Genomic DNA, 144179 nt, shown 5'->3' on the forward strand with positions numbered 1-144179 from the left:
AACTATAAGTGCGTATATCCATACTTTTTTGACTCTGGTGTAAAGCTGTTTCATTTGCAATCATACCACATCTCTTTATTTGTATTAGTAAGTATACGTCTCGAAATCTGTTACACAAGTAACTTAAAGGTATGTTTACAGGTAGACAATACTCTCCAAGGCCAAGGTTTGACAATTAAATTGGTAGACAAATATTTTTTTTCGGTCAAATATAGCTTTTATCAGCTTAAAAAAATACAAAAATGCATAAATTTGTATATATTCAAGGCGACACACGCTGTCACTGTTGACAGTTGGAGTGCTAACTTTAGTTTATTTACGTACAGGTCACTGAACGTTTTAATGTAGACCACTTCCCTTGAATTTAATTCAAGTTAATTAAGGTTAAGAATTCGTCAATCTAATTGTGTTGGGAAAAAAATATACGTTAAGACTTTTTTTTTGATTTTACAAGGATTAAAATGAAATGAAAAAAAAGACAGAGAACGAGGGAATGCAAAAACCCATTCATATTCACATAGAACAAGAAGAGGTTTAAAAGTGCTTCTTTCTTCACAATATTCTTGTAATAGTCAGGTGTACCCTTAACAAAGCCATCAATACTCCAAGGGTCCAGATGGGGGGGGGGATGGTGGTTCCTTCGTTGCTTTATTCTTTAATTTTCGTTTTTCGCTATTCTTTATTTTTTGTTGTTGCACCCCATTGTTCTCTATTCTTTTTTTATCCTTTTTTTTTCTCTATACTGTAAACCCCACCCAGACCCTCATACTACAAGACAATTTCTACAAGGTGCTGCCTAATATTTTTTTTTTTTAACGTAACAAATTTTGTATTGCATATATGCTCTAAAAATTTACCTAATTTACAGCTTTTAACTTAATAGGGGCCTCGGTGGCCAAGTGGTCTAAGTAGTTCTACTACTGTAATCACTAGCCAGTCAACACTGAGGTTGTGAGTTCGAACCCCGCTCGTTTGGGTGCACTCGATTCCAATCTTAATTGACTAGGATTGTCAGCTTTCCTATCGAAGGTCGGTGGTTTTCTCCGGGCACTCCGGCTTCCTCCACCCATAAAAACTTACCGCCACGAAATATCCCTTGGATAAATTTACCAAAAAGTTAATGGTATAACTATATAGTATTATGTAACCTTATTCATCAGTAGGTTAGTGAATAAAATATTAGTTTAAAACTTTTATGATTTAATAAACACAATAGACCACTTTCGAGTTCATCCGTCACCGGCAAAAACTCGTCAATTATGCACGCCTTTATGACGTCATTTACCAGATAGAGGGGATCGCCTGTATCCCTGCACTATTTACGTTCATCAAGCGTCTTAGTGATCGTCTTTGTGCAGGATAAACTAGAAATAATGGTTGCTCTGTAGGTACTTACTGACAATTCCCTAATGACAGCAGTGTTGATTGTCAATTTTGAGAATTCAATTTGCCGAATAATTCGTATAATATAGAATTATAGTTTTCCAACCACTCGCTCAACATTGGAAGGGAAGTGACGACGCCCCAAAACGCACAAATGACGGTGATAAAAGCGCGTATAATTGACGAGTTTTTTCCGGTGACGGATGAACTCGAAAGTAGTCTATTGTAAACATGAAAATGAATACACATGCAAATCGTTTTAAATTAATTTTATTCCGGAATCAACTCCTTATTTTCCACTCATTAAATTCCATTGTACTATTATCATTTCAAAAGATCTTCATTAATGATAATAATTCCAAAGGAGTAGGCACGGTAAGGACCGGTTTTGGCCTCAATTTTCAAGTTCATCTAACGAAAGATTTTGGACACTTTTTAAACACTTAAGTGTCTATTTCAATTGATTTGATTGGTTTTCTACGGAAGCCGATAAGGGCCATTCAAAAAAAAAATATTATGTCGTAATTACGACATAGCATGTCGTAATTTCGACATAACATGTCGTTATTACGACATCGATATGTCGTTATTACGACATCGATATGTCGTAATTTCGACATAACATGTCGTTATTACGACATCGCTATGTCGTAATTTCGACATAACATGTCGTTATTACGACATCGCTATGTCGTAATTTCGACATAACATGTCGTTATAACGACATCGCTATGTCGTAATTTTGACATATCATGTCGTAATAACGGCATCACTATGTCGTAATAACGACATCGCTTTATATATACCAACTCTCATGTGCCTAGGAAATTACATTATTAAAGGTTTAGAAATAAGATCTAGATGTAAACAAAATATATGAAATAATATAATATCTTATTGTTATAAGACCTAATATAATAGTTATATAAAACACATGTTGTGTTAGGCTCTGATCCTGTCCATAATGTTATAGTATGGTATAGTTTTCTGTTTTGCCTTTTCCAATCATATTGTGTTGTAAAATGATGCCCTTTATGGGTTCTTGATTAGATTAATAAAATTCTTATCTTATCTTATCTTATCTTATATAAAAGAATATGTATTATGATTGCCAATAGACTAAATGACACAGAAATTAACAACTAGAGGTCATCATAATGCCCCCAATAGTTAGAAAAACCCCACATAGTCAGCTATAAAAGAGGGAGGAAAGATACCAGAGGGAGAGCCCCCGAAATGCTGTGTGGCAGACAGTGTTATTAATTAATTATTAGCTCCCTTGGTAAAACTCCAAATTTCATATTTAATGTATTTCATTGTTAAATAATTTGCATGAAGCTTAATAAGTACATATTTGTTAATTGCATAGACTTTGCTATTTGAATTCATTGGTTAAAGATATTTATTTATATTGTAAAGTTTAATATTTGTATCGTCGCAAAATCTTTGGTTACCTTCTTTGAATAGATTCAGTGAGAAATTTATATATTTTATAGATCCCATGTAATTACACCGACCTTGTATGATAAGTCTAACATTCATTCCTAGCAAGGCAAGCTATCCATCTCCCTACAAATAAATGCAAACTTCAATATGGAACGCCACGACTGCCTTATGTTAATAATCAGCATTATACGCAGTGTTCACAGCTTTATATGAAGTGCTCACAACATTATATGATGTGATCACAGCATTATATGCAGTGCTCACAGCATTATATTAAGTGCTCACAGCATTATATTAAGTGCTCACAACATTATATTAAGTGCTCACAGCATTATATTAAGTGCTCACAACATTATATTAAGTGCTCACAGCATTATATGCAGTGCTCACAACATTATATTAAGTGCTCACAACATTATATTAAGTGCTCACAGCATTATATTAAGTGCTCACAACATTATATTAAGTGCTCACAGCATTATATGCAGTGCTCACAACATTATATTAAGTGCTCACAACATTATATTAAGTGCTCACAGCATTATATTAAGTGCTCACAACATAATATTAAGTGCTCACAGCATTATATGCAGTGCTCACAACATTATATTAAGTGCTCACAACATTATATTAAGTGTTCACAACATTATACGTTTTTTGTTGTATGATGAGATTGATGTATGATGAGATTTATGAATGATGAGATCATTCGGTAAACTTCGTTTTTAGCGGAAATTACCGAATCCATAATTGGTAAATTACGGTAAATCAATGCCCAGCAAACAAATTTAAACAGTTATTATTATATATGTGATCATTTAAGGCAGTATCCAATATTTAAAACGGATTGAAATAAGTAAATTAAGAAGTATGATCAATTTAACCCAAGTTTATTCCACACCAGGGCATTTTAAACTTATTTTGAGGATTAGTTTCACCATATTCACAAATTAATATGTATATATATTTACTAGAACACATCCGTGATATCGCGGGTCTGTGACTGAATTAAAGAATATAACTATGCGTAAGCCTTATTTGAGTATTGGTATTGTCATCTGATAAAGTCATGCCGATTGTAAGATGAAGTTTTTTCTGCTTTTAACATCTTTCTGTTTGAATCCGTCGACCTGGAACTTGTCAATTTAATATTGGTATTATTGATTTTGTTTGGAAAACAAAAGTCTCTGGAAAGGAGTATTTTTTAATCAACAGTTTTGTCCTTTATGAGTTATGAATAAAATTGAATCTTTGATTCGCTGTTTTACGTCTAACAAATTGAAAACTGTACATGTTGTACCTATACGCATTATTGTAAGTCCAGATTTTTATTATTCGTATTGTCATCTTAGAAAGTCATACTGATTTTAAAAGTACTACAATCGGGAACAATGTGACAATGATTGAATTAAGTAGTTTCAACCCTGTGATTACGACCCGTGTATATAGCAAAATCTTAAATACAGCGTTGCGTGGTACTCCTGTCAGATGCGGAACGTACAGATAATGTAATAGTTAACAGGTGAATATATTATTGGTATCTATTCGACCCCGAACTTCTTAATTATTGGCAATATTAATTATGTGGAAAACAAAAGGGTCTGGAGTGATGTTATTTTTAATCAACAGCATGGTACTATATTAGTTATATATACTCTCAGATCAGTCTTTTTATTGGAATATACAAGTACCCGCCCACATGCACGTTCACTCTATTTTCTTGTTAGATCATATGTATTTATATTTGTACCAATCTAATGAGTTAATATAAAAAAAAAGATGTGGTATGATTGCCAATGAGACAACTATCCACAAAATACCAAAATGACACAAACATTAACAACTATAGGTCACCGTACGGCCTTCAACAATGAGCAAAGCCCATACCGCATAGTCAGCTATAAAAGGCCCCGATACGACCATGTAAAACAATTCAAACGAGAAAACTAACAAGCCTTTTACAACTGATTTTCATAGTTCGTTCTTATGTTGTTCTGTTACGCCACTGTCCCAGGTTAGAGGGAGGATACCAACATCCCGCTAACATGTTAAAACCCGCCACATTTTGCATATATGTGGCCGTCCCAAGTCAGGAGGAGCCTTTATTTCAGTGGTTGTCGTTTGTTAATTAATGTGTTATATATATATGTTAATTTTTCAATCGTTTGTTTGTACATAAATTAGGAATATTTTTCGTTTATCATTTCGGGGCCTTCTATAGCTGACTATCCGGTATGGGCTTTCCTCATTGTTGAAGGTCGTACTGTGGCCGTTTAGCTGTTTAAAATTTCTGTGATGTCATTTTGTCTCTTGTGGAAAGTTGTTTCATTGGCAAGCATACCACTTTTATATATATATGTACCGTGCAAACTGACGAACAAACGTAGTAAACGTTTTATTCATCCCCACAAACTCAATTTTCATAAGAGATGATAACTTTAAATGAATATGTTAAACAGGGTCTTGAAAGGGTAATTTTTTCTATGAAAGTTTAAATTTCTATATAAGACTGCTGATCATATTTAGAAGACAATCTTAGTACTTGCCGTGCTAAAAAGCTTGTAAAAAAATGGAATAATTGATGTAAAGTTATGTTTAACACCTACAGTGAAATGCTTTAAACTGCATTTTCCATATCTGTTAGATACTTATACATGTAAAAATGCAAAATTCTGAAAATCGATGCCAAAAATGACTCTATCATGACATATATAAGCTAGCGTAATATGGCACCTATGTGTTATAGAAAGCTGACTGTTTTATTTAAAAGGTAATTAAGCTTTTTAAAACTGAGTACGGACTATAAAGTGGCACCTTGCTAAATTTCTTCAGTAGGAAATGAACTCGAGAATATATCATACAAATTTTCCTTCGATATTTCATTAAATAAACTTTTTATTATTTAACTTAAATTTTGCCATTCGTATTTCTTACGACGAACAGAACTACTTCAATCATTCACCTCTCAGTTTCATCTTTTCCTTACTTATTTCAATCAGTTTTAAATATTGTATGCTACCTTATGATAACATGATTTTAATAACTTTTTAAATTTGTTTGCTGGGCATTACCGTTATTTACCAACTATGGATTCGGTAATCTCCGCTAAAAAACGAAGTTTACCGAATGATCTCATCATTCATAAATCTCATCATACATCAATCTCATCATACAACAACAAACGTATAATGTTGTGAACACTTAATATAATGTTGTGAGCACTTAATATAATGTTGTGAGCACTTAATATAATGTTGTGAGCACTTAATATAATGTTGTGAGCACTTCATATAATGTTGTGAACACTGCATATAATGCTGTGAGCACTGCATATAATGCTGTGATCACTTCATATAATGTTGTGAGCACTACATATAATGCTGTGATCACTTCATATAATGCTGGGAACACTGCGTATAATGCTGATTATTAACATAAGGCAGTAGTGGCGTTCCATACTTCAAGGCTTTTTGCAATAATATTGTATTGAAGTATTGATTGCTCTTTTTCTACTTTCAAACGTTGGGCACGATGTTCCTACAACGCCTAGGATTTAAAACAGAATCTTCGAAATTTCATCCGCAAAACAAAATAAAAATAAAAATGTTAGAAAACACGAAAAAATATTGTAACAAATTCAGTATATGTTTTAAATTATGTTTTTACAGCTCTTGATCATATACTAAATAATATCTAGTTTATTTGAGGATTAAAATAAGAAAGCTTTGTGAAAAAAACGGATGTCCAACGTTACATTTATGAAAAACTGTTTTAACCCTTATGTATAGTGATCCTATTTCTTATTCTCTGATCTTCTTGATTCTTGACAGGAACAACGACATGTGTTGGTTCTCTGTGCCGTTAAAGCCGTTATTTTGCCAAATTTCATTTGACTCGGTGACTGCATATTAAGCTGGAATAAGAAAAATGTCCAACGACGTTTTTCATTAACTCAACGACTGAAAGTGAATGTTATAAGTAGATACAGCAGAAAATGAATAAAAAGAGTAAGACAATAATAATATCTAACAAAAGTACAAATATTTGCCTCATGTGAGTTCAAATATTGCTGATTCAATAAAAATCTTCTCTACACAGTCGTTTTTCAAACGGTAGCCATTTTGTCCAAGTTGATATTTCATTTTTCAAAGCAGTTAACGCGTATTTTTTATAATTAATAAAAACAAAAGTTAGATACACGAAGAGTAAAAAATGCCAATATTCTTTTCTTATTACCTACATATTTGGGTCTTAAAGGAATAAAATGCTTCCACACATTACAAAACGGTAGCCAATTTGTCCAAACGTCTGAAAACGTCTAAAATCCTAAAGACGCTAATTTCCGACGTTACATGTGGTAAAGTTTCAATTAAATGTTCATGATAATTAAAACAAATCGTGTTATAAAATTTGGAAAAAGAGGTTGATGATTGCTGCCGAAAAAAAAAAGAATAGTGCATGTTGCTATAGACTCCGCCCGAGGACATAGGTTCGACACAGGTTAAATTTTGCAATTTTTATTAATCGTTTATAGCTTTTAACGATTTATTTAAAAGAATTGGGAAATGGGGAAAACATCTCATTACATGAACTTCGTCCAACTTTTGCAAAGACACCAAGACAGTCCTCTAAATGTAAAATGCGAATTGAAAGTTATGTTACGGAAGTACTCCGAAATAGATAATTTAAAGTCGTCACTTCAGTAAGGTGCAATCACCAATATTTAAAGACTTAATACCAGTTTACGGAATGTTTTACTTCGCGATTTGTCCTGCTATTCATGTTAACTTATAACGGTCGTGATGAAAATAATTCCTGTACTAGCGAAGCCGGAACTTTTCGTCAATATAAACTTGTGCATGAAATGGAGGTAATTGAAAGACGAATCTCAAACAGCAACGAAAACCGTTTCATCGAATTAATAAAAACCCTGGATTATATTTGCCGTTTTCGCGGACGATCCAGGAGTAGATTACTATACTTTAGAATATATATCAGAAGTTAAACGCTATAGATGACTTGGGAAATAATTTTCAAGCCAAGGTTCAAGTAATTGAAGGGGTGTATTTCGACAACTTATGTGCCAGGGAAAATACAATTCTATTCAAATTTTACCAAGGGTAAAAATGTTCGATTTACTTGCAGAGTGTCAGATATATTTGTATTGGTTGAATTAAGATATAGAAATTTTACAATGACAGATGATATGCACCTTGAAAGTTAAACATCCTATGATAAAACAAAAATATGGAAAACCGTATGCATGTACTTCCGTCCCATCTTTCCTTCCTACATTACTTGCGACAGTACTGCATTTTTAGTTGAAATAACTTAAAGAGTAAACATTATTAAATCGATTTCCACAACTCGAGGTTATTTTTAACATCACAAAACGAACAGAACCAGAATCAACCAACAATATGAAAAACCGAATAAAACTTGCAAAAATTAAACGAAGTCAAAAACCCTCTTCGACGCCGCATGTTAAAGTGAAACGTCGTGTTGTAGGAATGTCGTGCCCAACGTTTGAAAGTAGAAATAGAGCTATCAATACTTCAATTCGCCCTTATTACAAGAAGCCATGTAGTTTGCGCTTATATAAAGGGAGATGGAATGCTTGCCATGCAATGTCAGTCCTCATATATTTCCACGTCTTATTTGTTTATTTCAAACTTGTCTGGCTGTACAGCCCTTCCATGGCAGGTAACTTTTAAAACTTCGACGGGATTTAAAAAATATATAAGTTTCTCACTGAAGGTATCCAAAGAAGGTAACCAAAGATTTTGCAACGATGCAAATATTAAACTTTACAATGTAAATAAAAAATCTTCAACCAATGAATTCAAATAGCAAAACCTATGCAATTAACAAATATATACTTATTAAGCTTCATGTAAATTATTTAACAATGAAATACATTAAATATGAAATTTGGATTTTTACCAAGGGAGCTAATAATTAATTAATAACACTGTCTGCCAAACAGCATTTCGGGGACTCTCCCTTTTGGTATCTTTCCTCCCTCTTTTATAGCTGACTAATCGGGGGCTTTTCTCATTATTGGGGGCATGATGATGACCCATAGTTGTTAATTTCTTTGTCATTTAGTCTCTTGGCAATCATAATACATATTCTTTTATATATAGCGATGTCGTTATTACGACATAGCTATGTCGTTTTAACGACATAGTGATGTCGTTATTACGACATGATATGTCGAAATTACGACATAGCGATGTCGTTATAACGACATGTTATGTCAAAATTACGACATAGCGATGTCGTTATAACGACATGTTATGTCGAAATTACGACATAGCGATGTCGTAATAACGACATGTTATGTCGAAATTACGACATGCTATGTCGTAATTACGACATAAAATTTTTTTTTTGAATGGCCCTTATCGGCTTCCGTAGTTTTCAGATGATTTTTGTCAAAAATGTAAGTGGCAGCATCCGTGTTCATCCTCAATCTTTATTATGTTATGTATCATCATCAAATACAACTTGCATTTCAATATCATGAATGAACACGAATGCGGCCACTTTCATTTAAGACGGAATCCGTCTAAAATTTAACTAAAATGCTAAAATTGTGAAGATTTCAGTGATTTAGCATGACTTAATGATGCTAGTACCTGATATATGTACATTGTATTGTCGAAAACAGCCTATATTTATGTAGCAGAAGCATTCTACTTTCAAATAAATAGCTAAAATATTACAATTTCACAATTTTGTAAAACTGCTATATTTTGGGGCCAAAAAGGGGTCTTACTGAACCTACTCCTTTGACACACATATTTTTATGAAAAAAATAAGCGCATTGTTTGTCCTGGATTCCAGTCATATATTTTGCTAGGAAATAAGAATGTATAACACACAAGACAATTGAACGAAAGAAATACCTTGTAGATATACTAGCTTACCTATAGTAAAAGAGAAAAGTAAAGGAGACATTATAACTATTTATAATTATACCAACTATAGTCGGTACATTTGTCAACTTACTAAGTAGTATAGTCTTTTTAGTTAAAATTACTGGTCTTTCTAATTAATTTACTTGTCCTTCTGGTTAGTTTAATTTCTACTTTATAAGTTTTACTAGAACCACTAGTAATCCCATGGACAGTTAGTTTACTTTCTACTTTATAAGTTTTACTAGAACCACTAGTAATCCCATGGACAGTTTGTTTACTTTCTACTTTATAAGTTTTACTAGAACCGCTAGTAATCCCGTGGACAGTTAGTTTACTTTCTACTTTATAAGTTTTACTAGAACCACTAGTAATCCCGTGGACCGTTAGTTTACTTTCTACTTTATAAGTTTTACTAGAACCACTAGTAATCCCATGGACAGTTAGTTTACTTTCTACTTTATAAGTTTTACTAGAACCGCTAGTAATCCCATGGACAGTTAGTTTACTTTCTACTTTATAAGTTTTACTAGAACCACTAGTAATCCCATGGACAGTTATTTTACTTTCTACTTTATAAGTTTTACTAGAACCGCTAGTAATCCCATGGACAGTTAGTTTACTTTCTACTTTATAAGTTTTACTAGAACCACTAGTAATCCCGTGGACCGTTAGTTTACTTTCTGCTTTATAAGTTTTACTAGAACCACTAGTAATCCCATGAACAGTTAGTATACTTATTTGACTAGTAAATTCTACTAGGTATTTCTTTGAATGAAACGAATTCTGCATCAAACCAGCTTATCCAAATTTAAGATGTTTTTTTTAATAACTTATATCTTTTTGTCGTCGAATTACGTTGCTCTGTACCTAAAACCCACAATTTTTTAATTTGGTTTCTGAGACACTATATAGAATAAATTGTTATATACATGTACTAGTAACGGGTGTTATTGTATTTGTACCGTAAGGTGTGGCGCTATACGGAACTCGTCCCCCTTTTTTATACTTATCTAGAAAAAACTGCAATTAGATCTCCAAAAGGTATATCCGATTCCCTTATTTCAATTGCACATTCCATGTTTTGCTTTCGTTGTCTACACTATCATTTAGAGATTTTAGTCTATGTGTTTCTAATATTTATAAAAAATTCCGAAGTTTACCGAATCTGAACCACCACCATCACAAACATCAATCATCATCATCACCATCACTGATCATCACCTTCATCAACAAAAAACGTATAATGTTGTGATCACTGCATATAATGTTGTGAGCACTGCATATAATGTTGGGACCACTGCATATAATGTCCCGACAACTGCATATAATATTGGGACCACTGCGTATAATGTTGTGAGCACTGCATATAATGTTGTGAGCACTGCATGTATTGTTGTGACCACTGCATATAATGGTGTGACCACTGCATATAATGCTGATCATCAACATAAGGCAGTCATGGCGTTCCATACAATAAGTCGTTAAGACAGTCATGGCGTTCCAGACAATAAGTCGGAAGAGCATTCGTTAATGAACAAAATAAGCTAAAAATATTGATAGGTTATTGAGCTCCTTTTCGAGATATTTATTTCTTTTTTAAATGGCGGGGAAAGGCTGACTCGGACTTTTGCCTTATATTTGCATTGGTATTATTTTGGTCTCAAATCGAGAGAAAGAAATCTAGAATCATCTAACACAAATTCCTAAACCTGACCTACGTACATCCTTAAGAGTTTGCATTAAAATAGGAATGGGAAAGATAGTACTGTATTTGAACTGCATTTGCGACCTTCAAATCACAAATTGTTAGTAGCAGCTATTTCGTAAAAGTTCTGTTATTCCTTAATATTTAATTATCGATTTAAAGTTTTTCGAGGGGCCTCGGTGGTCGAGTGGTCTAAGTAGTCGAACTAATATATCACTAGCCTGTCAACACTGAGGTTTCGTGTTCGAATCCCGCATGGGGCAGGTGCATTCGACTTCAATCTTAATTGACTGATTGTTGGTTTTCCTACCGACGGTCGGTGGTTCTCTCCGGGCATTGTGCCTTCCTTAACCAGTTAAAACTGACCACCACGAAATAGCACAATAGTGTTGAAAGTGACATTAAGGTGTTACTTAACACTACAGGGAGATAACTCTGTAAAATCAGCTAAACGCTTTAATAACACTGTATTTTCAAGGAAATATTAAGCTTCTCAATGATCAAAATAAATGGTTGTCAAACTGCTATCTATCCAACCATTTTTTTTCCAAGAAAGTGATTGGTTCAAGTTTTCTGAAATTTTCAGCGGACCATCAGACTTTAATGTGTGTAGGCATCGCACTTTAGCGTATACCATCGCACTTTATCGTGACCATCGTACTTTAGCGCATCAAAGGGTCAAAGTAAATATTTTGTCAAAATTTTATGAAAATTAAACGACCCAAACAATTTTAGTCAAGGTGTTGGGTACCACCTTAAACACCAATCAATCAGGCAATCAATTAAATTTTTCGGATACTGGTAAAAGTAGATTTGGGTATCAAACTTAATGGTTAACATATAACCTTTTCCACTAACATGTCATTGACTCGTTTAATACAATTAGTATAAATTATATAAGTATAACAAAGTGTTATCCATATTATATGATAAATAACCATCGCTCCTAATAAACATATCACTTAATGGGTATAGGGATTGATTGATAACAGGACTGTCAGCAAATATGAAAGATGGAAGGACCGCCTCAATGCCCCATCCACGAATGTGTTATTTCTGTTGTTATATAGCCTTTAAATGAAATAAACAATTTATAATCAACAATTTTAACATGTATAATGGCGAGAACATCTACACAAATAATTTAAAACCAGGCATTGTTTAATTGGCTGTCAGCTTGGGTTTGGTCATTGTATGGATATTTTCTCATGAAAACTACAGAGTATACATTTTGTTCATTTCCTTACTTTTAACTGGTCACTGAACTCTCAGGCTGTTAAAACTCGTAAAACGGCGATTGACATTGTCCATAAACTTAAGGTGTTTGTGACTTAAAAAGACTTATTAGGGTTCATCCTCCGATATATGTAAAACAAGATTTGTTCACTCATATGTACGATAATAATTGGTGTTTGATATGTAAAAACATACTTTCAAAGGAAAGGGGAGGAATGAAAAATTGTAAAACTTCGTGAAAACTCATTAGCAACATTTATTAACATTGTGCAAAAGTCTAGGGTCACAGTTTTGATGAAAAATGCAATGTCAGATAAAATAATAAAAATAATAACCTTTAAAAATATGTAATAGGTCGGTTATATGTATACTGGAAATATGTCATAAGACTTGACCAGAACGGAAGAAAAAAAAATAATTGCAAGTATATTTATAGATGTTTATACATGTAGTAAACTAGAGTGAAAAATAGTGCTTCTGCAATCCCTCGACACGTTAAAAACATGAATATAGAAATAGGAAGATTTGGTATGATTTCCAATGAGACAACTCTCCATCAAAGACCAAAATGACACAGAAGTTAACAACTATGGGGCACTGTACGCTCTTCATCAAAGAGCAAAACCCGTACTGCAAAGTAAGCTATAAAAGCCCCGAAATGACAAATATAAAACAATTCAAACGAGGAAAACTAACGGCCTAATTTATGTACATAACAAGAAACAACGAACAAATATGATAAACAGCACAAAACGCTGAATTACATTTAATAGATTAAATAACACATAGCTGAGAGGGTGATAGAGCAGATTGGTACCCCTCGAAAAAGCATTGTCAACCTTGGCTTCGCCGCGGTTGACAATGTTTTCTCGGGGTACCAATCTGCTCTATCACCCTCTCAGCTATGTGTTATTTATATAATGTCAGATAAGAATTTTTTTTCCCCCAGTACAACAGAAGACTAACGACTTGATTTAATTTAAGCTTGTAGCCTCAAACAACAAACTACAGCCAGAGACGACAACTATACTTCAGGCAGTAACAAAAAAACTTTGTCAGTACAGGTATTGTCTGATAAATTTCCTTCATCATCCTTCATAACGTTCATCACTGAAATCTCATTCGTCTCAACTCGGAGAGTAGCGGATTCTACCGAGGATTGCCGAATGACTGAAATCTATGAGAAAAGACCTAACTTAAAGTACTAGAGGCAATGAAGCATCAAAACACCTAATCTTTGCGAATGAAAATCAAAAAGAAAAAAAATAAAAAAAAATAGGCAATTATGTCAATTGACGGAAAACAAGCAATAATCTCCATTTTAAATAAAATAACTCAGAATGTTTTTGTGTGCTAAACGTCCAGTGGCAAATATTTCATCCAAATTCAGAACGATAGACGTATAATAGATGTGAAGTAAACGTCAATGACGCATCAAACCAACAACAATTATAACCAAAGACATCTATAGTGCAAAAAACAATCTTTAACAATTATATAGTTTGGTGTTTTACAACATGTGCTCCTTTGAAGGAGGGATTTTCTGGAACATTACATAATATGGCAAGCTCTATATTGTCCAGAGTCTACATGTATAAAAATTGTGAAGAATTTGAACATCTGACATCATCTTCCAATATCCAAAGTAACGAAATTATTTATAGGACGTCGACATTTTGATATTCTTTTTTTGGTAAGTATCTCATTGGTTTTTTCCTGTATCTCCTTTTTGAAGAATTTAATGTTGATTTTTGAAATTTTTGGGCTGTAAAATTGTTGATCAGAGAACATCTGTATGATGGGAGCGCTTCATGCTAAAAATATGCACATGATAAATGCTTTTACAGCCTAATAATTGCGAAAAAGAAACATAAAGTTTTTATAATGTCATTTTATCCTAGATCTATAAAATTACAGGTAAAATAAAGTTTTTATTTGGTTTCTTTATGCATCGCTGTAATGGGGCACATGCAAATGCTATATCAACTCCGCGGATTTTTATGCATCGACCATTCATCTTTTCATGAAGAATGATTTTTTCAAAGAGAAGGTAAAAATTAATCGTTTTCATTGAAAAATAAAGAAAAGAATAATTCTTAATAATTGAGTTTCAGAAATGAATATTATTCCTGCATGTTAGTGAAAATAAGTCTGTTTTCAAGAAATAAAGTCGAAACAGTTTAAAGAAAAGTCCATAAAATGTTTGATCGATCTTTTAACTGGTTGATGAAATCGAACTGTTCTGAGGGGAAGAAAACCGATGCAGTTTCACAAGTCATGTAAAAAATGTTTGCATCCAACTATTCGTTGTAGTTAGAAATATGCTGAAAGGGAGATAATCCACATGAATTTAGAGGGATGGTGATGACGTGTTCAATTTAGCCAGTTGATTTGCATTGCGGATGCGGATCTCTTTGATTTCTCCCAAGAAGATAAAGAAATCTAGAATTTTGCTACTCTTTGTATTTTATTACATGTGCATAAAAGTCCCTCGTTTAGATAAACGTGACCTCTTGTCTGTTTGTTTTATTATCTTTTATGGAAATCAATTCAAGAATTATAAGAACAGTCGGGCTTTTTTCCTTTCACTCGGAATAAAATAATTCATGAAGACAAAAACCTCTTCAAACTTCATATTTCAATGTGAACTGAAAGAATTAAAAAAAACCAAGAAGTTGTATCTGTGTAAATTGTTTATTGGTATTTACAGATTATATAAATAAATTATTATAATTAAATAAATATGTAACAATATTTACAATATATTATAGTATATACAATATTAATATTATAATGCAATACAGTTTTTACAATTGCTCACAACTTGCACCAAATAGTCTCAATCTGTACATACATCGCGTCAGTAGCGCCCTTTTCGGGTTAAGAGTTTTACCAAAGGCTCTGTAGTGTATGTAACACAAGATGAGTCTGTTTGCAATAGGCTCTGGTAATTAAACTCTTTGTTTGATTTGTGCATCCCTGTTAAAGCCGCAACGATTGAAATAAATATTTCACCGTCTGTACAGTTGGCTGTTGCGTGAGCACAGTCTTGCAAGATTACTTCCGGACGTCTAACAGCAGACGAAATTTTCACTGGAACATTTTGTACATTCCATAACCAGCAAATGCACCAAGTATCGTCCCAATGATGATTATCAATGAAAATATGAATCCGTTGAATACTGTAAGTTCTTTGTATTGCCTGGTAACCGTTGGCAATGGTAAAGTCTGAAATTAAAATAAAATTCATTTTAAAGATATTTAGTCATACGTTAAGAGTAAGGTGTTCAAGGGCAACTAATTATGCTAAAGAAAAATGAATAATTGTTCTTAAAATTCACAGTTTTACCTGTATATAAGGTTTTTTAAACTTGAGCACCACACCACACTGTAAATATCTGTAAATATTTTAAAACCATATATCCCCAAGTGGGAGTGCTCCGATATATAACGGAGGAATCTACCTGAACAGAACAGAACAAAACAACAAATCAAACTGAAGAAAAAAATCAGGATAGTATCGAAATGCACTACATTCAGATTTTCGTTGTACAAGCCTAACAAATACAGGGCTGCATTACAGTGCAGATACCAGTCCACGAACAAAGTTTTTCTTTTTATATTTCTGTATTTTCCCTCTTCCAATTTTGGTATAAATAGTGAAAATACAAGATGGTCGCATAATTGTGGACAATTGCGGGTAACATTTATAAAACAAAAGTAATGGTATAGACAGAGCGATCGAATTCAAACTGATATTGTTACGCACTCTCAGAAATGTGAAACAGTTGATATATTTTTTCAATTTATTATCCTGAGTTTTAAAGATAGGGACAGTATTTAAAAAAAACAAAAAACGCTCTCTATGTTTATTGCAAATTTAACTATGATAGCATTTACATAAACGATTAGGTGTAAATCCTAAAGAAATAGAGTATATTTAATGGATTCCATCTAAATATAAAATCAACTTACAGTTCCTTGGTAAACTGGTTTATTGGTGAAATATCTGAAATCGACGACTGGTAAATTTACTTTGCTTCGCTCAAAACTTGGTACAACGAAAGGAACACCATCGTCCCCAACTGTTCCTTGGTTCACTGATAGATTGATGCGTGTGTCTGTTTTCTTTATATGTTTTGACGTAGTTTGCGCTGTGGTGGCTATCAAGTCGGGTACAGCGACAGGGTAAGACTTCATCAATCTCGGTTCTGGTAGAATAGCCAATGGGTTTGACACAATATTCATTTTACCAATTTTCTGACCAACTGTTGTCTGGTATTTGGCAGATGAGGTTATGTTTGAGTGATACATCCTTGTAACTGTGACTAAAATGGGAAAATATATAAGAATAAGAAAATATAATGATTGCCGCATGGGGCGATTCTCCCGTTTAAAATTTCAAAAGGCATAAAAGTTAACAATAATAGAACATTTTGGGATAATTTAAATTGCAATTTATTTCTAATATTCATGTTTAAATTTTCTCAAATATACATGATTTCGACTGAGAAATATTTGGTGCTGTAATAATTTATTAAAAAAGGGAGTATTTTCATAAATCATGCATGCCGATCAGGCTCAATAAATAATGCTTTAATATGCACATGGATAATATGTACGTGTAATACAGGTAATATCTTTAAATAAGTTTACCAGTTTAAAAAAAAAAAGGAAATTAAATTTCAATCATTGATTTAATGAAATTCGTTTAAATCTGGAAAGGGATTTTTTAATAGACTGAATATAGATACATATTATCATCAAATAAATATCTTTACTAAAGTGATAGCTTCTTTCAAATATGTAAAAAAAAAAAATTATTCATTTTGACGTCCATCTAGTAAATATTTACTTTTTTTACATATAGATTTATCATTTATATTGTTGTATAATAAAATTGACAAAATACTCTTTTTTTATTTTTAAAATCGTTCTTACCTTCAGGACAATGCAGGAGGTATAATTAAATAAATAAATATTTATTATATTAATCTTGAACTGCCTTGGTTTCTTGTTATAAATATTGTTGGAATGTTAAGACTAAAACTGGTATGATACTTTTACAGACATTCTGGAAACATTTATATTAAACGAATTTGTTTTCTTTGTACATAGAGCACTTCTTGAGGATTACAATTAGCAGTACTTCATGAGTAATTAAAAAAACTATACTTAATGAGTAATTACAAAGTATACTTTCGGAGTAATCAATAAGTTATAATCCGCTCAGTCTGTAGTTACTGAATTGATTTTTAATTAGCTTTCGCATACATAAAAAATCATTGATGATGTTTGCATAGCAGGTTTTTGTTGATGATTTTTTATGGATTGGATTGTATGTATAAGGATTTTATATAGTCTCCCATAACTCTTTTTACAGTGCCTCGTGTTTTGTATAAATTATTTAATATATGTTTAAATTTGATAAAATTCCGTCAGTATGGTATAAAGGGATTATCATACCTATCCAAAAATCTTCTACATGTACATCGGTTCCCAGGCCGGGATCCTTTGTCTTATCGGGGAAGAACTTTGGCACCTTGTGCCTATAAATTATATTGTAGTATTTTAAACAATAGATTGGTAAATTGGTTAGATCATAGAGATATTTTACTTGATGAACAAAATGGGTTTCGTAAAAGTAGAAGTACTATTGGTCATTTCAGCACAATTACGTCAATTATTGAGACAAGGAAATGTAAAATAGTGTCAACTTTTACTGTCTTTGTAGATTTTAAGAAAGCTTATGCTACAGTGAACAGGAGTTTATTATTTTTTGGAATTAGTTCAAAATTATCACAACGATTTACTCTCAGGTTGAATGTGCAATCAAATTGAATGGAAACTTAAATGAGTGGTTCAGTGTTAACTCAGGCTTAAAACAAGGGTAAGTTTTATCACCTATATTGTTCAACATTTGTATGGGGAATTTCATAAAAGGTATCAAAAGCCCTCTCCCTTTTTCCAAAGTCCGATATTTGTTTCCTTTCTGTTTTTAATTATTTTTTGTGTTCCATAACCCTTTTTACAGTGCCTCATGTTTTGCATAAATTATTTAATATAATAATGTTTTAAATTTGGTAAAATTCCGTCTTATATTAACATGCCAATGGTAGGATATGCATCTTGTATAAATGACTAAGACCGACTAAGGCTAATTTGAGAGGTGGTCGGAGGGGTTCTGATCCCGAAATCCCGAGATGCAGAATTAAAAGAAATTCGATCATATCCCGAAATCCTGAAATCGAAAAATATATTCCCGAATCCCGTAAGGATCAATCCCAAAATCCCGAGCTTAAAAACACAATTATTCTTCTCCTTTGATACAATGCAGCTTTTGGTAAAAGTCAAATTAAATTAAAATTCTGCACCGCTTCAAACATGAAATAAATGTAACTGCTTATATAAAGACCATTATTAGTCTTATAAAATATGCTTCTATGGCACTCTATCAGTGCTTTTTCTTTTTAGAGCTGTATTAACATGCCAATGGTAGGATATGCATCTTGTATAAATGACTAAGACCGACTAAGGCTAATTTGAGAGGTGGTCGGAGGGGTTCTGATCCCGAAATCCTGAAATCGAAAAATATATTCCCGAATCTCGCAAGGATCAATCCCAAAATCTTGAGCTTAAAAATAGAGTGAAAAATAAAAAGGCAGGACAGAGATAACAGCTAAAAAAAATGCAGGACAAAATTTTTCATCCTTGATTGATACGTTGTTCTGTGCAGCATTTTTTGTGATTCTTTATATCCTTATGTGTAGTATATGATAAATATTCAGAATTATATTGCATCCGGTCATCATCTCTTATGGTCCCGCAACCTGCCGATACTAATGGTTCTGCATTGAACTATCTCATACTTTTGTATAAACTTGTGCTTATGTTTTTGTGCTAAATCCGTTGGAAGTGTATTACCGAGTTGATATTTAAGTTATGGAAAATAACCCGGTATCATTGTTTCTAAATTAAATTGTTTTCTGAAATAGGTCTTGAAAAATTATCAGACAGAAGGAAGAAGCATAAACTTACTATATTTTATAAAATAAAAAATGGATTTTCTCCAAGTTATATGATAGATTTATTAGAACTTTGTTTTCTCACACCGAATGATTACAATCTTAGGAGAGACTCTCAGAACTATACCATCCCAAGGTGCAGAACAGTTTCATATTATAGAAGTTTCATGCCATCTGTTGTTAAACTCTGGAATGAATTAGATACTAATGCTAAAAATGCTTTGTCGATTAACCAGTTCAAATATGAACTTGATAAAATATATAAACCAGAGATTCCTCCTAAATATTTTTGTTCAGGTATAAGAAAATTTAATATTATTCATTGTCAATTACGAAACGATGCAAGTAATTTAAATTCTCACTTGTTTCATGATTTTTTGACAGAATAACCTTTCTGTCCTAAATGTTTATGTAAATGTGAAGACAATCAAAATTATTTTTTTGATTGTTCATCATAAACTCTTAACAGGATCACACTCCTTAATAAACTGTCTGTTTATGGAGTTGATATTGATTTAAAGTTGATACTATTTGGTGATCAATCTATGAGTTTTGAAGACAATGTGCAGATAGGTACATTTAAGGCTGTTCATGAATATATAAAAAATTCAGAGAGATTTGTATAATGAAATGTATTTTATAGTCCAAAACCAAATTAACTTTTACTTTGTATGTCTGTATTTTATATTATATTTAAGCTCCTAGACCCGAACCAGCTGAAAAATAATTAAAACTGAAACAAAAGTTAATAATGAAATGACAGTGCATTGAAATTAATATTATTAAGCTAAAAAGCTAATAAATGCACCTTTATTTCTATATCATTCATATATTCAATGTGTATAGCTTTAATTTCTTAAACTATTTTTTTTCTCTCTCTCTCTTCTTATTATTAACATTCTAAATTCTTTTTATATTATTATAATTCTTTAATGTATCAATATGGTTACTACTCGCTGTCGTTTTTCTTCAGGTGCAACAATTTAGTAAAAATAAGTACATGATATCAAACATGTTGTTTTAAAAATGAGTTATTAAATTTATTATTTTAAATAGCTGACTGGGGACCATTTAATTTAATGTGAGACCTCTAAATCAATGCTGGAGCTTATCACATAGAATATTAAAACTTTTTTCATAATTTATTTTTTTCTTATTTTTGTGAGTTTTGAAGCATTTTAAGAATAGTCATACTGTTGATCTGAGTTAACTATTTGAAACATCATTCCAGTCAGGTAAGAGATATTTTTGAAAAAATAATTCTGTTTTGTCATTATGTTTGTGTATGTGTTTCTTTGTTTGTATTTAATATATTGTACCTTGTTTTGTGGAGAGGGCTTACATAGGCTATGCCTATTGCCAAATCCAATTCAATTTTATTTGAATAAAATATTGTTTAAACTATAATTGTTTCTTGAAATTAGGTTTTGACCTAGTTTTCAGTAACTTCGAATTTTCTATAATGGGTTCTTTCAAATCAACTGGTTTGAAATTCTTTTTAGTGCATATTTTCAATTGATGTCCTTGTTCTGTTACAAGGGTTAGTTATGATAAGAGAAGAATTGAGTTCTTATACAACCATGTTTCGGGGCCTGTTATAGCTGATTGTGCGGTATGGGCTTTGCTCATTGTTGAAGGCCGTACAGTTTCTGTCTGCCATAGCTGTTTAGTGCTAATTACTTCTTCAGGTCGATAGGTGCAGTTCTTCCTTTTGAATTGCATAAATGTGTCTCAGTATATCTGTGACAATAATTAGGTCACCATACTGTCATGGTCATTTTTTTCAAGTTATTCTTGGAATTCCTTAGGGCGACATAACACAGTAGTTGTCTGTATCTTTGTTTCATGATAGGTAGTTATTTCATTGAAAATCATACATACTTTTTTGTATACAAATAAGAAGGTGTGGTATGAGTACCAAATAGACAAATCTCACAATGTATAAAAAGTTAACAATTATAGGTCTCAAAGCCTTAAACACAGAGCCTTGACTCACATCAAACAGCAAACTATAAAGGGTCTCTATATATCTACAGATATAGGAAGATGTGGTATGAGTGCCAATGATACAAGTCTCCATCCAAGTTACAATTTAGAAAAGTAAACCATTATAGGTCAAGTTACGACCTTCAATATTGAGCTTAGGCTCACACCGAACAGCAAGCTATAAAGGGGCCCAAAAATATGTTTACATATGTTATGGAAAACACGATTTTATACATGTGTGTCACAATTAGGATACATCATTAGCTAAGCGGGTTTTTCAACAAAATGTTTTATTCAACAAATGTTATCATATAAACATAATAAATAAATATGATGGTTTTCAAATTGACCAACCACATGTGTTTTGTAAACATGTTGATCGTTCTACATTTATCTGTCTCTCTTGTTTTTACTTTCTACACCAGCTCATATACCATAGACAACATATATACTCATCCCAATCTCTCTCTTTCTCTTTCTCTCTCTAATATATAGTTGTACAACCTTCTGAGCACACATATACACACAAGTTGCGATATCAGGCGCGGATCCAGAGGGGGGGGGGGGGTCCGGGGGTTGGAACCCCCCTTTTTTTTGGACGATCAATGCATTTGAATGGGGAAATGTAATTGGACCCCCCCCCTTTTGTCCTGGGTTAGGAACCCCCCTTTTTAAAATGGCTGGATCCGCCCCTGGGTATCCACATGCAATAACATGTATCTTTAAGACACATCATGAACTTACACAACAAAAGATCTTTGAAATCAAAAGAAAATCGTGATCATATTACATACAATGTGTGTACAAATGGTATGAAAAAGATACAGCATGGTCATGATATCATAAGGTCGGACGGGATATACACTACTTTTTTACAGTTTTAATTTAACAACACAAACTAATTTATCTTTCATCTGATTGCTCATCGCCGTATGGTGTTGATAACCAATCTTTGATTGTCAAACTTTAAAAATGAGAATTCAGAGAAAAACGGATATATGGAAATAAGAGGTGCCGGAAGGGTTAAATACATATTACTTGGTTAATGCATAGACTTTTAACAAGTCCCACTTTTGAAGTTGCCATTTTGCTCCCTTAACTATTTCAAAATCCATGATCAACATCCATAAATAGTTTAGATTCAGTGTCATTGCACAAACAACCTCAATAATGAACCCTATATCAACCTGGGTTCCTGTAATGTATATACTGCAGTAGCTGTTAGCTATCTTGTGAGTGTCCGCAGATAGCTATGTTACTTTGGTATTCTACGATGAAAGTATTTTACGTTGTACATCAAGATTTTGTATCCATTCCTTTTTGTAATTTCAAATTAACATAAAAGTGTGACTTCAACCTTTTATAAGGAATTTTAAGACTAAGACTGTCGATTTGCATACGAAACATAATTAGAACATACAAAAGTTGTACACAAAGACAGTTTACACTTGAAAATAAAGCAGTTTATAAAAATGGGTAAAAAATGCATTTGTATCAAAAAATATATCCGCAAAAGGCACTTTTATAGTTTTTGAACAACCTTGGTTTTTGCATAGTTTTGTTAAACATATAGAAGCACCAACTCTGTTAGCAATGTTCCACTGTTCATTAACTTCTATAGTCTTTCATGGCAGCAGTTAAAATGCAACCAATCGCTACAAGGCCTCCATTTTAAAATGGTTGTCTCTTAGAACATTCCCTTGTATACACCGTATCCTATTGTTCCGCCAAGGGCCATAAACAGCACTATTATTGATGCAAATAGTATTCCCAGTAATATTTTTCTGTGTTTGTGCTTTTTCAGGTCATTTCGAAAAGGTATTGTCTGAAAAAGAAAAATAGAAACAATATAACTAGTGCACAATCTAGAGAGAAATTACCCGGATACGTACAATGTAAATTCAGACAGCGCTTATAGCCTATCTCACGCAATAAAATCTATATTTTCGATGAATACCATATTAAGATTACAGTATCTGTGATTACTAAAGACATTTTGCAGTTTAAATTTGTGATTTTTAAATAAAATATTGAATTGTATTTTGCTAAAAATATAATTGGAGTTATCTACCATTGTTCATGATTGTATATTTAGTGCATTGTAGTTGAACATGTTGAACATATCTATATAATGATGGTAAAATATCTAAAGAAATAAATTTGAACTCAATTTACCATCATTATACATATTCGTATAACATCATAGATCATGCATTTCTTATTTAATTTTGAATAAAAAATGTTTACTTGTAAAGACTGGTACCTCAAATCGTAACTTATACATCAAAGAATAACTTATCATCTATAAAATGCATGACAATGACTGGATAGGATATTCATAATTATCATATACTTAGACTAAATAACATATGATTTTTACTGTATGATAATAGCATTAAATTAACGTAAATTCCATATTTTTTCGAAATGGTGCTTTAATAGCGGGCTGATATGAAAATTTTATCACATGCTTCGATTGTTATCACATGCCTTTCCGTAATGTTATCTATCGCCTGGCATTCCGGTGATACTCGGCAAATTCCGGAAAATACACCTCAATGCTACGTTTTCTATGAAAATTATTACAAAGTAGTGTACAAAACAAATATTTGGATACTGGAAAGTATATTGTGTAAAAAAATAAAACAAAAAACAAAAAAAACAACAAAACTAACAAACAAATTATTAAATAAATAGATATAGGAAGATGTGGTGTGAGTGCCAACGAGACAACTCTCCATCCAAATAACAATTTATAAAAGTAAACCATTATAGGTCAATGTACGGCCTTCAACACGGAGCCTTGGCTCAAACCGAACAAAAAGCTATAAAGGGCCCCAAAATTACTAGTGTAAAACCGTTCAAATGCATTTTTAAAAGTTTCAAACATAATTAAGAAAGTTACTTTCAAAAAGTCAGTGACTTTTCTCAACAAGTGTTCATTATGTATATTTTTGTCGATTCGTCCATATAAAAATATATGTTTCTTCTATGTTGAGGCATATGATAGAAAGATTTCATATCAAATGTACGATATTTGGGGTCCGACGTCCGTGAACTTTTCACTCTTTGAGCTTCTTTGAACTCGGTCAATATCAGCCCTCGAGCCATGCGGCTCTTGGGCTGATATTGAACCTAGGGCTGATAATACATGCGATATGAAAAATGCCATGTAATAATCTGATATTATCATTTGACTGCACTTTTTGTTTGAACTATCAAAGGTTTTGACCAACCTTAGAAGATATAGATATCAAGTCAGTAACACAGGGTTCAAAGTATGCAACCTTTACACCCCATCCCAACCCCAAACGGCAATGGTAAAATAGTTACTCATTGTAAAGGTGTGTGATTCTTTACTCTTTTTGATTGGAAATTGTCCTTGAATCATTCTTTGACGTTACTCTATTTTTTAACTACAAAGGGGCTTTTTATCTTCCTATTTCCTTCAATAAACATTACAACTAATTATATTTTTAGATAAAGGAAGAAACAAAGAATCATTGTAAAGTTATCACGCAAAACCCCAATTATAATAATTTCCGATATATAAATGTATCTATATATGGCTAAAACGGATATAAGTAATCACTTAACATCAACGTATTAATTACTACAATTAATATACATGTACATGTATATTACGTTCTTTTTAACGTATTTTCCGTGATTTGAATGATTTTTAATTGTATGTAGGTTTTTTTTCTTATTAAGAACATTTCCCAGAAAATGTTACAATCCAAAAGTTTTAAATATGAATGTATGTATATGTATGTATCGGTAGATTCCCATGAACATGATTTATGCATAGAAGAATGTAATGTTTTACAAATCGGCGATCAGGTTAACCACTTTTATTTTCCAAAAAAAATTCTGATTATAAAGATATAGAGGTTAATGTATGGTGAAGGTTACAACTATTGCGACCGTAGTGGAAATTTTCTTCAATATCAATATACATGTATTTCTATTCTCACTAATCAAATTACAAAGGTGAAGAGATATAAGATAAGATTAGAAGTATATGTTATATACTCGTGATATTTAATACAAAACTTAGATCTGAGTCTACCATGGAACATATGGATCGCCTAATTTCAACTGTTTATTAAGCAGCATTCGTGAATACTCATTAGTGCCTCTAATGAAAGTTCTTGCCGAACGAAACCCATGAAATCAAGGTGAAAAAATATAAAGAAGATCGATAACATAAAACATTTTGAAAAGTCCAATATTGAAAACCAAAATTATCAAAGTTATCAAGAATAATGAGATTGCTATCCTGGTCTTTGTTCAAGTTTTTTTTTCTTCTGTTGAGTAGTTTTGGTAGAAGTGTAACAATTGCGTAGTCGATGACAATTTATGTATGTTGTATCCCTACTGTGTCGAATATGCTATGAAGACAAAACAAAAGGGAATCCAGTAATTTTTGACAGTTGATGTCTGTGCAACAGATTTACCAGAAATATCTAAAACAGAATGATGAATTGCGTCAAAATGAAATTTTCAATTCAAGGAAACTACAAAGATATATATATTTGAAAAGGCCGTTGTTTCTCTGTCCAGGAATCGGGATAGACACGAATGAAATAGCAACCCCACAAGAAAATATAGCCTGGACAGCACACAGTTTTTAACGACCAACCTTTATTAAAAGGGTTTAATACAATATGTGAACCTCTACAATAGCTGCAGACCCGTAACTCATTGGTCCTTGTGCGGGTATTTTTACACTATTTTGGAATGGTCCGCATATAGTCAAAAGAATAGTATGAGGATCTAAGAGCTACGGTTCCGCAGCTACCTCGACATACATGTTAAGAATTTTGTTTAAGAAACAATCAAAGATCTTCAATCATTTCCGGGATTTTTTTAACAGTTTAATTTAAAATATCACGACTTACTGTTGGTTGGTATACAGGGAGATAGCTCCGATAGTCTATACATTCCTGAGAGGTTTTTTTCTTTGCCATTAACTGACTTTGGATGTCTTCATCCGGCATATAAACAGCTAACATGTCACATTTTGCTTTTTTCTTTTCTTCGTTTTCTTTTTGACTTCCCATTACAATATTTGTGTTGTACATCTTTGGTTTCCTGAAAATAAAGATATTAATGTATTAATTAAAAAATCATTCTGACTTATAACAGACCAGAAATTCAAGGTGTTAGTACTTTTAAAAATTACATTTTCTTTCAATTGTTCCTCAGCTGCGTAATGGACAGTAATAAGATTTGACTTCATTGGACATTTCTTCTAATCTGATGTAAATTATATGAATAATTTATAGTTAACTTTAAAAGTTTAAACGCTGGAAATAAAAGACCTTTATTACTTGTTAAACATCATTTGAGTAGATACATACATTTTCACGTCTTTTGAATTAATGTAATTTATAATGCGAAGTTTCATATAAGTACTATAATGTTATATTTCGTCACAAGTATTTATTTATACAAGTCATAAAAACTTCCCTCAACAGTCATGAGTTTGTACTTGAACTGAAATACATGTATCCGTTGTACTTAAATACATGTATGAGAAACAAAGTCCATTGATCAGTCAACAATAAAAACCTAAACTAAATATAGACTTACGTCTTAAGCTTTTCAAACTTTGTGCGACTTCCCAATCGGGTCATGTTTATTCAGTTAGTAACAAAAATAATAATAATTCACATGTATTTATTGGAATTTTATGTATCGGTTTTGTCTTTGATGTTTTTTTTAATAAAATCACATAATTCAATTATCTAATTGAGTGACAGATTGCCTTTGGTGACACGATTATCTCCGAGCAATTATAACACCTCCTAAAGTCAATTGATCAAAGGTTTGTTGTGATTAATACAATCAGTGTGATCTAAGACATATAAGGTGCAATTTTTTGTCTGTAAAACTACTGAAAGATTTACATGTAAGATTTAAGATTGTATTCAGAAACATTTGAAACAATTCGAAATCTACCAATAATATAGACGGAAACGTTATAAATAAACTCAATACTAATGTCTCGATTTAAACGGTTGTCGAAGATGAAAGTCATTTCTTCTACACCTGTCATATTAACACTGAGATAACTTTAGCACATAATAATTTCTATAGCACATGCATGGGGTTGACTTAAGTTATCCCAGGGCATAACACAAATTGTACTTTCATACATACAAATGTTAGTATTTGTATATGAAACTGTGGTCGTAATATTTAATTGATTGAAAAGTTGTTTAACACTCTATAAAGATAAACATTATCTAGAACAGAGTCATATCATACAATGTCTCTGTTTAGAATTATAAACGAGACACACAGCTTAGATTATTGAAAAATTCCACATATCTATTTATAACTTGAGTAGTCTAGACTATTTTCATACAATACGTTAACAGACATTTATTTACCAGATAGTATACCATTTTAGGATTAAATTTGATATACATTAATATATATTTTATTTGATTTCTAACTAAAAAAAAAAAAGAATTGTGTGTGCTACAAAAAAACGAAAAAACAATCAATAAACTGAAAAAAAAGTTTAAATAATTTTGATTAATTGATTTAATTTATCGATTCATTTTGTAATGAACACCTCCTGTTTTTTTTTTTTTTTTTTTTTTTTAATAAATCAGATCGATAGATTCCTGGCCTATGGGGCGAACGTGTGGGTGCGAATGTAATTAGGTCCCGATACGAGCCATTAGTACCGTATTGTTAGCCTGTTAATCTGTGGGCCATCCCACTGTATACCAACCATCAACTTAAAAAAAAAGGGGGGGGGGGGTACTGGTGTTTTTTTCAGAAGTTTTTTTTCCTCAAAATTCAACACTATAAGGTATGGAGAAAAATCAGATTTTTTTTGTCATCTGGTTGACTACAATATTTGTTATCATCAAGTTCGGGATCGGAATAATGTTTTAGTAAAAAAAACATCACAAACTTGTAGTCAAATGGTCGTTCCCTTATCATTTTTTAATTAATTATATATAATTAATCATTTTGAATTCTTCCAAATAAATGAAAATTATAATAACAACTAAAACATGAAAATTATAATAACTACGAAACAGGAGTACAAAAGGTATCAGAAAAGTATTACCGTTATACAGAAACCAACATGTTTTACTGTCTAGACGTAATGACGGAATGATTAAACAGGAAACTACATGTACATGTATCTAATATATAAACTACCAAAACTCTTTTTCATTTACAAATAAAACCTGCATCAGAATAACAAGTACAAAAAGACATATACCGAAACTTTTTTCGTTTTCCAAATAAAACCTGTGTCACGGAATAACAAGTAAAAAAAGAGGTATCACAGACCAAGTGTTCAAAATATATCTAACCTTGTAATATCTAATATATAACCAGTTTTGAAACTCCAATTTTTGTTTATAAAATGTATAAAGTAAATATTCTATCAAAATGTACAATGATTGTATTTGAGTGGAAACACGAATAATATGGAGGCGTTTATAGCTATAGAACCTTTAGGGGACAATTACTAAGTACTAAACATGCCAAAATTAGTAATAAAACAATTATATATCAGTTACAATATGCCAAACTTATCTACAAATCGTAAATATCAATCATAATTAGTAAATTATCATACCTCAATAGTTTATCTTTATTCCGTGTTAGTTGATAGACAGCATTGCGTGACACTACTACATTGTACTATAATACTTAACCATATTTAAAAAATCTGTGAATTTTCAGATGATTATCATTCATGTATTTTTGTAAATGGTAAATATATTAGTACGAGTGAAATAAATATATATTCCCCATATTATATAATTTTCTTGTTCTTATAATAAAAATGTAGTATGTCCAAGTCTCCGACTTCCCTCGAGCGACTTCCAGGATAACCGAGTGTTCCCTCTCCCTCTCTCTCTCACATAATATAACAAAAAAACATATTAAAAATATATACTCTCTCTCTCTCTCTCTCTCTCTCTCTCTCTCTCTCTCTCTCTCTCTCAAATAATTTGACAAACAAAAACATGTACAGTTTTGTATTATACTCGTATCTTACTCGTATTCACATAAATTTTAACACCATATTCAGTACAATGACAAAAAAATTTGCTCAGAAACCAAGATACACACCTGCCGAAATGTCTTTGTTATCGAGCATACAAACATTAAACTTAGTACAAATCTTTTTTAAACTTTCAGGTTAATTTCGCATTTCAAGATCACAACTTGTCTTTTATGTGAAAAATTAAATGTAGTACATGTACATGTAACTCGAACTTTCAATAATATTTTTCTGATGTTTAAGTCGTATCCCTTTGTCTTGAATGTTTGACAAATTTTCAAGGTATTTCCATTTAAAAACTATTTTTAGTATATATATATATATATGGTTATATAGATCATAATTATAGAACAGTAACTAACTTCATTTTATTTAAACAAAAATGTTATAAAAGGAGATAAATACCTTTTCGTTTTTAGTTTTAATGCTGTTCCACATTTACAAATCCATGTTCTTGTTAAATTTCTTTGTGATCAAATCTCCACGCGTTATCTATTCTATTAATCTGTTTTCTTTGTGTATTTACTAGGTAAACCCTGATGACGTACAAACTAGGATTTTCAGGTTTATTTTTAGCAACAAAACATGGGATTGTCCAATGAAAAGTTATTGTGAATTACGTATTTAACATACCTGTTTATACATCACCCAATCACCACGACAGGAAACTTCCGTAACTTTTTTCTATGGAACTGTTGTGTTCACACGAACAGAGGCGGATTTAGGGGGGGGGGAGGGAGTACCCGGTCCCCCATTTTTAGGAAAAATTAAGTTGACTACGTAGGGAATCACTGAAGCATTACTGTAGCGGGCCCCCTCTTAGGCAGCAGAGGCGGATTTAGAGGGGGCCCAGGGAGGCCGGGCCCCCCCTTTTTGGGAAAAAAATTGGTTGCTTATATAGGGAATCACTGAAGTGTGACTGGAGTGGGCCCCCTCTTAGGTCAGTCAGTGGGCCCCCACTTATGAAAATTTCTGGATCCGCCACTGGGCAGTCAGTGAAAAACAAAAATTTCTGGATCCTCCACTGACGAATAAGGACATTTTAATCCTTTTCTTTGAAATGAATGATGATTCTTAGTAAAACTATATATGGTATGGTCTACTTTTCTTCTTCCAATTCTTTCTTCAATTTAGAGATTTTTAAACTGGGTCTCCTATTTTCACCACTCGATCAGGCTGCAATATAAGGTTAATGATTTTTTTCACGACAGGGTTAGGGCTACTTTTTAAATCAAGTTTTCATATATTCACAGCCTAACAATTTATATCCATACTTAAAACTGGATGATAATGATACATGCGATAGTGGGTGTATATTTAAAGTCCAGTGTCGAATTATGTGAATATTCAAGACGAGAACATGTTAAGTTATAGTTATTGACCAAGCAAGTCGGTATATACGATTTAATCTGCACAGCTCTGGTGACCCTAATAAACCCAAACGACGTAGGAGTTCGGGTTAAAGGGTCATGAATATTTACCGTGTTTAATTTGTACAGTGGTTTTTTATTAGACCTACACGATGCACCAGTTTTAAAAAGCTTTGCTTGTGTGTCAATTTTATTTTGCGGCAAAAAAATCTTAAGTTTGCGCTACAAACCATATTTCATTGGCGCCAAAATGAAACATTTCAATTGCGCCACAAATATAGTTAAATACAGGTAAATAGTATAACAAAATAGTTTTATTCACAAGATACTTTAAATGATAAGTTTAAAACACACCAAATTGTGTTTTAAAATTAGTATTAAAAATCTCCTTTTCCTAAATTATAATAAAACATATTCTTAAAAGACCTAAAAGAAAGCACTATACACTGGAGTACAATCAAAAGTATGTTCTGACACAAGACTTGTAAGCAACGGTTCGCACGTGTGTCTCGTGTTCATTTGATAACCTATATAAGTACAAAAATGTATGTGTGGTCATAATATATATATATATATTTTATTTAGAAAACTACCCCTTTACATCGGGGGCACCAGTCATCAGGGTAGAAGTGATGGTGCGTCTATACTATATTATTTACAATTATATACATTTTAGTTAATGGTTTCATTATAGAATGTCTTTGAAACAATAACATACATGGCACATTAATAAGACAAAAATAGAGATTTCTAAAATACATAATCATAATAAAAAAAAAACAATTTATAGAATGTTAAAATATACATGTAATTAAAACACTCATAGACAAATATGACCATGCAGCATGTATAAAGCATAAAAACTAAGATCAATCAATATATAATAGCACATACGAGTAAGTTAACTCAAAGGTTTATCTAGGTTCAACCATAGTTTGACGTAATCTACATAATTCTAAGAGATACATTCTTCCATAAACATCATAAAATGAACCAATTTCATCGTTAATAGCATAATCAATATCGCCAACTAACAATAATACTTGTGCACGTGGCGACAGTTCCAGAAAACTTACATTTCTATCATCAAAAGAGGCAAATAAGGTGAAAAATTTAGACCTGGTTTGTTCAAGAGATGTACACCCGAGCAGAAAATGTTCTAAATCTTCTGACTCCCCTGAATCACAAATGGGACATCGGTTGTCCTCGGACATATGCATTCTAAAAAGAAACTGCTTTAATGGCAAATAATTTGTTCTTGCGAGCAGTTTAAGACGGGATGAATTAAAATCGCTTATGTCCTCTAAGTATAGCTGGCTACCTGTCTTAATATAGCAGTGCTGATACAAATCAAGGCTACTTTTAGTAGTAACATCAATAATTAAACTTTCCCTACCATATTGACAGTTAAATTTATTAGACCCAATACTTTCCTAGTAGGTGTTCATCTCTTGAACATATTTCCAGACACTTTCGTTTAATTGAACCATTTCACTAAAGACTCGCTTGCACAGTCTATCGTCTGGTAGGTTATTAATCCTTTTAAAGTACGCAACTTTTTGGCGGGTGATAAATGCAGATACGGGTTCCCATCCAAGCTCGAGAAGGAGAGCGGAACGGGGAATATTCATTTTAGTGTTCATAATGATCTTAGCTGCGCGGTATTGCCAACTGTCGATGATCGATATATTTGTAGCTGAAAGTGGCATCCAGACGGCGCATGCATGTGTTAAAGAAGGCCGGAGCACCGAGTTCCAAAGGGCGTCTCCAAATTTAACACGGTTAAAATTTCCTTGCTCACCGAGGACACGTAACAAATAGTTTAGCATATTATCCATCTTATCTTCAAATAGTTATTTACATGAAAATTTGACTTTAGTGATCTATTTATGTAGTAACCGAGGTATTTATATTCGTTCACTTCCTCGATATTTACATCACCAAGAGACCAGACTCGTTCCGGACTTAACCGCTTCCCAACCACTAGAACTTTAGATTTCTTATTATTAAATTTCAAGTTCCATTTAGTTGCGAAATCGTGTGAAATCCGAAGTAACGTCTGTAAGTCTTCTGGCGATTTGGCAACAAGTACAACGTCATCTGCAAATAGGAGACAATTTATAAGTTGTTGCGAAAGATCAAAACCTACACCGCTTTCATTAAGCATATCAACCAAGTCATTCATGAGCACAGAGAATAAAGTGGGTGATAATACACAGCCTTGTTTGACACCATATTCATGTTCAAACCAGGTAGATTCAATGTCACCAAATAGTACCTTATTTTCTACATGACTATAAATATTCTTAACTAGACGCCATACCTTCCCTTGTATCCCACTTTGCCATAATTTAACAAAAAGCCCATCGCGCCATACCCTATCAAACGCCTTTGATAAATCCAAAAAGGCTAAGTAAAGGGGTCTTTTAGAAGAGCGTGACAAAGCACAAATACCTTGTAAAGCAAATATTTGATCTTCAATGCGTCGATCCTTTCGAAAAGCGCCCTGGTTTTCCCCAAGTACTTTGTGTTGTTCGAGGAAGTTCACGATATATATTTCCAAAGTCTTCGAAAAAAGTTTATATACATTTGATGACAAAGTGATACCTCTGTAATTATCTAAGTCGTAAACAAAACCGGATTTATGGAGAGGTTTTATAATCCCCCTCTGCCATTCCACCGGTATCTGTTCGTGATCAGATATGAAGGTAAACAGATCACACAAAGTCTTAACCATCGTATCACCACCATATTTCAAAAACTCGTTCGGAATATCATCGAAGCCGGGTGCTTTTCCTAGTTGAATCCAACGCAATACATCTGAAATAGAGTCACTCGAAAAAGTTACTGAAAGCAAATTTTCGCCACGGCCACGGTTGCTCTCAATTTCAGATAACAGGTTTGTGACATGGTTTTTGAAATCGGGTTTAGTAGTTGTGTCTTTTCCGATTTTGCTAAAATGAGTTTTTAGACACTCACTTATGTCCGCATCGTCCTCGATAAAATCGTCCTTATTGTTGGGATCGATAATTCGACTGGGGTTAACACTTTCTTTCGGACCTCTGAGCAGTTTCCAGAAATTTTTTTATCATAAAAGAATACAGACTTATTTCGTCTTTATAAAAGGAAAGAAGATTGGGGTATTATTTCTGATGAGACAATTATCTACCAAATTTCAAATGAAGATTATGAAAGCAACTATAGGTAACCGTACGATCTTCAAAAATGAGGCCTTGAAAACCCGTACCTATATATATATTAAAAAAAAGAAGATGTGGTATGATTGCCAATGAGACAACTCTCTACAAGAGACCAAATGACACAGAAATTAACAACTATAGGTCACCGTACGGCTTTCAACAATAAGCAATGTCCATACCACATACTAGTCAGCTATGAAGGCCCCGGAATGACAATGTAAAACAATTCAACAGTGGTACGGTGGTAATCTAAAGAAATCTTATTCGAATATTCAAAACTTTTTCCGTTAAATAATAAAATTGAGAAAGGAAATGGGGAATGTGTCAAAGCGACAACAACCCGACCATATAGCAGACAACAGCCGAAGTCCACCAATGGGTCTTAAATGTAGCGAGAATTCCCGCATGTATTTTATGAAGTTACCTGTAAAATGGCGCAAATGCAGTTTTTTTTTTTTTTTTTTTTGACGCAAATTATAGTTAACCTTGTTGCGCAAATGAAAGGTTGGATTTTGTAAATTGTGTGTAAGTTTTTTTTTACATTCATGTCACATTGAAAAGGTATTAGGATTGGGATTGCTGTTTACACTCGAAAAATACTCCAATTGATATATGGACTCTGTCCAAAAAGATTTATTCGTATAGCTGACATAAAGATTGTTCCTACTCATATTTATTGTGGATGATAAAATACTTCTGTAAAAATTAGAGATAAACACTTTCATCGCAGGAAGAAGTTTCCCTAATATCCATTACAGCTAAATTCCGAATGCACGTATAGCAAGACTTTGGTTAGCTTTTTTCTTTGTATATTGTACAATTGTAATTGTAAATGGAATAACTTCAAATTTAGATATAATATATACAGGTTTAACTATGCTTACATATATTGTTTGAAGATGTAAATCTTAATAACAAAACTTGGGTAAACGTTTATACAAATAAAGCAAGAAAGCCAACCAAAGTTTTACTCTACAACCATTAGGAAATTAGCTGTAAGATATTATGTTCCATTGATATGACGTTTAATAAAATTGCCACCCATCGATATCTCATAGGCTGAGATGTTCCATTTATTCATATATTTAACATTCGGAAAAACGGACATTGCTACAGAACTCATTTAAAGGAGTGACCCTGTATAGTAGAGACATTAAATAACTTAAGGGTTCTGCAGACGTCTACATGTGTCTGCAAGCGTGTGCATGCCAGATCAGTCCGATAAAAATCGAACCTAACAGCGCTCCCGTTTTCTGAAAACAGAAATCAGAAAACGGGAGCGCCGAGAGGTTTGATTTTAATGAGACTGATGCCAAATAGTATGGTGATTTCATCAAATATCCAAAAATCGGAGTACATTTCTGCATGGCCACTCGTCTGTCTAAATATCCATTAGTCTGTCTGCGTGTCCATTTACGCACTTTGAAAAATAGTCCTCATATAAGATAACTAAAACTACAAGAGAACAAACAAAATTTTAAACTAAAGAATTTTTATGAAAAGCTGGTAAAAATAAAATATCAGATATAAAAAGGACAATCGAATTAAAATATAGAAATAGATTTCTGATTTCGTTGTACTACATAGTATAACGAAATCAGAGATCTATATTTTAATTAGATTGTTAAAAGGATAACAGCAAACTCACTATTTATAAACATGTAAAACTAAATAATACAGAAGAAAGGGCAGCAGTTCTTTTGCGCCAATTACTGTTTTTCAGGGGTATCATTTGCGCCAAATTTTGTTTTCCAAATGTATCAATTGCGCCAATATTCGAAACTCATTTGCGTCAATTTACATGTACACATTTCTATCATAAATATTAATGATTGATATTTATTCTTATTTTTGGCTTAAAAAGTATCATATGTTCGGAAATATTTCACCATGAAGATGAGCATCTGGAGAGAAATCACTTGAAATGCATTCAGACAGTCAATATACAGAGAGAGAAGAAAACTTATTGCTTTGCTGAATATTTAATACAAGTTATGCCAAAAAGAGAAGTAAATAGAAGCTTTTGCTGATTGTGTTTTAGTCACATATATTTTTGACACAGTGCGTTGTTCCGTATGGGATGAAACTTTATCCACCGCAAGACGTACCAGTCATGGAGCAGAAGCATTCCATAGGAATTATTGTGAACTGTTTTATGCATTTCATCCTTCAGTGTTTTGTCTCTATGGACAATATTTGTGAAGATACAAGCTACTACATACATGAAATTGGGAAGTACCTATGCAGTCAAGAAGTAAGAGAAAGTACGTTTTAGAAAAAGAAACATTTGCAGTGTTAACTGCCTGTTCCAAGTCCCAATAAAGGAGGAGGGAAGTAATTTTTTTCTAATTGGCGCAATCGTACGTTTTATTTTTGGCGCAAATGATACCATGTAATTTTAAAACAGGTGGCGCAAAAGGACGCATTTTTGGCGCAAACGGATCTCTCCCGAAGAAAGAGATTTAACTTGCTTAAAATTTGAGTTTAGAAAACTATTAACAAATTTAGAATAAGTAACCATAATTTATTTGATAGAAAAGGGAAGATATCTTAGAATAACAAGAGACGAAAGATTATGCAATAACTGCAAAAAGATGAAAATGAAAATTAATACTTATATCTTTTTAATATTATGATAGTAGAAGTAATCGGTTTACATTCATATTTTGCTAAATGAGACTTTCGCTATTTTAAGATATTTTCGTTTGACTGATAATTTCCTTTCTCAACACTGTATAGTTACATGATGTTCTAGCGGAATGAAGATAAGCGTATGTTACAACAAACGAAAATGTGTATTTTGTGTCGCAGACTATTCATTTAAATCCTGTCTTATGCAGGTGTTTTTGTCTTCAGGTCCCTGTAAGTCCTCAGGAAGACATGTCATCCTAACAAATAAACAAATATCCTGACCGACCTGTCTTTATGATGCGTGCTTATCGGAGAAGCAGCACATACCCATTGAAAAATCTTTGGTTTGACTAGACCGGGGCTTGAAAACACGTCCTCCTACACTCACGGCGAACACGCGAGCACGAGACCAACGAGGCGGCCACATTCCTCATAGAAAAGAAATTACTCCTGGGTTTTGTTGATAATTAAAAGTTTTGAATATTGTTTAGATATTTAGAATGCTGTCAAAAATAAAGTTGATAATTCCAAGATCAAAGTTGACAATTAAAAAAAGGATGGCCCTAATACGCTTCCATACTTGTACGCTTCCGTTGTGAAATAAACATTAATTGAATTCATCTCTATTAACCAAGTTAAATTGTAATGAAAATTGAACATGTTGAATTCCTATTGTCTCCCCTTGCACAGAAAAATATTGTCTAATGTCAAGAACTCTATTTATATGTCTTTTACAATCCAATTAATATATTTCAATTATAGTAATAAATTAAACTATTCTTCATATTTCTAATTGTACTCAATTAGCTTTAAATTTAAGCTGTAATTATTAACTGTTATATATATATATATATATGGTTAACTGCACATCTTTAACAGTTTATCTGCAATACATGTCATTGTCCCGCTAATGGCTAATGGTCATGCCGAGGCAGAAAGACAGTACTTCAATTTCCTTACATTAGGTTGGCTTTTTGTTTATCAACCCCAGGTAAAGGAAGTCAACTCTGGAGTATCAGAATGAATGTAAGGGTATACACTATGTTTTTATCAGTATATGTAAAACTGCAGTTTATATATTCAAGATATAAATTTTGAAAACACATGAACATATTTTCTTTAGAATTATTCGATAAGGCTTCTAAATTTGATGTAAAATGATTGTGGCCGGAAATACTATAAACAAGCTCCGTTCGAAAATGGTAATACTATACCACTTGACTCCAATAGCCTATTGGGGTGGGGTGGGGGGGGGGGGGGGGGTGGAGATTAACTGTTTTCCGATGATTTTGTCGTGAAGATAACACATAAAATTAGTAAGTTTTCCCCCTAAATTGTACCGATTACAAGCTTGATTTTACTTCTTAAGTTTGCTCCTACTTGACCGAGTACCAAGACATGTCCAATAGAATCACTTTATCTGTCAGCATCTATCCTGAAGGAGAACTATTCTAGAACAGTATGAAGAACTGCAATAATGACACCATTTAGACAGTTCTACTAGAACAGTTCTAATCTAGAACTGATTTGGTCAGTTCAACCTAGTACGGACTTCGACAGGACACTTCAACCTAGAACGGACTTCGACAGTTCTACCTAGAACTGATCCTGACAGTTCTACCCTACAACAGTTTTAGTCAGTTCTATTTAGATTAGAACTGACCAAATATACGACTAGAACAGTTATACGATTAGAACTGATTTGGTCAGTTCTACGTCTAGAATTGATTTAGTCAGTTATATCCATAGAAAACTTTTAAGAACTCTTTGTCTTAAATAAAAAAAAGTCAAAAGAATATAATATATATTAAAAAAACTCTCATCACAGCACTGTTTTAACATTTCTCGTTACGGAAGATGTGGTATGAATGCCAATGAGACAACTCTCCATCCAAGTCACAATTTATATAAGTATCATCTACCTTGCATCTATAACATTATGAACTGGCGCTTATTACAGATATATAATACAAATCAGTAATTTGAAGTATTATAATTTATAATACACAGAACGTCTTAGAATTAAAAAAAATGCTCTAAACCAACATAAGCTAGTATCTTGACCACCTTTCTATATCAATATTGACAGATAAATTACCATTATTTATGATTCCCTGGATTATGTGCAATGGACATTTACTATTATATGGGTCAGTTATTTTTCTTCGACAAAAATTTATTTACTTTTTCGACGCGATCAATTAGATTTTTTTTTCAAATTTTAATACTATAAGATAAAGCAATCATAATATTTCGTTTTGTCATCTGCTTGACTAGAATATTTTTTCTCTTTCATCAGATAAGGGATAAGAATATTTTATTTTAGAAATAAAACATACCCCCAATCCTAACACAATTGACAAAGTTTTGTTATTTTAAGATTATTGCAAGTATCATTTAATAGACACATCTGAGACTGCCGTTCACTTTGGTTAAAAATTGCTGGTCTTTATTTCTGCGCTGCTCATAACAAATTTTCGGTTTTTTTTATGTTGTTCAATATTTATATTTTATTTTTTAAATATCTGTTTATAATCATTATAACTATGCTGTACTTTTACCATCATTTATAAATCCAAAGAGGACAGACGTACTGTTTCTAGTTGTTACTGTGACAAAAGTAACCACGTGTTAAATTCCAATTATTTAGCTTTTAATCATATAAAAAAAAACATCGATCAAAATTGATCAATAATAAATAAGCATCGAGTATATAAGGGGACATCCTTGATGTAAAGTTTGCATACCGTTTAGACTTTATTGGAACGTATGTACATGTTGAATATGGTTTTCAAGACAGAACAGATGTTTGAAATTCTACTTCTATTTTTCTTGACTTCTAAAGCTGGTGGTAAGTTTTAATTATACATTTATTTCTCTTTTCAAAGTTCATATAAATGCCTTGTCACAAATCATTTTAATATAGTGTCATTTCGTATTAAACTTTTTTTAACACTACATGCAACTACAACCAAAAGTATAAAAAAAAAGCCTTAAAAAGGATGAAAGAAATTACAACTTGTGGACACCAAAGAAATAACCGTAAATTAAATGTTATATATATTTTATTTGTCTTTTCTTTGATTTTATGAACATTTATTTTTGTCACTGAAGCCATATCTTTCGTTTTGATATTCTGGGTTTTTGTTGTCCTTAAATTTTAAGTATCTTGATGATTGTTGCTTCAGTTCCCTTCTAAATTCTACTTAGTTCAAAATTGAAGAACATAAGGGGATTAGGTATGATTGTCCCTTATGTGACGCTATCCACCGACAATAAATGGACAAGATCGAAATAACTGCATATCAGAGTACATAGTTACAAATGAAGAAATTTCATATTGTTTAGTACGCCAAAAAAAAAAAAAAAAAAAAACAACCCATAAAATCCTAGATGACAAAATGTTAAATAATTCAAAAGGTAAAACCATCAACCAGAAATGTTCTAAACCATACACAAAACAAAATAAAATGATGACATATATCAACCAACGTCACAAGATTGATTGCAGGCTCCTTGCTTAGGACAAGCATAGGAACACTATGACAGGGTTAAACATGTGTGTGAGTGTTTTCGTAATAGCACAACTGGAAAATGCGTTCCAAATGGTCAGAATCCGTACATTAGTTTTAATCTTAAAACAAAATTGTTTATTTAGAATTGAACTAGATTTCAGTAACGGCGGGTACTCTTTCTAGTACTCTTAGATCGATAGTTTGTGTCTTTTTGTTAATTTCTTTTTGTGCTTCATGTCGATATGATGATGAGTAAAAATCTTTCCAACTGAGTTTTAACGTTTGTTCTACTGTTGTGATATTATTAAATGACATATATTAAGGGAATGTTCTGCGCCGATGAAAACATGTTAAACCCAACCACATTATTATGTTTCTGTCGGAGGTCAGGAACATGTAATGTATTTCAATATTTGTTGTTGATTTTCATTTATTGTATTTGCATAAATTTAGAATTTTCCTAAATTACTGTGACCCCAATTATGTTAAAGTTTACAATATTTTTAGTCCACATTCCCAGAGACATAAAGTATATTCAAGGGAGCAAGGACAAGGTATTAGGCAAAGGAGAGATCAGTTTAAAGTTAAATAAATTATTGACATGTGATTGTACCATTGAAAAAACCTAAATAAAACAAAATATGAATTGAATACTCAAATGATCAGCTAGTCTTATTGCCAACCAATTTAAGTGGATATTAGAAAAAGTAGCACCTAATTTATCGATAGTAAATAGATACCAGATTGAATATGTAGTTGCTGCATTGTTTCTATATCTCTTTATATACATGATACATGATACATTTACTATGTATTTACGATAATTATGATATAATGTATGTTTATATATTGAAGGTGTTCAGATAACTACCAATGTATCAACAACAAAGGTTGATGGTGATGTTTATGCAGGGAATGATGGTGGTGTTTATGCAGGGAATACAGCTGATATCATGGACTACACTATTGACATAAATAGGTATAACATTGACCTTAGTGGAATAACGTCGTTAGTGTTTGAAATAAAGGCATGCGATAATGCACATGTCCTTCTGTCAAGTTCTGGTGTCAGAAACTCATCAGAACCATTGTATGAGATTATAATTGGTTATGATAATATCTTGTCGTTCATTGTCTACCGCACAAACGATTCGTTCCATCCTGAAAGCCGCAAAACTGAAGATTTTTACACCGTGGATATACTGAACTGCAATGTTTATAAACCATTCTGGATTAGTTGGGCGGATGGAGAAATTAAATTAGGAACTGGAGTTGTTGTTGGTGAACACGTTTTGGGAAATTTGACAAATACAGATCATTTTGAAGTGAGAAGTATTGGAGTATTTACAGACTTAGGCAGAATAGGAAATTGGACAATACAACTTGAAGGTAATTTCAAAATTTGTATTCCATTTGCTATGTTTTTATTTTGTCTCAATTCATAAAATGCATATGAGGTTTATAATATATATTTTTCATTGATGAGAAAAAACGTTTGCATCTGTTTTTCTTTTCGATTTAAAGAGGTTCTGTCCAAATTTGATTTTCATGTTTTGTTCTTGTCCGTTTAAAACTACATCAATTTACTTTAAGCATCTTTACATTGTATCTAAATGTTAAGGGTAAACGGCAATGTATTACATTTCCCTTTCCGTCTTTGTGGATTGATCAGTTTTAATATATCATTCCAATAATTTATTTTTCGCATCAAAAATTGAAAACCCGACAGTTGCACATAACATTAAATAATACAAGCTTACAATTTTGATACCTGTATTCTGAATTCAGTGGAGGGGCTATATTCTCACGACCACCAATATGGCATTATGAAAATATACCAAAAAAATGTTTTTGTTAAAAAATACACATAAAATGTTAGATGAACATCTTTTGTTTAATTAAAATAAATAACTGATATTGATTTTTGAAACGTATACCAGTTTTATATATACATACACATTCTCTTTATGTTTTATATTCACAAATTCGTTATATATAAGAATAAGATAACTTACTCATACTCGTAGGGTAAACTTAATGAGATATTTCTAAAATTTATTTTAAATGTTTGCTTTTTCATAACCGATTTCTTTTTCATAACTTCTATTTTCTTTTTTTGAATCATTGTTATCGAACGGTTTTTTTTTTTTGGCATCCAAGGCGGCGAACGGTAATATGAATGTGCTCACCAAAACATACAAGCAAAAAAAAAAATAGCATTTCTGTGCATTGTTTGAAATTTTAATACATATCAATAGACAAGTTGGACGTAGATAATTAGTGCTGTGCTTTATTGTACACTTTTTATTTGCGATAGATTACGCGAGGCGACGAAAATCAATGAAAAGGTAAAGTTTTGCTCGGAGCGTGTTTTATTGTTAGAACTTATTTGTTTTAATTTCAAAGACTTTTTAGGGGACAGAAAATCGTTTTGTGAGGTCTAATTGGATTGATTTTTTGATAGACGGGATATATGAGATTTGTTTGCAGTACATCTGTTTTGTACTAACTTGGGTATGTCAAAAATACAATTGAACATTTTTCGTCGAAATCCTAAAAATAGTCATAACAATTCGAACTATTCAGACTTTGATACTATAACTTTCCTGATAGATTATTCTATGAAACTACAAGTCCATATTCTTACTATAGATATCTATATTTAATATGGCAATGATAGTACCTTGAATATATGTACAAAATACTTTTTTTTGGTTTTTGATACTAATTATAATTCGAGAATCATTCATGAATATCTACATGGGCAAAAGAAAAAAAAATCGTAATAAATGTATTTAAAACGAAATGTGTCTATTCATATTTACTTGCCTAAAATTTCAAAAGATGCAATTCGATAATTTTGTTCAAAGGACATTGAACTTCACAAATAAGGACTCATTCTGTTAAACTAACTCCTGAAACAAAATTGAGACTGTATTTAACACCACTGTAAAGCAATAATTGCATTCAGCCTAGGAGAATTTTTTTATGATAGATAGTGAAATATATGACTTAAAACAATGCTATGCAGGCAGAACTAGCTTTAGATTACCATTATTTGTCAATAATTGCATTAGTATTTCACCTTCCGAATGACAACCTTTTTAAGGCTTACATGTATCTATATTCAAATATATGGTGTTCCAAAGATATTATATAGACATATTTATAGCACATATTAAGAATACAATAATCAGCTTTAAAAAAACAGATGATAAATATAAATTGTCCTGTTATAATGAAGAAAATAATGAGCTTTAATCCTTGGCCCAAACTTTTTGTGAAATAATAATAAAAAAAAAGGGGGGGGATTTTAACCAGCGACATATCTGTTCTTTCGTTCATACTCGTTTGCTTTCTTCCATATATTACTGATATATTCTATATTTCCAAATCAGTTGATTAGATATTCGATATATATTATGGTGACCTGTCATTGTCAATAGGTGATCCAGTTAAATTACGTTCTGCTCGATTGATTTCCGTGAAAAAATGTTGCCCATGTATGAAGAAATTTAATTGAAGGTCTGTGCTTTTATCGCATTATTTTATAAAAATGCTTGAATCTTTTCCTAAGATATTTGGTAGTATCATAAAAAGTTGAGAATCTTTTTTGATTTGTTTCTATCTTAAATTGTTTCTTTCAAATAAAAGTTGCTTCTAAAGATGTCTCATGATTTATATATGTAATTCTGTAAAAAAAAAACTGATTATATCTAAAACTGTTGCGTCGTATCATACGGAGTTATATATAGAGGGTTTATACCTATTTGGTAGATGAATCTAAATTTTGGGAACGGGGGATTGATTTTTATGCCCCACCTACGATCCCTACGATAGTAGAGGTGCATTATGTTTTCTGGTCTATGCGTCCGTCCGTCCGTCCTTCCGTCCTTCCGTCTCTCCGTTCGTTCGTTCGTTCAGGTTAAAGTTTTTGGTCAAGGTAGTTTATGATGAAGTTGAAGTCCAATCAACTTCAAACTTAGTACACATGTTCACTATGATATGATCTTTCTAATTTAATTGCCAAATTAGACTTTTGACCCCAATTTTACGGTCCACTGAACATAGAAAATGATAGTGCAAGTTTCAGGTTAAAGTTTTTAGTATAATATATAAATATAAATTTGTTTATTAAAGTGTCCCATATTGATTGCCATAAAACATATACAACAATTATAATATTTACACATAAAACAATCAATATCCAGCCATAAATACTGACTTATGAGACACTAACATTATAAAACTTTATACAATTACTGATCAATAGTTAAAACAACTAAACATTACTCATTAAAATTGTTTCTTATACTTATAAAATTTTCCTATATCGTAGTTCTTATACTTGTTAAATTTTCTTATATCAAAGTTTTTAAAAACAAATAAAAAAAATCTGAATATATAATAATTTCTTGACTATGATTAAAATTGACGTATACAATGTAATATAAAGCTTAAAAATTATTGCCTGTATTAAAATTTTCTACTGGTAAAAATATTTACGTTAAAAAACAGTTGTAAATTCTGATTAAAATAAATTTGTTATGAAAATAATTTTCTTCGAATAAAAAACTTATGTAACATTTTACACAAATAGTGTTGGATACTTGAACAGTTCATGATTTTAGTCAAGGTAGTTTTTGATTTAGTTGAAGTCCAATCAACTTCAAACTTAGTACACATGTTCCCTATGATATGATCTTTCTAATTTAATTGCCAAATTATACTTTTGACCCCAATTTCACGGTCCACTGAACATAAAAAATGATAGTGCAAGTTTCAGGTTAAAGTTTTTGGTCAAGGTAGTTTTTGATGAAGTTGAAGTCCGATCAACTTAAAACTTAGTACACATGTACACTATGATATGATCTTTCTAATTTAATTGCCAACTTATACTTTTGACCCCAATTTCACGGTCCACTGAACATAGAAAATGATAGTGCAAGTTTCAGGTTAAAGTTTTTGGTCAAGGTAGTTTTTGATTTAGTTGAAGTCCAATCAACTTGTTCCTTAGGTTACGATCTTTCTAATTTAAATGCCAAATTATATGTTTTATACCAATTTCACGGTCCATTGAACATAGAAAATGATAATGGGAGTGGGGCATTCGTGTACTATGGACACATTCTTGTTTATTGATTTTTCTTTCGATTAGTTGATTCAGAGTAATGTTCTAGTAAATCTGAATTCATTTCCTCCAAACTTTATTTCATTGTGGGAATTAAGAAATGAAGCACCATTTTGATTTATTTATCGGTTTGTCATTTAGCTACACTAGTATCAACTAAATGTTTGCCCATATCATTAAAGCTCATCAAAATGTTGCATACTTCAGATAAGGGAATTTGTAATTTATTTGTAACACCCTGTAAGTTCTTGTTATATTATATTTTAAAGGCAATACACACACTTGATTAGTATGATAAACTAGTGCCAGAACGTTCGTCCGTTACTAGTACGTTCCTCCATTCGTTCGTCCGTCGATATATCGAATGACAACTTTTGTTCGTTTTTAGCAACTTTAAAACTACTTTGCAATTGTCAAATAAAGCTGCCCTTTTATTTGTTTTATTTTGATTTTGTCGTTCGGAACATTGACACATAAGTTTAAAGTAAGTGTTCACAAACTGTTCACTAAATCCAGTATTCCTTTTATTTCCAATCTTTACATGTGTGGTATTTGAAAAAAAAATATTCTCCTTTTGCATTTTCTTTTAATTTATTTCACGATTTGTTGTTTAAGAAATACGGATTTTAACTGCATTTTAAGGAAATCTTTCACAAATCGCGACCTGACTCCAGTATGTGTGAATTAATTTCATCCAAACTTTATTTCATTTTGGGTATAAAAAATGAAGCACTATTTTGATTTATTTGTCGATTTGTCATTCAGCTACACTAGTAACAACTAAAATTTGCCCCTATCAGTAACAGCTCATCAAAACGTTGCAAAATTCTGGTAGGGGACATTGTTATACATATGCAACACCCTGAAAATCCTTGCTATATTGTAACAAATCAAGGGTTTATATAACTCTTTTTAACTCATCCAGGAGGAATCGTTTAACTCAACGGCAGTGTGAAGAAACAAATTTGTAATCAACGAGTTACGTAACAATAATAATTTTTTCAGCAGTATTTTGACTTGTTATTTCAATAACAACAAATACACATTCAGCATCCAACAGATAACACAATACAACTGGTGGTCAATAAAAAAGGTAGTTGACGGTTCAAAGGATTGATCCAGACTGCTATATTATTTTGTAGGCTCCTATTAACGTATTTGTGCACTAACGATGACGTAAAGAAAACGTCAAATCATGCAATCAAAAGCAACGTTTCTTACGTCTTTTGGTTAGTAACGTTTAGAAAGACATACAGATTGTGTTAATCTTCAATAAAGAAACGTTATTAAGTTGTCCTTATTTTACCATTCTTGTCCGAGTTGTATTTCAAAGCAAATAAAACTAAGTTTACATTTCTATATGTTCTATTATAAATATAGACAATGTTAATGAAAAGGGAGGCACAAATAAATACTAAATTTCTTAGCATTGATTTATATAATAGTTCTTGAAAAACTGGTCATTATCGTGATATATGGACTGCCTACAGGACAGTGGTATTGACTAAGATAGTGATAATGACTGAGCCGATGGCGAGGTCATTATCGCTGTCGCAGTTAATACCACTGTCCTACGGGCAGTCCCTGTATCACGATAATGACCAGTTTTTCAAGAACTATTATGTTTATTTCATTGAGAAACCATGTTTTGGTAAATTCTCATAAATTCAAAATGCTTAAAGCAAACTCGAGTAGTTATACGATTTCTATGGCAAGATTGAATACCAGTCGTAGTAATACTGCCATTCTTTTAGTGCTATTTTTCAGTATATAAATATTTAATCAAATTCTCTATAATTTTATAATTAACGAACACATATAGTAAACAATTCAACAACTTAAATATAATATTGAAAACAGGAAAATGTTTTATAAAAGGGACATCTCCCTAAACAGAGAGGCCATGCTCCACCGGTCATTAACAGATAAACCACGCCCCAACGGTCATTATCAGACGGAAACCACGCCCCACCGGTTATTATCATGTCAAAAGTTCGTTAACGACCGGTTTTCTGGTCCGTTTTGTTCTGTTAATGACCGATTGAATGTATTACTGAAAAATAATGAATGTCTAGTGGCCTCTATTTATCCAATAGGAGAAGCTTATTCTTTACCGATATGAAATAAAAGGTATTAACTTGAACAAACAATGATATTGAGATCGCAAAGTGGGAGTACAGAACGGTGTCACTAGTACTGCGGATGTAAACAAGTAGAATCACTATTTAACACGATAATTAAAGTATTTTATAGGTGACCATTACCAAGATATACATATAAACCGGCCGATATCGTTTGCAAAGTAAAAATTGTTTAAATCCTGAGTATGAAAGTCAATGCATTTATCAGTTTTTGGGCACACCCGAGAAGTCGACCCCACCCAGCAATATTCAAATAAATATATGTTTATATAGAATTAAAAACACGTTAAATAATGACTATAAATTTATTACTTTGGGATTTCATAAGACATATTTCGTTAATAGTGACAAACAAAAGGTTTAAACATGCTACACAGAAGAACAAGTGGTCAGTATGCTGGAGTTTCTTATCGACAACATATTTGTTGAGTTTGGAGATAAACTTTTCCAACAAATTGTCGGCATTCCTATGGGAACAAACTGTGCGCCTCTTCTTGTCGACCTCTTCTTATTTTCATAAGAATCGGAGTTCCTTCAGACACTTTGTCAAAAACAAGAGGATCAAAGAAGCCAGATTATTTAATTTCACTTTCAGATATATTGATGATGTTCTTTCCATAAACAATCCGAACATTTCTGATTGGGTTCCATTAATATATCCCCCAGAACTAGACATTAAAGAAACAACAGACACGGCTTCCTCCGCCTCTTTTTTAGACTGATATCTCGAATTTGACTTACACAGTCATCTCAGTACCAGAATCTATGACAAACGAGACGATTTGAATTTTGAAATTACAAATTTCCAACACCTTAGTAGCAATATACCAATTTCGCCTGCATATGCGATATTCAAGAGCTTACAACTCCTACTCAGACTTTGTAAAACGTCATCAGAGTCTGAGTAGAAAGTTGATGAACCAGGGTAATGTCAAAGAACGTCTCGTCCTTTTTCTACAAAAGTTCATCGGAAGGTACCAAGACCTTGTTGATAAATATTCCGTGTCAACTTCAAAAATAATAAATGATGGTCTTGATGTATAAATTCTGCGTACTGATGTTGTTTATCATCTTAACAACGTGTTTTATTGTTCTTTCATATCTCTTTGTTCTATTATTATTATTACTTTTGCTGTTGGATTGTTTTATGTGATATCCGTTTGACGTGGCTCGGTACTTAAACATCCCGTCGATGTGTTTGTATTATCTTTCATTTTTGGCTGGTGTGTTTTGTTTTTTGCGACTTTTTGTATTTCTTTGGTTCTTATAACGTGATTCTGTACTTTAAAAAGATCCCGTCAGTATGATATTGTTCTATTGCATGTCAATATAATATATTTCTATTATGAATTACAAACGTCAAAATTATCCATTCGCGTATTAATTAACTATTTGTGGATTCTTATAAATTCTATATAACTTTTGGACTATTTCAAATTTTGGTCTATTTCTGAAATTGTTTCTTGCATACTTTTGATTTTTTAACCCTGTATGCTAACATTGCCTATTTGAAATTTTAAAATTGTTTATATATACATTAAACGACAAATTTATGTGACGTATAAAAATTTCTGTTTTTGTGTTCTGTTAAACTGTTCCTTTTAAAATTGTTACACAATGATGACTGCTGTACCCATATTTTGACTATTTTATTTGTTATGTTTGTTTAGCTCACGCATCATTGTAAATATAACGAAATTTGATGAGACTGTCATCAACGTGAGAGGGTTTGCGCTATAAAACCAGGTTTAATCCACCATTTCCTACATTTGAAAATGCCTGTACCAAGTCAGGAATATGACAGTTCTTGTCCATTCGTTTTTTATGTGTTTTGTTATTTGATTTTGCCATGTGATTATGAACTTTCCGATTAGATTTTCCTCTAAGTTCAGTATTTTTGTGTTTTTACTTTTTTTAAATGTCATATACACACATGATAATATACTTTTTTTTAATAATTCTTGGATTTTGTATATACGATTCAATTCTTGCGAAATAACCAATGTATTCTTTGGAATTACAATTTCAATATGAACAATAAAGGTATATCGTGCGCTGTTTGCTCAGTTTTATTATATTTGTTATAACCACATGAATGTCAATTTTTCAAACAGTCTTGTAATAAGTGCATGTATCAATAAGTATATACTATTTTCATTGTTGTTTTTTTCTATAGACTTTGATTGGCCTTTATATACTTATAGAATATGCTTCAACAGCGCATAAGAAAAATATAATTTAAAAATCTTCTCTTTATTGATTCATATTTTAGTATGTACATAAGAATACCGTACTAGTTTGTGTACAATTTTGTGGATAGAACTTAACAGATATGAAGCAAAACAATTCAAAACAGTGTCATTTCTCCTGTATCTCCTGTCTTTGATAAATGCAAAAAATAAAGCTTATGAATGACATAACAGTAATATTATAACCTTATATTTTTTGACAAAATCGCGTGATCACTTGACAATAACATATGCAGTTAAACATTATTTTATAGAAATATGAAACTGCACACGACTTTGTAGTGCGTAACATTTATGTTTAATTTAAATGAATTCGTAACCAGTTACCTTCGTAATGTTTCGAGAAGAAAACGTCTCCACATGCTATAGGATTTTGAATAATGCTTTCGAATAAATAAATAAATCAAATTTTGATTCAGTTTCAGACAAATTTAGTGGATATTTTGACAGCTGTAGTATGGATAATACCAAGTCTGACATGGTTGTTGTCGGTGACATTACATGTTCAGAAATGAGATGTGCTACAAGCTGTGGAATGTCAAAGACTTGTATGGGTTATAATTTCAACAGCGCCATGAACAGGTTTGTGTTGTCAAAAACACTTACACATTTATTTGTTTAGTTTGGTTACACATATTATGTTTTAAATGACATTTATTTGTTTGGTTTGGTTACACATATTATGTTTTAAATGACATTTATTTGTTTGGTTTGGTTACACATATTATGTTTTAAATGACATTTATTTGTTTAGTTTGGTTACACATATTATGTTTTAAATGACATTTATTTGTTTAGTTTGGTTACGCATATTATGTTTTAAATGACATTAATTTGTTTAGTTTGGTTACACATATTATGTTTTAAATGACATTTATTTGTTTAGTTTGGTTACACATATTATGTTTTAAATGACATTTATTTGTTTAGTTTGGTTACACATATTATGTTTTAAATGACATTTATTTGTTTAGTTTGGTAACAAATATTATGTTTTAAATGACATCTATTTGTTTAGTTTGGTAACACATATTATGTTTTAAAAGACATTTATCAGTTTAGTTTGGTTACACATATTATGTTTTAAATGACATTTATTTGTATAGTTGGGTTACACATATTGTTGTTTTAAGCCATTTATTAAGTTTGGTTACAAATAGATCCGGAATTTGGAATGTATGAAAAATTACTAATGTCATACTAGTCGTTTGCTATACGTTTGTAAAACCTTGACTTACGATATTTGAAGTAAGAAAACCGTTCTTTTGGTCTTTAATATAGAAAACAAAAGGCACACTTAAAAGAAGACAAGAAAAAATAAATGTTTATTCGATGACACATTTATAAAGGATATTAAATAGTGTCACAGTGGTACAAAAGGTGACAATTAGAGATGATTATGATAAGGAAATGCATACAGTAAAAGGTATCTTGTAAGGATGTTGTGTAATCAATAATTTATAAATGTTTTACTATATAAGTCGGACGAGCATTTGTTAATGAAACAAATAAGCTAAAAATATATATTCCTAGGGCATGGAGCCCCTCTCTAGATATTTGATTTTTAAAATATGCAAGAAAAGGCTGACTCGGACTTTTACTTATATTTGTATTGGTACTATTTGGGTCTCAAATCAAAAGAAAAAAAATCTTAAATCTAATATCAGCTTTAATTTTGGTTAATGAACTTAGATGAGCTATTAAGTCTTATATGAAAAGATAAATGGGTGTTATGGGGAAATATTGTATTGTATGGAAAAAATACCAAGGAGTCCAAAGTACATATATACAGTAAATTTGTTACTGAAAATATTGTTAACAAGGCTCATTTTAGTTTTTTGTGTATTGAAAACACCTCATTTTGTGTTGAATAAGGTGACTACATTCGTATAGTTTTGATTTTTTGTTTGCATGACTGTTTGTTTTTAACTTGATTAAGATTTTAACACAATGTTGACCTCTAAATAAAAAAATAAGCTACAAATATTGATAAGGCATGGAGCTCCTTTTCAAGAAATTTTATTGTTAAAATATGACAGGAAAAAGTTGACTCGGAGTTTTACCTTATATTTGTTTTTGGTAATATTTTGGTCTCAAATCAAAAGAAAAGAAATTTAGAATCAGCGTTAATTTTGGTTAATAAACTCATATGAGCTATTAATTCTTATATGAACGGATAAATGGGTGTTATTTGGCAAAATATTTCACCTTGTATTTATTGTTGGAAAAAAAAAGGAGTCCAAAAATGTGACACAAATTCCCAAGTACATATATGCAGTAAATTTGTAACTTAAAATTTTGTTTACAAAGCTCATAACAAGTTTTCTGTGTATTCAAAGCACCCTATTTAGGTATTCGTTAAGGCGACTGCATGCGTATAATTTTATTTTCTTTGTTGGCATGATTATTTGTTTTATAGTGATTTAAGATTATATCACATGTTGACCTCTAAATAGTTTTTTTGACATTAATACCTTTTATGTCTGTGCTCACACATTGTTGTCAAAATAATTGAATTATATGCGACTATCATACAAGTGACAGTTTCACTACTTTAAAACCCGGTTTAATCTACTATGTGATACATATGTTACTACCTAAGTCAGGAATATATTAGTTGTTTTCCATTCGTATGAAGTGTTTGAGTTTTGAATTTACCATTTGATAAAGACTTTCCGTTTTGAATCTTCCTTGCTTTTAGTTTACTTGTTATTAAAATCAAAGTTTAAAAGCAGTCATTTTATACATTTTAGATGTGAACTACTCTGGTTTAGATCAGACGTTGTGACAGACATACCACATCACATTGAAGCCGGATGGAGATTCTACAGTAAATGTTTCAATGGGAAAACTGCCTGTCTTGGGTGTTATTTTTAAATGACTAATTGAAAGAAAACAGTCCTTGATAAGGATATCATTTGAATTTTGTTTTTTTTACATTCTTTGCATAAACTTAATGATTTAAATTTATTACTTGGAATTTAAAGACAGTTGTAAATTAGCGATGATCGAATATAGTGAATCTATTTAGAAAAAAACAACGATAAAATTTATTTTACATGCAACTTCACAAATCGAGATCGAGTGGGTAGATAGGGTAAGCGGCTCCAGGTACTTATTTTCCTTAAATCCTTGCTGCAAAAGATTTTGCGTGAAGGGCATAAGACTTTCAATGAAACCCGCATAATGTAAATATATATGCTCATATATCGATTTACAATTGAGATACGTCAATATCACACGATGAAGTAGAGTGTTTCTGCTGGGGAATGAGAGTTAACAATGGGTAAGGTGAAATTATCACAATGTCACAGCTCTATTTTGAAGTATTACTTCTGTGTCAATATTAAGAAAAGAGATCCAAACATTCTTATATAAGTAGTATCATTAGTTTAAACTTCACTTAGATTTATGAGATCCTAAAACAAATTGTTATGTCGGTAATTGAGTGACAGGATATAATCAATATATCGGTAAGTGATATGTTAAAAAAAAATTGAACATAGGTTTTGTTTTCTTCCTTTAATTTTTTTTTTATTAATATATATCATAGACTCGGACTCCTCTTCAACTGAGTTTAACTGTGCGTATTGTTGTGCGTTTGTTTTTTTTCTATATTGCTAGATGTATAGGGGGAGGGTGAGATCGCCAAAAACATGTTTAACTCTCCGCAATTTTGCGCCTGTCCCAAGTTAGGAGCCTCTGGCCTTTGTTAGTCTTGTATGCTTTTTTATTTTAGTTTATTGTGTATAATTCGGAGTTTAGTATGACGTCCATTAACACTGAACTGGGAAGCATATTTGTTTAGGGGCCAGCTAAAGGACGCCTCCGGATACGGGAGTCTCTATCTACACTGTAGACCCATTGGAAGCCTCTATGGTCGGGTCGTTGTCACTTTAACACATTCCCCATTTCCATTCTCAATTTTAATTCTATTTTATATAACTACAACCAGTAGGAGCGAACTCTAAGTAACCTTTTTGATACAGGTTTTTGGTTGAATATCAATCACCCAACAAAACAAATATGTTGTCAATTATAATGTCGAACTTTAGGGATCAGTTTTGAAATTTAACATGTTTAACAATTATTATAACCAAAGTTTGATATTTTCTATTTCTTTTTCAAACAGTTAAGTTGGGAAATGTGTAGATTCAATTGCTCTTATATGGTTATAAAAAATTATCAAAACAAAATTCATATACATTATTAGTCATGCAAAAAACATTTTTTAGTACAAAATATATCAAAACAAAAATATTTAAAGAATCTTTACAAATTCGATGTGAATTAAAAACATAAAAAAAATGCTTATTTCAAAATTTTGAAATTTACATTAATTATCATTTTACTGCAATTCATTTTGTTTGAAAAATGATTTACAGTAGACATTTGTAAGGCGGTAACGCATTTAACTTGGTACGTTTGATGAAAAGAATATTGCAGAAGTGGAATCTTAATTAATGGAGGGTCCCATTTAAATCGTCAATTTTCTCTTACATTGTGTCTTGTTTTTGATAAGTTTAATACTGATAATTTTATACTGCTGCTTCCGTTACCTCATATATTTTATCAATGTGTTTCATTTTTAAGATGTACATAACACTTCATTATATGTTAACCTATAGATGTAAATATGTCAATGTATGTAGTGCGTCCAAAAAACATTAATGGTTTTACCTACATCCGGAACGATCATTTTTTTTAATATTACTGCAAAAAAATAAATCAAAATTTAAGTCATGTGACTTTTTCTTTTTTAGTTTTACATTTTCATTTGAGCTACATAAAATTCGCTAGGAAAAATATTGTGGAAATTAAAGTCACGTTAAAAAAAAATTTTTTTTATCAAAAATATAATATGGGAAAAAAGCGTTTGATTGTAAAGAAAAGTTCAAGATTCTATCAACATCGCATACTTTACAAACAAAATATTTGTTATGAGCATTTAACATAAAATTGTCTTTTTATATTTTGCATTTTGAAAATAAATTGTATAATTTTTCATTAATGTATTAATTTGAATGAGTGTATACTACTAATCATAGTACATAACATATCATTAAAAAACTTTAAAAGAACGAATATTACATATTCGGTGTGAATTCAAAAAATATAGAAATCTCTTTTACATCAATTATCTCTTTTTCGGATTCCTTTTTAAGATGTGTTTCTGTAGACATTTGTCATTTAGATAAACATTATACAAGATTTAAAAGCGCTTCTCTTCGAAGATTTGTGTTTTCATAGTATGATGGTAGATCTAGACTACAAGCATAAATGATTTTAAACTGCGCTATACAATTCTTGATTTACGATGTATAATTTCAGTGACATATGCATATTACATCATGTACATGCAAATCTCTCAAGTTCATGATATATTCCCAAACTTACGTAAGAACATAGCTGACTTGGTCCCTATGATTCAAATTAAAATTGGTTGAATGTTATAGTACACCTGTTTCACAAATGACCATGTGTATGTTACATATGCTGTGACCACATAACCATACTCCTTTTGTCTGAACTTCTAACAGAAAACAAGTTATTTGAGACTTACTCTTTACGAGCAATAAATGTGCTATTCAATAAGAAGAAGGTGACTACTCATCCGGATACTTTGTTCTCACCATTATTTGTGGGATTCACTCACTTAATCACAGTTTTATAAATAGTTTGAACTACATATTTTATTATGTGTTTCTTAAGTGTTTTGTCCGTTTTTATTCGAATTCGAATTTTGCTTTGAATTAAGCCTATTGGTATTTTAAATTTCGATTTTCGATTTCAGTAGGCAAACAGTGTCGTGTGTAGAGTGTTGATTTAAATTTTTATGTACATAGACATTGAGTTCTTTCCTTGAAAAGACTTTTTGATTTTTTTTTTTTTGGACTTTTTCCCCGCCATTTTTGCTTATGATAAGTTTATTTGCAACATGGGTTAAAGTTATTAGGCAAATGAAATTGTTGCGCTTTTGAAACTCACCAATTTCAACAGGACATGTTTCCATTTGGGATTTATCTCCCCGTTTACTTATTTCTTGGTATAGCTTTTGTTCAACATTTCTATTTTTAGTAAAAGAGGGACGAAAGATACCAAAGGGACAGTCAAACTCATAAATCTGATAATAAACTGACAACGCCATACGAAGGGATGATTTCAACTTCACCATTTGGAACTCTTTGTTTAATAGCTTCCTTGTGAGCAGCAACCCTCTATCAAGAAAATCATGATAGGAAATGTGCAAAATTACCATACATTTCAAATTTCAATGTATCATTTCTAACCCAATGTGACATTTTGTTAAGTTGAAGCAGCAAATTATTTCATGATTTTAATGCAAAGGTGTAAGGAAAGCTATTATATTACAACAAAATTGGCATTTTGAACACCAGAAGTTACCTGTTAACCCCCTTCAAGAAAAAAATATAGAAACCATATATTTTAAAGAATTGTGACTTTTTTTAACATATAGTAACTGAACGTCTGCTTTATGTCTAACTGTTTTATTTTTTGAAACATTTGAAAGATATATTATTGTTTGACGATATTTCATTTACATAGGTTACTATTCCATCGTTTAAAAAAAGTGTTTCCATGTCCGTATACATTTCATTTACATTTTCAACATCCACATTTTAGTCGGAAAGACCTTCGGTTGTTATTGAAACAATTGAATTTTATATATTTATAATGGATCGTATTAATAGTTATGAACAAAATTTAAATCAAACCTTGTCTTCTATAATAGAAACTCAGAATAATGTTGAATAGGTTGATCTCTCGTGACCTGTTTTGTTCTAACAACACATTAGACTCTTCAGCATTGCTCAGTATGATGTTCTACTTTTTCCGTATCATTTGAGGAAATTAATTTATTCTTTCAATACGCTGCATGCAGATGAAATACAATTTTAAATAGTTTAACATGGAAAAAACCTAAGTTGACATAATGATATTTGACAGGTAAGGCGATTTAGCTTGCTACATTGGATGTATAGAATATAAGAGAAGTCAAATAACAATGTAATGTCCCATTAAAAATCGTTATTTTACTGTTACAAATGTACACTATGTCCTGTTATTGATAGGTTTAGTACTGATACTTTTATACTGCTGCTTCTGTAACCTCCATAGTTTTATCATTATTACATTTTTAAAGATGTATACATAATATTTCATTATATTTTAACTACAAATGTAAATAACGCTTTATATATGTCATTTTATTTTGTGCATCCAAAGAATTTTATGGTTTTTATCTGCATACGGAACGATTGATTTAAAAACAGTACTACTTAATATATTATTTCAAAATCTTGGTTTTTTGAAACCTTAACTTGCATCACAAAAAACTGTGGGAAAAGTTGTGGAAATTATTCTCATGTTATGACTATTTTAAATATTTGTATACGAAAAAAAAAAATCATTTAGTTGTGAGATTTTCACATGAAAAAGCCTTTTTATATTTTTCATTTATAAAATAAATGATATACTTTTTCATTAATGTATTATTTCAAATGCGTTGATTCTCTTTATCATCTTGTGATATGTGTTAGACTTAGCTTCACATTTTTCTCTTCATAAATATGTAACTGTTCATAAATGCTTTTTTATGTTATATGTGCTAATAAAGGAAATTTAATCCGTGCTGTTGACTGTTTTATCCGAAATCTTACTGGGGTAAAATATTAATCACCATCTTCATAGTAGCATATATAATAGACTGTCAATACCGCCTCTAAATGTGTTGAACCATGTCGGCTACTCATGAAAATGGTTGTACATTAAGCAGTAAATATTTGCTCTGGTGGTTTAGGATTATATCTATTTGTTTTGTAGGACCCCCTATCAGCCATGAAAGATAGGTTAAAAATAACAGAGAGACATTAACACTCATAAGTGGTAAAAAACGATAACACCATGCCTAAAAAGTAAAAGACATACAGACAAACAAAAGTACACAAACGACAACATAGAAAATAAAGACTGAGAAACACAAACCCCAACAAAACATGGAGTGATCTCAGATAATCTATTGTTCATCGGGTATTTGCTGGTTCGTATGCCCGTATCATTGGAGTCAAACCTTTGGTTATGGAGACATTTATATATCCCGACAACAATTCTTATATTTTGTGGGACACTGAAACTCGTGTACAAACTATTTTTTCTATTTCATACACGGTTTATCCATTTCTTGACATGTTGATTATTTTTATTTAATTCGTGTGGTTCGTTTGATCTCAGTTCTTCATTTGTCAAAATTCGATTATGACGTCGAATTTTCTTACTTTCCTCTGAATTGACTATTGTGACGACATGACAAAAAGCGAATATGCATGATGACGTCACATAGAAAGACCACATCTTTTTACGGATCATTCGAAGGAAGGAATAAGTTTGCCTGCATATCATTTAAAGATCATTAGGGGAAAAGATTTCACCACCAAACCTCATGTTATACGATATTTATCCACTCTATACTGTTAGATATTAAATATTTAAAACGCTCGGCGAGCTTCACGTTCAAAAATTGAACAATTAACTGTCTCGAATGGATAAATATCGTATCACAGTCGATGCAGTGGTAGAATCTACATATATATGAACCTGATGAACTATGCACATTTTTAAATGTGTATATACCTAAAACTCAATATTGAAGGCTGAATGGTTGTCTAAAATTCCTTATATCCACCTCATTTGAACTTTGTTGGGTTGTAGTCTTATTGACAATAATATCACGTATCCGTATTTCTATGATTGTAAACCCTTTCACATTTGTATTATTTGCATGGATATTTTTTTGGATTTGACATCCTAATTAGTGACCACTAAAACTAAAAACTTCATCTCCTTCTGTTGTTTATGTAAAACAGACATTAGAAATATGTGTTCAACTGATATAGTATTAATGGTCAAAGTTTTGATTTTTCTAGAATAAAAAAAACCCCGAGTTATGAACGTTTTTGACAATAGAAAAGAAATGAGGAACATCAGAAATATGTGTCCCACACTAAGAGTGAAATGGATACGATATAAAATCATGGGGTACCTATTTCCGTGGTTTTCGGGATGGTCTTATCCCCAAATATAAGTGTGGAACGAAATATAAGTACAGTTGTCAAAACCAAGGCAAGAAAGATCACTATCACCGTAGGTTTGACTACATGGATACAGGCATGTGATCTAGAGGATAAATCTAATATCAGCAAACGCATTATGGACTAAATATAAAACCGAAGACAGGATTTTACCAATTCAATCTTTAAAACGCTTAAACTTTACAAGTCTTAATCTTTTAATTCACACGAAAATTAGTTTTGATCGATTAAAAACATACTTCAAATGATGGTATGCGACGATGACGTGTCTATTTTTTTCTCCTTATGGTTCCCATACAAAAAATAAATCATTTTATTTTTACCTTACTGACTATTTCATAATAATAAATTCTACTATCAAAATTAGATAAAAGACTTAACACCTCTTGAAACCGACAAATCATAAACTTTAATGCATATACTAAAATCCTAAGATATATGGAGGATAGCGGATGTTGGAAATACGTTGTATGTAAAGAGAGCAACCCAACAGCACAGTATAGATTGCAAACATTGAATAATAAAATTACAAAACTGCAAGATAATTCGTACAAGAAACTTCTTTATTGAAAGGCAAAATCAAAACTTATGGATAAATCAGGTTTTATAGTTAGCTAAAACTGTCACTTTTATGACAGTCGCATTTAATTTCATTATATTGACAACTATGTGTGAGCAAAACAAAAACATAAATAATATGTAAAAACGTAAATAAATGGGGATACAGCTTAATCTTAATTTCCTTAAAAACAAGTTACTGTATCAAAAAACAAACACACAATGGCATATAGACAAAACACACAAGCAAACAAGAAAGACAATATTTCAAAAATGATCTTATCGCTATAACCCAATCATGCCAAGGACGGAATGATTTAGTACCGAACAACGTCATAAGTATTATCAAAAATGGACTAAACAGTAAAGGTTTAAAATATAAAAGGAAAAAAACCGAAAAACTGCAATGAAACAACATTCAAATGATTAAAGTAAAAGAAGGAAACGGTAAATTATGCATGGTCTTATAAGTAGTGGTGCCATGATATATGTATGACAAGTGTGTGATGGTAAAGTTTCCTGATGAAATGTGCAGTCCTATTTTGACTTAGTTTCTTTGAACAATCTCAATTTAAAATATGCAGATTCGTGGATATTTGGTTTTGAAATACCAAAAGACGTGAAGGTCACTACACGTGTCAATCAAACAACTTTTTTAAAAGAAAATTATAATCAAATAATTAAAGTAAAAAACATACAAATACGTCGTAGTAATATGTATTGTAACACCTTAACCTTTTGTTATGTAACTGTTCGATATCAAAAGAATGTGTGTTGAGACTCCAAAATACTTACCACACTCACTTGTATGAACATAATGGGTGTGCACATGTCTAATTAAGTCGGGAGAGGGGTTGCATCTTTTAAACATTAACTGAAATATTATTTATTTTTTTAATTTCTATTCGTTCATTTTTTAGTTTTTATAGACATAATTTGTTTCTTCATTGTAAATTATTTTCCAAATTAGAAATTACAATGTTTCATATTTATTAGTTCATTTATTCCGTATCTAAAATGCTAGAGAGGATTTCTGTTCTAAATTTTAAAGTCATAACTATAAATTTAATCAAATCGTGATGGTTTGAAATTCCGTAGGGTTCATTGTTACTTCATTTTGTTATCATTTCTATAGATCATCATTCTTTTTTTTTCAATAATTTTTGTGACTGATGTAGAAAACAAGGGACCAGGTTGAACTTATAAAAATCGATATATTTGATTTTGATATTAATTTGAAACGGAACGTGCACAAGATGCACAAATGGTCAACTTATTGCATTTAGAATTTAAGAAAAAAGTACAAGTTAAAAGCCAACTGTTCTAAAAGTCCCTTTAACATTAAATTTCTAAAAAAAACTAACAAGAAGCTAAAAACAGTAAAGTCAAAGTAACAATTAACGACCAATCATGGGGTTCTCCATAATGATTAAAAACTATGATTTCAATATACTTGTGTTTGAAATAAGAGAGATAATTGCAACCGGCTTAAACATTCTACCTCCGATACCATCAGATATGTTACTGATACGATCCAAGTATTCTTCTTGAGTATAAAGATGAATTTATAGCAAAAAGTTAAAATTTAGAACGGTAAATGCATTTGTAACCTTGAACTAGGTTTCAATGTGATACACAGCAAGAACCTCACTTCAAAAGACCGTATGCCTCTAATATCTTTGGCTAATAAGTAATATCACCAAACAGCTTATCTTTCATATAAGAGGGTAGAAAACTTCTATCAAGTGTCAAATGTCTATGTGTTGCGACGTGTCGTTATGGACAATTAAGTACATATATTTTGTCGATATCATATATATACGGTTACTGATGAGAAGCTGTAATAAGCAAAACTTAAAATTCAAAACATGACCTTGATCTTTGGCCGTGACCTCCTTTTTTTTAAGAGGACATTTTGTCGTTTTCTTTAACGACCGCGAAGGAGTAAAGACAACTCACGGCATCCAATAATATATTTCTTCATTCTTATTCTGAAAAAAAAAGATGATTCCTTTATATAAATCTTAGGAACTATTTCCTCCAATAAGAGAGAGTATTTCTTAGATCAATAGTAAAAGTTTAGTTTAAAGATAGGAGAGTATATTTACAACCAATATATCAAAATAAACCTTCACTAAATTAACATATATACGGATGATGCGTAAAGAGAGAAACAGAAAACCTTTCTTAGTCTTTGAAAGTAGAAATGTCGACAAAGTTGAATCTTGTACACAAATTAGTGTCTGCAGTATATAGACACCCATATAAATCTTCAAGTCGTATATATCCAGTAAATGTTTGAGATGCATTCCTTGAAACATAGTCATTTTCATCTTCGTCAATTGAAGTGTGTATGTCATGATAAGATACATGCTTAACTGTCTTTGTTAGATAAAAGATAAGCACTAAATTTAATTGGATCTATGTCTACCAGTTCACATTAAGCTTTTCCCTTTCTGACTGGAAATAGTCTTAAAAGACTACGATGTGAAGAGTTTGATCATCAAAAAAAAATTATAATTTTGAAAATAATCTGTTTTGGCATCACACTTTGCATTCAGAACTAGATCAATTTTATGAGAGATAGTATTGTTTTTTTTTATCCGAAACAAAATATGTGATTTTTCAAACGCAGCAGTTTTATATCTTCAAACATTTGGAATTCCAATGCATTTTGTATTTAACTGAACTATACAGGTGTTGCTCATTATTGCTCATCTTTACTCTACCAGTTAAGTTATTAATTAGTGGTAGATTTTATTCAAATTACTGAAAGGTAAATGCAAATCAAATTAAAACAATCATACTTTTTTGACGCCAAGTAATTAAATTAGTGTCACATTATAGCATCGAAATTGCTTGAATAGAATATTTAAGCTTTATCTGGTAATTTTTGCATGCATACCTGTAGTTAAGAAAATGTCGTTATTTCATGTCTGTCATATTTGTTTTTCGTAATTTGCTTTGTTATAAACTAGGCAGTAAATTATCTTAATTGAAGTGTTTCATATTTTTCATGTCGGGTCCTTTTAAAGCCGACCATACGGTATGTTTTGTTCTCATTGATGAAGGCCGTACGGTTGCCTTTTATTGCCTACATCAACTTTATTTGAACCTTGGTGGATAGTTGTCTCAGAAAAAAAAACATAACGTATGGTCGGCTAGAAATGGACCGGACATGACAAATATGAAACACTTCAATTGAGAAAACTGAAGTTTGCTTATATTCGATGTATTCTCTAGATCACATGCCCGTATCCATGTAGTCAGGCCTACGGTACTAGTGATCTTTCCTGCCTTGATTTTGACAACAGTACTTATATTTCGTTCGACACTTATATTCATGGATAAGACCATCCACGAAAACCACGAAAAAAGGTACCCCATGATTTAAAGTACTCTTAAAGTATTATTTCATATCCATGTCACTCTCAGTGTTGGGCACATATTGTTGATGTTCTCCATCTCTTTTCTATTGTCAAAAAGTTTCACATCTCGGGTGGTTTTTATTTCTAGAAAAATAAAAACTTTGACTATTTATGCTATATCAGATTAAGTTTTTTTTTAGTGGTCACTACTTGGGATGTCAAATCAAAAAACTCTCCATGCAAATGATTCAAATGTGAAAGGGTTAACAATTATAGAAGTAAGGACACGTGATATGATTGTCAATGATACTATAACCCAACAAAGTTCAAATGACGTGGATATAAGAAATTCTAGACAACCATTCAGCCTATATATTAAGTTTCAGGAATATACACATTTAAAAATGTTCATAGTTCATACGGATCCAAATGTGATCCATAGTTCATCATGTACATAGATGTGTAGATTCTACCACTGCATCGAAAGTGGATAAATATTGTATTATATGAGGTTTGGTGGTGGAATCTGTTTCTCTAATGATGTTTAAATAATATGCAGGCAAACGTATTCCTTCTTTCAAATGATCTGCAAACAGATGTGGTTTTTTTTTGTGACGTCGTCATGCATAGTGGCCCTTTTCATGTCATCACAATAGGCAATTCAGAGGAAAGCAAGAACACTCGACGTCATAATCGAATTTTGACCAGGCTGTTTACCTAACTGAACCTTTTAACTTGTTCCATTTGTTTATAGTTCCGTTATATCAACAAACTTAGGTAAGAGCCCAAACAGGCATAATTGGTTATTGAAAAACCACAACTGCAATAAATATCTTAAATGTAAATAATATGTTGGAAACACTTTTCCTTAGAACTAGGTTAAAATGTGGTACCATTTAAAAACTACGTTCGAAAGTAATAACGCTGCACCTTGTATCTTGAATAAATAACATATTTTGAAAGATTTGCTATATTCCTTTTGAGGTATGGTATGTTGAAAATTGGGCTCCTTTCTTTAAAGATAAATTTAAAATCATGATAACATTCACACCACTTTATTTCAGCAAGAAGCATTTGCAAAATGCGTATTTCATTATATTATATTTCATTTTGTAACCTAGATAACTTATTGAAGAGTCAAAAAATTATCATTGGGTACAATTTTCGACATAGGAGAGGTTCAATTTTCCTCTACGGAAAATTACTACGGAGTTTTATTTTATTTTATGTTCTCATTCGTTACAATAATTACTATGTGGAGACGTGTCACTAGTAAAACGCATACGCAGTGATGTATCGCGTAAATAATTAATATCCAAATCACAGATGGTCCGGTACGGATTCTTGCTGAACACCAGCTGAAATATCTCGAAGAGACGAATTATTTTCTTGCATTACAAATATATAGAAGATGTGGTGTGAGTGCAAATGAGACAACTCTCCATCCATTTATGCTCTCCGGATCCCTTTTCTATCAATCTGTAAACCAATAATAAAAGCTTTCATTAGTACCATGAGCTTTTATTTTGTTTATCAGACTTTTAAGATTAACTTTGTCAAAAGCTTAACGAAGCCTCTTTTAAAATTATAATACCAATTGTATCAGCAATCAAACCGGGTTTCAATATTACGGTAAAACATTACTTTTTGATAAGATCTGTTAGAGTACATAAAATCAAAGTCGAGTTCCTCCTGCATGTTATATTTCATTGCTTGTATTTCCTATCATGATTTCCTTAATAGATGATTGCTGCTCACAAGGAAGCTATTAAATCAAGAGTTCTGAATGGTGAAGTTGAAATCATCCCTTTGTAAATTTACGGACGCCATCACAAGTTGGTTGACCGTTATGAAATAACCGTTTCAAAGATGCTATAGGATATGTTCCTTATACGTTGTAACTACAATCCCCTTCCCTTTTCATGAATGTGACCTACCGAATCAGATTATTTACCGGATTTGTAACATGAGTAACACGATGCGTGACACATGAGGGGCATGATCTGCTTACGCTTCCGGAGCACCTGAAATCCCCCCCATTTTTTTGGGGGGTGAAGGGGAGTTCCTGTTAATTATTCCTAAGTTTTCTGTGTTAATCTATGTGTACCATTATTTTTCTGTTGTCTTTTTCAATTTTAGCCATGTCGTTGTCAGTTCATTTCTGTCTTTGAGTTTCACTGTCCTTCTGGTATCTTTCGCCCCTCTTTGATAAAGGTATCAGACTTCTCTATTCCTTACTTTAGTATTCTAAAATACTTGTTTTTAACAAGGAATGGATCTACATAACTTTTTGCCAATTTAATAACTGTACAATCAAATCGAGGAAAGTGAAAGACAAAACTCTCTACGGACTAACGTATAAACTAATATATAAAGCTCCAAATAATCTTTGTGAACAAAAGCTGTTAATATTTCTATGTCATTTGATCTTTTGTGCAGAGTTGTCTCATTGGCAATCATACCACATCTTCTTATAATTAGTTATAATAAATATAAAAAAAATTGATCAGATATTTTAAGAAGCCTGTAGAAAAAGAAGTTTTCAAACTAGTTCTGAAGAAACTTTGAGATTATGAAACACTGATGGATTGTACAGTGCATTAAGTTCCGACAGACAAATTACCTTATTTTCAATAAATGACAAATTTCTGTTTAAATTAAAATGTTTTACTTCATTGTTATATTATCAGATGCCCCTTGTGTTGCATAACTGCAGAACAAAAGCTGTTAATATTTGTATGTCGTTTGATCTTTTGTGCAGAGTTGTCGCATTGGCAATCATACCACATCTTCTTATAATTAGTTATAATAAGCTATAAAAAAAAATGATCAGATATTTTAAAAGCCTGTAGAAAAAGAAGTTTTCCAACCAGTTCTGAAGAAACTTTGAGATTATGAAACACTGATGGATTGTACAGTGCATTAAGTTCCGACAGACAAATTACCTTATTTTCAATAAATGACAAATTTCTGTTTAAATTAAAATGTTTTACTTCATTGTTATATTATCAGATGTCCCTTGTGTTGCATAACTATATTGTAACTATATTGCTCTTTTTTTACTTTTCGCACATTTATTAGAAAGTAAAGAGGAAAGGCCAAACCAATTTGAAACATCTGATGAATAATGAATATATTGAAAACTACAATATTGGCAAATTATAATGATTTATAGCAAAATAGGTTTAACAACTTGTTATTTCATTAATATTGTCATTTGAAACTCAGTGGAGAAATTTTGTTGAGCGGTTTTTAGTATTATAGTCATATCTTTAACAAATTATAAATATTTGAAATATAATTAGCTGTATAAATTTTTGTTATTAGTTTCGACTTCACTTTCATGTTGTTACGATTGTTCGTTTTTTTTTGTTTTTTTTTACTTAATGTATCCAAACTCATACGTCACCTTATTAAATTGATTATTTTGTTTGATTCATGTTCCTGCTAATATGTGTTAGTTTCGTATTCTTTGCATTTTCAAAAAAATAAATACGTAAGGCTCACGTTTGACATTATGAAAGCGAAATATTTTGTTTTAATACATATAATAAAGACTGGTGTATTGTGGTAAAATCTATAAATATACGTATTAAAATATTTTCTACTCAATTGATCTTTCCCATTAGCTATTTACAATCATTAAGAACTTAGCGTTATCTATTTTTGTATATCGTTATTAAGGTTACAAATTATCAATAAAAAATAGTATTATAAATACTATTTGAACCCCCAGATCATGGCAATCTACAGTTATGAACATCTCCCTGTAGGGAAAACGGTAGTTTTGTTTTAAAGGCAACAATATTAACAAAGGACTCATATGAACATAGTTTTCCATTGGTCAACATTTATATTATGAATAGACAAAATAGCAAATATTCATGAATTGATTTAACAACATGTGTTTACCATTACAACCTATGACAGTTCTACAACTATGACTTCCTTCTGTCATTTCTGTCAGGTACACAAAAGGTCAACTTAAAGCCTACGAAATGAATCTTCTTTCTGTCTTGAGGTCTTGAGGTCTTGAGGTCAACAATCATAGTTTTAAAAAGTTCAACATGTATGGCTCTGATTCATCTCCGGACAAGTTGAGAAGTCAATAAAAGTTAAAGGGTCGCTAGCCAACATTTGTTATTAAAAGTTCTTGAAATGATAAACATAAAGGCATGTACAAAATTTATCAAACGTCTGAAGTATGTTGTATACCTTCAACTTTAACATCGTACATTATTTTGGACTTTTTACCTTTTTTCGAGCGTCACTGATGAGACTTTTATAGACGAAACGCGCGTGTAGCGAAAATAAAATAAAAAAATGCAATCCTTGTATCTATGATGAGTTAATAAATTAAAAACATAAAACAAAACATCACAATATACGTATGGCAATGAAGCATAAACCAAATGAATAGAAAAATACACGAACATGAAGTCCTGTTTTAAATTAGTAGTAACTTGTTTACTATCACTATTTCAAATATACATACTCATTGCATAATTTCAACATAAACCATATAAATGTTTTTGTGCTATATGTGCCTTATGCAATGATTGTGAACACGTATTTTGCTCATTATAAAATTAATGTAGACATGAATCTGTACCAGCAACTTACATTGTCCTACAGTTTGTTCTCGAGATAAGTAACTCATTTGTTCGTCTCCCATACAAAAACAGATATTTCGATAAAAATGCAGGTTCATTCATCTTTTTTAAACTTTAATTTGTATTTAATGTGCCCACAACTTTAAATGGAGATAAACCGTTGTGTCACTTCAAATCGGACCATATGAGGTTTATACTCGTTTGGTTATGAACGGACCGGACCATATGAGTATTTACCATTTACGTATTTTTTTCAAATTACATTATAAACGTTCCAATATTACAAAAACTTTAAAAAAAAAACAATGCTGGTTACATGACAATTTGTTAATTTCATAATTCGAAAATTACGTAAAAATTAAATATTGATGCCATAGTTAGTTTTCATCGATAGTTACATTCTTGCATGCAGGCTTGGGGTGACATTTACTACCACACGGTATCATGACTTTGTTTGCATTTGAGAGTCTTGGTAGTGCACGATCCTTTTCAGTTACACCTTTTGTTTGGGAGTGAAAAGCTAGCCTTTTTGCAGCTGCGTACAGTGATACCGAGAGCTTTGGCCATTCTGATCTCTACGGTTTTTTTAAGAAGCTCTGACTAGATCTCAAATATCGCAAAATGACTGCAATACACCATATTCACAAGACATTTAAAATAAACTATGTTACTTTCCAGTAACAGTTCATTTAGAAAATTTAGGAATTTAATTATTTACGTCGACATATTGCCGTTCATCCGTAATAACAAATCGGCAATGGTCTTCGGTAATGACCATCGGTATAAAATGTGTTTATTATAAAATAAACTTTGTGAAGCTTTTAATTTTTGTTTACCTAATCTTTTTATCATAACATAATAATGAAATTACCTATATGATAGCGTCTTTTTAATGAACGGTCATACCATATGGAGATTTTAGAAGTATTAAAAGTAAGCTGTAACAGAATGTTAATTACCCCGACCATACGCGTATGGGCAGACCATATGAGTATATTCCGATATCGTTATGACCATACGCGTAGGGTCCAAATACTCATATGGTCTGGAACATATGCACAACAGGAGAACATTTCCTACCGACTTATTTATTTTGGTTCCTTTTGGAGTTCAAACGATAGCCCTTTTTTATTGTATTTTTGTCTTCTTAATTTATTTGTGAAATAACAACAATGGTACACTTCTATTGCTTCTAATTATTTGTTTTTGAAATTAGCAGGAATATTCAATTAGATTAAGTTCGAGAGTTATTCATACCCCCAATGAAAATCTAAGAAGCGAGGAAACTTAAAAACTGTCAGACGCTTTAAGAAATCTGCTTGATTGAAATTACGAATTTTAAGGTTAGTGATGAACTGCCCTTGAACACTCGGCCAGAGAGGTATCGGATCCTCCAACAACTCACATCCCCAACACAAAAACCGAAAGCAATAAGCTAGGACTCAATATAATTGCAAGTCACACGATAAAGATTTTAAAATACTTGTATTTAGCAGAATTTAGGAGACTGAAAATAAGGGAAATCTCATACAAACCTACGGATGTCAAATGAGGAACAAAACCAGCTTACCCTTCAATAACACCTTATATCTACACGAATTTTTGTGGTGTTGCTCAGAATATAGTTAACACATGGTTAACTTTTCTATGTTGTGTTTTGTTAACTGTTGGTATCTTTGGTCGTTTTTCGATCTGTGCCATGGAACTAAAAAAAAAACAGAAAATCATTAAGGGTTAGTGTGCATGTTTTACAGATATAAGTCATATGAAATTCGGCGGGAAATGATTCTCTCTTGACTTTTGATAAATTATACATTGGCAACATTTTTCAAAAACAATAAAAATAACAAGGATTTGATAGCCTTTTCAAATATGGATTTCTAAACTATATTGTAATGAAATATTGAAAAGAAAAATTGGGTATATTGGGATTTTTGTTAATGACAATATATGGATAAAACTAGGGGATTCCGATTATCTGGCAATAATTCAAAAACACGGGTAACTAACATCAATACAAAGGAAAATAGTGTATGCTATGACGTCAGTGTATTGTAGTTGTAGGACAGACTGGGACCCCCTGAACCATATGTTCGATTGATAGAACCAACATGTTTACATGAAAATCAATCAAACATTGACCCAAATAATTATAATCAAGATTGGCATTAGCACCCATAGACACCCACTTATAAGGGTGGAGCATAATATTCTTTTTGAGTTCATTAGCCAAAAGATTTTACGCATCCGTATATTATTATTTTAAATAGTTTATGTATTTTGAGTGCCTACATGATATATAAATGAAGACAAAATTATTCTACATTGCTCATCAGCGTGCCTAATTTTTTATCGACGAAATTAAATGTCCAATTAATTAAGATTGTAGTGATATGTATTATATTTCAATTACAATCATAGATGAATCATAACTATGTATATTTACTATTATGTATGTCCATATTAATCAAAATACTTCGTGACCGAATGGCTAATGGCTTTGGGAAAGAACATCCAACTGAAATGTTCATCTAATTTTAGTGTAGTAATATTTCAATTTAAATGTAGTTATATGCCAATTTAAATGTAGTAATAATGCGATCTAAAGCATACATATATTGTGACTATAGATGATTTCTATTTAGTTTTTCCCTATTTTATTGAAAGAATTTGCAACTGAATGACAAATGATTTTTGAAAATACCTTCTTTAATTTAACATGTTTAGAGAAACTAATTTTGACGAGTTTTGATGATTTTTAAGTCATTATTGAAACATTGTGTGAATTATTGAAATTTCATTTGTGTAGAATTGTTTTTCAATTAATTGTATTTTCATTACCTGACCATGGTTGTCATTCGTTATATGGAGAAAAATGATCATGAAAGAATATCTAAAGGTGGCTAATCATTGCGATAGTATCGTGTAAGATCTTGTATCGGATCGTGATCTATGATAAATTGTAATTCTACTTATAATCTGTGAAAAATCTGCTGTATTTTCAAAGCGCTCAACAAATCTGAAAAAAATATGTCTGTCAAAATGATTTACATGTTGCAATTAAACTGTGTAATAAGATAAAAAAAAATATACAGTTCTTTATGAAAAAACACAAAAGGCGCAACACAAGTCTATGAGATTAATTAAAAAAGAACGTTTTGAACCTATAACGGTCACATTTTGATCTCTGAAGTGTTGGATAGTGCAGTAAAATAAGGTTTGTTTTCGCTTGAAATCCCTCGTTTTGGTTTCGAAAACACAATTGTTGACCTTTTATAAAAATGTATCGTCAAAGATCGCACAATGCATTATCTTGATAGTGTAAGCCAATGAGTGACAAGACGAAAACAAAATGTTTTAATGTTTTCGTTATTTTTCCTGTAACACTATGGACATTTGCGCTGTAAAACTAAGTTGAATAAATCATTAATTCACTTTCCTGTCCTGTTACGCTACTGTTGGTTCATTTATTTTCGTGTGAATCAATTTTCGTGGATTGATGAAAACTTGCATTTTCGTTGGTATTTGATTTCTCGGTTAAACCAATCTTTGCAAACAAAGCCTATAGTAACATTGTAATTCGTTGAAGATTTGTAATCGTGGTTCACCTGCAACGAAACCACGAAAATTGGTATCCAACGAATAGTAAGAAATCCACAGCTATTCCATTCATTATTTTAAAGAGTTTTTGTTTAGAATCAAAAGCAACTAATTATGTAAAAAAAAACATGTTTACTACTACATTGATTTAATTATATCCAATATTGATATGATTGATAGTTAAAAAAAAATAGTGTGCTAATTTACAATTTCGAAAACGTAATTATTTGCTGTGAATAAATAGCATGATCATTGCGATATTATGTTAGAATCGATATATTTACAAATATGGATTAATTCTGATCCATTGGTTGATTTGTTTACTTTGTTTAACAGTTCCTTAGACCATGTTTAAATGTAACTATGTATACGATTAATTATTAGAAGAAAAAGAAAAAGAAGATAGATTGTGAAAAAAAGATAGTTGATCTTTAACACAGTGTATTGTGCATTGTCTTAGTTAGGCGGATCACTATCTTGACGTCAATATGTATTCATGTGCTTTCCAAAGTCAGGAGCCTGTAATTCAGTGGTTGTCGTTTGTTTATGGTTTACATTTTTGTTTTTCATTCTTTTTTTTTTGTACATAAATTAGGACGTTAGTTCTCTCGTTTGAGTTATTTTACATTACCATTTCGGGCCTTTTAAAGCTGACTATGCAGTATTGGTTTTGCTCATTGTTAAAGGCCGTACGGTGACCTATAGTTGTTAATTTCTGATGTTATTTTGGTATCTTGTGGAGAATTGTCTCATTGGAAATCATACCACATCTTCTGTTTTAATATATGTAGTCATAAACACAAAAAACTCAGACTCTTCAGTACACCCACTTAGCAAGGTGTGAATAAATTAAAACCTTTCAAACAAAAACCTGCAATGAACGCTAAGGAAGAAAATCAAATGTTGAATATCCATTGTATGTTTAAAAAACAGCAACCAAACAATCATATATATATATGACAAAAAAGCAGCTACCAAAAGATAAGAAAAGACCATTACGATCCTTAAAGGTCACTTTGCTTGCGTATGTATAATCTATATGCATTTTAACAAAGACATGGCAGGTATTTGGTTAGTTTGACCACCAAGTCGATCTCACCAGGTCGATCTGATCTATATTTGAAGTCGATTCGATCAATTTACAAAATAAATGATATCACGTAATGAAATCATAATTTATGATGATAAACGCTCAGTGAAGTAAATCTCCATTTATGAAAAGTTGACAAAGATTATAAACTATGGAACTAATGGTCGAGTTACGATCATCGTCACAGAATGTTGTACTCCTATTGACCCATATTTACATATATTAATTCCAGTAGATAATTGTTTTTGGAAGGAAAAGACAATAATTAGGCGAGTGACTTTAACCATAAAATTAAATTTTTAATGCACCTACCTAACACATGGCTAAATTATATATCATTTGAAAGCTACACATCTGTACTATCTGTTTTGCCCGGTCGTAAAAAAATCGTACGGTGCAATTTCCGTAAAATCAAGATCAAAGGTCAAGGACGAATAAGTACATATTTTCTAAGATTTCATCTTGATTGCATAGTATGACTTTTATACACTAAATTCATATATGAAACAATTTAAACTTTGAGCAGAGAGATTAACAGACATTAATCATGCATTTTAAAATATTTAAAGCGTTTTTTTTGCTAGACAGCACATGTTTCCTGAAATTCGAGCAAAAGTTAACAAAATGTGTGAAAACCCAAATTTTTCTATCTGATGCAACTGCTAATCACTTAAAACTAAGTAAAACCCTGTAATGACTATCAAAGAAGTTTTTGACATCATAAATTTTCTAAAATTATGCTTTCTTCTAAACAAACAGCAAATCATAACAACTCATACAGTTGCCCAAAATACCACCATCTGCGAAAAAAACAGCTTTTAAGCATTTCTTCCTATTTAAACATTGTATGTTGTCAATATAAGATTTATTCAACAAATATGAAAGAAATTGAAAAATTTATAAAGTAAAAAAATATGTGCGCAAATTATACTATTGCTTGAAATAAAGGGGGAGAAACTAAGAAATTGCAATCTGCATTTTAACTACCAGACTGAAATAATTTAAACATCTTTCGACTTTTCTGATTGTTTGATTTGTAGCTTTATTATAAATATTGATGTAATGAAAAGACCTTTTATTTATTAAATGTGAACCATAAAAAAGAAATTGAAGATTTAGACAAACATAAATAGAAAATAAAATGAAATTTCAAAGAAATAAAAAACTAGTAAAAACATTATAAAACATGACTTCTTGATTGCTTAAATTGCGTTGTTCATTGTTTAAATGCATTAATTCATCAAATGAGAATAATTTTGAAGAAAAAAAATCCATTATTACGCAACGATTCTAGTTACAACTAGACTTCCTGAATAGCTTGAATGACTAGTTCATTTTTCATACGAGGATGACTTCATGCAAGAGTTTCTGATGACGACTGAAAAGAAGCTAGCATTATCTTGAAACTTCACTTTCCACTATATAGATGATGTCATCTCACTGAATAGTGCCAAATTTGTGACAATGTTGGAATCGTATTTTCCATTCAAATTGAAAATAAAAGACTCAACAGATACAGTTACTCTATCACGTATCTAGAAATCGACGATGAGGGTTGGTTTAAAACAAGTTTTACGACAAAAGAGAAGAGCATAAATCAACCCATAACAACACTCCTTACTACCAAATTATAAAGTTTTCATTTCTATGTAGCAATATTATAGCAACGGCTGCATATCGATACTACTAAAGGAGGAGACCGATTTCAATGAAAATCCTCTGAAACAATAACAAGTCCGAAATATTTATGATATGACGTATAAATGTAGGGTTTTGTATTTCCTTAATTTGTCTTTACATGCTCAGTCGACGTACTACCCGCGAAATTAAATAAACCTTTTTTATTTAAACACTTGTCCAATTGTAACGCGATTTCGCGGAATCTTCTTGTGGAGTATATATCTCCAAGTTGATACAATATTTCAGAGCTTGCATTTACTTTCACGATTTTCGTGATAGTGCGTAACTGCTCACAATAAAGATATCAAATAAAGGCAACTATAGTTTACCGCTATTCAATAGTCATCAATCGATTTACTAGTAACTGAAACAAATCCGGGTCACAAACCAAAACCAAGGAAAATGCATCAACTATAAGAGGAACACAACGATATAACAGAAACACTGAACAGCTTCAAAAACAAACGCCAACATACAAAGAAACAGATTAATGGATACCAACTGTCATATGCCTGACTTGGTACAGGACATTTGAAGAAAAATGGTGGTTCGAATATGGTTTTAAACCAGAGTTCAAATGCAAAACTGAAATTATCCCTTAGAACATTTTATGGACGCCACTACTAGTTGGTTGACAATTATGAAATATCTATTTTGCCAGATGACGACTGATAAGTTCCAATCGACGTACCCAAAATACCGTCATCTCTGCCTTGATTGTCACCTACCGAATAAGGCTTGGCACCGAGTTAGGAATTTCATAGCCACAAGACGGGTGTCACACGTGGAACATGATCTGCTTTCCCTTTGGGAGCCCCTGAGTTCACCCCAAATATTTTTGGAGGGTTTGTGTTACTTAATCTGTAGTTTTATATGTTGGGTTTTGTATAGTGTTGCTTGTCTTGTTCGTTTTTTGCCGATTTTCATTACTGCAAGTTAATGTCTTCAAAGTAAAATAATACTATAGGGCCAATCAACATCTCAAACCATGAATCAAATAAACTTTATTAAAACAATGAACAAAATTAAATTAAAGTCCAAGAGACGAACAACAGTCCACAAAACACAGCACACCATGAAAACGATCACTGCCTAAAACAGCGAATGATCTTATGAGGTCAGGAAGGGTATTCAACTTTTTCATTTTTTTATTTCACAACTGCTTATAGTGTTTTACATACACAATGACCTGCATTTGTATTTTAAAAGCTTATGTTGAAAATGATCAAAGCATCTTTTATTCAAACAATTAAAGCGATTAAACTTCTAAACACATTTAATATGACTAACACGATTTTAAACTAAATAAGAAGCAGCAGAATTCTATTTAGTTCGTTTACATCCCGCTTTGGACAAGCAAGTGTTTCTTTACAAGGTTACTTATTTCAATGTTGCCTACGATTCAGTCGCAAAGTCATGTTTGCATTTAAACATGATTACAAAAAGTAAATAAGTTTGACTTCGTAAAAAACATATTTTTACCACAATTAGCTCGTATATATTCTTTTCGAACTTTAAATATCCCTTCTTTTATTATGGAAAATCATTCTGCTCCCTGATATTGACAATAAGCGATGTGCTATCTTAACATAGAATAACAAAATGATCACTATTTGCAGATGGCAGATTTTTGGGCAACTGCAAACACTTCAATACAAGGATGTTCTATGAACAATAATTAATAATTGCATCTTTAAATTACAAAACAAATATTCCTTGACCTAAAACATATACATTTATCTATTTTTTTAGCATACAAATATCGATTCCCCAAGATATATTTTGCTTTTGGAACAATTTTTCATTTTTTTAGGATTGATGATCAATTTCAATTTTTCGGGAAATATTGCGCATCTAACCTCTTATGTTTTGTTTGATTTGGAAATGATGTATCATGTTCCATAAAGTTTATATGATATTTTGGAAAATTTTATGGTACAAGAATAAGAAAATGGCTTTTTGTTTAGTAATCGCAAAAATTGGAATGTTTATTTATGACCTTTGACCTTGATTTAACAGAAAATGCACCGTACGATTTTTTTACGACCGGGAAAAACAGAAAGTACAGGTTATTAGCTTTTGAATGATATATAATACAGCCGTGTGTTAGGTGGGTGCATTAAAGTCGTTAACTAAGCGTCTTTTTGAAATAAGTCACTCGCCTAAATGTAAATTGATAAACAGAACAGAACTGAAACATTGCAAAGCAAAACGGAAAACTTTCTGTATTTTAAGGAACAATACAGGCGTGTTTCATTTTTACTTATATCAATATTATGTTTTTAACAAGGGATGTTCTATTCATTATATGAAATTTGTTTGTTAAAAAGATTTTTTCTTTCTAAATAAATTCGAATCAATCAAAGAATAAGGAGGAGTGAATTGCCGAGTAATGCTGCCTTGTTCTACCGTCAAACCATCAAATGATCATAGTATGGGGATTTGAATGTTTTTAATTTGTTTTTACTTGAAAAGATGGACAGTCCACATAACCAGATCCGTCAGTTTCCTTTTTGTCTTTGACAGAGAAGACCTATTAGTTTGATGTGTTTGAGCTTTTGATTTTACCATTTGATAAGGGACTTTCCTTTTTGAATTTTCCTCGGAGTTCAATTTTGTGATGTTACTTTTTAAGGGTAAAATTTCTTTTTCAAACTTTATTCTAATGCGAACCTGTCGGGGGAGTAGGATAGGTGGTGTGAACTGGCAGAAAGAAAATTATTAATTCTATTTGTTTCATTAACAATATCCAAACTTTATTTTAATTTAATTATTTATGCCAATGTAAGATATCAACACGGATGATTTGATAACTGCAAATCCCTAGAACATTTAAGTCAGGTTTTGGGTGTTATGTGTCATACCCTCCCATCCAGTTGACTGGCTAGTGATTACAATTGTAGAAAAATCTTCTTAATCATTGTTAATGTGAACATTGAAAAAACCAAAGCTATTTATGTTCGTAAGGCATCTTCCAGTAGATCAGATGTTTTGTTCAGACTCGGACAAAAGGAATTAGATTACGTAGAAAAGTATCGTTATTTAGGCCTTACACTGTCCGAAAACATCGACTATAAGGTGTCTGTTAATGAACTGTCAGCGGCAGTTAGCAGATCATTAGGATCGTTAACATCCAAATTCTTGCATATGGGAAATATGGACTTCGAAATATACACAAAGATATATGACAACACAGTTATCCCGGTTATGGATTATGCGTCTGGAATTAGCAACTGTGCTTCGATTCCTGCTGTCTTAGGGGATATGGGTTGGCTACCTGTATATATTCATACGCAGTGTAATGCGATACGCTTATGGTGTCGCCTCATGAAAATGCCAGACAATACACTTTGTCGTAAAGTGTTCTGTTGGGACATTGAAACCTCCACACGCTTCACAAATACCTGGTTGAACAATATCAAGACAGTTTTAAATACTTGTCATCTTATGCATTTGATCAACTACAGTGGCGAGAATATTTCTACAAACTACGTTTTAGAAACAGTCAAAAGTAAATGTGTAGATGACTGCAAAGATAGATGGATTAATGAAGTTAGAACAATGCCAAAACTGAGAACGAATAAAACTTTTAAGTCGGAATTCTCAACGGAATCATATGTAAAAAGACATTTATCAAGGGTGCAACGTTCAGCACTTGCAAGGATTCGTTCTGGAACTTTCCCACTAGAAATTGAACAAGGTCGTTGCAGAAACATTCCACCTAATCTACGTATATGTAAATTATGTAATTCAGGTTCGATTGAAAATGAAACACATTTCCTCATCTATTATGACCGTTATACTGATGCACGAAACAGACTGTTACGGGAGTTACCTTCTATTCACATTGATGAGCTACCTTCAAACGAAGCCATTACAGTACTCTTAAATGCTAATACCAAACTTGTAGCAAACTTTATTTTAGAATGTTCCAATATAAGACGTGAATTTATATAACTGTTTAATCTTTCTATAGTAAATATCGAAGTATACGCATGTCTACATTTTTTAAATGTTATAATTTTGACCTCATTTTCTTATATCTGTAATATTTAGAGTTAAAACATGATAGTGCACCATAAGGCTGCATCATTATGTCAATACTCAATGTACATTATATTGTAAATATTCAGGTTGCACTCTAATAAACTATTTATTCATTCATTCATTCATTCATGTAGACTTCTTAAACCACACAGCCAACGAGGTCCTAAATAGGATATGGGGAATTTTTCTACACTCCTATCCTGTTGACTGGCTAGTGATTACAGTCGTTACTACTTAGACAACTCGGCCACCGAGGCCACCAATAAAGATTTGGTGGTGATATGTCCTATCCTCCTAACCTAAGTTGAATGACTAGAAATTACAGTAGTATTCTACTTAGACCAATAAGGATTTGGAGGTTCAATATCCTACTGTCCTATCCAGATATTATCGATACTCCTTAATTTTAGCATTCATTTAAAGCACTCAATATGAGTCTTGTCCAGAAGATAAAGGGATTGAGGTAATGTAATATATATATAAAATAATAACAGTCGAGGTAGCAAGGCTTTAGAGACTATGTTTTCGACTTTTGTAATGTTTTAATGAAAAAGTACGATGAATTTACAAATATGAAAATAATCAAACAAGTTCAATTAGATGAAGTAAACGTGTGGATGTGATCGGAATGCTGAATTATTGGCATTTTCATTTCCGTTAAAAATGTATTATGCTAGTCAAAATATCCTCTTCATATATACATACCCTTGCACAGAAAAAAAACCGAATTGTCCAACAGAAGAGATACAATTATATGCAATATCTACAACTATTTTTTTGTAAACAGGAAAATTACTCTTATCTAAATATAATGATTTTTTTAATCTAGTTGGCTAATTGAACAGATATTTTTATGGGATGTTGTCTTATTAGTTCCAAAACTAATATTGATAATAATAAAGCTACTATCTGCTGTTGTTAGCGCAAATGGTGCAACTATAAATTATAATAGCCGTTGGATATACCAACAATTCAGTGAAATGTATACAAATATGTCATCCAATTATACATTTATAGATCAAATTAAAAAAAAAACCTTGTTCTGAGGACTTACAACACTCGTATACAATTTATAACAAAAAATACAATCCTCTCTGTTGGAATCAACATGAATTGCATTCAGAAAATGTAACTTTTTATTGATTAATTCCACATGTTACAAATGAACATATTTTAAGACAGTTACTTAACATTTTTGCTGGCGATATTGCAGATTGGTTCCATGTAAAATCCTATTAAAACGACATATACGTGGCAAATGGTACAAGAAAGATAACTCCGTATAAAATCAAGAGTATTTTTCAATTTATGACAAAAATCATTCTAAGTTGCTGTTAGCGATTTTGTTCACAGTTACTTTCCTTGTTTATATTTTCCCATCTATTATTCTCATGTTATGTTATTTCTTGCTATTGTAACATATTCACAAATTATAAGACAAACTTTGAATCCATATTTTTATCTTTATTTTCTCCTAAATAAAGGCCTGCTTTACAATTTACATAATATTACCATATATTTATTCCCGTACATTTACTTTCCTATTATTGACGTCAACTTTTGCCCAGCAATTGTTTATCGAGTTTTCAAGAGAGACGTTATTTTTATGTAGACGTTGGGATTGAGGAATAGGAAGATTTGTTGTTATATTATATTTTACAAAAGGAAAAAATGCATAACTCACTATTTTAGTGATCTCCGCATCAAGTTCTAACTATATATTTTGCTCTATTTATAGATCGAAGTTTCCCTGGTTAAATATAGCGCGATCAGCAATACAAACACATTAACCCTTTGAGCGCCGAGACGTTGTGTTTTCACATGGTTACGTTGCCATACATATTTCAATGACGTTACTAAAATGATACGTAACGTAACGTCAACAAATTACCTACAAGCACATGCACGCTATCCTCGTAAATCGATTAATTGAACATCTCATGCATTCGGGGAAATTTCTCACATCTCTGGCGACATTTGAATTAACTTGTCAATGAGTACACGTAGCGAACTTTGTGTATGTTCAGGTATTTTTGATTAATTTTCGGGATAAAATTCGAAGTTAATTTTATTTTATTTTCATCCTTTTCTAGAATACTTTTAAAATAAACCCGACAATATGGAAATGAATGAAGATTCTTATAGCATGATCAATATTATTAACAGTGAAAATGTATTGAAGAAGTATAGCTCAATTACTGTATTTTGATATTAACATGACCCGTACACAGGAGTTCCAAGTGAGAAGTAATTTTAATTTGGAACTGATTTGGAACTACTTGGAAGTATTTGGAAATACACGGAAGAACTTGGAATCCAAGTGACTTGGAAAATTCACCACTTGGAACCTATTCAGAAGCATTTGGAATCATTCGGAAATTTTATAAAATCATTCCGAGTCACTTGGAATTGACTTAGAATATTTTCTATGCAATTTGGACTTAGAAATTTCTTTGCATGTTGGACTTAGAAAATTTTCAGCAATCTGGAAAATTTCTAGGTGTTTGAAATATTTTGATATATATGCTTATCAGAAACCAGCATACAGCTATTAGTTTTAGGCCTGACATTGCTGATTTCTGGTTTAAGATATTGACTTAATATTTCTAAAAAGTTAACACCATGACAAGTTATAGATTAAGTTAGAATTTTGTTCCAATACAGTGAATTTTTAAAGGTAGGGGCCTAATTCTATTGCTAATAGAATGCTTTGAACTTTTTATACAAGATGTTTTAAGATTCGGTGTCATTGAATTCTTTGACAATTTACATTTTTAGCACTTGTTTAATTAGTACCCCCTGACATTGCACCTGATATTCAAAATAAAAAAAATACTCTTATGTATCATTCTTTATCACTTTTAGACTCCAAAGTCACCATCTCAACTTCGTTCGACAGAAAGATGTGAGCCTGTCCCAACTCAAGTTCTCTATAATGGATTTACAAAGGTAATCTAGTATATATTATGCATCATGACTGTTTATTCTTTCTTTAAACATAGCTTTTCATTTCAGTTCTAAATTTAACTTACATTAACAAAGTTTAAAATGCTACTCTCCAGTGTTACTACCAATCTTTCCCTTGCTTTTGGTTTAAATAGCAATTTTATTTGTATTTTGTCTTTTTCATCCAGGTCTTTTCAGATTTACTGACACTTATGAATTTGTACATGTGAAAGTACAATACATATTGAGTATTCAATTTTAAAATTTTCTTATAGTTTTTCAGTGACTGGAAAGCAGTACCTCTCCAGTAACCATGTATGTGTTGCTTATTAATATAAAAATGTAACACTGCATAGTGACTGGACAGGTTAATCAATGCAACAAAGAAAATAGATGAAACAACAAAAGGTCGTTTGATATTCCAGCAAGTAAATGATTAGCAAGAGATTTTGTATTTTTCAAATTCAATGTGAGAAGAAAATATTTCATTCATAGAACATATATGTACATTTTACCGAAAAAACACTACCAATCTTTTGTGAATGAAATGGAACTAATAGTAGATCCCTTCAAAACTATTTAACTTGTACGGTGTATTAGATTAGAGAACTGACCCAATATGTTTTTATCATGGCCAATCTAGTGATACTGAAAATGAAAGCCAGTTCAGATCAAAGATACAATGTACTTTTGGATAATAAAATGATAACTGCCAACTTGAAAGTTCTTTATTTAGTATAACATATTTTATATAATTTTCTGTTGACAGGCCCAACTGAACCATGACTTGCCTGGACGTGGTTGGAAACAGGATAGTAAGTGGCGCTTAAGGCGTATGCTCACAACTGAAGAACTAAAGGGCCACTCTATCACTGGGCATCATGGTTCAAAAAAGAAAACTCACAGTGTCCGACCACCCCTTGAGGACAAGTCCAAGTTGAGGGTACTTTATGGTAAGATACATGCATGTATTTAAGGCAGTAATATTGTTTATTTTAATGGTACTATAAATATCTCTAAAAAAAATTCCTTTAAAAATGTATGAGGAGAAAATGTGGTATAATGGCTTATGAGACAACTATCTGCCAATGACCAGATGACTCACTGTTTGACCTTAAACAGTTGGAAAATCCTTACTGTTTAATAAATAAAGTATGCTGTAAAAGATTGAAAATAATCTAATGAAGAAAGCGTGGATGTTACCTGCTCTGTAAAATTGACCCTGGAAACAAATACATATATAAAACTGAAATGTTTTGAAGCTTAATAAAATTATTATTTCTTTTGAGACATAATTATTGAGAAATATCCTGGAAGGTTGGTAACAGACATCAACTTAGTATTAGCTGATGTTGTAAAGCCATCTGCACCAGGAATGGCTGAGTGATTGAAATAAAATTGACAAATGCAATAAAGGATTGTCTTGAGACACAATTTTTGCTGACCTATAATACTGTTTTGTTATTTTTCTACAGTATTCACTCATACAGTAAAAAAATGTTTGTGGATGGACTCATTGTTTTATGTTATGACCAAAATAACCCATGTTTAAAACAGTTACTGACCCCTCTTATAAAACCTCATTTTAATCCACCCTATTTTAAAAGCCCGGTCTTATACTTTTTCTGTGACCCTGTCTATCCAGTGTAGTCTTTATCACTCGGAACCAACTTGGAAGTGATTCGGATATTAAAATCTTAATGCTTTAAAATGATTTGGAATCTGTTTAGATTCACTTGGAAATGACTTGGAAACAACTTGGAAATGACTTGGAAACAACTTGGAAATCCACTCGGAAACAACTTGAACGATTTCTATTTGAAAAAGAGAAAATCTATTTTATTCTCTTTTTCCCACTTTATTTCTATGAAATGTGAATAGATTTGATATTGGCAAGCTTGTATATTTTGGGGGCACAAGCCCCAAAATGATAAAATAACAGCATTCAATGAGGAAGCAAGCTATCTCCATCATTTACAGTTTGGGGCAAAGTCCCAAAAATGACATTACAACATATAATTTAATATGTCTGTAATATATGATTATGTTGCTGATTCAAACGAGATATAGACTTGATATTGGCAGGCTTGTATATTTTGGGACAAAAGCCCCAAAATGATAAAATAACATATTTTTGAAAAACAGCGTTCAATGAGGAAGCAAGCTATCTCCATCATTTTCAATTTGGGGCAAAGTCCCCAAAATGAAATTACAACATATAATCTTGTCTGTATTATATGATCGTGTTGCTGATTCAAACGATATATAGTTTTGTAAGCGTATAATGAAGATCTTGTAAAAAATTTTTTAAAGAAAAGATCAAATTAGAGCATACTTTCCGATAAGAGCAAGAACAAAGAAAATATCAGTTCGCTTGAATAACAAGTCAAAACGGCAAATATCGTAAAATAAATGTTTTCTACTATCTTTAATTAGTAACAACATTCTTCCTTCAGTCACAATGCCGTTTTGTTATAAATCAAACAGTTGGTGTTTTTTTTCGTTTGTATTGATTCACAATTTTTTTATGTCGTGGCCTTGTAAAGCTGATTATGCAGTATGGATTATGCTCATTATTGAAGTCTGTACATTTACCTAACGTGTAAATGATTAAATTCGATTCATACAGACTATGTTAGATACTAGTAGTTGTTTCATTGGCAATCATACTTTATCTCCTTATGCACTTTCTTTCACACGTTGTTCTAATCAGTAAATCAGTTCAAACATAATGCATGAAAATAAATGGTGCATGTAACATTAGGCCAAAATGTGTCAGTTACTGCCTTGTAATGGCTACAAGTAACATTTGGCCAATAATACACCTTGCCTGAAATTACTCAATATTTTTTCGGATACTTGTTACCATCAAGTTATGGTTCACACTTGCCAGTAGGTACAAGTACATATCTGTACAAAAGTGTTTGATAATATATTTTAATGGTATTCCAAAAAATTTAATATGCTACACTTCTTTTTTACATAATGGCCTCGTTTGTCCCATATTCGGCTCTAGTTCAGGAGGTTACGTAAAAGTATTCGTTCAGAATTTCCTCATGCAAGTATTTTATACTTGAATATACATGTAAATATATGCCGGTACTTTCTTTTTCTGAAAGAATTTTTTAAAACATCAAAAGATATCGGTAAATATACATTTCACAGAACTAGCAAAATAAACTACGAGAGAGATGTTTCATTGGAAATCATACCACTTTTTCTTTTTTCTTTTTATGGGTTCGTATAATGCTATAGGGAAAACGGCAAAAACAAGCATTGGTGTCGTTTCTGTACAATAACTTGTGTTTAAGTGTAAAGATCTCTTTAAAATTGCACTACAAGGTTCCATACTACAACAGGAAGGATGGGATTGAGTTTGGGTGTAATTGCTCCAAAAGGGGGGGGGGGGGCGGAATAATTTTTTTCCAATTTTTTGAAGGAGTTCATATTTTTTTCTTCTTTTAAAGTTTTACAAATTTGACCACATTTATTTTGTGTCAGAAACCTATATTTTGTCAAAAATGTTATCATAATCCAAATTCAGATCGTATCAAGCGTCTAAATTCGCCCTTACTGTTCAAGGTCCGACCTCTGCGGTCGTATCAGGCTGTGCTCAGGGAAGCATTTTATTCAATTCAGTATTTAACATTTAAATTTAATATGCTAAATATAATAAATCAGCAATGAATATGTCGCTACTTTATCGATATCTCTTGTTGGCCATTATTTTTTTCATGTTTTAAAGTAAGATATAATATGTTTATTTATTTGTTTCAGACGTAATGTATGTTCAGAAGAAAAGAAGGATTGATGGCTGTTTAACGTCCAGCAACAAATAAAATACACATTCAGGACGAGAGCATGATAATGTGACATGAATATAATCACTGTTTTGTACTGGACCTACACACTGAGCGCTAGTTCACTAGATACACTGAGGGCTAGTTCACAAGATACTAGTCTACATGAAGACCCGTGCACATTCTACAACTACTAAACACTGTGTGTTAAGCGGTAAAAACGCCAAATTCACGTTTTCAAGTCTTGTAGTTTGACTCTGTCGGATATTGAGCCAACAACCTCCTGAACTCGAGCCGAATATGGGACAACTGAGGCTATTATGTGAAAAAGAAGTGTAGCATACAATATTGTTTGGAATACCATTAAAATATATTATCAAACACTTTTGTACAGATATGTACTTGTAGGCATTACAAAGCAGTAACTGACACATTTAGGCCTAATGTTACATGCACCATTTATTGTCATGCATTCTATGTTTAAACTGATTGACTGATTAGAACAATGTGTGAAAGGAAGTGCTTACGGAGATAAAGTATGATGGCCAATGAGACAACTACTAGTATCTAACATAGTCTGTATGAATCGGGTTTAATCATTTACACGTTAGGTAAATGTACAGCCTTCAATAATGAGTAAAAATCCATACCGCATAGTCAGTCAGCTTTACAAGGCCACGACATAAAAAACAAATTGTGAATCAATACAAACGAAAACAAAAACACCAACTGTTCGATTTATAACAAAACGACATTGTGACTGAAGGAAGAATGTTGTTACTAATTAAAGATAAAAGAAAACATTTGCCGTTCTGACTTGTTATTCAAGCAAACTGATATTTTCTTTGTTCTTGCTCTTATCGGAAAGTATGCTCTAATTTGATCTTTTCTTTAAAAAAAATTTTTACAAGATCTTCATTATACGCTTATAATACAGACAAGATTATATGTTGTAATTTCATTTTGGGGACTTTGCCCCAAATTGAAAATGACGGAGATAGCTTGCTTCCTCATTGAACGCTGTTTTTAAAAAATATGTTATTTTATCATTTTGGGGCTTTTGCCCCAAAATATACAAGCCTGCCAATATCAAATCTATATCTCTTTTGAATCAGCAACATAATCATATAATACAGACAAATTAAATTATATGTTGTAATTTCATTTTGGGGACTTTGCCCCAAACTGAAAATGATGGAGATAGCTTGTGTTCCTCATTGAATGCTGCGTTTCAAAAATATGTTATTTTATCATTTTGGGGCTTGTGCCCCAAAATATACAAGCTTGCCAATATCAAATCTTTACACAATTCATTCAAATAAAGTGGGAAAAAGAGAATAAAATAGATTTTCTCTTTTTCAAATAGAAATCGTTCTTGGAAGTTAACTTAGAAGCCATTCGGAAGTTTACTGGAAACGACTTGGAAGTCATTTTGTAATTTTACGAATGATGATTCGGAAAATAGTTCCAATACTCCAGTTTCAATTCGTAACTTCCGTATATAAATTTCCGAATGTTACATTTGGAAATTCCATGCTACACTTGGAACTTCTGTGTACGGGGATTAAGAGGGTGGTAAAGAGTTATGCTCGTGTTACGTGTTTTGCCATTTTTATTTCACGTGTAGCCGTGAAAAAGGTTCGTTATTCACCGTGTTTTGTGAAATCGGTAAAAAGATCAACGTGCAAGTAATTTTTAATTGTTCGTTCATCGTGAAATGGCAATTTTATTTCGCTTTCTTTCGTGCTGTTACCCCCTATCTTTTCGCCCCTCTATAAAGCATCATCATATGTAAGATTTGATATCATCAAATGATTAAAAAAACCGAGCAGTGTTCTCAGTTTCTTTATACTTGGCGCGGGTCTGTTTTTTTGCTAAAGCACCATCGATGAAGAGTTCGACTTAACACTTTGCAGATCTTTTCATATCACCACACAATTAGGGATACCAGTAAATAGCATTTTAATAATTCAACCATCATAATTCTTTATTATTGAGAAATACATAGTTCAGCGTCAATTATTTCATGAATATACAACAATTCTTATCTTTTTTTCTGATAACGTATAATCTGAAATAAGTTTACTTTAACTTATCAATTTTGTGACTTATCTTTCATTTTGATTTGCCGATTTGGTTTTGAGGAATGTCGCTTTTTCTGACTATACCAGTACATGTAGTAGTAAACATATGCTTTATAGAATTAGACCGTTGGTTTTCCCGTTTGAATGGTTTACCACTAGTAATTGTGGGGCCCTTTATAGGTAGTTGTTCCGTGTAAGCCAAGGCTGCGTGTTGAAGGCCGTACACTGACCTATAATGGTTTACTTTTTTTAAATTGTTATTTGGATGGAGAGTTGTCTCATTGGCACTCACACCACATCTCCTATATCTATTTAGCATCCATTTTTCTACTTTTTTTATATATAGCCTGAACTGTTGTTGTTTTTAAGTCAATTGATATTTTTTACATGTCAACAGCATGCGAATTTTCATAATTTCAATAAATATTTTTTTTTTATGCAATACTTGATGTCTAAATTAAATGTATTAGTATCTGTGGTTCAAACTGACTTTTTTATGGTGTAAGCCGATTTTTACAGATACTATTTCTAAAAAGAACTTAAATTCACAAAGAACACAATTATAGGTACTGGTTTAAGAAATTCTTTGCTGCATGTGCTAAATACATGTCCGACTTAACCTCAGTTTTGTCATTAAATGTGGCCTGTCGATACAATTATTTTATGTTTCTTGTTGCGATCATTGACATCGATAATCTGATATAGATCCCTTTTTCATTGGTGTGATTTCGGCAGAAAATGAGGAGAAACTATCTAATCGTAAAGACACATTCTTTTGGCAAGAGGTTCTTTTGGGATTTCGTTAAAATCGATATAGCCCCAAATGCTTGAACTATTTTCTTTCATTGATTCCTACATTATGATGTAGTGTCTATTTTTTTTTAAACTAGTACATGTACACGGTTAGTTTGAAGTTTGAAATAAAAGAGGTAAATGTTGGTACCAATAGTTTACTCCAATCATAATTACGGACGACGTACTTTCCTTTTGACTGTGATTGGTTCTATAAGTTTTGAATTTGATTTGAAACATGCACAAATATAATCACAAGCTGGTCGACTTACATCAAGAACCCTGCTTTCCAATTTATTTTAAAAAGAAATCCAGACTCGGTGAAAATGAGACTTTAACTCCAGGACACAAACAAATTAACAAAGATATATAGAAGTCAAATTACAGTCTGAAAAGAAGATAGTCGGACATATGCATTATACAATATTTCAAACACTGATAGTAAAAGTATAAATTGGCTGTGAATAAAAATATTGGAGACTACCAATATTTGCTATATCATTAATTTCCTAAATCAAAATATAGCAGTCTGATATCAACGAACACAATCGCTTGGACAATAAAAAAAACCCACTCAAATACTATCGAAAACAACGACTGGGACAATAAAACAACTCTCAGACATGAGTGGAAAACATCGCCGATGACTGACACAGATAAATTGTCCCGGGTTAAAATGTTGTCAATTATATCCCATCCATAGTGAGATGGAAGATAATACGCAATTTTAGACGACCCTTTATTTTCCAGTTGAAAATTTGATTTTTAAACCAAATGGAAACATTTAAAAACACTGGTCTTAGAACTACAAGAGATGCCTCATTATATGTTTTTATATTTTTAACTCTTTTCCATAGCTCTATTTGATTATATCTTGATCTTTTTCATATTATAGTCATACGAAGTAGCTAGATTGGAGTCTTGTTAAATCTTTCCTAGTAACGAAAAAAAAACCCGATTCAAAATGATGACAATAGTGTAATAACTTCAATGAATCAGATGGACTGATCTACATGCTAACATCTGTATACATATAAACAAGTTCGTATATCAATTGCGTGTGTTGGGTTTGAATTGTCAGTCCTAGTATTAGCTGGTATGTAATATTTATAGAATCTTGCACTGTCGTCCGTGTTTATATATTGTTTTATTCTTTAGCTGTTGTTGAACAATTATGTTTGTTATAATAAACAATTCAGAATTTTCGATTGGCACCAGTATTATTTTTGAAAGAGTACGTTATGATATATGAAAGTCATGATATCTGTATGTATGGTTTACAATTGAGACACATATAGCCACCAAAGTCATCAGGACAAGGCTATAAACTACGGGTCGTCGGCGTTAGTTATGTATATATGATCTCCACCAGTTTTTGGTTGGGTTGATGTTGCTCAGTCTTTAGTATTATTTGCTGCCTGTGTACCTTAAACTTCTCTTTTGGTCAGTTTTAGTGTTTTGTCATGGCATTGTTAGTTTATTTTCGACTTTTGAGTTTGACTACCTTTGGTATATTTTACCTCTCTTTTTGTTTGCACGATTGATCACTACTACAATGTGAAACATTTCAGTAAACGAGATAATCACGCCATGCATGTTTTAAGCAGGATTGAAAAAAAAACATGAAAAAGAAAGGGTATGTGATACGACTACGTTTTCATTTGTTATTATTTATTCGCGTATTCCTATGTGAATAAACTTATTGTACATTTATTGTGTATTGATAATAAAGTATTGTTTTTTTTTACATGTTGTTTATATTAAAAGTAACTGCCGTGTATAAAGTTGTGGTAATTGTTTATTGAGACAAACGCTTGTTGTGAACACCCATGTAAGATTCAACCACTCGGACCCGTTTGTATTATAAAGAAGTAAGTTCACAACAACTAAAATATTTCTCATATTTCTCTTTCTTACCCCGGTACACTGCATGAAACTATTGATGCCGGCTATAATTTATGTAAATAGCTGGATCACATGATTGAACCCGATCAGATATATTTAATAAAAAATCAGAAAATATGATTTGGTCTGGTTTGAAGAAAGGAAATTTTATTTTGATAAATGATGATATTTCATCGACATTGTAAACGGAAACATGTACTTCGCGTAACTTTTGAAACGAATTATACATCAAAATATTCATTGTGGAAAATATTTACATGCTTATTAGACATTCTCATAGATTTAATTGTTTTTTTACAAATCTAACTATAGGCATGCTATTATTATTTAAAGAAACTTATATTTGAAGGCATCATAAGTTTAAAATTTTCATGCTTTTGATTTTAAAGAGAAACAAAATGTCAGTGCAACACAAAATAAGAAAACGATCAAAAGACCAACAGCAGTCTACCTAACAACACAAAGACCTAAAGACTAAACAACAAATACCCAACAAAAAACGGAGGTTGATCGCAGGTTCCTAGATTGAAAGGATCCTGTTACACACGTTGTGTTCAAATCCAGAAATATATTTGAAAGGTCTCATTCAAGAACATGATTTTGGTTACAACAGTTTGGTCAATTTGAACATTTCATTTCAGGTAGGCGGTTGTGATTCCATTATCTATGTTGTGTCATGTTGTGTCATGTGTACTTTTGTTTGCATGTTTGTCCTTTTCATTTTTAGCCATGGCGTTGTCAGTTTATTTTCGATTTATGAGTTTGACTGTCCCTCTGGTATCTTTCGTCCCTCTTCTTTAGTTCCTCATATTAACCACTTTAAACTGTTGTTAACATGATTGTTATCACATGAATAATAGTTTTAAAGAAACGTTCGAAAATTAAACAATAAATACTCACCAGTAACTATTTTCAAATATTTAAAACTTAATTTAGAAGTCCCCTTTTTGTCACACACAAATGCTTTCAAAATTCAGTAATTTGAGAACATTGTATAACTATATGGTTTTTACCTTAATTTATTGCATTGTCCTCAATTTGGTCTTTATTTCAACACAAATGGTAAAAATCGGTAACTTTAAAAAAAAATCCACTTGCAAATTGTGCTTGAGTGATGCTACATAGAAATATGCAAAGTGACAAATGGGACAACATCCCCAATGCGCCTCGAAATGAGGAACTCAAAAGTCTCTATGTAGTGATATTCATATATTGGACATGTTTCTATTTTTACAAATGACTGAGCTTAACCATTTGTGGTGATTACGAAAGTAGAGGAACATAGAATAAATGAGTAAAAACTATGGAGCTATTAAATGTGTTCAAAGTATTAAATTTTCAAAGAACTTATTGTGTTAAAAAGGGGGTATTTTACCACAAAGAGCCGCATCACGAAAAGATGTTCGGGGTATGCTAATTTATGGAAAAAGTAATCTCCCTTCGTACCCCGAAAATTTAACCACATATGTGAAAATGTCACAGCTTCGAAACGAGCTATCATACATATTCAAGTTTACGATATGGACTGAGCTACAGGAAAAAACGTTACCATTACCGCCTATGTAAAAACAATTAAAGATATTGACCCAAATGGGAAGCTGAATTCATCTCATTTGTCGTAAAAAAAAAATTCTCAATCGACAATACTCATTTTTTAATGAAAATCAAAATAGTCGGCAGACGTAACCATGTCTGTTGTAACCTTATTTTCAAGTTCGATGGAATACTTGCTTGATGCCACTACTGTTGGAGGTTTCCTTTCCAAGGTTATCAACTAGCTCACAAGTCAGCAATTCTATGTTGACATGAATTATCAATATGGTTATAATTATAAATGTGTCCACTCCTGCACAAATATTTTAAGGATCGACATCTTAATTATCACTCCCATGCTTCAACGATCAAAAGGCAAATTAACATTCTTCATTCTGTTAGCTTGCAAGGATATCTTACTTTTTTTATTGTCAATTTCAAAAATGTATAATATGATATTTAAATGCATATCTGGTGTGTGTATTCTCTAGTAAATTAGTCATTTTTTACTCATTTTGAGTCGAATTGCAAACCAATCAAACAACAATGTTCAAGTGACATACAGACTATAAGAACATTGAATTATTAAATAGCCACTTATTTTATGATTGAAAACAATAATTAAAAAACATCGATATGATAAAATATCGCGAGTCCACTGACTGTTTATAGCATTATTCATGTATGTAACATGTCAAAAATATGTGAGTTATGTCTCTTTGTATAGAGTTCAGTAAATGAAAAGAAATTGTGAAATGAATCATAATAAAAAAAAGAAGAAGGTTAATGAACATTTAAACGCAATGGTGAGAGATAAATACAGGATCCATATCTATCAAACTAATTATTCCGCGTCACTTTTGTATACAAGCAAACATAAATGTTAAGTTACGAATATAAAACAATTAAGTAACATTGAACGGCAATTACTATTAACTTTGCAACTGTTGATTCATTTATTTTCGTGGATACCAATTTGAGTGGATAGAGAAAATATGACACGTGGATATTTATTATAGTAGTTATGTCAAAGTCTGCATACAAGCAAATTAAAAATTTCAAATCCGTCAACCTGTTCGCACAAAATCCACGAAAATAAGTATCAAACAAAAATTCATATTAATGAATCCACAGCCATAGGTGGCTATATAACTCATCCTTAACATCTTCAGCCTTATCAAAATCAAAACTGGGTCGATGCCACTGCTGGTGTATTGACTATATGAATTCGTTTTTTTTTTATATTTTATATTTTTTTTTCCATAAAAAAAGACATGTTTCATGATGTCTATTGCTTCAGTAAACTTTTAAATCTATTTTTTAGTTCAATGTAACAGAAAATAATGGGATATAATATGAATGCCTTAAACAGGTGGGAAGAAACCCTCTATATGATGTGTATACTTGCATAGAGGAATGACCCTTCCATACAGGGATTACCCTTCAATAGAGGGATTGCCCTTTCATAGAGGGATTGCCCTTCCATAAAGGGATTACCCTTCAACAGAGGGATTGCCCTTTCATAGAGGGATTGCCCTTCCATAGAGGGATTACCCTTCCATCGAGGGTATTACTTATCCTGATGCAATCAAGGGTGTACATTCTTGTTCAGTGTAAAATTCTGTACGCATCTGATTTCACCAAAATAACAAATATATTTATTATGAAGCCCTCCTGTACTCATTTTGAGCGGGGTTGGACAATTGAAAAATGGCAAAAAACAATTTCCAGTACAACATTTTTTCAACAATGATGTTGGTGTGCATTGTTTTAAAACGAAAATATTCTATGTTTTCTAGTTTTCGGGAAATCGGGAAATTTTCTGTTTTTTTTAAGTTTGGCTGAAAAAAAATGATATGGTATGCCTGACAATAAAAACCTCAAAATACAAAATAAAATTGACTTCAATTATAGTTATAGGTCTTGGGGCGACTAGGTGGTTTATATTATAGATTTAACTGTAAAGACACTTGATTATTGTTAACGTCAGCCTAAATTTATGTGTTGTTAATGTTGGGTTGCTGTCTTATAAACACATATTCCATATTTCTACATGTATTGATATAATTTGTGTATATTTTTACTTGTTTTATTAAGCAAAAGTATCAGTTCATGAAATGATTTTTAAATTTTCCTGGAATGCTATGAAAAAGACTAACACGATACGTACAGACAGTCCTTTCCAATTTACCACCACATAAAAACTAAATATCATTCAACTGTATATTCTGTTATAATATCACATAAACTTCAAAACAATCAATGTAGCAATCACAATAAATATATTGGCTTCGTAAACTATGTTACAATCAAGATCACTATAATAATTATAATATATCTAATCTGTTAAAACGGTTGTCAATGTAATTGTTAGATATACACCGCGATTCAATATTCCATTGAAAGTTATTATTAGATTAAAGATAGTTTTATAATAATATACTATTTTACAAACTCGTTTGTTCAGTAATTATTGTATGGTAGAGATTTTTTGTCTGTACTTAATTAGCATAGGTTTAACCCGATCTCGATTAAATGCTAATGATTTTAGGGGAGGAATGCATAATTAGATGGTATTAGAATTTAATTAAATATTTGCAATGCTTTAAAACACTACACAACGTTTAAAGTATATATTTATTCTTAGTATTTGAAAGCCATTATCAATCAAGAAATCATGAACAAAATAACCGTTAAAAGTAGCAAAAATGCAGTCTTATACTACATGTAGTAATAACAAATAATTCAAATTCTTCCACAGCATATTGTGTCAGGATAAAGCTGTATTGCGTTGACAATTTCTGTTTAATAAAATAAAAGTGTTGATGTTGACCAGATTAGTGTGTACGTTGAAAACCAATAGTTTATTTGTTTTAATTAAAATACCTGTCCAAATTGAGATACAAAACGTAAAATTTAAAAGAAGCGGAACAACATTGACTGCAGTAAAAGTTAATTTGAAAACAGAATTTCGAAAAAAATATCAAGTATGCAAAGACTAACCGGATACATACAGACAGTCTTTTCAAATTTACTACTACATACAAACTAGATATCATTCAATTATACATATCCAGGACGCTATAATGCAACATATACTTCAAAACAACATATGAAGCAATCGCATTACATATATTTGCCTCGATAAAACAATATTTAAATCTGAGATTTAAATCAAGATTACTATAATTGTTAATCAACTAAAACGGATATAAATGGGATTGCTAAATATACACCGCGTTTCAATACTCCATTGTAAGATATTATTCGATTAAAGATAATTTTATATGGATGTTCTATTTTGCAAACTCGTTTGTTCAGTAATAATTGTATGGTAGAGTGTTTATTGGCTGTAGGTAATAAGCATAGGTTCCGTCCGAGCTCGATTGAATATTAAAAGTACTGCACAATGAAAATCTGCTAAAGGCAGAAATGCATATTTTGACGGCATTACAGAACACAAAATTATATATCTATTCTTGATATTTAAAAACCACTATCAATCAAAAAGTATGGAAATAGATCAAGGAATCATTAACAAAATAATCGTAAAAAATAGCAAAAATGCAGTCTTATACTAGTAATAAAACATGCATGTCCTTCCACAGAATTGTGTGTAAGGATAAAGCTGCATTGCATTGACAATTTCCGTTTAATAATATGAAAGTATTTCGGTTGACCGGAATAGTTTTTCATTTAAAACCAATAATTAAGTTTTTTTTTAAAGACCTGTCCAAATTGAAATAATAAACGTAAAATTTAAAAAAAAATAATATCATAACGATTACGGGCTGCACAATTTTATGTTTTATTGTTAAATATCTTCAGTTTGTTTACTGTCTGATACACATGGAGATGCAGCTTTAAAACATTATCAATATATTGTTTTCAATCATTAATGTTAAATCTCAAGTGTCAAATGCACTGTTTCTGGTTTTTACTTCGACAAAAGTAACAACGCAATAAGTTCCAATTATTTAGCTTTTTATCATATTAAAACATCGATCAAATTTGATCAATTATAAATAAGCATCGAGTATATAAGGGGACATCATTGATGTAAAGTTTGCATACTGTTTAGAGTTAACTGGAACGTATCAACATGTTGAATATGGTTTTCAAGACACAACATATGTTTGAAATTCTACTTTTATGTTTCCTGACTTCTAAAGCTGGTGGTAAGTTGAGTTTTGATTTATATATTTACGTCGCTTCTCAAAGGGCCTTTGAAATGTCATATCTTAATATCGAAGCAATTCCAATATAACTAATTCTTCACAACAGTATAACAAGCTTTAAAAAGGATTAAATAATTGAGAACTAGTTGATATTCAATTAATCATAAATTGAATATAACATATATTTTTATTTGTGTTGTCGTTTCTTTAAGTTTATAAACAGTTTTTTGTGTTGTGACTAAAGGTGTATCTTTCTATGGATATTTGAAGTGTTCTTTTTCGTAATTCTGATGTTTCGTGTTGACTATTGCTTCAGTACCCTTATAATCCTACTTACATGATTTAGTCAGTTCAATTTAAAAGAACATAATGGGAAAAGGTATGATTGCCTTTATGAGCAACGTTCCACTGAGGATAACTGGACAAGGTGGTAACAAATACAGGTCACAGTTAAAACTTTTTGAATAAACACATTTCATATTGTTTAGCACGCTATAAAAAAAAATCTCGTAGATGACAAAATGTGAAACAAATCAAAAGGTAAAACCATCGATCGAAAATGTTCTAAACAATACATAAAACAAAATAAAATGATGGCAGATAAACCAACACCAAACGCTAGATTGCAGACTCTCTGCTTCTAACAAACATAGAAATTATTTTAGCAGTTGCATAACAGTACAACAAAATAACAAATTGTAAAATTCGGTCTAATGTCTGGACTCCTTTGATCAAATTTAATCTAAAACAAACATTTACTTCATTGTTTATATAACTTTGAATTATCATTCAGTAACTATTTTTTTGTTAATTTTCTATTGTGCTTTATACATATCAGATGGGTAACGATCTTAACAACTGAGTTTGGAAATTTATTCTAATGATGTGATGTTACACAACTGTTCTTCTTGTCACGGAGCTGTTATAAGGCACTGGCTTTCAAGACCCATGTTCAGATATATATGTTAATTATAAACAGGTTCAGAAATATACACTTCAATTATGTTACATTGTTTGATATATAGACACATCCATTCACTCTCATTAACTATCCTCCACTCTCCCGCATCTCAACATTTACCAACTTTTATTATCGTGAAGGCCTTCACTACTTTCATCACTTTCTCACACATAAAATCGTTATTCATCCCCAGACCACACAACTATAGGGACAGAATATAAACAAACAGAGACATAAATTAAAAACCAATTGTTCAGAGAACAATTGAAGGTCTTTCAACCAAAAAGGATCTATTTTGATATGAAAATATTAAAATTCAGTTGAAAATGTCAGTTCCTATGGCTTTATGATGTAGAAATATGAATTTCGACCAAAGGTCAAAATCTAGAACGTCCAATTAACCTATGACCTTGACCTCAATTTCAAGGTCATAGACTAAACATCTCAAATCAAAAGACACTAGTTCCTTAATATGTATGGTTCATGAGTAATATCACTTTACGCATAATTCTAAATATAAGAGGGGCGAAAACTCCCATTTATTGTCTACGCACCCTTGCAACCAAATTTTATAAGTTACGACATGTCGCAACTTACAATTTAGTAAAAATAATTTGTCGATATCTTATAAAGTTAATGAAAATAAGTGAAAATAAGCCCAAATCAAAATTTAGAATTTGACCTTGACCTCTGACCTTGACCTAATTTTCCTTTTTTTGGACCAAGGATCTTAAATCAAAAGACCCTGGGTCTCTATCACTTATGGTTTACCAGTTAGAAATGCATATCACCTATATCATATACAAAAGGGGGGATAACGCTCATATGGAGTCTCCGGATAGCTTCGGTCAAAATAAAACAGAACATCCTGAGGATATAACGAGCAATTTGGAAAAATAAATTTGTCGGTTTCTTATACGGTTGCGAAGCCTTAGAGATAACAAGAAAAACAGTGTTTGGGGAGATAACTCTTACATGGTAAAGGTTTTTGTTACACGGTGTCAGTTTCAGAAGCGTATCAATTGTTCCATATCATATACCATATATCTAAGCGACATCTTGCGAAACAAAAAAACAGTGAAGGGAAAAAAAATTTGGCGGAAGAAAAAAAAAAATAAATATAAATCAATTGCTTTCAAAAAGCAATTGTAAACGGTCTTTCCCCCCCTTTGAAACATGATTGTGTGTGTGTGTGTGTGTGTGTTTGTTTGTTTGTTTGTTTGTTTGTTTGTGTGTGTGTGTGTGTGTGTTTGTTTGTTTGTTTGTTTGTTTGTTTGTTTGTTTCTGTAAGGGGTCTATATTATTCCGGGGAAGTTTCAAGTTTAGTTCGGAAAGTTTTTATTTTATTTCAGGCCAGCGCGCGCGCCAGATTGGGGAGACATCACGTGACTTGGGTTTATAATAACGAAAACTTAGTCTTTTTATTTGGGGACGTTGAACAGACAACATGTATAATAGAGACGGAATGTACACAATGTAATTTCTTTTGTCATTGTAGGAAATTGACATTTTGATCACAGTTCCCCAGCTAGTGCATGTTTTGGATTTAATTGATCCGGTGTAACTTTAATACACATTTAAGGATTATTTTCTGATAATGTACATTTTTCAGCACCTGTTTGTAACACAGATTAGTATTTCAATCTAGAAGCGGACATTTTATTGTAGGCTTTCACTGAGATTTACGGACCTAGCAAGCGATTTTTACGGCATTGCAATTTCTGTTCTCTAGGAAAAGTCTTGAGAGATATCTGCACCACGTTGTTTTATGAACTTTTAGTACATGTATGCCCTGCTGAATGCAAAGTTTAGGGTCGATTGGACTTGTAGTTTCAGAGTTTAACTGATAACAAACATGTGGATTTTTTTTTTCAGAAGAGATGTAAGAACAATATTAAAAACCAATTGTTCAGAGAACCATTGATGGTCTTTCCACCAGTTAAGACCTTTTTTTATATGAAAATATTAAAATTTAGTTTTAAATGTCAATTTTAGCGTCAAATGACAGCTTATTGAACGCTTATTCCAAAAAAATATGGTTTCTATACAAAAAGATATAAATAAGGGAGATAATTGTCTACTTCCGGTTCAAAATATGTTACTTCCGGTACTGTCTTATAGTTTACTTGAAGCTGATTCCAAAAATATATGGTTTTACATACTTTGACAATAATTTATTACAAAAATTAGCTACTTCCGGTTTACAAAATGTCACTTCCGGTTAACTTTTTCAACGTCATAGTGCTTGCAACCTAATGCAAAAAGTCTAATAGCTTTGACATGAATACATATGAGGTAAAAGCAAAGGTCAAAATCTAGAACGTTAAATTAACATATGACCTTGAGCTCAATTTCAAGGTCATAAACCAAGGACCTTAAATCAAAAGACTTTAGGTCTTTACTTTATATTGTTAATGAGTTATATTACCATACGACTGATATTAGATATAAAAGGGGGGAAAACTCGCATCAAATGTTTACGTACCCTTTCGACTCAAATTTATGTGTAACTACATGTCGCGACTAACAATTGTGTGAAAGTATTTTGTCGATATCTTATATGATTTCTGAAAAGAAGCGATAACAAGCCAAAATCAAAAATTTGAACATGACCTTGACCTTTGACCTTGACCTCATTTTCATACTTTTTGACCAAATGCCTCAAATCAAAAGACCCTAGGCCTTTATCACTTATGGTTTTCCAGTTACAAATTTATTTCACTTATTTCAATACAAAAGGGGAAATTACTCTCATATGGGGTCTTCGTAAAGCTTCGGTCAAAATAAAACGTAACATCCTCAGGATATAACGAGCAATTTGAAAAAATAAATTTGTCGCTTTCTTTTACGGTTGCGGAGGAGATCTGATAACAAGAAAAACAGTGTTTGGGGAGATAAATCTTACAAAGAAAAGTGTTAGGTTAAACAGGGTGAGTTTCAAAAGCGTATAGATCTCATATACAAAAAAACTAAGCGACATCTTTTGAAACATTTTTACACCGCAAGAAAAAAATTAGGCGGAAGAAAAAAAAAAAAAAATAATCAGAACAAAATCACGGAAAGGTGGAAAGACCTAATAATCAGAACAAAAACAATAGGTCTTTCAACTGAAAGGTTGAAAGACCTAATAATAAATATAAATCAATTGCTTTAAAAAAGCAATTGTAGGCGGTCTTTCCCCCTTTAAAATTAATTGAATTGGGGGGGGGGGGTGTTGTTTGTTTGTTTGTTTGTTTGTTTGTTTGTTTCTGTATGGGGTCTATATTATTGTTACCGGAGAAGTTTCATGTTTAGTTTGGAAAGTTTTTCTTTTATTTTAGGTACAGCGCGCACGCCACATCACGTGACACGGGTTTATAATAACGAAAAGTTAGTCTTTTTATTTCTTTTTAGGTGGGGACTTTGAACAGACAACATGTATAGAGACGGAATAAACACAATGTAATTTCTTTTGTCATTGTAGGAAATTGACATTTGGATCACAGTTCACGGGCAGTGCATGTTTTGGATTTAATTGATCCGGTGTAACTTTAAAACACATTTATTGATTATTTTCTGATATTGTACATTTTTCAGCACCTGTTTGTAACACAGATTAGTATTTCAATCTCGGAGCGGACATTTTATTGTAAGTTTTTACTGAGATTTACGGACCTTGCAAGCGATTTTTACGGCATTGCCATTTCTTTTCTCTAGGAAAATCTTTGAGAGATATCTGCACCAAGTTTTTTTATAAACTTTAAGTACATGTATGCCCTGCTGACTGCAAATTTTGAGGTCGATTGTACTTGTAGTTTCAGAGTACATGTTTATTTTTTTTCAGAAGTGACGCAAGAACAATATTAAATTTCAATTTTTCATGAAACATGATTGATTGATCATGATCATGATTGATTGATTACTTGATTTATTGATTGATTGATTGATTAGTTGGTTGGTTGGTTGGTTGATTAAACACATATGGTCAATTGAAACAGCGAAAAGGAAACAAAGAAGATCTTGGACCGTATATTAAACACATGAGACGGATACATGGTTGATTGATCATGATCATGATTGATTGATTGATTGATTGATTGATTAGTTGGTTGGTTGGTTGGTTGGTTGGTTAAACACGTTGGATAGGGTCAGTTGAAACAGCGAAAAAGAAACAAAGAAGATCTTGGACCGTATAATAAACACATGAGACGGATACATGATTGATTGATTGATCATGATCATGATTGATTGATTGATTGATTGATTGATTGATTGATTAGTTGGTTGGTTGTTTGGTCAAACACGTTGGATAGGGTCAGTTGAAACAGCGAAAAAGAAACAAAGAAGATCTTGAACCCTATGATAAACACACGAGACGGAAACGTGATTGATTGATTGATTGATCATGATAATTATTGGTTGATTGATCATGATCATGATTGATTGATTGATTGATTGGTTGGTTGGTTGGTTGGTTGGTTGGCAGGCAAACACACATAAAACTCTTCAAGTAGTGCCCCAAATCACATATGTACATGACCTTGACCTTTGACCTTGTGACATTTGTCAAGGTCAGTTCTTCACAATGTCATTGCAGAAGACCCTATGGGTCAATGTCATTTTGTTTAAGAGTTTTGTCTAATAATGGCTTTATATAAACCATCAATGGGGATTATGTCCCTTACACAATGGTAAAACCAATATAGTCATAATGTAACAAAGTTGCCCCTTGAAGTCCTTAACATTTTTCACTGCTTAAATTTTCTGTATCTATAACCATTTAAGAATTATAGGGAAATCAAAGACATATGAAGATCTCAAATATGACCTTGACCTTTGACCTTGACCTAATTTTCATTTTTTTGGACCAAGGACCTCAAATCAAAAGATCCTAGGTCTCTAGCACTTATGGTTTACAAGATAGAAATGCATATCACTTATAACAAATGCATAAGGGGAAATAACTCTCATATGGAGCGTTCATATCGCTTCGGTCAAAATAGGACAAATCATGCGAAGGATATAACGAGTAATTTTGTAAAATAAATTTGTCATAATATTTTACGGTTGCGAAGGAGTTGCGCTAACAAGGAAAACAGTGTTTGGGGAGATAACTCCTACAAAGAAAAGTATTCGTTTACGCAGGGTAAATTTCAAAAGCGCATAAACTGTTCGATATCATATACCAAATATCTAAGCGACATATTGCGAAACAAATGTTTATCGCAAGAACAAAATTAGGCGGAAGAAAAAAAAAAATCAGAACAAATACAATATGCTTTCCACAGAAAAGTGGAAAGACCTAATTATACAGCTTCTAATTAGAAATGACTACAGTTAAAACACAGCTGCATCATACATTAAATTTAACGGTCAATCAGACAGTCTGCTAAAGTTCACTAAAGCAATAAATCTACAAATAATTAAAACTCTTTACTATAGTAAATTAATGTGGGCAATTAAATACCGATCTTAGATAAAAACAAATGTGCAAAGTTTCACCCTATGACATACCTCCCAAATTAACTGTGGCGTCCCGACACACAAACACACTTTTACTCATACATGGTATATATATATATATACAATATTTTTTTTCTTTTTCATTATATGTTTCTTTTTTGTTGTTTTTTTTAACACATTTAAACAAATTCAATGTCTATGCATTCTCATTCGAAATATGAAAATCATTTATAATGGCAAAATCTTTAATATCATTCTCTTTTACCCACATGGTCTCACCATTCTCATACTGTACAAAATAATGTTTTTCTTATCTCTTAGACTCATTTCGTGATCGCATTGTATCTAAAATTTCCACCATTGTATTGTCATTATTTTCAATTGAATCAATGTTCGGACCAATATCTCCTTCATCTGTAATGGGCCTATCATCAGGATCTACAAATTGTTTGATGCGATTAACATGTATAGTTTGTTCTGACTTTTTCGAATCACACATTTGAATTTTATAGTTCACATCTGAAAATTTATCAATAATTATATATGGTCCATGCCAATTAGGAACAATTTTGTCGATAGTCATGGTTTTATACTTGGATTAAAAACCCATATCTTTTCACCAATAGCATAGTTAATCACACCAGACTTCAAGTCATACTGTTCTTTTTGCTTCCTCTGAGCTGCTTGTAAATTGTTTTTGGCTAGTGTAAATGCCTCTTGCAGTCTAGTCACCCTTCATGATTTGTAATCGTCACTCGAGGTATACGTTATAGTAGGCGGACCCGTCACTGCTTCCACTGGTAGTACCGGATCACGGCCATGCATTAAGAAAAACGGAGTCTCTTGTACACTTTCGTACAACGATCAATCCAAAAGGAATAAACGTGTTCCAATCACGCTAGTGTCCACTAACATACATTGATAACATTGCGGTTAATGTTCCGTAAAACGTTCCAATAAGCCATCTGTTTCAGGATGGTATGCTGTTCTATAAGTTTACAAATTTCTTTCATAAGGCTTGTTCGAAAGTTTTTAACTGTCTTGGAGCCCAATGACGCCAAACTACTTCAATACACATTATCATTAACATAATAACATTTCCTAAATCTACGTTGCATGAAAAATCACACAGAATATTTAATTCTATAATACACGGATACAAACAATTTCTAGCTACATAAACATTATACACAAAATCACACTTATTTTCCAAAACACTGACTGTTGATTCCATATCAACTAACATTACACACTTTTCACATTTACTCATCATCCTCTGATTTTGGCGACACAAAAACTTCGGATTTGAATAACATGTATTACCATTTTACCTTAGAACATCTGAAATAATTTTGGCGAGATAAGAATTTTCAGTACTAATTTTCACATCCTTTAGAACAGACGTCGCGACAGACGAATTTCCGAAATTCCATATTCAGTAGTAAATTCCACATCATTCAGAACAGACGTCGCGATAGACGAAGTTCTGAAATCTCTACTTTCATCACTTTCTCACACATAAAATCGTCATTCATCCCCAGACCACACAACTATAGGGACATAATATTAACAAACAGAGACATAAATTATATGGCTTCTAATTATAAATGATTACAGTTAAAACACAGCTGCATCATACATTAAATTTAACGGTCAATCAGACAGTTTTCTAAAGTTCACTAAAGCAATAAATCTACAAATACTTAAAACTCTTTACTATAATAGTAAATTATTGTGGGCAATTAAATACCGATCTGATAAAAATAAATGTGCAAAGTTTCACCCTTTAACATTCTGTAGGGTAGGGTTTAGCACCGATCAAAAATGCTTTACCCCGCCACATTATAATGTACCTGTCGCAGGTCAGGAGTCTGTAATTAATTAATTAATTAATTGTCGTTTATTTACATGTATTGTATTCCCATCAATTAGGACTTTTGCTATATTGCTTTGACCCAAATTTTGCCTCAGTTTAGTTTTCTTTGTCCACATTCCTAGAGTTATACAGTATACATTAAATGTATTAGGGAGCAAAGAAAATTTATAAGGCAACAGATCAGTTGAAATTTTACCAAAAAAAGAGCTTGTAGTCGGACCACTAAGAAAAAAAGATATCAATTGAATACATCAAATGATCAGCCTATCTTATCACCATTCACTTAAGGGGTATTAATTTTAATATCTATCTGAACAGAAATTCAAATGAATTCATGTTTATATCTGACCTTAAATTAGTGGATATTATATAAAGTTTCATCAGAGTTATAGATAGATAGTAAATCAATATCAGATTCAATATTCACCTGATGCATCTTTTTATATCTTTCTATTTATATGATATATAAACGATGTATTTACAATAAAAATGATATAATGTTAGTTTATATATTGAAGGTGTACAGATAACAACCAATGTATCAACAAAGGTTGATGGTGCTGTTTATGCAGGGAATACAGCTGATATCATGAACTACACTATTGACGTAAATAGATATAACCTAGGCCTTAGTGAAATAAAGTCTTTAGTGTTTGAAATAAAGGCATGCTATAATGCACATGTCCTTCTGTCAAGTTATGATGTCAGAAACTCGTCAAAACCATTGTATGAGATTAGCATTGGTAATTATAATGTCTATTCGTACATTGACTACCGCACAAACGATTCGCTCCATCCTGAAAGTTTCAAATATGTAGTCTTTGACACCGTGGATATACTGAACTGCACTGTTTAAATATCAGTCTGGATTAGTTGGGCGGATGGAGAAATTAAATTAGGAACTGGGGTTGTTGTTGGTGAAAACGTTTTGGGAAATTTGACAAATACAGATCATTTTGAAGTGAGAAGTATTGGAGTATTTATAGACAGAGGCATAATAGGAAATTGGACAATACAACTTGAAGGTAATTTCAAAATTTGTATTCCATTTGCTATGTTTTTATTTTGTCTCAATTCATAAAATGCATATGAGGTTTATAATATATATTTTTCATTGATGAGAAAAAACGTTTGCATATGTTTTTCTTTTCGATTTGAACAGTTTCTGTCCAAATTTGATTTTCATGTTTTGTTCTTGTCCGTTTAAAACTACATCAATTTACTTTACGCATCTTTACATTGTATCTGAATGTTAAGTGAAAACGGCATGCATTACATTTTCATTTACATCTTGGTGGATTGATCAATTTTGATACAAATATATCTCATTCGATTAATTTCTTTTTCTCATCAAAAATTGAAAAACGGGTTAAATACAGTTGCACATAACATTAAAAAAATACATTCTTACAATTCTGATACCCGCATTCTGAATTCAGTTGAGGGGCTTCTATATTCTCACGACAGCCAATATGTCATTATGAAAATATACAAAAAAAAAATGTTTTTGTTAAAAAAAAATGCAAATACAATGTAAAATGAACATATTATGTTCAATAATGGTAATTTGCATGTGCTCACCAAAACATTGAAGCAAAAATATATAAAACAAATCAGCATTTCTGTGCATTGTTTGAAATTGATATATAATAGACAAGTTGGACGTGGAGAACTAGTGCTGAACTTTAGTGTACACTTTTTATTTGCGATAGATTACGCGAGGCGACGAAAAACAATGAAAAGGTAAAGTTTTGCTCGGAGCATGTTTTATTGTCAGAACTTATTTGTTTTAATTTCAAATTTCTTTTTTTTGGGGGGAGGGGGGGGGGGGCAGGAATTCGTTTTGTGAGGTCTGATTGGATTGATTTTTTTATAGACGGGATAAGTGAGATTTATTTGCAGTACATTTATTTTGTACTAACTTGGATATGTCAAAAATATAATTGAACATTTTTCGTTGAAATCCTAAATATAGTCATAACAATTCGAACTATTCAAACTTTTATACTATAACTTTCCTGATAGATTAATCTATGAAACGACAAGTCCATATTCTGACTATAGATTTCTATATCTAATATGGCAATGATAATACCTTGAATATATGTACAAAATACTTTTTTGTTTTTGATACTAATTATAATTCGAGATCCAATCATGAATATCTACATGTGCAAAACAAGGGAAAAGTAATAAATGTATTTAAAACGAAATGTGTCTATACATATTTACTTCCTTAAAAAAAGGATTTTAACCAGCGACATATCTGCTTTTTCGTTCATACTCGTTTGCTTTCTTCGATATATTACTGATATATTCTATATTTCCTATTCAGTTGATTAGATATTCGATATATATCATGGTGACCTGTTATTGTAAATAGGTGATCCAGTTAAATTACGTTCTGCTCGAGCGATTTCCGTGAAAAAATGTTGCCCATGTATGAAGAAAACTTATTGAAGGTCTGTGCTTTTATCGGGATATTTTATAACAATGCTTGAATCTTTTCATGAGATATTTGGTAGTATAATAAAAAGTTGAGAATCTATTTTGATTTGTTTCTATCTTCAAAATTGTTTCTTTCAAATAAAAGTTGCTTCTAAAAATGTCTCATGATTTATATATGTAATTCTGTAAAATAAAACTGATTATATTTAAAACTGTTGCGTCCTATCAGACGGACTTATATATAGAGGGTTTATACCTATTTTTTTTTTGGCAGATGAATCTAAATTTTGGTAACGGGGGATTGATTTTTTATTAATTTTTTTTAGATTAGTTGATTCAGAGTTCCAGTATATCTGAATTCGTTTCCTCCAAACTTTATTTCATTGTGGGAATTAAGAAATGAAGCACCATTTTGATTTACTTATCGGTTTGTCATTTAGCTACACTAGTAACAACTAAATGTTTGCCCATATCATTAAAGCTCATCAAAATGTTGCATACTTCTGGTAAGGGACTTTGTAATTTATTTGTAACACCCTGTTAATCTTTGTTATATTATATTTTAAAGGTAATACACACACTTGATTAGTATGATAAACAAGTGCCAGACCGTTAGTCCGTTACTAGTACGTTCCTCCATTCGTTCATCCGTCGATATATCGAATGATAACTTTTGTTCGTTTTTAGAAACTTTAAAACAACTTTGCAATTGTCAAATAAAGCTGCCTTTTCATTTGTTTTATTTTGATTTTGCCGTTCCGAACATTAACACATAAGATTATTTAAGTGTTCACAAACTGTTCACTAAATCCAGTATTCCTATTATTTCCAATCTTTACATTTTGTGGTATTTGAAAAAAAACATTCTCCTTTCCGATTTGTTGTTTAAGAAATACGGATTTTCACGGCATTTTAAGGAAATCTTTCACAAATCTCGACCTGACGCCAGTATGTGTGAATTAATTTCATCCAAACTTTATGTCATTTTGGGTATTAAAAATGAAGCACTGTTTTGATTTATTTGTCGATTTGTCATTTAGCTACACTAGTAACAACTAAAATTATCCCTTATCAGTAACAGCTCATCAAAACGTTGCTAAATTCTGGTAGGGGACATTGTTATACATATGGGACAACATCCCTAATGCGCCTCGAAATGAGGAACTCAAAAGTCACGTGTAAAGAAAAAATCTCTGTGTAGTGATATTGGACATGTTTCTATTTTTAACAAATGACTGAACTTAATTATTTGTGGTGATTAGGAAAGTAGAGGAACATAGACTAAAATGTGTAAAAACTATGGAGCTATTGAATGTGTTCAAAGTATTAAATTTTCAAAGAACTTATTGTGTTAAAAAGGGGATATTTTACCACAAGGAACCGCATCACAAAAGGATGTTCGGAGTTTGCTAATTTGCGGAAAAAGTAATCTCACTTCGTACCCCGAAAATTTAACCACATATGTGAAAATGTCACAGCTTCGAAACGAGCTATCATACATATCCAAGTTTACGATATGGACTGAGCTACAGGAAAAAACGTTACCATTACCGCCTATGTAAAAACAATTAAAGATATTGAGCCAATTTACAAAAAAGATTAATCAGAAGTTTTTAGAGTGATCTATGGATGATTTCACCTTGTACACCCGGAAAAAGTGTGAAAATGATGGTTAGTACTTTTTTAATTTATACCTAGATATCCCAGATGATTTTAGATAACCATTATAGATAAATACCAGCAAATACTCAATGAAATTTTCGCTTTTAAAATGCATTACTGGCACGGGGCTGAACACTTTTTTAGGCACAATTCTAACTTTGTTTACACCCCCGAGAGATCCGAAAGGAATTTGTTTATGAATTGAAAAAGGCATAGACTAACATAATAGTTTTAGCTGTAAGTAAACATGACACAATACAGTCTTTGTTATGTAATTATCACTCCGGTTTACAGGAATAACTGATAATCAAGGGAGATAACACTCATACGAGTAAAGTGAAATACATCATCACATGTGCTTTTATCCAATAATTTGACCCATGGTCAGTAGATATCATATGCAGTTAATAAACAGTCAAACATGTACATGTATTAAGGATGTAATGCACACTAGCAAATCACAAGATATTGTCTTTTCTCAGTGAAAAAGGGAGAGGATCAACAAAACTTTTGAAAACAATATTGCTGCACCTTTTCAACTATTAAGCTAGTTAGCTAGCACTCGTTGCTGCTAATATAAAAGATTTAAATGAAGGTTGATAAGCCACAAGGGAGAAGCATTTTTCTTTCTTTGCGATAAAACTTTCAAGAATTTGATTTTTGCTCTCTCAATAATACTTATGTATCTAAACCAAATAATAACACAGTAATTTTTTTGTCTTATTTCAGTTCCAAACATATCATTACTTTTTAACCTGAGATGGCAAACTACAGGTTTTAAAAAGTCCTGAATAACTGGTAAGCATTTTGTTTTATTTGGCAAGTTCTAAATTGTTTATTTATGGTATTTATGCAATTCAAATTACAGTCGGTATGTTAAAAATATACTGATATGAAAACTGTTGCTATGGTCTTGGTATTAAATGAAAATGCTTGGTTACTGATCTTTTCGACTCCATATTTCAAGTTAAACCTTGCGGCAACTGTTCTTCATGTAACACTGCAAACTATAATTAGCATAATTTTGATATGTCGTTAGTTAATGACGCCATATTACGTGTGATGCCACAATGTTTCCTTTAAAACATCATGCCGATATCTCACTGATAAAAGATTTTCACTGAAATACATGTAAAAACATTTTTTCTCAAATAGAATTATGTAAAAGAACAAGTTTTGAAAATTTGCACTTCATTGCACTCTAATTATATGATTCCAATGACTTTTACAGTAGTTTATAGTGTATCTAACGTATAAAATACAAGGTTTCCACTGGCTAGAACAATTAAGTATTTTGGTGTTTTTTTATGAAATCTTCATTTTTGCATAATTTCTCTGTCAAAATGTACTTTTAGGCTCCAGAAAATTTTATTGAATGCTTTAACAGGGTCTGTGTGTTGTAATTTAAGGTTACATTCAGATGTTTTGTCCTTCTTTTGACTAGTGAAGGTATACTGGAAGAAATTAATTATGCATACACTTTGTATTCAAAATAAATAAATATAGCGATAAAAGTGTCATTGCCTTATAGTGCTGAAACAACTTTATTTTTTTTTCAGAAATGGACAAAAATACATAGATTTATTCAGAATGTCATACCGATGAAGATCACATAAAAATATTTGGAAAAATCAGAGCTATGGATTGCAATATGGGACAACATCCATAATGCGCCTCGAAATGAGGAACTCAAAAGTCACGTGTAAAGAAAAAATCTCTGTGTAGTGATATTGGACATGTTTCTATTTTTAACAAATGACTGAACTTAATTATTTGTGGTGATTAGGAAAGTAGAGGACCATAGAATAAATGTGTAAAAACTATGGAGCTATTGAATGAGTTCAAAGTATTAAATTTTCAAAGAACTTATTGTGTTAAAAAGGGGATATTTTACCACAAGGAGCCGCATCACAAAAGGATGTTCGGGGTTTGCTAATTTACGGAAAAAGTAATCTCACTTCGTACCCCGAAAATTTAACCACATATATGAAAATGTCACAGCTTCGAAACGAGCTATCATACATATCCAAGTTTACGATATGGACTGAGCTACAGGAAAAACGTTACCATTACCGCCTATGTAAAAACAATTAAAGATATTGAGCCATATGCAACACCCTGTAAATCCTTGCTATATTGTAACAAATGAAGGGTTAATATTACACTTTTTAACTCAACCAGGAGGATGGGAAGAATCGTTTAACTCAACGGCATTGTGAAGAAACAGATTTGTAATAAACGAGTTACGTAACAATGATAAATATTTCACCACTATTTTTACTTGTTATTTCAATAACAACAAATGCACATCCAGCTTTCAACAGATAAAACAATGCAACGGGTGGTCAATATAAAATGTAGTTGACGGTTCAAAGTACTGATTCAGACTGCCATGTTATTCTGCAGGCTCCTATTAGCCTATTTTTGCACTGACAATGACGTTAAGAAAACGTCAAATCATGCAATCAAAGGGAACGTTTCTTACGTCTTTTGGTTAGTAACGTTTAAAAAGACATACAGATTGTGTTAATCTTTAATAAAGAAACTGATCAAGTTGTCCTTATTTTACCCTTCTTGTCCGAGTTGAATTTCAAAGCAAATAAAACTAAGAGAACATTTCAATATGTTCTATCATAAATATAGACAATGTTAATGAAAAGGGAGGCACACTCATAATAAATACTAAATTTTTCAGCATTGATAAGGTATTAACTTGAACAAACAATGATATTGAGATCGCAAAGTGAAAGTACAGAACGGTGTCACTAGTACTGCGGATGTAAACAAGTTGAATCACTATTTAACAGGATATTCAAAGTATTTCATAGGTGACCATTGCCAAGAAATACATATAAACCGGTCCATATCGTTTGAAAAGTATAAATGGTTTAAATCCTGAGTATGAAAGTCAATGCATTTATCAGTTTTTGTGCACACCCGAGAAGTCGACCCACCTGGCAATATTCAAATAACTATATGTTTATATAGAATTAAAAACACGTTAAATAATGACTATTATAAATGTCATACACACACATGATAATATACTTTTTTACATAATTCTTGGATTTTGTATATACGATTCAATTCTTGCGAAATAACCAATGTATTCTTTGGAATTACAATTTCAATATGCACCATAAAGGTGTATCGTGCGCTGTTTGCTCAGTTTTATTATATTTGTTATAACCACATGAATGTCAATTTTTGAAACAGTCTTGTAATAAGTGCATGTATAGCTAAGTATATATCATTTTCATGGTTGTTTTTTTCTATAGAATTACATTTTATGATTCATATTTTAGTATGTACATAAGCATACCGTACTAGTTTGTGTGCAATTTTGTGGATAGAACGTAACAGATATGAAGCATAACAATTCAAAGAAGTATTCTTCTGTATCTCATGTCATAGATGCAAAAAATAAAGCTTATGAATGACATAACAGTAATATTATAAGCTTATATTTTTTGACAAAATCGATTGATCACTTGACCATAACATATGCAGTTAAACATTATTTTATAGAAATATGAAACTGCACACGACTTTGTAGTGCACAGCATTTATGTTTAATTTAAATGAATTCGAAACCAGTTACCTTCGTAATGTTCGAGAAGAAAACGTCTTCATATGCTATAGGATTTTGAATAATGCTTTCGAATAAATAGAAAAAACAAATTTGATACAGTTTCAGACTTTGCTGGATATTTTGACAGCAGATGTGAAATTTCAAAGACTTTTATGAGTTACAATTTCAATAGCGCCATTAACAGGTTTATGTTGTCCGAAACACTTATTTACACTTACATCCCCTTTTATTAAAAAAACTGCCCTGTAATTCGTTAAGGGCTTGGTATTGCATATTCGTTTACACCTTTCAAGACTGTTGAGCATTGCTATCTCCATCAAATAGGTTTTTTTATACGCCCGTTTCAGGGACGTATTATGGTATACCGTTGACAGTCCGTCCGTCTGTCCGTCCGTCGTCAACATGTCGGACATTAACTCAAAAATGCTTTAACCAATATGCATGAAACTTTGGTGAATTGTTTATATCTTTTGACGTGAGCTCCCTTTCGTGTTGTTTTTTTTTATAAATTTCCGATTTACCGTTTCCGAGTTTTGGGGTTTTATTCGTTAATAAGGGGGGATTTTCCAGTTTTCTGACAATAACTCAAGAATGCTTTCACCAACTTGCAAGGAATTTTGGTGAATTGTTTATATCTTTTGACATGAGCTCCCTCTAGATTTTTATAAATTTTAGATTTTACTTTTCCCAGTTACAGGGTTTTACTCATAAAAAAAGGAGATTTTCCAGTTTTCAGACAATAACTCAAAAATGCTTTCAGCAGTTCTCATGAAACTTTGGTGAATTATGAATAGCTATTGATGTAATCTCTCTTAGGCTATTGATTTTCATAAATTTCAAATATGACATTGAGAAGAAATTGAACTTTATTTGTTTATAATCTGACAACAGATTAACTATGTATTGCGCAACAGCACAGTGCATTGCACAAAGCAAAAAATCTTTAATTGAATATAAATTCAATTCATATAACCAATTTCAAGTTCTTTGACTACATTTGTTCAGAAAGCTATAATATGTCAAATATTTATTTACAATCCTAATTCAGACCTGTATCAAGCTTGAATATTATGTCCATTTTTGCGTATCCAGCTGCGCTCAGCGAAGCAGTTTATCTTCTTACTAAAGGGAGAAATTATGCACGCAAGAATTTCTATATTTACAGTAGTACATTTGTACATATCGTCAAATGATATGTTTTTATCATTTTGATACCTGCATTCTAGGAACAGTTTTGAAGCTACTTTACTTTTACGAATGCCATTAGTTCCAAATGAAAACGATAAAAATGTCAGTTTTGTTCATATACTGTAAATTAAGAAATTATTGCGTACATTTATTATTGCGATTTTGTTATTTGAGACTAAAATGCGAGTTTAAACTTTTGCGATTATAACCCTGTCGCATTTTTCGCAATGATAAAAACATCGCAATAATTTCTGAATTAACAGTAATACAAATAAAATGTACAATGTTCATGTGCTGTGTATTTAAATAACTATATGATATTCAAATCATGCATCGTGTTTATATATACAAAAACGTTCTCAAAACTCATAAGATGTATATATCTTTTAACATAAAGGAAGTTCAATTTTGGCTACTTGTTTTGTTCTTTTAAACTGAATTGTTTTCAGTACTTCTATGTTTTTTTTCTGAATCATTGTTTTCCAAAATTCTATGACATTTGGTCACTGGTAGCATGGGTAGAGAGTTGTTTCATTGGCAATTATAATACATCTTGTTATTTTTAGAACACCTTAATGTGATAATTGAAATTATTACATGTATGCATCTGTTTGCTGTTCTTTTTAAAACTACTTAAGGGGGCTCGCGGTTCTAAATGAAATTTTTTATTTAATATAGGATTTCTCTATATTTGTCTATAAATGAACTTTATCTTATACTAAATAGAAAAATGAAATAAAAAAATGGGGTCACCGTTCATTTACGCTCACAATCTGCCTTCAAAAGAAGCATACATTTTTGTTAATTTCTGTAGAACTAATAGGAGAAATAGCGGTAATATCGAAATAAAAAGAGAACTAAATTACAGAAATCGCTAAAATTTTACAATTATTTTGATTTATTGATTTAGTTTGTCAATTCATTTTGTAATGAACACTTCCTGTTTATTTTCTTTTTAAATAAATCAAATCGACAGATTCCTGGCCTATGGGGCGAACGTGTGGGTGCGAATGTAATTAGATTCCGATACGAGCCATTTGTATCGTATTGTTAGCCTGTTAATCTGTAGGCCATCCCACTGTATACCAACCATCAACTTAAAAGGAGGGGGGGTACTGGTATTTTTTTTAGAAATTTTTTCTTCCTCAAAATTCAACACTATGAGGTATGGAGACAAATCAGATTTTTTTGTCATCTGGTTGACTACAATATTTGTTATCATCAGTTCGGGATCGGAATAATATTTTAGTAAAAAAACATCACAAACTTGAAGTCAAATGGTCGTTCTCTTATCATTTTTCAATTAATTATCTATATTAATCATTTTGAATTCTTCCAAATAAATGAAAATTATAATAACTACGAAAACATGAAAATTATAATAACTACGAAAACATGAAAATTATAATAACTACGAAAACTTGAAAATTATAATAACAACTAAAACATGAAAATTATAATAACTACGAAACAGGAGTACTGTCTAGACGTAATGACGGAATGATTAAACAGGAAACTACATGAACATGTATCTAATATATAAACTACCAAAACTTTTTTTCATTTACAAATAAAACCTGTATCAGAATAACAAGTACAAAAAGACATATACCGAAACTTTTTTCGTTTTCCAAATAAAACCTGTGTCACGGAACAACAAGTAAAACTAGAGGCTCTAAAGAGCCTGTGTCGCTCACCTTGGTCTATGTGAATATTAAACAAAGGAAGCAGATGGATTCATGACAAAATTTTGTTTTGGTGATGGTGATGTGTTTGTACATCTTACATTACTGAACATTCTTGCTACTTACAATTATCTCTATCTATAATGAACTTGGCCCAGTAGTTTCAGTGGAAAATGTTAGTTAAAATTTACAAATTTTATGAAAATTGTTAAAATTTGACTATAAAGGACAATAACTCCTTAGGGGTCAATTGGCCATTTCCGTCATGTTGACTTATTTGTGAATCCTACTTTGCTTAACATTATTGATGTTTACAGTTTATCTCTATCTATAATAATATTCAAGATAATAACCAAAAACAGCAAAATTTCCTTAAAATTACCAATTCAGGGGCAGCAACCCAACAACAGGTTGTCAGATTCATCTGAAAATATCAGTACAAATAGATCTTGACCTGAAAAACAATTGTACTCATGTCAGATTTGCTCTAAAGGCTGCGGTTTCAGAGTTATAAGCCAAAATCTACATTTCACCCCATGTTCTATTTTTAGCCATGGCGGCCATCTTGGTTGGTTGGCCAGGTCACGGGACACAATTTTTAAACTAGTTACCCAAATGATGATTGTGGCCAAGTTTGGTTTAATTTGGTCCAGTAGTTTCAGAGGAGAAGATTTTTGTAAAAGATAACTAAGATTTACGAAAAATGGTTAAAAATTGACTATAAAGGGCAATAACTCCTAAAGAAATCAACAGACCATTTTGGTCTTGTTGACTTATTTGTAGATCTTACTTTGCTGAACATTTTTGCTGTTTACAGTTTATCTCTATCTATAATAATATTCAAGATAATAACCAAAAACAGCAAAATTTCCTTAAAATTACCAATTCAGGGGCAGCAACCCAACAACAGGTTGTCAGATTCATCTGAAAATATCAGGACAAATAGATCTTGACCTGAAAAACAATTGTACTCATGTCAGATTTGCTCTAAAGGCTGCGGTTTCAGAGTTATAAGCCAAAATCTACATTTCACCCCTATGTTCTATTTTTAGCCATGGCGGCCATCTTGGTTGGTTGGCCAGGTCACGGGACACAATTTTTAAACTAGATACCCCAATGATGATTGTGGCCAAGTTTGGTTTAATTTGGTCCAGTAGTTTCAGAGGAGAAGATTTTTGTAAAAGATAACTAAGATTTACGAAAAATGGTTAAAAATTGACTATAAAGGGCAATAACTCCTAAAGAAATCAACAGACCATTTTGGTCTTGTTGACTTATTTGTAGATCTTACTTTGCTGAACATTTTTGCTGTTTACAGTTTATCTCTATCTATAATAATATTCAAGATAATAACCAAAAACAGCAAAATTTCCTTAAAATTACCAATTCAGGGGCAGCAACCCAACAACAGGTTGTCAGATTCATCTGAAAATATCAGGACAAATAGATCTTGACCTGAAAAACAATTGTACTCATGTCAGATTTGCTCTAAAGGCTGCGGTTTCAGAGTTATAAGCCAAAATCTACATTTCACCCCTATGTTCTATTTTTAGCCATGGCGGCCATCTTGGTTGGTTGGCCAGGTCACGGGACACAATTTTTAAACTAGATACCCCAATGATGATTGTGGCCAAGTTTGGTTTAATTTGGTCCAGTAGTTTCAGAGGAGAAGATTTTTGTAAAAGATAACTAAGATTTACGAAAAATGGTTAAAAATTGACTATAAAGGGCAATAACTCCTAAAAAAATCAACAGACCATTTTGGTCTTGTTGACTTATTTGTAGATCTTACTTTGCTGAACATTTTTGCTGTTTACAGTTTATCTCTATCTATAATAATATTCAAGATAATAACCAAAAACAGCAAAATTTCCTTAAAATTACCAATTCAGGGGCAGCAACCTATCAACAGGTTGTCCGATTCATCTCAAAATTTCAGGGCAGATAGATCTTGACCTGATTAACAATTTTACCCCGTCAGATTTGCTCTAAATGCTTTGGTTTTTGAGTTATAAGCCAAAAACTGCATTTTACCCCTATGTACTAGTTTTAGCCATGGCGGCCATCTTGGTTGGTTGGCCGGGTCACCGGACACAATTTTTAAACTAGATACCCTAATAATGATTGTGGCCAAGTTTGGTAAAAATTGGCCCAGTAGTTTCAGAGAAGAGGATTTTTGTAAAAGCTAACGACGGACGACGGACGACGGACGCCAAGTGATGAGAAAAGCTCACTTGGCCCTTTTGGCCAGGTGAGCTAAAAAAGAGATAGCACAGACTAAGTTTTCAAAATATATCTAACCTTGTAATGTCTGATATATTACCAGTTTTGAAACTCCAATTTTTGTTTATAATTGTATAAAGTAAATATTATATCAAAATGTACAATGATTGTATTTGAGTGGAAACACGAACAATATGGAGGCGTTTATAGCTATAGAACCTTTAGGGGACAATTACTATAAGTACTAAACATGCCAAAATTAGTAATAAAACAATTATATATTAGTTACAATATGACAAACTTATCTACAAATCGTAAATATTAATCATAACTAGTAAATTATCATACCTCAATAGACTAAGTATATCTTTATTCTGTGTTAGTTGATAGACAGCATTGCGTGACACTACTATACTTATAATAACAATATTTTAAAAATCTGTGAATTTTCAGATTTTTTATCAATGGTAAATATATTAGTACGAGTGAAATAAATATATATTCCCCTTAATCATCTAATTTCTTGTTCTTATAATAAAAATGTAGTATGTCTAAGTCTTCGAATTCCAAAAATATGTACAGTTTAAATTTGTATTATACTCGTATCTTACTCGTATTCATATACATTTTTACACCATATACAGTACAACGACAAATAAATTTGTTCAGAAACCAAGATACACACCTGCCGAAATGTCTTTGTTATCGAGCATACATGTACAAACATTAAATTGATGTACTTACAAATCTTTTTAAACTTTCAGGTTAATTTCGCATTTCAAGATCACAACTTGGCTTTTATGCTAAAAATTAAATGTAGTACATGTAACTCGAACTTTCAATAATATTTTTCTGATGTTTAAGTCGTATCCCTTTGTCTTGAATGTTTGACAAATTTTCAAGGTATTTCCATTTAAACATGTTAAAAACTATTTTTAGTATATTTATATATGGTTATATAGATCATAATTATAGAACAGTAAATAACTTCATTTTATTTAAACAAAAATGTTATAAAAGGAGATAAATACCTTTTCGTTTTTAGTTCTAATGCTGTTCAACATTTACAAATCCATGTTCTTGTTAAATTTCTTTGTGATCAAATCTCCACGCGATATCTATTCTATTAATCTGTCTTCTTTGTGTATTTACTAGGTAAACCCTGATGACGTACAAACTAGGATTTTCAGGTTTATTTTTAGCAACAAAACATGGGATTGTCCAATGAAAAGTTACTGTGAATTACGTATTTAACATACCTGTTTATACATCACCCAATCACCACGACAGGAAACTTCCGTAACTTTTTTCTATGGAACTGTTGTGTTCACACGAACAGAGGCGGATTTAGGGAGGGGGGAGTACCCGGTCCCCCATTTTTTAGGAAAAATTAAGTTGACTACGTAGGGAATCACTGAAGCATTACTGTAGCGGGCCCTCTCTTAGGAAGCAGAGGCGGATTTAGAGGGGGCCCAGGGGGGCCGGGCCCCCCTTTTTTGGGAAAAAAATTGGTTGCTTATATAGGGAATCACTGAAGTGTGACTGGAGTGGGGCCCCCTCTTAGGTCAGTCAGTGGGCCCCCACTTATGAAAAATTCTGGATCCGCCACTGACGAATAAGGACATTTTAATCCTTTTCTTTAAAATGAATGATGATTCTTAGTAAAACTATATATGGTATGGTCTACTTTTCTTCTTCCAATTCTTTCTTCAATTTAGAGATTTTTAAACTGGGTCTCCTATTTTCACCACTCAGGCTGCAATATAAGGTTAATGATTTTTTTCACGACAGGGTTAGGGCTACTTTTTAAATCAAGTTTTCATATATTCACAGCCTAACAATTTATATCCATACTTAAAACTGGATGATAATGATACATGTGATAGTGGGTGTATATTTAAAGTCCAGTGTCGAATTATGTGAATATTCAAGACGAGAACATGTTAAGTTATAGTTATTGACCAAGCAAGTCGGTATATACGATTTAATCTGCACAGCTCTGGTGACCCTAATAAACCCGAACGACGTAGGAGTTCGGGTTAAAGGGTCATGAATATTTACCGTGTTTAATTTGTAAGTGGTTTTTTATTAGACCTACACGATGGACCAGTTTTAAAAAGCTTTGCTTGTGTGTCAATTTTATTTTGCGCCAAAAAAATCTTTAATTTGCGCTACAAACCATATTTCATTGGCGCCAAAATGAAACATTTCAATTGCGCCAAAAATATAGTTAAATACAGGTAAATAGTATAACAAAATAGTTTTATTCACAAGATACTTTAAATGGTAAGTTTAAAACACACCAAATTGTGTTTTAAAATTAGTATTAAAAATCTCCTTTTCCTAAATTATAATAAAACATATTCTTAAAAGACCTAAAAGAAAGCACTATACACTGGAGTACAATCAAAAGTATGTTCTGACACAAGACTTGTAAGCAACGGTTCGTGTGTTCTCGTGTTCATTTGATAACCTATATAAGTACACAAATGTATGTGTGGTCATAATATATATATATATATTTTATTTAGAAATCTACCCCTTTACATCGGGGGCACCAGTCATCAGGGTAGAAGTGATGGTGCGTCTATACTATATTATTTACAATTATATACATTTTAGTTAATGGTTTCATTATAGAATGTCTTTGAAACAATAACATACATGGCACATTAATAAGACAAAAATAGAGATTTCTAAAATACATAATCATAATAAAAAAAACAATTTATAGAATGTTAAAATATACATGTAATTAAAACACTCATAGACAAATATGACCATGCAGCATGTATAAAGCATAAAAACTAAGATCAATCAATATATAATAGCACATACGAGTAAGTTAACTCAAAGGTTTATCTAGGTTCAACCATAGTTTGACGTAATCTAAATAATTCTAAGAGATACATTCTTCCATAAACATCATAAAATGAACCAATTTCATCGTTAATAGCATAATCAATATCGCCAACTAACAATAATACTTGTGCACGTGGCGACAGTTCCAGAAAACTTACATTTCTATCATCAAAAGAGGCAAATAAGGTGAAAAATTTAGACCTGGTTTGTTCAAGAGATGTACACCCGAGCAGAAAATGTTCTAAATCTTCTGACTCCCCTGAATCACAAATGGGACATCGGTTGTCCTCGGACATATGCATTCTAAAAAGAAACTGCTTTAATGGCAAATAATTTGTTCTTGCGAGCAGTTAAGACGGGATGAATTAAAATCGCTTATGTCCTCTAAGTATAGCTGGCTACCTGTCTTAATATAGCAGTGCTGATACAAATCAAGGCTACTTTTAGTAGTAACATCAATAATTAAACTTTCCCTACCATATTGACAGTTAAATTTATTAGACCCAATACTTTCCGTGTAGGTGTTCATCTCTTGAACATATTTCCAGACACTTTCGTTTAATTGAACCATTTCACTAAAGACTCGCTTGCACAGTCTATCGTCTGGTAGGTTATTAATCCTTTTAAAGAACGCAACTTTTTGGCGGGTGATAAATGCAGATACGGGTTCCCATCCAAGCTCGAGAAGGAGAGCGGAACGGGGAATATTCATTTTAGTGTTCATAATGATCTTAGCTGCGCGGTATTGCCAACTGTCGATGATCGATATATTTGTAGCTGAAAGTGGCATCCAGACGGCGCATGCATGTGTTAAAGAAGGCCGGATCACCGAGTTCCAAAGGGCGTCTCCAAATTTAACACGGTTAAAATTTCCTTGCTCACCGAGGACACGTAACAAATAGTTCAGCATATTATCCATCTTATCTTCAAATAGTTATTTACATGAAAATTTGACTTTAGTGATCTATTTATGTAGTAACCGAGGTATTTATATTCGTTCACTTCCTCGATATTTACATCACCAAGAGACCAGACTCGTTCCGGACTTAACCGCTTCCCAACCACTAGAACTTTAGATTTCTTATTATTAAATTTCAAGTTCCATTTAGTTGCGAAATCGTGTGAAATCCGAAGAAACGTCTGTAAGTCTTCTGGCGATTTGGCAACAAGTACAACGTCATCTGCAAATAGGAGACAATTTATAAGTTGTTGCGAAAGATCAAAACCTACACCGCTTTCATTGAGCATATCAACCAAGTCATTCATGAGCACAGAGAATAAAGTGGGTGATAATACACAGCCTTTTTTGACACCATATCCCTGTTCAAACCAGGTAGATTCAATGTCACCAAATAGTACCTTATTTTCTACATGACTATAAATATTCTTAACTAGACGCCATACCTTCCCTTGTATCCCACTTTGCCATAATTTAACAAAAAGCCCATCGCGCCATACCCTATCAAACGCCTTTGATAAATCCAAAAAGGCTAAGTAAAGGGGTCTTTTAGAAGAGCGTGACAAAGCACAAATACCTTGTAAAGCAAATATTTGATCTTCAATGCGTCGATCCTTTCGAAAAGCGCCCTGGTTTTTCCCAAGTACTTTGTGTTGTTCGAGGAAGTTCACGATATATATTTCCAAAGTCTTCGAAAAAAGTTTATATACATTTGATGACAAAGTGATACCTCTGTAATTATCTAAGTCGTAAACAGAACCGGATTTATGGAGAGGTTTTATAACCCCCCTCTGCCATTCCACCGGTATCTGTTCGTGATCAGATATGAAGGTAAACAGATCACACAAAGTCTTAACCATCGTATCACCACCATATTTCAAAAACTCGTTCGGAATATCATCGAAGCCGGGTGCTTTTCCTAGTTGAATCCAACGCAATACATCACGGCCGACACTCGGCTAACCGAGAGATTGGTCGGTTAATCTATATTGAGTATGCGGCTATATGGGAGATTGGTCTGTTAATCGGGTTGGTTATACGTCTGTTAAGAGTAAAACGCACAATTTAATGTTAAACTCTATCAAATATAAAGATTTTTGGCATATTATAAGAACCAAATCAAAAAAAGAAAACTGTCTGACAAAATGATATCTATCATAGAACATTTTCCACTTGTAAAAACATTTCATAGTCTACGCAGTTTTCAGTAAAATCAAAAGGCGTCGCGCAAGTATGTAGTATTTATGCTTATACGCATAGCATTTTTTTTTAATAAAAGTCGGAACAAACAATTTTAGATATCATTTAAAGGACACAAAATAGTACTTTAGTTCTAAAACATAAATTTACATTGGTAAATATTTCATAATTGTAATAAAAAGTGAATATTACCACGTTTTAGTGAAAATTATGGGAATAAAGTCTGTTAATGGGTTGGACAATTGAAATTGTGTCAGTTAAGAGTAATTTAGCCACAGGTATTTTTGCTACCTTTATATTTTCCTATAGAAAAAGTTAAGAATGAGATGTTCCTGAGTAAAATAAAATTGATAATACTGTGCAACAGTATCCTACGGAAGCGAATTAGCGCAACACATTAAAAAAAAAATTTCGTCCTATATTTGCGTTACAACGCAAACCTTTTGCGTTATAATGCAAACCTTTGCGATAAAACGCAGACCTTTGCGTTGTAACGCAAACCTTTGCGTTGTAACGCAAACCTTTGCGTTATAACGCAAACCTTTGCGAAATAACGCAAACCTCAAATATCTTGATTTCAATTGTTCATTAAGTTTTGTAAAAAATGTCCGTCTGTCATTAATTTCGGTTGTGATTTACTAGTGAGAGCATTTTTATTTTGACTTTCTTTGCATTTTATTGAAGGGTGTGTCACTTCAATATAGTGTGATATGGATTGGCCGCTGGAATACGCATGAATTTATTATTAACGTTTTCAATCAGCCTCAATTTTTGTGTCTGTTGAAAGTAGCACGTTCTCAAATCCGACTGAAAGTGTCTTTGTAATACAACACAGGATACATATAACGTGTTGACATTCTCATATGCACATGATATTTGTCACTGAACGTTTAACCCTAATTCCTAAGCATCGTCCAATTGGTTCTTTATTTCTATTACTTAATCATATGTTGTTTACAAATCATTCTCAAGTAGTAAATGGAAATGAGCAATGCAGCTACATTTGGTCATCTTGAGTTTTAATACATTGTATTCCGTTTAGTGTAGAGGAGAACGGCAGTTGTCCGCATGTAAACTTCTAGCATTTGTCACCAATTAGAATACATTCTCTCTTTTTTTTAGCAATGCATCACTCTCTACTGTCCTTATCTATTATTCTATATTCTGCTACTCCATCCAGATTATCGTGTATACCATGAGGGTTCGGATTGGGGGGGGGGGGGTTATTTCTGTATTCTTTAAATTGTTATGTCACGTTTCCTCCGTGACTTTTTTTCCTTTTACCTTTTATTTATCTTACTCATTATTTTTTCTCTATTCTTTATATTTTAAAATCCCAATATATTTTACTTACTGATGTTTAGTTATATTACGAAGTTTATCTCTGATCTATATACTGGTTACCAATGTAGATGACAAATTGGTGTCATTCATGACAATTAAACAGAATCCACATGACATATGCGACCATTCTTGGATGAAATTAACATTACTTTAATATTACACTTTTTGAAACCGTTTTTATCAAGTTTCAATTTCCATAGTTTAAATTGTTCATTGTTCATGTGTTGTTTCCGTATATTTTATGTTTCTTTGCTCATGTGTTGTTTTCGTATATTTTAGCCGCTCGTCTTGAGCCTACCCATTTGATCCGATAACACCCCATATAGCAATAAAATTATACTTTCATTGCCATTCATAACTCTTAACAGACCAATTAACAGACTGGGTTTTATACATCCGACCCATTAACAGACCAGGTTTTAAATAAAGATTGATTTATGTCACCAAAATACAGATTTTCGTGAAGATTTTTCACACAATGATTTCTTTATGGTTAACAAACATAATGCCTGTCTTTTCTCGATGTTCAAAATATTGCATGCACGTAAATTCAACCAACGTATCATTTTGTGTACAGTTTGTGTGTGTAAAATGTGTATAAATTTATTGATGAGTAACCCGCCTTTTCATTTTATAGATCGTACATTGAAGCTAGAAAAATAATAATTACACCACTGGATTCAGTACATTGAATTGTTTTGTTAGACATGGATATTTTTTATGATAAAAATATATTTAAAAAGTTATACAATGAAACATGCTGAACTTTCAATGATTTTCTCGATAACACCTGATTAACAGACTTTAGCCAACCCGATTAACAGACCAACCGCCGATATAGCCGCATACTCAATATAGATTAACCGACCAATCTCTCGGTTAGCCGAGTGTCGGCCGTGTACATCTGAAATAGAGTCACTCGAAAAAGTGACTGAAAGCAAATTTTCGCCACGGCCACGGTTGCTCTCAATTTCAGATAACAGGTTTGTGACATGGTTTTTGAAATCGGGTTTAGTAGTTGTGTCTTTTCCGATTTTGCTAAAATGAGTTTTTAGACACTCACTTATGTCCGCATCGTCCTCGATAAAATCGTCCTTATTGTTGGGATCGATAATTCGACTGGGGTTAACACTTTCTTTCGGACCTCTGAGCAGTTTCCAGAAAATTTTACTATTTTTATCATAAAAGAATACAGACTTATTTCGTCTTTATAAAAGGAAAGAAGATTGGGGTATTATTTCTGATGAGACAATTATCTACCAAATTTCAAATGAAGATTATGAAAGCAACTATAGGTAACCGTACGATCTTCAAAAATGAGGCCTTGAAAACCCGTACCTATATATATATTAAAAAAAAAGAAGATGTGGTATGATTGCCAATGAGACAACTCTCTACAAGAGACCAAATGACACAGAAATTAACAACTATAGGTCACCGTACGGCTTTCAACAATAAGCAATGTCCATACCACATACTAGTCAGCTATGAAGGCCCCGGAATGACAATGTAAAACAATTCAACAGTGGTACGGTGGTAATCTAAAGAAATCTTATTCGAATATTCAAAACTTTTTCCGTTAAATAATAAAATTGAGAAAGGAAATGGGGAATGTGTCAAAGCGACAACAACCCGACCATATAGCAGACAACAGCCGAAGGCCACCAATGGGTCTTAAATGTAGCGAGAATTCCCGCATGTATTTTATGAAGTTACCTGTTAAACTGTTTTTTTTGACGCAAATTATAGTTAACCTTGTTGCGCAAATGAAAGGTTGGATTTTGTAAAAATTGTGTGTAAGTTTTTTTTTACATGCATGTCACATTGAAAAGGTATTAGGATTGGGATTGCTGTTTACACTCGAAAAATACTCCAATTGATATATGGACTCTGTCCAAAAAGATTTATTCGTATAGCTGACATAAAGATTGTTCCTACTCATATTTATTGTGGATGATAAAATACTTCTGTAAAAATTAGAGATAAACACTTTCATCGCAGGAAGAAGTTTCCCTAATATCCATTACAGCTAAATTCCGAATGCACGTATAGCAAGACTTTGGTTAGCTTTTTTCTTTGTATAGTGTACAATTGTAATTGTAAATGGAATAACTTCAAATTTAGATATAATATATACAGGTTTAACTATGCTTACATATATTGTTTGAAGATGTAAATCTTAATAACAAAACTTGGGTAAACGTTTATACAAATAAAGCAAGAAAGCCAACCAAAGTTTTACTCTACAACCATTAGGAAATTAGCTGTAAGATATTATGTTCCATTGATATGCCGTTTAATAAAATTGCCACCCATCGATATCTCATAGGCTGAGATGTTCCATTTATTCATATATTTAACATTCGGAAAAACGGACATTGCTACAGAACTCATTTAAAGGAGTGACCCTGTATAGTAGAGACATTAAATAACTTAAGGGTTCTGCAGACGTCTACATGTGTCTGCTAGCGTGTGCATGCCAGATCAGTCCGATAAAAATCAAACCTAACAGCGCTCCCGTTTTCTGAAAACAGAAATCAGAAAACGGGAGCGCCGAGAGGTTTGATTTTAATCAGACTGATGCCAAATAGTATGGTGATTTCATCAAATATCCAAAAATCGGAGTACATTTCTGCATGGCCACTCGTCTGTCTAAATATCCATTAGTCTGGCTGCGTGTCCATTTACGTACTTTGAAAAATAGTCCTCATATAAGATAACTAAAAAACTACAAGAGAACAAACAAAATTTTAAACTAAAGAATTTTTATGAAAAGCTGGTAAAAATAAAATATCAGATATAAAAAGGACAATCTAATTAAAATATAGAAATAGATCTCTGATTTCGTTATACTACATAGTATAACGAAATCAGAGATCTATATTTTAATAAGATTGTTAAAAGGATAACAGCAAACTCACTATTTATAAACATGTAAAACTAAATAATACAGAAGAAAGGGCAGCAGTTCTTTTGCGCCAATTACTGTTTTTCAGGGGTATCATTTGCGCCAAATTTTGTTTTCCAAATGTATCAATTGCGCCAATATTCGAAACTCATTTGCGTCAATTTACCTGTACACATTTCTATCATAAATATTAATGATTGATATTTATTCTTATTTTTGGCTTAAAAAGTATCATATGTTCGGAAATATTTCACCATGAAGATGAGCATCTGGAGAGAAATCACTTGAAATGCATTCAGACAGTCAATATACAGAGAGAGAAGAAAACTTATTGCTTTGCTGAATATTTAATACAAGTTATGCCAAAAAGAGAAGTAAATAGAAGCTTTTGCTGATTGTGTTTTAGTCACATATATTTTTAACACAGTGCGTTGTTCCGTATGGGATGAAACTTTATCCACCGCAAGACGTACCAGTCATGGAGCAGAAGCATTCCATAGGAATTATTGTGAACTGTTTTATGCATTTCATCCTTCAGTGTTTTGTCTTTATGGACAATATTTGTGAAGATACAAGCTACTACATACATGAAAAATTGGGAAGTACCTATGCAGTCAAGAAGTAAGAGAAAGTACGTTTTAGAAAAAGAAACATTTGCAGTGTTAACTGCCTGTTCCAAGTCCCAATAAAGGAGGAGGGAAGTAATTTTCTTCTAATTGGCGCAATCGTACGTTTTATTTTTGGCGCAAATGATACCATGTAATTTTAAAAAAGGACGCATTTTTGGCGCAAACGGATCTCTCCCGAAGAAAGAGATTTAACTTGCTTAAAATTTGAGTTTAGAAAACTATTAATAAATTTAGAATAAGTAACCATAATTTATTTGATAGAAAACGGAAGATATCTTAGAATTACAAGAGACGAAAGATTATGCAATTACTGCAAAAAGATGAAAATGAAAATGAATACTTATATCTTTTTAATATTATGATAGTAGAAGTAATAGGTTTACACTCATATTTTTCTAAATGAGACTTTCGCTATTTTAAGAAATTTTCGTTAGACTGATAATTTCCGTTCTCAACACAGTAGAGAGATATGATGTTCTAGTAGCGGAATGAAGATAAGCGTATGTTACAACACATGAAAATGTGTATTTTGTGTCGCAGACTATTCATTTAAATCCTGTCTTATGCAAGTGTTTTTGTCTTCAGGCCCCTGTTAGTCCTCAGGAAGACATGTCATCCTAACAAATAAACAAATATCCTGACCGACCTGTCTTTGCTCTTACTTCTTTATGATGCGTGCTTATCGGAGAAGCAGTAAATACCCATTAAAAATCTTTGGTTTGACTAGACCGGGCTTGAAAACACGTCCTCCTACACTCACGGCGAACACGCGAGCACGAGACCAACGAGGCGGCCACATTCCTCATGGAAAAGAAATTACTCCTGGGTTTTGTTGATAATTAAAAGTTTTGAATATTGTTCAGATATTTAGAATGCTGTCAAAAAATAAAGTTGATAATTCCAAGATCAAAGTTGACAATTAAAAAAAGGATGGCCCTAATACGCCTCCATACTTATCATGCTTATACGCTTCCGTAGTGAAATAAACATTAATTGAATTCATCTCTATTAACCAAGGTTAAATTGTAATGACAATTGAATTCCTATTGTCTCCCCTTGCACAGAAAAATATTGTCTAATGTCAAGAACTCTATTTATATGTCTTTTACAATCCAATTAATATATATTTCAATTATAGTAATAAATTAAATTATTCTTCATATTTCTAATTCTAATTATTTTAGAAATAAAAACATACCTCCAATTCTAACACAATTGACAACGTTTTGTTATTTTAAGATTATTGCAAGTATCATTTAATAGACAAATCTGAGACTGCCGTTCACATTGGTTAAAAATTGCTGGTCTTTATTTCTGCGCTGCTCATAACAAATTTTCGTTTTTTTCATGTTGTTCAATATTTATATTTTATTTTTTAAATATCTGATACACATGGGGATACTGTTTATAATCATAACTATGCTGTACTTTTACCATCATTTATAAATCCAAAGAGGACAGACGTACTGTTTCTAGTTGTTACTGTGACAAAAGTAACCACGTGTTAAATTCCAATTATTTAGCTTTTAATCATATAAAAAAAATCATCGATCAAAATTGATCAATAATAAATAAGCATCGAGTATATAAGGGGACATCCTTGATGTAAAGTTTGCATACTGTTTAGAGTTTATTGGAACGTATGCACATGTTGAATATGGTTTTCAAGACAGAACAGATGTTTGAAATTCTACTTCTATTTTTCTTGACTTCTAAAGCTGGTGGTAAGTTTTTATTATACATTTATTTCTCTTTTCAAAGTTCATATAAATGCCTTGTCACAAATCATTTTAATATAGTGTCATTTCGTATCAAACTTTTTTTAACACTACATGCAACTACTACCAAAAGTATAAAAAAGCCTTAAAAAGGATGAAAGAAATTACAACTTGTGGACACCAAAGAAATAACCGTAAATTAAATGTTACATATATTTTATTTGTCTTTTCTTTGATTTTATGAACATTTATTTTTGTCACTGAAGCCATATCTTTCGTTTTGATATTCTGGGTTTTTGTTGTCCTTAAATTTTAAGTATCTTGTTGATTGTTGCTTCAGTTCCCTTCTAAATTCTACTTAGTTCAAAATTGAAGAACATAAGGGGATCAGGTATGATAGTCCCTTATGTGACGCTATCCACCGACAATAAATGGACAAGATCGAAATAACTGCATATCAGAGTACTTAGTTACAAATGAAGAAATTTCATATTGTTTAGTACGCAAAAGAAAAAAAAAAAAAAAAAAAAAACACCCATAAAATCGTAGATGACAAAATGATAAATAATTCAAAAGGTAAAACCATCGACAAGAAATGTTCTAAACAATACACAAAACAAAATAAAATGATGACATATATCAACCAACGTCACAAGATTGATTGCAGGCTCCTTGCTAAGGACAAGCATAGGAACACTATGACAGGGTTAAACATGTGTGTGAGTGTTTTCGTAATAGCACAACTGGAAAATGCGTTCCAAATGGTCAGAATCCGTACATTAGTTTAAATCTTAAAACAAAATTGTTTATTTAGGTTTGAACTAGCTTTCAGTAACGGCGGGTACTCTTAGATCGATAGTTTGTGTCTTTTTGTTAATTTCTTTTTGTGCTTCATGTCGATCTGATGATGAGTAAAAATCTTTCCAACTGAGTTTTAACGTTTGTTCTACTGTTGTGATATTATTAAATGGTATATGTTAAGGGAATGTTCCGCGCCGATGAAAACATGTTAAACCCAACCACATTATTATGTTTCTGTCGCAAGTCAGGAGCATGTAATGTATTTCAATATTTGTTGTTGATTTTCATTTATTGTATTTGCATAAATTTAGAATTTTCCTAAATTACTGTGACCCCAATTATGTTAAAGTTTACAATATTTTTAGTCCACATTCCCAGAGACATAACGTATATTCATGGGAGCAAGGACAAGGTATTAGGCAAAGGAGAGATCAGTTTAAAGTTAAATAAATTATTGACATGTGATTGTACCATTGAAAAAACCTAAATAAAACAAAATATGAATTGAATAATCAAATGATCAGCTAGTCTTATTGCCAACCAATTTAAGTGGATATTAGAAAAAGCAGCAACTTATTTATCGATAGTAAAAAGATACCAGATTGGATATGTAGTTGCTGCATTGTTTTTATACCTCTCTATGTACATGATACATTTACGAAGTATTTACGATAATTATGATATAATGTATGTTTATATATTGAAGGTGTACAGATAACTACCAATGTATCAACAACAAAGGTTGATGGTGATGTTAATGCATTTAGTACAGCTGATATCATGGACTACACTATTGACATAAATAGGTATAACATTGACCTTAGTGGAATAACGTCGTTAGTGTTTAAAATAAAGGCATGCAATAATGCACATGTCCTTCTGTCAAGTTCTGGTGTCAGAAACTCATTAGAACCATTGTATGAGATTAATATTGGTTATATTAATATCTTGTCGTTCATTGTCTACCGCACAAACGATTCGCTCCATCCTGAAAGCCGCAAATATGAACACTTTGACACCCGGTATATACTGAACTGCACTGTTTATATACCATTCTGGATTAGTTGGGCGGGTGGAGAAATTAGATTAGGAACTGGTGTTGTTGTTGGTGAACACGTTTTGGGAAATTTGACAAATACAGATCATTTTGAAGTGAGAAGTATTGGAGTATATACAGACAGAGGCATAATAGGAAATTGGACAATACAACTTGAAGGTAATTTCAAAATTTGTATTCCATTTGCTATATTTTTATCTTGTCTCAATTCATAAAATGCATATGAGGTTTATAATATATATTTTTCATGGATGAGAAAAAACGTTTGCATATGTTTTTCTTTTCGATTTAAAGAGTTTCTGTCCAAATTTGATTTTCATGTTTTGTTCTTGTCCGTTTAAAAGTACATCAATTTACTTTACGCATCTTTACATTGTATCTGAATGTTAAGAGTAAACGGACATGTATTACATTTTCCTTTCCATCTTTGTGGATTGATCAGTTTTAATATATCATTCCAATAATTTATTTTTCGCATCAAAAATTGAAAACCCGACAGTTGCACATAACATTAAATAATACATGCTTACAATTTTGATACCTGCATTCTGAATTCAGTGGAGGAGCTATATTCTCACGACAACCAATATGGCATTATGAAAATATACCCAAAAAAAATGTTTTTGTTAAAAAATACTCATAAAATGTTAGATGAACATCTTTTGTTTAATTAAAATAAATAAATGATATTGATTTTTGAAACGTATACCAGTTTTCTATATACATACACATTCTCTTTATGTTTTATATTCACAAATTCGTTATATATAAGAATTAGATAACTTACTCATACTCGTAGGGTAAACTTAATGAGATATTTCTAAAATTTATTTTAAATGTTTGCTTTTTCATAACCGATTTCTTTTTCATAACTTCTATTTTCTTTTTTTGAATCATTGTTATCGAACGGTTTTTTTTTTGGCATCCAAGGCGGCGAACGGTAATATGAATGTGCTCACCAAAACATACAAGCAAAAAAAAAAATAGCATTTCTGTGCATTGTTTGAAATTTTATTACATATCAATAGACAAGTTGGACGTAGATAATTAGTGCTGTGCTTTATTGTACACTTTTTATTTGCGATAGATTACGCGAGGTGACGAAAATCAATGAAAAGGTAAAGTTTTGCTCGGAGCGTGTTTTATTGTTAGAACTTATTTGTTTTAATTTCAAAGACTTTTTAGGGGACAGGAAATCGTTTTGTGAGGTCTGATTGGATTGATTTTTTGATAGACGGGATATATGAGATTTGTTTGCAGTACATCTGTTTTGTACTAACTTGGGTATGTCAAAAATACAATTGAACATTTTTCGTCGAAATCCTAAAAATAGTCATAACAATTCGAACTATTCAGACTTTGATACTATAACTTTCCTGATAGATTATTCTATGAAACTACAAGTCCATATTCTTACTATAGATATCTATATTTAATATGGCAATGATAGTACCTTGAATATATGTACAAAATACTTTTTTTTGGTTTTTGATACTAATTATAATTCGAGAATCATTCATGAATATCTACATGGGCAAAAGAAAAAAAAATCGTAATAAATGTATTTAAAACGAAATGTGTCTATTCATATTTACTTGCCTAAAATTTCAAAAGATGCAATTCGATAATTTTGTTCAAAGGACATTGAACTTCACAAATAAGGACTCATTCTGTTAAACTAACTCCTGAAACAAAATTGAGACTGTATTTAACACCACTGTAAAGCAATAATTGCATTCAGCCTAGGAGAATTTTTTTTATGATAGATAGTGAAATATATGACTTAAAACAATGCTATGCAGGCAGAACTAGCTCTAGATTACCATTATTTGTCAATAATTGCATTAGTATTTCACCTTCCGAACGACAACCTTTTTAAGGCTTACATGTATCTATATTCAAATATATGGTGTTCCAAAGATATTATATAGACATATTTATAGCACATATTAAGAATACAATAATCAGCTTTAAAAAAACAGATGATAAATATAAATTGTCCTGTTATAATGAAGAAAATAATGAGCTTTAATCCTTGGCCCAAACTTTTTGTGAAATAATAATAAAAAAAAGGGGGGGATTTTAACCAGCGACATATCTGTTCTTTCGTTCATACTCGTTTGCTTTCTTCCATATATTACTGATATATTCTATATTTCCAAATCAGTTGATTAGATATTCGATATATATTATGGTGACCTGTCATTGTCAATAGGTGATCCAGTTAAATTACGTTCTGCTCGATCGATTTCCGTGAAAAAATGTTGCCCATGTATGAAGAAATTTAATTGAAGGTCTGTGCTTTTATCGCATTATTTTATAAAAATGCTTGAATCTTTTCCTAAGATATTTGGTAGTATCATAAAAAGTTGAGAATCTATTTTGATTTGTTTCTATCTTAAATTGTTTCTTTCAAATAAAAGTTGCTTCTAAAGTTGTCTCATGATTTATATATGTAATTCTGTAAAAAAAAAAAAAAATGATTATATTTAAAACTGTTGCGTCGTATCATACGGAGTTATATATAGAGGGTTTATACCTATTTGGTAGATGAATCTAAATTTTGGGAACGGGGGATTGATTTTTATGCCCCACCTACGATCCCTACGATAGTAGAGGGGCATTATGTTTTCTGGTCTATGCGTCCGTCCGTCCGTCCTTCCGTCCTTCCGTCTCTCCGTTCGTTCGTTCGTTCAGGTTAAAGTTTTTGGTCAAGGTAGTTTATGATGAAGTTGAAGTCCAATCAACTTCAAACTTAGTACACATGTTCACTATGATATGATCTTTCTAATTTAATTGCCAAATTATACTTTTGACCCCAATTTTACGGTCCACTGAACATAGAAAATGATAGTGCAAGTTTCAGGTTAAAGTTTTTAGTATAATATATAAATATAAATTTGTTTATTAAAGTGTCACATATTGATTGCCATAAAACATATACAACAATTATAATATTTACACATAAAACAATCAATATCCAGCCATAAATACTGACTTATGAGACACTAACATTATAAAACTTTATACAATTACTGATAAATAGTTAAAACAACTAAACATTACTCATTAAAATTGTTTCTTATAATTATAAAATTTTCCTATATCGTAGTTCTTATAATTATAAAATTTTCCTATATCGTAGTTCTTATACTTGTTAAATTTTCTTATATCAAAGTTTTTAAAAACAAATAAAAAAAATCTGAATATATAATAATTTCTTGACTATGATTAAAATTGACGTATACAATGTAATATAAAGCTTAAAAATTATTGCCTGTATTAAAATTTTCTACTGGTAAAAATATTTACGTTAAAAAACAGTTGTAAATTCTGATTAAAATAAATTTGTTATGAAAATAATTTTCTTCGAATAAAAAACTTATGTAACATTTTACACAAATAGTGTTGGATACTTGAACAGTTCATGATTTTAGTCAAGGTAGTTTTTGATTTAGTTGAAGTCCAATCAACTTCAAACTTAGTACACATGTTCCCTATGATATGATCTTTCTAATTTAATTGCCAAATTATACTTTTGACCCCAATTTCACGGTCCACTGAACATAGAAAATGATAGTGCAAGTTTCAGGTTAAAGTTTTTGGTCAAGGTAGTTTTTGATTTAGTTGAAGTCCAATCAACTTGTTCCTTAGGTTATGATCTTTCTAATTTAAATGCCAAATTATATGTTTTATACCAATTTCACGGTCCATTGAACATAGAAAATGATAATGGGAGTGGGGCATTCGTGTACTATGGACACATTCTTGTTTATTGATTTTTCTTTCGATTAGTTGATTCAGAGTAATGTTCTAGTAAATCTGAATTCATTTCCTCCAAACTTTATTTCATTGTGGGAATTAAGAAATGAAGCACCATTTTGATTTATTTATCGGTTTGTCATTTAGCTACACTAGTATCAACTAAATGTTTGCCCATATCATTAAAGCTCATCAAAATGTTGCATACTTCAGATAAGGGAATTTGTAATTTATTTGTAACACCCTGTAAATTCTTGTTATATTATATTTTAAAGGCAATACACACACTTGATTAGTATGATAAACTAGTGCCAGAACGTTCGTCCGTTACTAGTACGTTCCTCCATTCGTTCGTCCGTCGATATATCGAATGACAACTTTTGTTCGTTTTTAGCAACTTTAAAACTACTTTGCAATTGTCAAATAAAGCTGCCCTTTTATTTGTTTTATTTTGATTTTGTCGTTCGGAACATTGACACATAAGTTTAAAGTAAGTGTTCACAAACTGTTCACTAAATCCAGTATTCCTTTTATTTCCAATCTTTACATGTGTGGTATTTGAAAAAAAAATATTCTCCTTTTGCATTTTCTTTTAATTTATTTCACGATTTGTTGTTTAAGAAATACGGATTTTAACTGCATTTTAAGGAAATCTTTCACAAATCGCGACCTGACTCCAGTATGTGTGAATTAATTTCATCCAAACTTTATTTCATTTTGGGTATAAAAAATGAAGCACTATTTTGATTTATTTGTCGATTTGTCATTCAGCTACACTAGTAACAACTAAAATTTGCCCCTATCAGTAACAGCTCATCAAAACGTTGCAAAATTCTGGTAGGGGACATTGTTATACATATGCAACACCCTGAAAATCCTTGCTATATTGTAACAAATCAAGGGTTTATATAACTCTTTTTAACTCATCCAGGAGGAATCGTTTAACTCAACGGCAGTGTGAAGAAACAAATTTGTAATCAACGAGTTACGTGACAATAATAAATTTTTCAGCAATATTTTGACTTGTTATTTCAATAACAACAGATACACATTCAGCATCCAACAGATAACACAATACAACTGGTGGTCAATAAAAAAGGTAGTTGACGGTTCAAAGGATTGATCCAGACTGCTATATTATTTTGTAGGCTCCTATTAACGTATTTGTGCACTAACGATGACGTAAAGAAAACGTCAAATCATGCAATCAAAAGCAACGTTTCTTACGTCTTTTGGTTAGTAACGTTTAGAAAGACATACAGATTGTGTTAATCTTCAATAAAGAAACGTTATTAAGTTGTCCTTATTTTACCATTGTTGTCCGAGTTGTATTTCAAAGCAAATAAAACTAAGTTTACATTTCTATATGTTCTATTATAAATATAGACAATGTTAATGAAAAGGGAGGTACAAATAAATACTAAATTTCTTAGCATTGATTTATATAATAGTTCTTGAAAAACTGGTCATTATCGTGATATATGGACTGCCTACAGGACAGTGGTATTGACTAAGATAGTGATAATGACTGAGCCGATGGCGAGGTCATTATCGCTGTCGCAGTTAATACCACTGTCCTACGGGCAGTCCCTGTATCACGATAATGACCAGTTTTTCAAGAACTATTATGTTTATTTCATTGAGAAACCATGTTTTGGTAAATTCTCATAAATTCAAAATGCTTAAAGCAAACTCGAGTAGTTATACGATTTCTATGGCAAGAGTGAATACCAGTCGTAGTAATACTGCCATTCTTTTAGTGCTATTTTTTAGTATATAAATATTTAATCAAATTCTCTATAATTTTATAATTAACGAACACATATAGTAAACAATTCAACAACTTAAATATAATATTGAAAACAGGAAAATGTTTTATAAAAGGGACATCTCCCTAAACAGAGAGGCCATGCTCCACCGGTCATTAACAGATAAACCACGCCCCAACGGTCATTATCAGACGGAAACCACGCCCCAACGGTTATTATCATGTCAAAAGTTCGTTAACGACCGGTTTTCTGGTCCGTTTTGTTCTGTTAATGACCGATTGAATGTATTACTGAAAAATAATGAATGTCTAGTGGCCTCTATTTATCCAATAGGAGAAGCTTATTCTTTACCGATATGAAATAAAAGGTATTAACTTGAACAAACAATGATATTGAGATCGCAAAGTGGGAGTACAGAACGGTTTCACTAGTACTGCGGATGTAAACAAGTAGAATCACTATTTAACACGATAATTAAAGTATTTTATAGGTAACCATTACCAAGATATACATATAAACCGGCCGATATCGTTTGCAAAGTAAAAATTGTTTAAATCCTGAGTATGAAAGTCAATGCATTTATCAGTTTTTGGGCACACCCGAGAAGTCGACCCCACCCAGCAATATTCAAATAAATATATGTTTATATAGAATTAAAAACACGTTAAATAATGACTATAAATTTATTACTTTGGGATTTCATAAGGCATATTTCGTTAATAGTGACAAACAAAAGGTTTAAACATGCTACACAGAAGAACAAGTGGTCAGTATGCTGGAGTTTCTTATCGACAACATATTTGTTGAGTTTGGAGGTAAACTTTTCCAACAAATTGTCGGCATTCCTATGGGAACAAACTGTGCGCCTCTTCTTGTCGACCTCTTCTTATTTTCATAAGAATCGGAATTCCTTCAGACACTTTGTCAAAAACAAGAGGATCAAAGAAGCCAGATTATTTAATTTCACTTTCAGATATATTGATGATGTTCTTTCCATAAACAATCCGAACATTTCTGATTGGGTTCCATTAATATATCCCCCAGAACTAGAAATTAAAGAAACAACAGACACGGCTTCCTCCGCCTCTTTTTTAGACTGATATCTCGAATTTGACTTACACAGTCATCTCAGTACCAGAATCTATGACAAACGAGACGATTTTAATTTTGAAATTACAAATTTCCCACACCTTAGTAGCAATATACCAATTTCGCCTGCATATGCGATATTCAAGAGCTTACAACTCCTACTCAGACTTTGTAAAACGTCATCAGAGTCTGAGTAGAAAGTTGATGAACCAGGGTAATGTCAAAGAACGTCTCGTCCTTTTTCTACAAAAGTTCATCGGAAGGTACCAAGACCTTGTTGATAAATATTCCGTGTCAACTTCAAAAATAATAAATGATGGTCTTGATGTATAGATTCTGCGTACTGATGTTGTTTATCATCTTAACAACGTGTTTTATTGTTCTTTCATATCTCTTTGTTCTATTATTAATATTACTTTTGCTGTTGGATTGTTTTATGTGATATCCGTTTGACGTGGCTCGGTACTTAAACATCCCGTCGATGTGTTTGTATTATCTTTCATTTTTGGCTGGTGTGTTTTGTATTTGCGACTTTTTGTATTTCTTTGGTTCTTATAACGTGATTCTGTACTTTAAAAAGATCCCGTCAGTATGATATTGTTCTATTGCATGTCAATATAATATATTTCTATTATGAATTACAAAATACGTTGAACCACAAACGTCAAAATTATCCATTCGCGTATTAATTAACTATTTGTGGATTCTTATAAATTCTATATAACTTTTGGACTATTTCAAATTTTGGTCTATTTCTGAAATTGTTTCTTGCATACTTTTGATTTTTTAACCCTGTATGCTAACATTGCCTATTTGAAATTTTAAAATTGTTTATATATACATTAAACGACAAATTTATGTGACGTATAAAAATTTCTGACGTCAGACACGTGAATCAATGAATGTGTTTATAGATAGATGTTTTTGTGTTCTGTTAAACTGTTCCTTTTAAAATTGTTACACAATGATGACTGCTGTACCCATATTTTGACTATTTTATTTGTTATGTTTGTTTAGCTCACGCATCATTGTAAATATAACGAAATTTGATGAGACTGTCATCAACGTGAGAGGGTTTGCGCTATAAAACCAGGTTTAATCCACCATTTCCTACATTTGAAAATGCCTGTACCAAGTCAGGAATATGACAGTTCTTGTCCATTCGTTTTTTATGTGTTTTGTTATTTGATTTTGCCATGTGATTATGAACTTTCCGATTAGATTTTCCTCTAAGTTCAGTATTTTTGTGTTTTTACTTTTTTTAAATATCATATACACACATGATAATATACCTTTTTTTTTACATAATTCTTGGATTTTGTATATACGATTCAATTCTTGCGAAATAACCAATGTATTCTTTGGAATTACAATTTCAATATGAACAATAAAGGTATATCGTGCGCTGTTTGCTCAGTTTTATTATATTTGTTATAACCACATGAATGTCAATTTTTGAAACAGTCTTGTAATAAGTGCATGTATAGCTAAGTATATACTATTTTCATCGTTGTTTTTTTCTATAGACTTTGATTGGCCTTTATATACTTATAGAATATGCTTCAACAGCGCATAAGAAAAATATAATTAAAAAATCTTTTCTTTATTGATTCATATTTTAGTATGTACATAAGAATACCGTACTAGTTTGTGTACAATTTTGTGGATAGAACTTAACAGATATGAAGCAAAACAATTTAAAACAGTGTCATTACTCCTTTATCTCCTGTCTTTGATAAATGCAAAAAATAAAGCTTATGAATGACATAACAGTAATATTATAACCTCATATTTTTTGACAAAATCGCGTGATCACTTGACAATAACATATGCAGTTAAACATTATTTTATAGAAGTATGAAACTGCACACGACTTTGTAGTGCGTAACATTTATGTTTAATTTAAATGAATTCGTAACCAGTTACCTTCGTAATGTTTCGAGAAGAAAACGTCTCCACATGCTATAGGATTTTGAATAATGCTTTCGAATAAATAAATAAAACAAATTTTGATTCAGTTTCAGACAAATTTAGTGGATATTTTGACAGCTGTAGTATGGATAATACCAAGTCTGACATGGTTGTTGTCGGTGACATTACATGTTCAGAAATGAGATGTGCTACAAGCTGTGGAATGTCAAAGACTTGTATGGGTTATAATTTCAACAGCGCCATGAACAGGTTTGTGTTGTCAAAAACACTTCTTTACGCTTACACATTTATTTGTTTAGTTTGGTTACACATATTATGTTTTAAATGACATTTATTTGTTTGGTTTGGTTACACATATTATGTTTTAAATGACATTTATTTGTTTAGTTTGGTTACACATATTATGTTTTAAATGACATTTATTTGTTTGGTTTGGTTACACATATTATGTTTTAAATGACATTTATTTGTTTGGTTTGGTTACACATAATATGTTTTAAATGACATTTATTTGTTTAGTTTGGTTACACATATTATGTTTTAAATGACATTTATTTGTTTAGTTTGGTTACGCATATTATGTTTTAAATGACATTAATTTGTTTAGTTTGGTTACACATATTATGTTTTAAATGACATTTATTTGTTTAGTTTGGTTACACATATTATGTTTTAAATGACATTTATTTGTTTAGTTTGGTTACACATATTATGTTTTAAATGACATTTATTTGTTAGTTTGGTAACACATATTATGTTTTAAATGACATTTATTTGTTTAGTTGGGTTACACATATTGTTTTTTAAGCCATTTATTAAGTTTGGTTACAAATAAATCCGGAATTTGGAATGTATGAAAAATTACTAATGTCATACTAGTCGTTTGCTATACGTTTGTAAAACCTTGACTTACGATATTTGAAGTAAGAAAACCGTTCTTTTGGTCTTTAATATAGAAAACAAAAGGCACACTTAAAAGAAGACAAGAAAAAATAAATGTTTATTCGATGACACATTTATAAAGGATATTCAATAGTGTCACAGTGGTACAAAAAGGTGACAATTAGAGATGATTATGATAAGGAAATGCATACAGTAAGGTATCTTGTAAGGATGTTGTGTAATCAATAATTTATAAATTTTTTACTATATAAGTCGGACGAGCATTTGTTAATGAAACAAATAAGCTAAAAATATATATTCCTAGGACATGGAGCCCCTCTCTAGATATTTGATTTTTAAAATATGCAAGAAAAGGCTGACTCGGACTTTTACTTATATTTGTATTGGTACTATTTGGGTCTCAAATCAAAAGAAAAAAAATCTTAAATCTAATATCAGCTTTAATTTTGGTTAATGAACTTAGATGAGCTATTAAGTCTTATATGAAAAGATAAATGGGTGTTATGGGGAAAAATTGTATTGTATGGAAAAAATACCAAGGAGTCCAAAATACATATATACAGTAAATTTGTTACTGAAAATATTGTTAACAAGGCTCATTTTAGTTTTTTGTGTATTGAAAACACCTCATTTTGTGTTGAATAAGGTGACTACATTCGTATAGTTTTTTTTTGTTTGCATGATTGTTTGTTTTTAACTTGATTAAGATTTTAACACAATGTTGACCTCTAAATAAAAAAATAAGCTACAAATATTGATAAGGCATGGAGCTCCTTTTCAAGAAATTTTAATGTTAAAATATGACAGGAAAAAGTTGACTCGGAGTTTTACCTTATATTTGTTTTTGGTAATATTTTGGTCTCAAATCAAAAGAAAAGAAAAGAAATTTAGAATCAGCGTTAATTTTGGTTAATGAACTCATATGAGCTATTAATTCTTATATGAACGGATAAATGGGTGTTATTTGGCAAAATATTTCACCTTGTATTTATTGTTGGAAAAAAAAGGAGTCCAAAAATGTGACACAAATTCCCAAGTACATATATGCAGAAAATTTGTTACTTAAAATTTTGTTTACAAAACTCATAACAAGTTTTCTGTGTATTCAAAGCACCCTATTTAGGTATTCGTTAAGGCGACTGCATGCGTATAATTTTATTTTCTTTGGTGGCATAATTATTTGTTTTATGGTGATTTAAGATTATATCACATGTTGACCTCTAAATAGTTTTTTTTACATTAATACCTTTTATGTCTGTGCTCACACATTGTTGTCAAAATAATTGAATTATATGCGACTATCATACAAGTGACAGTTTCACTACTTTAAAAGCAGATTTAATCTACTATGTGATACATAAGTAACTACCTAAGTCAGGAATACCATAGTTGTTTTCGTTGTCAAAATAATTGAATTATATGCTACTATCATACAAGTTAGAGTTTTACAACTTTAAAAGCAGATTTAATCTGCTATGTGATACATATGTTACTACCTAAGTCAGGAATATCATAGTTGTTTTCCATTCGTATGAAGTGTTTGAGTTTTGAATTTACCATTTGATAAAGACTTTCCGTTTTGAATCTTTCTTGCTTTTAGTTTACTTGTTATTAAAATCAAAGTTTAAAAGCAGTCATTTTATACATTTTAGATGTGAACTACTCTGGTTTGGATCAGACGTTGTGACAGACAAACCACATCACATTGAAGCCGGATGGAGATTCTACAGTAAATGTTTCAATGGGAAAATTGACTGTCTTGGGTGTTATTTTTAGATGACTAATTGAAAGAAAACAGTTCTTGATAAGGATATCATTTGAAAACAATTCTTTAGTGATTTATTATTGGCAATTTAAAAACAGATGTAAATTAGCGATGATCGAATATAGTGAATCTATTTTGCAAAAAACAACAAAAAAGTTATTTTTATATGCAACTTCACAAATCGAGATCGAGTGGTAAGACAGGGTAAGCAGCTCCAGGTACTTATTTTACTTAAATCCTTGCTGCAAAATATTTTGCGTGAAGGGCATAACCCTTTCAGTGAAACCAACATAATGTAAATATGTATGCTCATATATCGATTTACAATTGAGATACGTCAATATCACACGGTGGAGTGTTTCTGCTAAGGAATGAGAGTTAACAATGGGTAGGCTGAAATTATCACAATGTCACAGATCTATTTGAAGTATTCCTTCTGTGTCAATATTAAGAAAAGAGATCCAAACATTCTTATATAAGTAGTATCATTAGTTTTAACTTCACTTAGATTTATGAGATCCTAAAACAAATTGTTATGTCGGTAATTGAGTGACAGGATATAATCAATATATCGGTAAGTGAAATGTCAAAAAAGTTGAACATTGTTCTCTTCCTTTCATTTTTTTATTAATATATATTAAAGACTCTGACTCCTCTTCAACTGAGTTTTACTGTGCGTATTGTTGTGCGTTTGTTTTTTCTATATTGACTAGATATATAGAGGGAGGGTTGAGATCTCAATAAAAATGTTTAACCCCGCCGCAATTTTGCTCCTGTCCCAAGTCAGGAGCCTCTGGCCTTTGTTAGTCTTGTTTGTGTATAATTCTGAGTTAAGTATGACGTCCATTATCACGGAACTAGTATTCATATTTGTTTAGGATCCAGCTGAAGGACCCCTCCGGGTGCGAGAGTTTCTATCTACATTGTACACCCATTGGAAGCCTTCGGCTGTTGTCTGTTCTATGGTAGGGTTGTTGTCACTTTAACACATTCCCCATTTCCATTCTCAATTTTAATTCTATTTTATATTACTACAACCAGTATGAGTGAACTCTAAGTAACCTTTTTGATACAGGTTTTTGGTTGAATATCAACCATCAAACATAACAAATTTGTTGTCAAATATAACGTCGAACTTAAGGGATCAGTATTGAAATTTAACATGTTTAACAATAATAATAACCAAAGTTTGATATTTTCGATTTCTTTTTCAAACACATGAAACAGTTAAGTGGGGAAATGTGTTGATTCAATTGCTCTTATATGGTTATAAAAATTATCAAGACAAAATTCATATACATTATTACTCATGCAAAAAAACATTTTTAGTACAAAGCATATCAAAAAAAAAAAATATTTAAAGAATCTTTACAAATTCGATGTGAATTAAAAACATTAAAAAAATGCTCATTTCAAAATTTATCATTTTACTGCAATTCATTTTGTTTGAAAAATGGTTTACAGCAGACATTTGTAAGGCGATAACGATTTAACTTGTTGCGTTTGATGAAAAGAATATTGCAGAAGTTGAATCTTAATTAATGGAGGGTCCCCTTAAAATCGTAATTTTTCTCTCAAAATGTGTCCTGTTATTGATAAGTTCAATACTGATACATTTTTACAGTTGGTTCCGTAACCCTAAATGTTTTATCATATGTAAATATTTCTTTATATGTCATTGTATGTTGTGCGTCCAAAAATCATTAATGATTTTACCTACATGCGGAACGACCGATTTTTTTTAATAGAACTGCAAAATAATAAATAAAAATTTAAGTCGAGTGACTTGGTCTTTTTTAGTTTGACATTTTATTTGAGCTACATTACAAACAGCTAGGGAAAATGCTGTGGACATAAATGTCATGTAATGAATTTTTTTTTAACAAAAATATCATATCGGGGGAGGGGGGAAGCTTTTGATTGTTAAGAAAAGTTCAAGATTCAAACAACATCGAATACTTTACAAACAAAACATTTTGTTATGAGCATGTAACATAAAATAGTCATTTTGTTTTTTGCATTTTTAAAATATTGTTTTATTTTTCATTAATGTATTAATTCAGATGAGTGTATACTACTTATCATAGTACATAACATATTATAATAAGAACCTATATTACATATTCAGTGTGAATTCAAAACATTTAAAAAAAATCTCAATTACATCAATTTTCTTTTTACTGAAAATCTATTTTTCTTAAAGATGTTCTTATGTAGACATTTGTCCTTTAGATAAACATGATACAAGCATTAAAAGCTATTCTCTTCGAAGATTTGTGTTTTCATAGTATGATGGTAGATCTAGCCTACAAGCATAAATGATTTCAAACTGCGTTATACAGTTTTTGATGTACGATGCATAATTTCATTGACATATGCATATTTCATGCAAATTTCCAAAGATTATGATATATTCCCTTATGTTCTTATTCACTTGTTCAAACAAACATAAAGTATTTATGTGCACATCGCTACTTAATTTCTTAAACCTTCTTCAAACCCAAACTGTATATTATATCATGTTGGTATGAAATAAAGAAACACATTTTTGAGTTTGTCCAGCACGGTGACCATGTCCATTTTATTTAACATTTATTTGTACAAACTTCATCATCAATAATTTCCATTGTCCACCAAAACATTGGAGTGACTGAATGCTATTACGTAACGTCCACTAAATAAAAAAAAATGGTACACTGGCCTTACAGAATATCTAAAAATTAACAAATATCATAATTAGTACACATCCAATTAATCTCTGAACTACGTATATATAACAATTCTACACTACTATAAATATATCTACACTGTAGTAGTAATCAACGTGGTCACCGCCTAACCTCGATAACTGTAAAAACGTGCTCCTTTTCTTATATACTACCCGCGAAATCAAAACCGGTTCTTACAATAGGTATTACGCGTCTAAAAATAACTAAGCGAAGAACACATAAATATATAAACTTGCATAATGATATAGCTTAATTGATCTCTATAATTAAAAATAAAATTGGTTGAATGTTATGGAACACCTGTATCACAATTGACCATGTGTATGTTTCATATTCTGTGACCACATTAAAAGGTTAAAGTTTATTAAATTTTAATAACTT

At 31.5% G+C, this 144179-nt stretch overlaps 4 protein-coding genes and 1 long non-coding RNA gene across 7 annotated transcripts in view; 2 read left to right on the forward strand and 3 right to left on the reverse strand.

Moving 5' to 3' along the window:
- Positions 1-9860: 9860 nt before the first annotated feature.
- LOC139483228 (zinc finger protein 90-like) lies at positions 9861-10541 on the reverse strand. The gene has a single exon (XM_071267260.1). It carries the CDS (start codon positions 10539-10541, stop codon positions 9861-9863), a length of 681 nt encoding a protein of 226 aa, XP_071123361.1.
- Positions 10542-21977: 11436 nt separating this feature from the next.
- On the reverse strand, positions 21978-27198 carry LOC139481817 (uncharacterized). 2 transcript variants are annotated; one of them, XM_071265329.1, is made up of 3 exons: positions 27071-27198; positions 26609-26801; positions 21978-23529 (listed from the first exon to the last, which is right to left on the reverse strand). In XM_071265329.1, exons 1-3 carry the CDS (start codon positions 27115-27117, stop codon positions 23392-23394), a joined length of 378 nt encoding a protein of 125 aa, XP_071121430.1. In that variant the 5' UTR covers positions 27118-27198; the 3' UTR covers positions 21978-23391. The 2 variants fall into 2 exon arrangements, with proteins under 2 accessions (XP_071121430.1, XP_071121429.1); XM_071265328.1 differs by having other exon boundaries at positions 27041-27087.
- Positions 27199-41408: 14210 nt separating this feature from the next.
- LOC139481816 (uncharacterized) lies at positions 41409-57471 on the forward strand. Its single transcript, XM_071265327.1, has 3 exons — positions 41409-41859; positions 50411-50573; positions 52745-57471. Exons 1-3 carry the CDS (start codon positions 41424-41426, stop codon positions 52866-52868), a joined length of 723 nt encoding a protein of 240 aa, XP_071121428.1. The 5' UTR covers positions 41409-41423; the 3' UTR covers positions 52869-57471.
- A 6610-nt stretch (positions 57472-64081) lies between these two features.
- LOC139481820 (uncharacterized) lies at positions 64082-117528 on the reverse strand. 2 transcript variants are annotated; one of them, XR_011654699.1, is made up of 3 exons: positions 117404-117528; positions 69211-69345; positions 64082-64506 (listed from the first exon to the last, which is right to left on the reverse strand). It is a non-coding gene; the product is annotated as an uncharacterized lncRNA (long non-coding RNA). The 2 variants fall into 2 exon arrangements; XR_011654700.1 differs by lacking the exon at positions 117404-117528 and adding an exon at positions 70482-70663.
- Positions 117529-127705: 10177 nt separating this feature from the next.
- LOC139481815 (uncharacterized) overlaps positions 127706-144179 on the forward strand; it is an 18156-nt gene continuing 1682 nt past the window's right edge. The window contains exons 1-4 of the mRNA XM_071265326.1: positions 127706-127997; positions 129499-130008; positions 138488-138650; positions 140957-144179. The exon at positions 140957-144179 is cut by the window's right edge and continues 1682 nt beyond it. Coding sequence (XP_071121427.1) covers positions 127916-127997; positions 129499-130008; positions 138488-138650; positions 140957-141080 — 879 coding nt within the window. The 5' untranslated portion in view covers positions 127706-127915 and the 3' untranslated portion in view covers positions 141081-144179. The remainder of the gene's footprint in view (positions 127998-129498; positions 130009-138487; positions 138651-140956) is intronic.

Source organism: Mytilus edulis, chromosome 7 (genome assembly GCF_963676685.1).
Source record: "Mytilus edulis chromosome 7, xbMytEdul2.2, whole genome shotgun sequence".
Lineage (NCBI taxonomy): Eukaryota > Metazoa > Mollusca > Bivalvia > Mytilida > Mytilidae > Mytilus > Mytilus edulis.

What these genes read in the sequence shown, in the direction of transcription:
- LOC139481817 (XM_071265329.1), bottom strand. Translation starts at nt 27,117, where the DNA reads ATGAAACTTCGCATTATAAATTACATTAATTCAAAAGACGTGAAAAT. An exon ending in AATTCAAAAGACGTGAAAAT is followed by an intron (nt 26,802 to 27,070) that starts GTATGTATCTAC and finishes CTTTATTTTCAG; the next exon opens with GAAACCAAAGATGTACAACA. An exon ending in TCCCTGTATACCAACCAACA is followed by an intron (nt 23,530 to 26,608) that starts GTAAGTCGTGAT and finishes TTTCTTTTTCAG; the next exon opens with ACAATACCTTTTCGAAATGA.
- LOC139481816 (XM_071265327.1), top strand. Translation starts at nt 41,424, where the DNA reads ATGGACTACACTATTGACATAAATAGGTATAACATTGACCTTAGTGGA. An exon ending in TTGGACAATACAACTTGAAG is followed by an intron (nt 41,860 to 50,410) that starts GTAATTTCAAAA and finishes ATTTTGATTCAG; the next exon opens with TTTCAGACAAATTTAGTGGA. An exon ending in TTCAACAGCGCCATGAACAG is followed by an intron (nt 50,574 to 52,744) that starts GTTTGTGTTGTC and finishes TATACATTTTAG; the next exon opens with ATGTGAACTACTCTGGTTTA.
- LOC139483228 (XM_071267260.1), bottom strand. Translation starts at nt 10,541, where the DNA reads ATGCAGAATTCGTTTCATTCAAAGAAATACCTAGTAGAATTTACTAGT.